Source organism: Scatophagus argus, chromosome 13, assembly GCF_020382885.2.
Source record: "Scatophagus argus isolate fScaArg1 chromosome 13, fScaArg1.pri, whole genome shotgun sequence".
NCBI classification, from domain to species: domain Eukaryota; kingdom Metazoa; phylum Chordata; class Actinopteri; family Scatophagidae; genus Scatophagus; species Scatophagus argus.
Window position 1 is genome coordinate 12,649,641 of NC_058505.1, and position 124,590 is coordinate 12,774,230.

The following is a 124,590-nucleotide window of genomic DNA, read 5'->3' on the forward strand; positions in this document are numbered from 1 at the left end:
GACAACACGAATAAAGTTTAATGACACACGGAATTGGATCATTAAAGACAAAATGCAACTTGATTACATAAAGTACAGAAATACAAAATGTCACTTTGTTTAGGTAAATAACTGACAGACGTATTTAATTGAGAAGTTATATTACTGAATAATTAAGTCCTCTGAAATATAAAAATTATAGCACTTATAAAACAATGTGATTTGCAGCTACACACACACACACACACACACACACACTCAGTGTTGAATATTTATTAATATTTCTCTAACTTAAACTTACTAAGAAACAGGAATTCTTGTGAATGAATGAATTAGAATGATGATTACCAGAGCCTATTCGTATGATTATCATTGGCATTAATATTATAAACAGTGGCAGCTGTTGTGGTTGTTGTTTTTAATTAGCTTCCATCTTCTATTTGCTTATGATTTTTCTTAACACGCAGGCTACTTTACAAATGACAAATAGAATAATAAATAAATTAATTAAAGAAAAAAAGAGGAACTATGCAATCGACTGAGGCTAAGCAAAATGATGAGCAGTCAGGCTTTCATTGTGGAGCAGAGAGAAGGCTCGTACGTGTCCAGCAGCTGCTGAGAGCTGATTCCCGCTGCTGGGAAGGACGTGGCATAAAGTTCACCACCGACTTCACTTTAAATCATGTGCTTTGCTGTTATTGTTAAGGTGTGATGAAACGGGGCTGGAAAACACCTGCAACAGGTGAGAACATCACCGGGACAGCACAGATGAAATGAAATATTTTAAAAGGTCTGTATTAACAGTGTGATAGAATGAATTGTTCTTCTTCTTCTATTATAATCATAATTATCATTAATAATATTCAAAAATCATCATGATCATCGCGTCTAGAAGTCAATTTGATGTTATATATATAAAAGTAAAAGTAGAACACTGTAAAAAAAAAAAAAAAAGGAATTGCTGCAGTGATGATATTATGATTTCTGTTTGATTTTGTTTTTGCTGCACACTGAAGGCCATTTGAGCAGGAACAATTTGCAAAAAGGCGACTGTTATCTTTTTTCTCAAAGCACCAGAAGCATAAGCGACGTTTTCACGACGGTTTTCGTTCCTCCAGACAGCACACACATTGGAGATCAGGAGACAAATATGCGTGGATGCGGGGATTCTTAGCGTGCGTGAACAGGAGGACCCCCCCCCCCCCCCCAAACGAGTTCCACCACACCCCACGCAAAAGCTGTGCACCGCCATCTAATAGCTGCACGAACTGAACAATAGGTGCTGCGCGGACGCGTGGTCGGGCCACAAGGCAGTGTAACACATCCGTGCAAATGGACGATTACAGACACACAGAACCACATGAGGGATCATTTGACTTTTCTGAAGCTTATAGACTTGTGATAATTATGATAATTAGGCGTGTTTAATGGACCGACACATTTTTTCCCCCCTCTTCCCTTCAGGAATAAGAACATATGCTGACTGATTCTGTCTGTCTGTCTGTCTCCTCAACCTGTGCGACATGAATCACAGGTGGGTCGTGACCTGCCAAACGGATGCATCATTGTAGCAGGTAATGCATTGATGACGGTTGGGTTTGTCACTATGTGCTGCATTAATGTCCAAACAGTGATCGAAACAAGATTGTCACAGCCTCATGGAACCGTCTTTGTGAAGCTGTGAACAGGCAAAGCAAGACGTTTTGGTGCTGCTACTGTTGTGACAATTTTCTAGAAAGTGAAAAAAAAAATCTTGGGTCTCAAGACTTGTAACATAACTTAAAAAAATCTATGTTTTACTGTAATTCATCCCAACTTTATAGCTGCAGAGTGTCATTTTTCTGTCCCTTTCATTGCAGTATCCCACAGCATGTGGCCCAATATACTTTAATTCCTCCTATAAGACTTCACTTAGAAAAAAAAAAAAGTGCAGCACACACAGAACATGTGGAAACATTATATGTCCATAAAAGAAGGAATGGTGGGGGAGAGAAAGAGAGTTATCATACTAAAGTTTGACTATCATGAAAAGGATATTGGATCTACCATGTCAAATCAATTAGCGGGGGTAAGCTGAGCCACAAATGTGCTCTGGTGGTGAACAAAATGCATCAAAAATAAAGAACAAAATGGCCCCGAACAGAAACAGTGAACGTGCACGGAACAGGCAAAGGGTTTTAAAGGCTATATTTCTGAAACTGTACACATTAAAAAGAAACAGAATAATTTGCTGTGCATCACTGAAGATAAAGTTATCAGTATTACAAGTTAGTTATCACAACAGAACTCTCTGTTGGGATCACGCCTGTGGCCCTATAGAGATAAGGTCCTGGACGGCATCAGATTATAAGGCCACTGGAGAAGTCGCCAACCTAACGCTGCTGCGTTCACGATTAACGCCACACCATCAGACAGAATGTAGCCAGATGTTTGTAGGCAATTGGATCATCACACTGATTATCTGACCTTATGCTACGAGGAGTCGACGGCTGAACTAACAAGCCTCAACTCAACTCCTCAGAATTAAAGCAGTTGGTTTTGCATGCCTTACTGTGGAAACTGTAACTGCAGCAGAAAAACAGAGCTCCAGCTTAAGGTGACGAGAATCACTGATACCTATAGAGTCAGTAGCTCCAATTTGCATTATTCCATGGGTTTGTATTGTGGTCTTGATATGCTAAAATAACAGGCAGTTGTAAAGCAGCGTGTGCTTAACTTTTGTTAGTCTTCGGAGAATAATGCCACTGCTGTGAGGAAATTTCAAATAATGTGCTATTATTTGAGTTTCTATGCTGAGGTCTAATCATAGCCAGGGCTTTGGCACAGGTTAATAATGCAAGTTCTTGGTTTGTAATATTCTAAATACGGATTTGGATGAAGTGTACTGCACTATCGCTTAGCCATACGTAACGCAGGCACAGTTTCTAAACACAGGCGAGGTCAACGTGCCACCCTGTACTGATTTTGAAGGCATTCATTAAACAAGCTTTCCATATAAGGTTCTTGTGTAAATGGCATACAAAATGTTTTAAACCTGAAGGCGTCACGTTTTATGTTGCCATTGGATAAAGGATAAAGCAGTTCAGTGATGACAGTCCCAAACAACCTCACATCACAAAGACTACAGAGCTGACATCATGTGACAAAGAAGAAACAGATTAGAAGAACAGCCGGATGAGCATTTAGATAAACATCTCAGAAATGTTTCGTCTTTAGTATAAGGAAATCCACTCTGTGATTAGTAGCCTTGGGATGTTACTGCTACAAGCTACCTCCAAAAGAGGCACTGTTTTCCTGGTGTGTTTGATCTTATCCAATACATGTGACCCACAGCACTTCAGTGGGAACTCAAACTGAGTGCCGTTATCATGACAAATACCCATAAGGTGAACCCAGGTGAGCAAGAGAAAAGAAAAAGAGAAGCGGATCATTAGTTAACCATACGGCCTCTGGGCATGCGGGGTTACCTTAATAGTTCAGAAAATCAGGACTGAAAACGGTGAGCTGATAGTTTGTGGTCCTGTGACGAACGTGCAGTGTTACTTTATGCAGGATTCTTTTCCCCTTTAGAAAGATGATGTAGAAAATGTCCGCCGATATGCAGAAATGATGTGCAATGATGATGTATCGTGCAAACAGTCTTTTGCTCTGAAGTCACTGAAGCACTCTCACCCTTTGCTGAAAGTGTTTGCAGTCTATCAAGTACAGATCACAGTTTACATACATACAGGTTTTATTTTATTTTTTTCTTTTTTAATATTATATTGCATAAAAAATCATAATAAAATACATCAAATAGCTCATAAAGACAAACAGATTTGCTTTGCAGCATTAAATATTGATTGCATATACATTTCTAGAACTTGGTTGAAAATAAAAATCTTGTCCTCTTGGCAGTATTTGTCAGATATTTAGCTTTTATTTTGTCAGACATTCCCATGTGGCTACATTAGCTTTCCATACTTGATTACTTGTGAATTATTTTATTTGTGAAACGTACACACTTGTAGAGAAAAACAACAATCATCATTAATTCCGTGATTAAAATAATTACTGTGTTGTCTCAGTCACTGACTGTCTTCACACCTTCACCACATGCTTTTTAAAGCCATCTAAAATCAAACAAAAACGTATTTAATATGATACATGATTACATCATATTAAATAAATATGTTGCCTGCTTTTGTTACTGTAATTCATTACACTTATTACACTTGTGAAAATGTAATTAACATGTAACAGGTGACCTGCTGTTATATGTAATTAACACGTAACAGCATGTACCTGTAATCCAGTTAAACACGACATGATGCCACCAAACCGTGTAGCGTGCGCCCATACATTCAGCCACAAGAGGGCACACGTTAGCTCACGGGAACCATCCTACAGCTCATGCTGTATGGAATCTGTCTGATACCAAGGAAGCCACCAACCTCTTTTGTTTTTCCTTTGCGGGCAAATTTATCTAATCTGGCTTTTGCCCTGATATTATCTGAAGACAGACCACTACATGAGGATCTCTCTTTGTGTTATCGTGTGTGAAAACGTGAGGCTATAATGTTGTTTTTGCATCTATTACAAATACAAATCATACAAAATACCATACAAAACCATACAGATCCACAGTATGGCTGCATACTGTGACATATGTAGATGTAGTCTGGTTTCGTTATTTATGAATGGTGTGAAGCCAATGGATCTTCCAAGTATCCAGAGGATGAAGCCACACAGCACTATTTACAAACGCCTGTCCTGCAACTAAACAGTCTATCTTTTAAAGTTGAGCACAAATCACAGGACGGCACATCAAACACAGAGAGTGACATTTACAGCGGCCATTGATATTCAGTCTATATACTATTATAACAGTGTTGGGCAGCCTATAGCACCGCAGCAGTGCTGCTGAGCTGCAGCTGGAGGTGTCACTGCCGGCCGCTCGGCGCTGTCCACTGGCCGTGGTGCTGAAGCGGCAGCCCGGTGCGCTTCACTGTCGCTGCAGGCACTAAATTGTAATTATACGGTTAGATGGGCCCATTACCTCCACCTTATGCACATGACCCACGCTTGTGACAGATCATCCGGGTGGCATACACCAAGTTGGGGAAATAATCTGAACAAGTCTATTAAATATTTTGTTTTGTGTTTTTAGTTCAGGTAATATGATCGCGATGAATTAAGCCTATAGTCTGTCCGTGCCCGCGGGTTGTGCCCCAGGCCGGTTACACAACAAGTGTGCCACCGCGCAACCGGATGGAGCCATAACCGCAACGGGACTGACTCATACTTATTCTTGTTTTGCTACGTTTTATTGCCCGCATAAACGTCCTATGGGAAATTAATCACCAATGTTAAATAAAGCTGTTCCTGCAGCCCAGTTAGACTGAACATGGCGGAGGAGGTCAGCACAGGAGACGATCGTGGCTCGGCTCCATCTGTCGCTACCAACTCGTTTCCCAGCGAGGAATACGAGTGCAAAATATGCTACAACTACTTCGACCTGGACCGCCACACTCCCAAATTACTGGGTTGTTCCCACACCTTCTGCCAGGAGTGCCTGAACAATGTGCACTCCCGGGAGGGCGGAGGATGGAGGATAGGTTGCCCCGTGTGTCGCCACCGAAGTCCGGTACCGGATTATCGGGTTTACAACCTCCCCGACAACACGGCACTGACCGCAGCGCTCCCTCTTCAAACCCCCGGGCCTGTGAACTCGTGTACACCAGATGTCCAGACATGTCCAGCCGTGTCTTCACTCGCTTCCCGAGAGGGCGACGACAGCTGTCAGACTTGCAAACAGGCTGCGTTTGCGACCGGCTGCGTGTGCGCCATTTTTTCTTTCCTGTCCATGGTGGCGCTGTTATTTGTGGGCCTCATCTTTGTGCATAACTTCAGTCACATTATGCCGCCCGTCGGCCCCGTCTGTTTGTTTGTCGCCAGTGTTCTCGCCCTGTTCTCGCTCGTCCTCACCTGGTTAATGTGTATGTTAAAGTACCGGCCTGAAACTGAAGCAAGCAGCTTCGGTTCCCTCACTGTGATGTGATTCCGGTCAGTTTAATAAAATGGAAATGGGATTATTTCTCTAATTCTGAGTAAACATCCCTATATATGCCTTAATCAGTATCTGTAATCATGGACTACTGGCTAACTAACAATATAGCAATGATGGTGGGCAGGTTTAATCAACAGTGAGGTGAACATTGAGTTTATGTCATGGTAGAATATCTGTATAAAGCTGAGGTGTAAATGTGGTTAATAATAACTTTGGCTGCTTCGGTCTCAGAGTCTGTGTACTGTTGGCTCACTGTCATGATTTTCTTGGATAAAGCAGAGTTATTGTTAATGTTATTAGTAACACGTGCTTTTGTCCCTGCTATGACAAGTTAAAATGCTGAGAAAAGAGTCTATTTTGACCTAAATGGACGGCACTCTGGCTCAAGCCAAACCTGTCTCTATATTTACCATATCTACACTATACAGAGTAAAAGTGAAGATTTAGAGGTTTGGGCACAGGACATACATATTGTTAGCATGTCTTTTGTATGCTAATTCTTTATGTTTAAATCCACTTCAATGCCGGGTTTGTTCTTGTTCGACTCTGATAATATACAGGCATGTAAGACTATGACAAATGTTTATATAAAAAGTTTCGAATCATCAAAAGAGCCCTTTAACTGGTCTTCCTAATGACAGCATTAGTAGCTACTGTGCAAGCAGGCGTATACGTGTCAAACTCTAGATTTATGATAAAATCTTCTTGTGCCATCACCATCATTACCTGTTTATCCCATAACCACCTCTGTGTGATTACATTGTGCCCCCCCTGTGGTGGACCAGGTCAGCAGGGGATCCCAGGCCAGTGACCCTGAGGGGACATGAGCCTTCACAAGATGAGAGAAATAACTTTGGGGTAGGGGGCCAAAATAAGTAGTGCTGTAAAGCAGTGAGACAATGGAAGTGTAGATGACCTCCTAGGGGTCTTAAATCATCTGATGGGCTTAAGTTTGCTTTCCGAAGTCATACAAACTGCAAGAATATGCGAACTCCACTAACGACCTGGTCCACACCCAGGTCTCAGTCCACAGGGAAACGTGCAATAAAAGAATACTGAATTGTAATTCTGTGGGTTTGTATAAACGAAGCCCCAAACACATTCTTATCATTTCCCATGAATAAGAAAATTCCAAACACTGATGTCAGTTCATTCTTGGATCAGCTGTGATTGGAGAAGATGTCTCCATTTAGTTGACGTATCTGCTGAATCCCAGTGACACAGTGGGTGTTTATCTGCACTTTGTTGTTTTAAAAGGCGACACCAGTCTCAGGAGTTAAAATCCATTTCTTTCAGGTCTCTCAAAAGGATTCCTTCATTTGGTCATCCAGTCTAATGCCACTTAAATGCCACCGTGACAAAAGCTTGGGGGAAAAAAAAGGAAAAATGGCAGGCTTCCACTGGGGGCCATAGGCAACACTGTGTCTGGGGCAGAGAGCTTCATTTCACAGGGACTGCAGGGCTTAAAGTTAAAGATTACTTTGAAATGTGCATCCCCTGCCATCAAACTCCACCCTCCCTCCTCCCTGCAGCCGTCACTCCCTCTCCTGAAAAATAAAAAGCTGTCGCCACAGAGTGAGGGATGAGTTGGGAGCAGATCCTCTTTGATGACAGAGAAGGATGCTTTTGTTCCCTAATCCCCAACCCCCCCTTTAAGTCCAACTGGACGTCAAGGGGTTTCATAATCAGCCAGGGGGCACAGAAGTTATTAGTTTACTTGTTTTACTTGAAAAGTTTGGATGACAGTGATGTCTTGTTGTGACATCTCTTGCGAAAGCACAGATATCTCCTTCAGGTTTTCTAGTTTTGATTTTTACCAATTTGTTTCCCGATTTTTTCCGATTTGCCTCTTTGAGAGCAACTTAAATTAAGTGCATTAAAAGTCACATGACGCTGGTCAGTGGTTGTCATAGGTGGGTCCCAGGGGAACATTAAGCCACTGTGCACACTGTCATGACACAGAGGTCACCCAGAAACAGACAGTTTCAGGATACATTTCCTCTCTTCCTGTGTCTTGCCTTTAAGTGTGTGTAAAGTATGTCCTTGTGTCATTATCAGATTGGACACACGTATTTCACAGAGGAGATGAAAGTGTTCCTTTTGCTCACAACATCTGCCTTCTTGTGTCCCATCAAGACGACCTCAAAGACATAGCCCGAGGAGAGCGATTATCACCACTCTGTGCACACTCTGGCTCGTCATGTGATCGCAGGCTTGTGTGGAGGTTTGTACCCAAGCGTGTGTGCGCATTCATTTTGTGTGTTTGTATGCATGTATCTGTCAGAATATGTCTGTATGGACATATGGCCTAACAGGCATGCAAATGCCCCAAAGACCGGTGAAGGTGGAGGAGGTCAAAGTGTCAAACACGGCTTATCGAGCCATTTCACTTTAACTGTGTCCCTCTTCAGATGTCAAGAAGAAGACTTTTCTCTGTCCTGAACACACATACAAACACTGTTGGATCTTCTCTCTGTCAAGTTGAAACAAACAGCGTTATGGAGTTCAGGGCAAAGTCGTCAGTAAAGAAGAAATGCTCAGTGACTCTCTCTGGTGTATAAAAGTGAGAATGCAGCAGTGGAAAAGATGACATCCAACATGCAGAACTGTTTAAATGACAAAATTGTGACTATAAATTGTGAGTCTGTTCAGTAAATGAATTACTTCAATGAAGGGCACAAAATGAAATGAAGCCAATCGAAACTATTTTTGCATGCCAGTTGCAGGTCCGTCATATCCACACACACTGGGGTTCAGTGTCTTGGTCTACTGGGTGATGGGTGAGTTAGTTTTAACACCAGCTATCAAGCAGTCTTCAGCTACTGTATATGTGTGCTGGTAAGTGACGTAGAAAATTATGCAGTCATTAGCACATTCTGTCCTATGACATTGTCTCTCAAACGGCCACCAGTTACTGTCATGGGACCTGACTATATTGATTTTCAACAGTAGCAGTATGACTAATCAACACATTTTTGTGGGCTGCTCTATCAGGGGTAATGTCTGTCACATGACTGCTGCACATAGGGAAAGAAATCTTTATAGCTTCGTGGTTGAGATTGATAAAGAACTGTCCTCCCCCAGCTTCCTTGCTGGCTGCAGCTACTCCTACTCCCCCTTCTATCTACTCCACAGCTATCTTCCTCATCTGGATCACCCTCCTCTCCCTCATCATCCTATTATAACACATACAAATGAGAGGACGGAACTCGACTGGGAACGAAACAAGGCCAGAAGGGACAAGCTGAGAGAGAAATACAAAGAGCTGAGGCAAAAAATAGTGATGAGACAGACAGTTGGGAGGAAGGGAAAGTTTCACTGCAACTCCAACTCCAAAGTTCACTAGAAAATCATCCACAAACAACTGACAGCACTGCAGACGCCTCCTACAGCTCCAAAATCAGTTATTCTTGCAAAACATAAGTGATACTATCTGCAACTGTTTAATGACATTTATTTGTGATAAAGCACGATAAAACATCTTCACGTCTGTACTCTTCAATACAATTATTATTAGTATGCAAATGTTTATGTGCTTTGGTGGGTTTCTCTAATAACACAATACTATGTCTCCGTCATGTTTGGACGATCTGCCGGTGATGTGTCTCACAGAGAGACGAGTCTGCAGTCACACACAGACTGATGAATTACTTCACATATACAATACATCCTTATGCAGTTGTTACAGCCTAAACAATTAGGTTGCACTTTGAGTTCACTCATGGAATTTAAGTACATTTACGCAGGTACTCTATTGAAGTACACATTCAAGGTACTTATGCGTTAACCTATAATTTTGAGCAAAAATGCACAAGCAGCTCACAATAGGATGTTTTGTAAAGAATAAATATAAATTCACAATTTATTTATTAAATTGTAACTTATAATTTATAAATTACATTTCTGGACCTAACAATATATACAAGTAGAGCTGAAATGATCCGTTGATTAATTGCTTTACAGAAAATTAATTAGGAATTATTCTCATAATCATTAAAGTAAAATATAATGCAAGAACCCCTTAATGGTTCTAGCTAAGATTGCTGCATTTCCGTTTGATTACTTTATTAGTAAGCTTTTTTAACAGAGTATTTTAATTGACTGGTAGACTAATTAAAGGATCTGAGTATTTCCTCCATGCTCTGTCTCACACACGCTTTGCGCTCTCTGTCTCGCTCCTCGGTTGAATTAAAAACAGAACCCTTCCAAAACCAGATCCGTGTTCAGACCCGGACACGGTGTCGAAACACTGCTGACACACTGAAACGAACCGACAACCCGGATTCAACCCTCCTCGTTATATCAGCGGTCCCAGCAGTTATGACCGCTAGTAACCTCACTGACGTCCCCGCTGCCCCAAGCACGCGCCACCTTCAGTGTTCCAATCGCTGACAGAGAAAAGTCCTGACGTCATTCAATAGCTTCCGGGCTGGCAGAACTGTCCCGGCAATGCTTAGATTTACAATATTATTTTCATTTTGTTTATCCGTTTTGTAACAAGACTTGCCTTTATAATCTATAACCAAACAGGCCAAGTTAATAATCATATGAACATAATGTCAGAGCTTTGGCTACACGGATAAATAGAGCTGATCCATTCCCGCGGCGACTCAGGCGTAGCGGTTGAGAAAAGAGGTGAGAAACAGTTATTGCTATGTGAACGCTCTGCAGATGTTGGCGAGAGGGACTGAATTGTTAGCTTTCGCTTTGCTCAACAGCGCGGCACATCGCGCTCACGATGCATTTGTGTACAATGCGAAGCACGTGCCGACTCTAAATTCTTAAGTGCATTTAGATGAATCAACTGATTTACGTTAACGTTACATCAGCAGCGGGCCAGCAGCAGCTGTAGTGGTTAGCCGGAGCGCTAATGAATGCTAGCTTTGCTAGCTGCTAGCGCGTCTTTGAACTGCCCGCTAGCTGCTAATCTTGATGCTGCCTCGCTCGCCTTGTATAGCCTCAGACACGAACCCCGTGGAATGAAGAACGTGCAGATATGAGCTGATTACAATGTATATTCAATAACATCACACATGGTATCTAACACTGTGTGCATGTTATCAAAATATCAGTGTGTTATGATCTTATCTTACTTCGATTACGGTTATCAAAACAGGAACACAAATCAAGACGTTATCGATAAGATACCGCATTTAAATCTCGCCTAAGGGAAATGTAAAGAATGTTATTAACACTCAAATAAATGAGTCAAAGCAATATATCGTTAAATTATGACGCATTATCTGGTTGAACAGTGTAAACTATGAGATCGTAAAAGTGCGTGAAATGATCACCCCATGCAAATAATATGTGTGAAAGGGGCTTATGGGGCTTAGAGAAAGGTTGTAATTGTGCATCGAGCTGTCCAGATGCTCACCGAGACACTGCCTCTGTGGATGGAATATATTCAGTATCAAGTTACAGCCAGATGAATTAATTTGGGATAGTTAGGTTGAAAGCTGTAGTACTCACTGAAATACTGTGTTAATCTGAGGCGTTTATCTCTATAGTGTGAAGTATGCTGGCTCAAATTCCTGCGCTTGAATTGAACTAACTTGTTGGAACATATTACTGTTGGTATGGATGAGACACTATGTACTGTACATACCGCTCTGATTGTGTGTGTGTGTGTGTGTGTGTGTTGCATATTAATTTCTAACTCTTCAGAGGCGGTTTTTGTTTGTCTGAGAATGTGTCACATAGTTGGCACAAACTGTGACTAAGAGCGGGTGTGTCCTATTTGTTCAAAGTAAAGTACACAGTGACTGTACCTGGTACACTCGAACTGGTTGAGTTTTCACCTTCCCAATATTCTTGCGACATCTTTGTGCTTGTGCTAAATACCTTTGGAGTTATGGCTTCTGGTTATATACATATATCATATTTGAGCTGCTGCAAAACAGGTGAGACATTCACCTGTTGTAAGGATAAGGTGGAATCGCTTTGCGCCGTGTGTCTGTGTGTCTTTGAATAAATATTCAAAAGCAAAGACATCTGACAGTTTGCATTCTCATGAAACCCCTCACTAAATTTACAGAAACTGAATTGGCTTCTTCTACCCAGCAGACCTACACACACGCACACAAACACACATATATAGTTTGATAGCAGATATGGGCAAACATATACTGAGACTTATACCAATATACTGACTTTGAAATTATTGATTTTTAGTTCTGAGGTTCGAGGTTGTGCGGTGTTCATTAGGAAGTTTGAAGCACTTTCATAAACATCCATGTGCACACGCTTACACATAAACATGCTGCTTTGAATTTATAATGAACTCCTGCAGTGAAATATTGTACATTGTATGACAGTCCTTGCTGGAGCACAGGAGTGTGGTGCACTGTGAGTGACCAGTGTTGGGTAGCCTAGTTGGCCCTGTGTTGGCATAAGGCCAGGAGCAGCAGACCTCATAGGTCACTGTTAGATTCTTAACGGTAATATTACTTTAGGTGGCCAGGATCTACTGACCTCCCATGTGACCTCTAGACTTCTCATAGCAAGCTGCAGTGAGTCACTGCTGCTAGTTCCAGCATGCTCAGTTTCAGTGGCTGCAGGGTTACACTGCAAATTACATTCTGGCCTGAAGAATACACTAGAAATAGCTGAGCTCTCTGAGGGACTGTCAGAGTTGAGCCAAAGTTTTTTGTAGCACAGCCAAACAAGGGAGAGCAGCAACGAGTACAGTACTTGTTGCAATAATGCGATAGCAAACATTAGTATGCCTCATGGTATAGGTTGCAAACTAGTGGTGAGCTATAGAGAAGGTGTATGATGTTGTATTATCGTTTTAGAGTATTAGTGAGGCAGTGTTTTCTTACAGTCGTTGCTTTATTCAAGCTTATTTGTTAAAAAGTTAACAATAGCCTTTTTGCTACAAATGGCATAAAAAATAACATGCCTGGATTTAGATACAAATTGCTTACTTAGTCTGTCATACAACAAATCTTGCAATGAAATGAAACCAAAATAATACGCAACTAGTCTGTTAATTAACTAATCATTTCAGCACTGTTATGAAACCTTGACAGTGCCGAGCATCACTTCATCATGCTCTGTTTCTGTACGGCTGGAATTTGTGCAGCAGATCTGGTAAAACAATAGCACTGACTGAGAACCGGTCTAAGAGCAAGCAGAGATGATACTCCGGCAAGCACAAATATGCTTAGCTGGAGGCAGAACCTCATATTTGCTACCGCTTGACCTTTGCAAATGTGCTGATTCTTCTGTATTCCAGTTTGTACCTTTAAAATTTCATTTGCTGTCTCTGTGTTGAAGGTCTGGTTGACTTGCTACACAAAGAAACCAACCCCTGCAACCTTCAGCTTCAGCAGCAAGTTCTAATACTTAAGGAGCAGTGCAAGTGCAGTGTATCATTGTGCTTTTGGTTTCGTCGATCTCCAGCACTGCCTTCATCCTCAAAGATGAAGCTGAAGGAGGATATGAACCCCCTGCTGCTGCAGGTCTTCCGGTCCGTGGTCTGGGTCTACTCTGTAATCACCTTTATACCCTGGTACTTCTTCTCCGGAGCTGGCAGCAACTTGGAACGGGCCCGCCGGATCAAGGCACGCTCAGTTAGTGGACACCCAGCAGGGCCTTACAGGGCCATCAACAACCAAGACAAGCTGGTGGCATGGCTGCACCCCGGGGTGGACACCTTGGACAAAATGTTTGAATACGCTGCAATGAGGTTTCCACGGAGGGACTGCCTGGGCACCAGAGAGGTGCTCAGTGAGGAGGACGAGCTCCAGCCCAATGGGAAGGTCTTCAAAAAGGTGAGAGACACTGACCTGTTACTCATACACACACTTGTTTCATTATTCTTCTAAACGTTTGGTCTGTTGTAGGGCTCAACAATATGCAAAAAAATCATATTATAATTAGTTTTTTTATAGACATTGCAGTTGCATTATCAGTCACAATTTTAATGGGAACTTTAGCATTTCATTTTCGTCCCAACGAACATACAAATTACGATGATGGGATTTCATTTCTAATGGTATACCGTGACACATTTGACCTTTCTGAAAAAAAAACCAAACAAAACCTGCAGCTCCTACAGTATGGCTTTTGTACTTTATTGTGATTCAGATAATATGTGGATTAATTGCAGAGCCCTGCACAGTCTGTTGTCAGGGGGTGGCATCACATTTAGACTCAGGACTGCTTAAGTTTAAGTAAATCTGTGGGACTACATGAAGTCTGCTTGTGTCTGCGAGGCTGACGGTGCAGTCTGCCACTGTGCAGGCAGTGTGAGGATTGTGGGTGGAAGAGCAGCAGTGTTACCGGTCTTTGGTCTCACAGCTGAGAGCCTCCTCATTAGCACCTGCATGTCTGCAGAAACCCTGTAGATGGCACCAACTGGCAGCTTATGAATGATGATGTGTTGTCACTACATCAATCCTCCTTCAAATTCAGCACTATTGCACTAGACCATATTTATATTCTAATCAAGAGCACTGCTCATATTAATACTATCAGCATTTATTTGGTGGGTTGAAGGTTCCTAAAACATTTAAGCGTTCTGTTTGTTTTTATTATTGACTACAGCTCCTCCTGTAACCATGGTCTGGTGCTACACAGGGCTGTGGAACGTCTGCACATCAGTTGTTGTTTAGCGTAGTATGTGAAAATAATCCTCAGTTTTATATATACCTTTGCATGTTTTGTGTAGTTTATTCTAGGGAACTATAACTGGCTGTCATATGAGGAAGCCTACCATGCAGCAAAGTGTTTTGGCAGCGGCCTGGCAGCTCTCGGCCAGATGCCTCAGCGTAACATTGCCATCTTCTGCGAGACCAGAGCGGAGTGGATTGTGGCAGCGCAAGCCTGTTTCATGTACAATTTCCCACGTGAGTGACAGACAGACAGACGTGTTTATTCAGACAGTCTTGGACTTTCATTAAAAAGTGACTGACCTGATTTAAATGGATTTGGATTTGACAGTTGTGACCCTGTATGCCACTCTCGGACCCACGGCCATCGCCCACGGCCTGAATGAGACCGAGGTCACACACATCATCACAAGTAAAGACCTGCTTCAGAGCCGCCTCAAGGTACCCTCTTTGCGGTCATCATCACGCCATCTGCTCTGCACTTTGATATGTCACTGATTTACGAGTTGTTTGTTAGGGCTTGAGAAGAAGCCTGAGTCTGTTTGCATAATTACTTGTTCCTCTCACTGGGCCTTCTCCCTCCCTCCTGCATTCAACTCCACATCCCAGGCCATACTGTGTGACGTGCCGAGGCTGCAGCATGTCATCGTTGTGGATAGCAAACCCACGCGCTGGATAGACATCCCCAGAGGCATCTCGGTCTACAACATGGACGCTGTGCAGGACATGGGATCCAAGCCAAACGATAGTGAGTATTTGTGCAGCATAATTAAAAAGGTTTCTAATTTTGTCAGGGAAATGGAAGTACACTGATGGAGGCTTAATACAAAGCCGACACCCTGATGTGTAATTGGAGCGATGTGTCATGCATGACAGAGTCAGCAAGAGGTCAAATCAAACTCTGTCACCGTGACGGAGGTTGACTTTTCTGGAAAATTATGGGAAACATTATTACAGTAATGTGCTTGTGCTTCAGCTGTCACCTGAACAATGTTTATATTTTCCTTCATACAGTATTTGATAAAGAAAATGTGACTATACGTGTGAAATATTAACTTTTCTGATGTAATTGTTGTTTGCCAGGTTTCCTTTACTCTCACAAAGAAAACAAGTATTACATAAATGACTGTAAAAATAAGTTTGAGTGTTTAGGTGTGTATATGCAGTGAAAGTAGAAATAGTTTTGTTCAGACCTTCAGATTGTCCTTTCTTATGTTTCTTGGGTATCTAAAATTTCAATTTCAAAGAGCTAAAAATGATAATTGTGACTATCTTTGTCTTTTGGACAGTTGGTCAAGCAACATGGTTACTTTTCTCTGATTTTATAGACTAAAAGGATTGCTTGAGAAAATAATCAGTCGATTAACTGACAATGAAATTAGTCATTAATTGCAGCCCATCAAAAAATATTCAGATCTTTTCATTGCATGCAGTTGTTTGAAAAGCTTTCACTTATTTTAGTGAGCAGACTTATTACAACTAGTAGTGTTTATACTGGTGTGCGATCTGTTTCCTCCCTAACCGTCGCCCCTCTGCTCCTCTGTCTCTGCAGTAGCAGAACACCGCAGACAGCCAGAGCCCTCGGACATCGCCGTCATCATGTACACCAGCGGCTCCACAGGCATCCCCAAGGGTGTCATGATCTCCCATGGCAACATCATTGCTGGAATCACTGGCATGGCTGAGCGAATTCCTAACCTCAAGTATGCCAATATCAGATTTGCTGCTTTTTCTCTGACACTTCCTGTCCTTGTTGTCTTGTGTCCTGCAGCTCTCTGAATCCACAGAATATCACGCTCAGTCTCCCTCTCCACTCTGCACTGCTCCTGAAACTCTATCACATCTTTCCTTATGAACTCAGTTACCATGTGGACTCTCTTTGCATCACGCCTCACTATGTACATGTCTGCGTCTGTTGTGGAAATTAACCTGCTGTTATGTCTGCGCTGGCAGTGAAACAGACACCTACATTGGCTATCTGCCGTTGGCCCACGTTTTAGAACTCAGCGCTGAACTGGTGTGCATCTCCCATGGCTGTCGCATCGGATACTCCTCCCCTCAGACTCTTGCTGACCAGGTCAGTGTAGAAAAGCACATTCACACACACCTTGTGGTTTTTAGTTCAGTCAGCCTGTTATGTACAAATTTTAATTTGCAAAAAAAAAAACACACCCAAGTGGAAACACTGTTGATTCTGTTAAATATCACTAAAACGTTTTTATGTTTTGCTGAGGTGGACAAGCAAAACATAACAAAGCAAGGTACTGAAACAAACAGAAATGAAATGAGTCTGTGGAGTTTTCTACGTTGTTGTTTCCTGTTTGAGGTTTGGTTAATATTCATGTGACACCAGTGGATGGAAACCTGCATTAATGCTCAAACAAGCAAATTATTTGAGAGCTGACCAGTTGTTTTGCTTCATTTTCACAGTCCACTAAGATAAAGAAGGGCAGTAAAGGGGATACCAGCGTGCTGAAACCTACTCTCATGGCTGCTGTGCCAGTAAGTCTTTGTATCACTGCACCAATCCAGCAATCCAGCTTTGAGGAACACAACATTCAAACTAACTTTATTTATTGTTCTACAGTCAAACATTCAAATAGAGTCAATGAATAACAACTAACGGGCACAGAGCAAAGACTTAAAATGAAGGAAGTGATACCTAAGAGTTTTCCCTCCCGATATGTGCAGGAGATCATGGATCGAATCTACAAGAATGTGATGACCAAAGTGGAGGAGATGAGCAAATTCCAGAAGACGCTCTTTGTGCTGGCTTACAACTACAAGATGGAGCAGATCTCCAAGGGCTACAGCACGCCTCTCTGTGACAGGTAATACACATGTCTCTTTATGCATGAGCCGAGTCTTCAGCAAAGCCCTTTCAGTTGACATTTGCTTACCCCGTGATACTTGAGCAAACATTAACCTTGTTAACTACATAGCTAATCGTACGCTGGTGCAAATTCATGGGATCTCCGAGCTTCTTCTTCAAAAGGGAATTACTCTCTAGCAGACATGAGTCATTGCATAGCATTGATTCTAATATCGTGTTTGCACAGAATGTTCTTCAGTAAAGTCAATATCTGGACGCTGTGTAGATTTACTTTTGGAGTTGTTGCTGGAGTCTCCTCTACCCTTCTTTCATCATCTCCATGTTGTGTACTTGTTTTTGTCCTCCTCAACCCCCTCAGTCTGGTGTTCAAACGGGTGCGTGCGCTCTTGGGGGGCAACACCCGGGTGCTGCTTTCTGGAGGAGCTCCGCTCTCAGCCGCCACACAGCGCTTCATGAACATCTGCCTGTGCTGCCCTGTGGGCCAGGGCTACGGCCTGACGGAGACATGTGGAGCTGGCACCATCAGTGAGGGTAAGAGAGTGGATTTCTGTAAGGGAGGAAGATGACAGGAAGTGAGCGGTTGTTTTTCTACCCTTTGGAAAATTAAGAGATTAGCAAATAGAATACGATTGAAGGGAATTCAAGACTTTTATTCCAATGTTTTTTTCAGTATGGGACTACAGCACAGGACGGGTTGGTGCTCCACTGGTTTGTTCTGAGATCATGCTGAAGAACTGGGAGGAGGGTGAGTCAAACAGGTACAACCCAACTTCATAATCGCCCTGACATTTCCTTTCTAATCAGTTTTGTGCTCCTCTAGGTGGTTATTACAGCACAGACAAGCCCAACCCACGGGGGGAAATTGTAATTGGCGGTCCCAACGTAACCATGGGTTACTACAAAAAAGAAGCCAGGAACCGTGACGACTTCTTTGTGGATGAGAATGGCCAGCGATGGTTCTGTACAGGAGACATTGGAGAGTTCCACCCTGATGGATGTCTCAAGATCATCGGTAAAACATCCATGAGCTTGTTTGTGTGTCTGTGTGTGTGGTACAAGTATGGTTTCTGTGAGGATTGGGACACATATTCTCTTTCTGTAGACCGCAAGAAGGACCTGGTGAAATTGCAGGCAGGCGAGTACGTCTCTCTGGGAAAAGTGGAGGCTGTTCTGAAGAATTGTTCACTCATAGATAACATCTGTGCCTATGCCAACAGGTAAACTTCCTGTTTACACACTTCCTCTGAATCTGTTCCTTCCAGACTTTTGTTTTCAAATCCAGTCACTTTTTTAAAAAACAGGCACACGGACATTTCAAGGACTGTCTTCATTCGTTTAAGGATTTTCTGTGGCCATAGTTGGATTTCTTTCTTCCTAATGGTGTAAAAACTAAAAGTGTGGACTCTTTTGTGCTTGTTTTTCAGTGACCAGTCGTATGTGATCAGCTTTGTGGTGCCTAACCACAAGCAGCTAATGGTGCTGGCAGAGCAGATGCAGGTAAAAGGCACATGGGAGGAAATCTGCAACAACTCCCAGATAGAAAAAGAGGTCCTTCGCATCATTACTGAGGCAGCAATAGCAGGTATTGGGAAAAGCTTTTCTGGTCCTCACTTAAATCCATTCTGTTAATGGAGAACATTTCTGTGGTGAAACTGGTGGTGCAAGTTATCAGCCCAGATTTTGTGAGATAGTGTCTGTGTCGTGCCAGACTTGCACTCATATTACACTGTATCTGTCACTCTTATGTGCAATTGTGCTCTCCCCCAACCAGCAAAACTGGAACGATTTGAGATCCCCAAGAAGATCCGTCTGAGCGCTGAGCCCTGGACACCAGAGACTGGCTTGGTCACTGATGCGTTCAAACTGAAACGCAAAGAGCTGAAAACACACTACCAGGAAGACATTGAGAGGATGTACGGTGGAAAATAACACATAGACATACTCCCAACACACACACACACACACACACACACATACATATATATATACATATATATATACACACGTATATTATATCTTAGAAGCCACTACCAGGACTACTTGGAGAGGAGTTATACTCTAGATACAGATAACACACACACAATACAACACAATACATACACAAAGCATTATGCACCTCCTCCTCGGCTTCCCTGTGACCAGCTTTCATCAAAGGAGGGGAAAAAAACTCTAACGCTCTGTCAAGACCACAAGGCAGAAGTTTCCCTCACAAACAAGTGAACCAGGCGAGACACGTCTGGTGTGAGGGCACTCATCACTCCTCTTTGATGGATCAAGCCCTTTGGGTTGTTATGGCAACTGTGGCAGCACATGAAGCCAGATATCGGCACGTCTCGAAGCAAAGCAAGCGTCAGCCTAGATGTATCTGGATCAATGTCGGCACGCCCTGTCTGCTGCTTCTCCTCCTCCTTCTCCCTTTTCCCCCTGCTCTATAGAGCCTTCTCCCAGTTCAGCATGGTTGTGGACTGGTTTTGCAGATACCTGGCAGGAAAAAAGGGGGTAGCATGACCCCAGTAGTAGGATCCCTCCTGGGCTTTAAGTAATATTCAGGTTGGAATCTATGCAGGGATCTGTATTATCTCTTTAATGATTTTTTTTATTTTTATTTTCATCTCTTTCTTGCGTTCGTGTTTGGTTATGTTAGTTTTGATGAGTATTTTTGTATGTGGGGAGCTGGTGTTGTTACAAAGCCAAGATTGAATATGATTAGAAATCATTTTGTTACTGTTATTTTGTGGTTGCATTATACTGTGGGGTTTTTTTTTTTCCTTCTGAGGTTCTTTAACCTGTTTTCTGTTGCCAATTTGTTTACGCTAACTGTTCTTTAATGAGCTTTGTTTACAATATTTTTTTTTTACTTTTTCTCCCCTTATATGCCTGTGTCTCAAATTTGTACCTTTTGAGTGTGTATTTATGGACTTGACTAGTAAGAGCAATCCAGTCTTCTGTCCCTTCTCCTCTCAGCCTTTGCAGCAGAGTTGAACATCAGTTGCAAAAGGTGTTCACTGGGAAATTTTCCATCCCTACTTTTTCACTAGAGTTTCATATTTTTTCCAGCAGCACCTGAATGCCTCCCAACCTGCATATTATTGGTTATTTCAATGGTTCAACAACATACCGTAGCCCTGCCGCATCTGCCATGTGTTCCTCCAGTCATGACCAATGCACCGTATGGATGGCTCCAAGGGAACTTAACGTACCATAGAAGAATAGTTTACCTTTCATTGGTTACTCTCCAATTTACTTTTTGGTGCATCTGTATGTTACCCTAGTTACTGTGACTTTGATCTTCTTTTTTTTTTATTTTGACTTAATATGAAATACAAAATGAATGTGCAATATTTATACACATATTTTAAACAAAAGTAAGTAGGAAGGAAGAATGCACACGCAGCAGCCTCTCCATAGTGTAAGAAGGTTTTAGGCCTGTTACTGTCCACTCCAGTGCATATTGGAAGACCTGAGGGAACATAAGCATAGGAATATAGAAGATGACGGTAGAGAGACACTGATAGGGAAGTCTAAATGTAGCCAGTTAGAACGTGCTGTGGTAAACAGTGTAATGTTCTTTAGTGAGACTGTAAAGTGAAAATCGAATATTTGGCTTTGTAGAAACTGCATGATGAAAAGTGTGTAACTGTACCAAAGCACTTGAACATATATTTGAGAAAGTAATGAGAGAATTGCACTCTAGTCAAAAGACTGAAGGAGCTCCTTATGAATACACTGCTTATTTAATAATCAGTACATAGCATAAGCTCACTTGACCTCAGAGAGTGCAAGTAACATTAACATTTCTGTATCTTCATATTGGCTTTTGTGTATGTTACTGTATGTGCAATGTATATAAAAAGGGTCTGCAGTGCTTTGGATTCTGTCAGCTTCCATTTATTTGATCTCATGCATAACAAACATTAAATTACTGTAGGTGTTCAGATTGGTAGCAGTACGAGGGACACATTCGCTTCAGTCTTTCTTTATTCTTTGTGAGGGCAGATGATTAAACAGTGTTTGGTCGGCGGTCCTTTGTAAGCCACCCTCCCACAGCCACCCTCTTGGAATGCACATCCTGCTTTGTATTCACTGAAGACATTTAGTATTAATAAAAGGTGAAGGCAGACACTCTAACTGCGTCTCTTATCTCACGTCTCTTAGCTCATCACAGGAGGGTCATTTACTGTCAAGGTGGGAACCCGTTCCTCCCTTCCTGTTTTTTTTATAACATGGCTCTCCTGACATTTCAGTGGAAAGTCAGTATCTTTCTGTGCTGTTTGCTGCTTTTCCTCTGCCTGGCTAGAGGCTGCTAGTTGCCTTCTGACACACATGAGCTGTCTTCAGGGGTCTTAAGAATGTGAAGCGCTCCCTACGTTTTATCGATAGCACAGGTGCCGTGTCCTACTACGTTCCTTTGTACATCCGGTGGCAAGGCAAAGACGGGTGCTAGCAGGTGGTGCAAAGATGAGTTCCACCACTCCTATTGTTTTTCGCTTGCATTGTAAATAAATCGAGGGGGGGGGGGGGAATCAATGATCAAAGTTCATTCAAACGACCAATAATTGTAAAAGTGTAAAGTCTCCGGTTAACATATTTAAGAATCTTTGTTACTGACCAATTTTTGGGGTCTCCTCTTTGTTTTGTGTGGTTAAGTGGCCTGGCCAGCTGGGCTACTGCAAGTGTCTCCTTCCTTTATTTATTTGTGATTTGGCCTTGAAAACTATGTAATGAATTAATAAAAAGTTTGTGTTGTAATTAGTCCTGCTTTGAGTGCTTAATGCGTGTTGAACACCTGAGTGCAGTCTGTGAAGCACAACGTGTGACTGTTATGATCAGCAGCTTGATTAGAATCATCCTGAAACCAGAGTTTCTATGGCAACGAAGGCCAGTGTGTGTGTGTTTGAGTGAATGTGGTTTATGAAAGACATCGATGCAAATGGAACATGCAGTTCTGGGAGTCAACCCTCAGTCAGAGGTAGTAAACAAAAGACTTCTTTTTTTTTTCCTTTCAGTATGTTTTCAGAACAAGAACTGTGAAATCATTTGATTTGTTGAGGACAGAAGCTCGGCTAACTGTTCGTTCCATGTGCACCTGCAAAACTGATGCCGTATGTGTCTGAATAAACCCGAGTGCAGCATTTTAGCACAGGATCTGCATGTCATAGGATGGACATAGTGAGTTAATCTCCAAAAAAACACAAAGAAATTCAGTTTACTATCAAAAACAAAGAAAAACAACAAATATAACAATACAAACGTTTATCAAGACTGAAAAGAAGTTAATATTCCAGCTGAGTAACAGAGTGATTGTTTCAGCAGGTCGTTATTTTACATTACCTACATTACCCCCCTGTAAGCAAGATACTGACATTTCCATCGCTTTTCATCACATAAACATCATTCATCACTTCATTTGATTTCTTGTGTCGTATTCTGCATCACAAGCTGCACAACACAGTGTGTATAAATGCTGCCTTTGTGCTTTTAATACAGTGCATATGAAACTAAAACATATTAATGAAATTAGAGCTTAGTAGTCGACTTAAAACAAACCTTTCATGTAAAAGCAATCTGAGGGAAAAATAGGTGATCAAAATCCTGCGTGGTGGTTCTGCCTCTACTGCTTTTGCATTTCACTTGAAATGAAACAGTAGCTCCAAGACCACAGAGAGATGAGTGATAGTTATAACCCCTCCTCTCCTCTCTATTCCCTCCATCCAACCCTATGGGACCAGTGAGTGCGTCAGAGGCATAATGCTCCCTTCATTAGCCCACTGATTCTGACGCAGACACATGCACACAAAATGTCTGTACCTCAAAGACAACAACACCACCAAGCAGCAGGAAACTGTGAAGGACATCTTCGCTATTGTATGAATGTGGGCTGTGTGTGTGTTTCTTTGCTTATCTTCTTTGCTCTCTGACACTTTATTCCAACTTTTTCTTTCTCCTCTCTCCCTCTCCATCTCCCTCGCTGGCTCCCTCTTCCTGTCTACTTATGACTCAGAAGTGCGCAAAAAGTTTTATCTGTGTTTGTGCCTTATGCGCACACTCCGGTGTGAGCCAGCAAGTCATATTGGAGTTTACACAGGGATGAGCCGAGCTTACCCGAAGCTGCCTCATAACTCTGGAGAGGTGGGTGGTGGCTGGAGAAAACTGAACATAATTACATCTGAGGATGAAAGATAGTGGTACAGGGAGGTCTGGGCCTCAGATATGATGCTGGACTGTTTTACAATTCTGTTATTTAATCTTATATTCTTTATTTTGATCTCCGTTAGCTGGGATCCACACACAGCAAAACATAACAGATCAAGCAAGACATACAGCGGAAAAAGTCTAAATAGTCCTTTTAAACTTGCCTTACTGATTGCTTCAGTGATCGTAGTTGTTAACTTGCAGTTCAGCACTAGAACAAGCAGATACAGAGTATATTTCTTTTAAATTTGATGAAAAATGTTTCAGCTGCCTTTAAAGCTACTTTGCAGTCATGTAAGGAGAGCACTAGCCGCCTTTCCTCATCATCTAATTAGAAAGTTAGTGAAGGTTTTGGTTGACCGTGTTTCCCATGTTGTGCACACTCCTGCTGATTTTGTTTTTGGTCATAAGGTGTCAAGCCGACCTTTGGCTGCGCTCGGTAACACAGGCTGCACAGTGCCAGGCTCGGGCTCCAGCTTAGCACAGCTGGGTCGTCGTGATGCGAGGGCCAAAGAGGAGGAGGGAAAACGTGCGAGGCCCAGCAGGGAGCTTGATCAGAGAGAGAGAGAGAGAGAGAGAGAGACAGTGTGTGTGTGTTCCTGCAGTTGTGGGGACAAAAATCTGTTTACACAGTCACATTGTGGGAACCCGCCTTACTTATGGGGACAAAATGCAAGTCCCCACAACGTAATTCATTAAATATCAGGCTGAAGACTTGCTCAAAGGTTCCGGTAAGGGTTAGGATCAGGCAAGTAATGTTTATTGTTATGGTTAGGTGGTGGTTAAGTCTCCGAGAAATGAATGTAAGTCTATGCAATGTCCCCAAAAGTGATGGAAACAAGACCATGTGTTTGTGTGTGTGTGTGTGTGTGTGTGTGAGGAGGTTGGAGGGGGGTAGGCTGGAGAGTCAGAGAATGAGGCAACTGATACGTCTCGGCGATGACTCACCGATGCAGGGTATTTATAGCATCGGGAGGGAGGGAGGGAGGTGTGTGGGAGTGGAGGAGCGATGGGGGCAAACGCTTTGGGAGGCGGCCAAGACAGCATCATCGCACCGCCAACAGGGAGTGGTGGACGGAGAGATGGGGACCGCCGATATAAGCACCATATAAGAAGAGAGGGATGAAAGGTGAAAGAGAGAGGGATGGTAGGAGGGCCAAAACAAAGAAGGAGGATGGAAAACAGGCAAAGAGGAAGAGAAGAGGGAGGGGTAGATGAATGAGACTGAGCATAATGGAAAGATGAGAGAAGAGAAGGAAAGAGGGAGACAAAAATAGAAGAGCTTTTGCATGAGAAAGAGCATATTTCAAAATCTCACATGCAAAACAATCTCACCGGGCGTGACACACTGCAGGGACAACAGCTTGTTAACATGCCGAACGACCCGGGCTTGAGCTCATATGTGACCAACATCCTCGCACATTTACTGCAACAACACACTCCTTTTGCATACATTAATTCAGCTTCGCATTCAGGCCGTGGCCAGATGGAGTCACGCAGAGGAGGACAGGGAACTTTAATGAAGGTGAAAATCAACGATGGTTGCCTGGACACCATACATCTCAAGTGATGGAAACACATAAAGCTTTTATGTGCACAACCAGTAAGAGAGGCAAAAAAACCGAAGTCCAATTAGAGAGGCAAACAAGGCTCTCACAACAATGGGATGTTTATCATTTGTGCTGTGAATTTGTGCATAATTTCTGGTTTATTCAGTAGCCGTTTGAATGAAAGCATTAATAAATGTGTCTGAACTGGGGCAAATACCTCAGATGTGACAAAATATAATTTTTCCAACATGGAGGCTTTCTGTTTCTCATTTTTCTCCCTTCATGACAGGATTTGTTCATCAAAGAAACACATCCTGCCTCTGCCTCTGATGACGTCAGCCAGTGCGTCACACTGCATCCCTTATCATAGACACACCAACATAATCTGTGTACACGTGCTCATATTCACACACACACACAACCACTCTGTCAATTTATTGAAAAGGGATGAGTCAGAACATCAAGGTGAACACTTGAATATATTAACATATAAAAGGTTAAAAAAGATGTGTGCGTGTGTTAGACATTTGCCTTGCAGAAACATGAGTGGAATCAATCTTCACATCTAACGAAGCAAGAAAATGAACACGTGTCCCAAATGTCAAACTTTAGAAGTAATAAAAAGATGACCTTTGGTAAACAGCAGAATAAAATGTTGGCATTGTGTGTTTCTGCAAACCACAGATATATTTTTATTACTTTTGTATGCTTTATATGTGTCACATCAACATCATGTTCACATCGAGCTGGCTTTCTCATCAGGAGGTGGAGGGGTCATGGGCGTCACACCTGGGCGAGACACCTGTTAGGCAAGAGACTGCAGCTCAAAGCTACCTCAACCAGCCAAGCAACCAACCAGGTCATTTTAGCCACCATTAGGACATTTTGGAGCCATCTTTGTGGCACCAAAAATGGGCATTTTGAACACATCACAGAGAGCTTCCAGCCATATTTATGGCAACAAAATCTGGCATTTTAAAGCAAAACATGATCTCACAACATGATCTTAAACCTGACCAGACCATAAGTAGACTGTTGTCATGAGATAAAATTGAAAATTGAAACCTAAATTGTTTTGTCTGCGAACTGTGTACATATTGAACCTTTATGTTTCAACTTTCTTCACATTTCACTTTTCAGTTGTATGTATGGACATTGCTGTGCTTCAAGTCTGGTGAAATTTAGGCACAAAAATCACTTGGTTAGGGTTTAAAAATATATATCCAGTTTTGTTAGACAGCTCTGAATGTTGCAATGGTCATTAAAATCACCCAGTTTTGTAGGGTGAAACAGGAAGTGAACAATGGTTTCTCACTTGGCTACCACCTTGGTGTCATGCCACCATCATCCTCTCCTCCTCTAATCTGAACAGAATACACATTGTAGAAATGTTGATACGACAAGTATGAAATGTACACATTTATCATAGCTGTGGTTTACAGAAATGTACAATGCCAACACTCTACTCGGGTGACTGGGCTGTTTAACAGAAGTCAGAGGCTCAGCTGCGGAACTCGTTCTCATTAATGCAGAGATTTTTTAGCTCACTCCCACAGGTCTTCTGCTGCATTCCTATGGCATTATGTGGACATGTGCCCTTTTCAAGAAGGATAAGCATGCATCGACTCTCCTCCTTCATTCCTTTCATACACTCCATCAGTTTTCCTCTCTCCTTCCTGTACTGCTCAAAACGGCTTGTTTCCATCCTTATTCCTCCTCCTCTGTCCTAATGGCACAGACAACATACTGCAGCAGCTCTAATCATCCCTATCTCTGTTCCTGGCTGAAACCACCTGCCTCCCAAAGACAAGGACCATGCTTTAACCACAGTAATTGGCACAAGGGGGAAGATGAGCTGGATGGGTTACAAGAGAGGAGAAAAGTAATGAATACAAACCACTAAGAAAGTGACTATCTTGAGAAACAAAACCTTTAATGGAGGAGGGGAGGATGCCAACCTGTGGGAAGAGATGAAGGTGGAAGCAGATAAAAGGCTGTGAGGCGGCGTTGCCATGGAGACATTGGTTGAAAAGAAGGCGTGCCATTGTCTTGATGGGGTGATGCTGGGGGTGAAGAGGTGAGGAGGAGGTGAAAACAAAAGAAGTAGTAAGGGGGGTGAATGACCACATGTTGCCATGTCGCCTTCCTCCCCCTTTCAACGCGATCTTTTTTTTTTCTTTTTTTTTTGATGTAACAGTATCATGAAGGTAATGCCATTCAAAGAGAGATCTGGGTTGGAAACCATGAACAGTTTGCATCTCTCTAACCTTGGTTCCTGGGTGAGTCATGGGTCCTTGAGCTGATGAGGCACAAAAGCAAGAATCTGAACACACGAAAGATTTAAAAAAACAACAAAAAAAACGACTTTGTGGGTGTGTGTGTGTGTGTGTGGGTGTGTCTTTGCATCTGTACAGTGGACTGCCAGTAAATGTAACCATGTGAATATATAGGTTTGACATACACAAGGAGTTTGTAGGGGGATATTATTCTCTCCCCTCAGCTCTGATTGACATGTGAATAAACAGCAGCAGTGTCTCAACTGAGTGGTGAGGGTTTACAGCAAGAGGGGAGAGGGAGATACCGTAGATAATAGCATAAATTATGCAATGATCAAGGAGACAAAATGATGCAAATTGTTTTGGGGAGAAGGAAAAAGACAGCAAAATGGAATCTGAAAGGCAAATTCTGGACGAAATATTTCAAATCATTCACTGAAGCAATGGTACTCTCAGGACTGAATATGCAGCTAAAAATGTGAATTGTGAATAACTAATAAAGGCTGTTGAGCTACAGTTCTGCAAGTCAAATCATGCAAGAAAAAGAGACCAGTGCATTCAGGGCAGAACTGTGCCAAGGTGTGCTAATTTTCATTATTCAAGAAAGAAACATCAAATTCTACAGCCACATGAAAACCATTAAGTCTTGAATCAAGGTCTTAAAATGCAAAGGGAAAAGCAGTTAGAAAGATGACCTCCCTTCTGCAGGCTCAATAAACATCACTCAGCACATTTAGCCCACATCACTACCAAAGAAACAGAATACATATCACATAAAACTAAAAGGAAATTATGAAATAAATGTCATATAAATAAATCATGTAGGATATTTTTCCTTGCCACTGTCTGCTTGCTCGGGGGCAGGCTCTGGGTTTCTGTAAAGCACCTAGAGACAATTTTGATTGCATAAGGTGCTATATGAATACAATTAAAAAGAAAAAAAAAGATATAGTCACACAAACAGTAGTAATGTGAGAAATAATTAAACCCCAACTTATTGTTTTTTCATTTCATACAAATTTGTATTTTGACATGTCATGTTTTTATTTCATAGCGGCACGTCATAACAGTGGTTTTGGTTGTTGTTAACTGGTTTAATTGGGCTGCAGGTGCCAGGCTTGTGGAGGCCATGTCACTGGCTGAGAGGTGAAAGTCGGATGTGGACCGTGTGGCCTTTTCTGCACATCCAGCTTTTGGAAAGCGTACAAATATATGGATATTAAACCTACGGCTTTTTAGCCTGTCTGAGTGCCCCAAGGTGACACACCTTGGTTTCTGAGGTGTGTCGGGTGTTTGCAGGTCTAGTCATACTTGTTTTCAACCTGAAGTTTATCAAGACACTTTGAGCAGTACAGCATGCAATACTGGTAAACAGAGAGTACACAATGGTACACCAGAGACCATCGTCACTGACTTCAATAGAAGAAAAATAAACCTGAGAAGACATAGAGTCAGTGGACACGGTTTGTCAGATGGTAAACAAGCAGGAGACACAGCAGCCTTTTCTTCTCACTGTACACATTACAGAAATATTAGAAACACCTGCAAGATTCTATAATAAAGACTAGATAGATAGACAGATAGATAACATCTCACTTGAATTGATTCTCTTGTTTTTATTGTCTGTGGTAACCCAATGGGACTGTTTGGAAGGACGCACACACATGGCACATCACAAGGCCCGGAGAGGAATCACAGATTCAGCCAGTGAATCTTTCACAGCTATGAACCTGCTGGGATTTGAGTTTAAAAAACCTCTGATCCATCACTCAGAATCCACAGAGTGCCCAGGGGGGCTGAGATAACTTACACAACGACAGATAAAAACAAATTCACAGACAGAAATTTAGATTAGCTCAGATTGCACTCAAAGATACATGGAATGCCCTTTAATGCACCCCGTCTAATTCTATTTTATTTTATACTGAAATGTAAACCTAATTTGGTACAATGAAACCTAAAAGGGAAAGGTTTTAATAGTTGTTTTGTTTACAGCTACTTGTTTAAATTATTGCGCTCTGAACACGTCTTCCACATACTGATTGACTTTTCCCCAGCTGATTCGTAGCTTCGACACCAGCACAGGTATATTTGATAATCACTTAATCACACACATTACAGGAAAATGACACACGGCAAGTTATTTTAATCAGTTTAAAAAAGCACCAGATAAAAATACAGCACACGTATGCGTGTCCCTTTAACTCTCCTGTCAAAACAAGTATGACATTTCTATTTTCACTCTGTGCTCTGGCTATGAAATGACCCGAACAGTTTGCAGAAACCGAATTTATCTCCATTTGTCCCTTTTGTGCTTGTTCGTCTTCAGTCAAACTGATAGCAGACAATGGCCATGTTCTATTATCCATCTCTTAATGGGCAGGAGAATGTAAACTTTAAATCAATGTGCTGGTTCTTGTGACCTGTTGAGTTGACACAGTCCCTCAGGGCGGGGGTCGTCTCTGAATGGAGAGCTGTGATGTCAGAAGAGTGATGCTGTGGGATTATACAAGACATTTTATAAACAACACTCCCCCCATCTATATCCATCTTTCTATCTCTGTCTGTCTGTCTGATCCCCCCCCCTTTGTACACAAACAGCAGCAGCAGCAGCCAGGCAGCTCTTAAACGTCAGGAGGCTCTCTGCAGCTCTTCAGCGCTGGAGAGCAGACAGCTGACAGCATATTCAACTGAAAAGCACCTCCAGTGTCTGTTTGGCCACAGTTTGTGCTCAGCGCTAAGACTGAAGCGAGAAGATTAAGTGGGCAGTTTTGGTTTTTTTAATCATTTTAATGGATGTGATCGCAACACGGAATAAATATAGAGCATGTTGGGTGTAATTAGATGTGCAATGAAAACAGAGGTATGGAAGGGGGTCAGAGCAGGGCCAGTAAAAGAGAACACTTATGTCTGCGGGTTGTCAGAGGGCGCTGAGCTAAACGGCCACTTTAGAGGATATAAAGATGACTCATCTCATTGTGTTTGACTGACTACATGGTTGGCCTGTAAGGAGATGCCTTCAAAGACTAAAGCAATGAAATCATGAAACAAGAGCAATGAAATGTGAATATGGAGCTATTTTTCATATATTTATCATTTTCAAATTCAACACGGTTACATACAGATTTAAGTAATGAAGTATTATTATATATGTCTTTAAAAAAAAAAAAGAACAAGCTGCTGTTTTGCTTATTTGATGTTTTATGACATATAAAAATCTCAAAAGGGAATAAATAATGTCTAAATGTGACCAAGTCGGTCTCTTAATTTCGGATATATGCATATTGTTCTTTATTTACAACATTTGTAAAAGTAAATATGATGATGATAAACACAGACATTCACGGGATGAAACCTCGTGGGTACTTGAAGCGTTCTGTAAGGCTTTTGATCTCACCATAAACTCTGTCAGCGCCCACCCTTGACCTTTTATTGGCAGATACCTTGCTGTGGCCCCTTTTATCTTGTCGACCCGCAGAATGCCGGAGCTTTGGCCCCCCAGCAGACAGGAGGGTGTTTATCCCCATCCGCTCTGTCAGACAGACAGACAGAGAGAGAGAGAGGAGGCTGCTGAACTGCGACAGCAACTCCGCGGTGGTTTGAGCCTGTGAGTCATCGCTAGAGGGTTTAACCCTTCCGCTGCCATGAAGAGGAATAGCAGCGATGGTAACATTGCATAGTCCAATATTTTACACTGTGTCATATCTTTTCTTTCCCTTTGGTGCTTTTGAAATGTAGTTTTAATGAGACATGGCCTCACTAAATGTTGATGTTTAGTCTATAAGCTGAAATGAAACATTTGGATATTGTTCCTGTGGATTAAAACTCCCTCTTAATGAAATATTTTCATTGAAGGTTTTATAAGATATATGTGTTATATTCACGGAAACATTTCGCTGCAGACTCAGCGCATTTGTTTTGTAAACAGTCTGCAGTGAAGCGCTTTGACCGAACGATGCTGAGCAACAGACTGCAAAGTTGACTATTTTTAAATACAGCGAGCTTTGTTAGTATGCCATATGATAAACCTGAATCATTTATATGGATTTTTTTAGGCTCGGCTATTGCGTGTGTTGTGTGATGACGCGGTGGTCAGGTGTTGCTTCATATATCGAGGGGAGCTGTCCCAGTGCTGAAAACAGAAGAGATCCGCACCGCTACGGAGGAGATGCCATACACCTTCACTGCTGTCTGAGCTTTATTGCCAAAGGTAAAACACACATTGTTTTATGTGTTTTAATTATTTGTAGCTCAAATTAATATCCAAAAGTCTTAGACTGCAGGATAGTTTCTTTTAAAATCGATTTTCGTAGATTTAGTTTAGACTTGGGTTGCGTTTTATCGCACTGATGTTTCATCGCGCACACTCAACAATCCGTGATTTCACAGTGATTTGTTTCTGGGGTAAAATAAGGAGAAAGTGAGGCTTTATGGATGAAGGTTTGTGTTGTTCAGACGAAACAGGATGTTGAGGTTGCCCGTAACAACGCGGGGAGTGACTCATCCAGTGATGTGGATGTATCTCCTCACGCACGGCACCGTGTCATTCAATTTGCTGATAGCCATACCAAATCCCAAATCAAAACTGATGCGCTGACGCTTATGCTCGCTGATTTCGAGTAAATCTCTGACCAAAATCACTAGAGGACACATAGATATCATCGACTTGGGTTAGTTTGCTATTCGGCGGCCTCACTAATACTTTATACTCTCCCGATTTGCAGGTAATAAATAGCCTATAATGCTGCATTTCCACCACAAGTTGCCCGCGGGAGGAGCCGTGGTTCTGCTCGCCTTCCTCCTCCATGGGTGCGCCGTGCAGGCTGCATCTCTCCCGCGCCACTACAGGCTCCGAGGCGGGGAGAGTGAGGGGCAGCCGGTTGCCTACCCACCCAGTTCCGACCTGATCAAAGCGCTGGAGTACATTGAGAACCTGAAGCAGCGGAACGGGGGCCGACCTGAACCTGTGGATTACGACGAAGTGGACAAGTTCAGGGTCCTGCTTCAGCTCGCCTCCCAGCAGGATGAGAGTCCCGGGGACCGTCAGCCCGCGCCCGGCATGCAGAGGCAGGACATTACTGCTGAGCAGCTGATGAAAGCCCTGCTCAAGTCTCTCCAGGATCAGGCCGGGAAAGACGCAAAGCTCAGCCCCGCATCGGCTCCCAGGAACGACCACCGCACGCACAGGCACCGCACCAAAGACACAGATGTCTCCGAGAGCGCACCGGCTGACTACGGTAATTTCCCCAGAGCCCACAAGAAATACCCACTGATGTTTGAAGATGAGGAGAACGCAGACGCCTCCAAGCGGGCCACAGAGGACCTGGACGAACAGTACACACCCCAGAGCCTCGCCAACTTACGCTCCATATTTGAAGAGCTTGGGAGGATGCCCACAGTCGCCGGCCAAAAAAGAAACGTGTTCGGAGACGACGACGAAGAGGAAGAGGGCGGATTCAACCTGAGAAACCAGGCCTACGAGGATGTCGCTGGAGGAGAGGAGTGGGTCCCCGTGGAGGAGAGAGAGGAGACGGAGGAGATGGTCAACAGGAGCCATGAAGAAATGGACAGGGCTCTCGGTGACCAGGAGGAAACAGAGAGGGAGGAGATGCAACGCCGGGCGAGCCAGAACCAACAGGATGCCGATGACGACACCAAACTGGTAGATTACTACTTGTTGAAGGTCCTGGAGATGAGCGATCAGACGCAGAAGAGGGATAAGACCGGAGAGCAGAGAAAGAGACTGATCCGCCCCTCCATCGTGGATCCTCGCACAGTGAAGGAGTTGCTGGAGCTCTCTCTGAAGCTCCACGTCCCTCCTCAGGACCTTATCGATATGCTGCTCACGGAGGAGCTCAGGAAGCTCCACCGCGATCCCCAGGGCTCAGCTCGCTACACCACCGGCCAGACCCCCAAGATCAGGTACTTCAGCCGCAGGCTTCCACTGAAGAACAAGCCCGCGCCAGAGGACATGGACCGAGAGGACTTTTTAGACATCATCGGCGTGGAGACTATCAGTAACGAATATCCTGTGGTGCAGAGACCCCTGAAGACGTCTCCTTCCTCGGACAGAATTCCACTGGCGTCCAATCCTGCTGCAAATTCAGCTCCGGTTAAAATCCCTCCTCCCTCCGGACGCAGGGAGAACCTGTTTCTGTCCGAGCTCAACAAAATGCCACTGAAACGCCAGGCTGACGGTGCTGCTGATGATGATGAAGACGATGATGATGGCGACGTGGAAGACGAGGTGACCACGTACCTGGCAGCTAAAATCCTCACAGAGTACCCCAACACCATCACCAAGCGGGACACCCAGGCGCAACTGAAGAGCCAGTTCCCCTACGAGCTGTACGAGCGGGCCCTGAAGGACTACTTGGGGCAAGAGGACAATGAAAAGAGGCCAGTGGCCAAGAGGGAAACCGAGGTGGCCACAGAGGAGAAAGTTAATCCCACAGAGATGCAGGGGAAAGAGGAGCTAACGGCCAAAACCTCGGCTCCACAGACCGTTAAGGAGGAAGAGGAGAAGGAGCACCGTGAAAAAACAGCGGCTGGGATGTAGCCTGATGCCCTGCAAGACGCACGAAATTATGAATATAGTATTTATACTGTCTCGAAAATAACGTTTGGTGGACGTGATATAGTTTACAAATTTCTATTATATGAACTATAGCTGGTATTACTGATATCACCCTAACAAAAATGAACTATAGAAATCTTATAAGGGTCAGATACATTTTTAAAATAAGTCCCTACTTGCTGCAAGAACCCTGCAATAGAAATATTGTAGCGTTATCATAGGAGATTAAAGGTGCATTCCGTGCACCGATGAGGAAATAAAAAGGTATCCTTAAAAACATTTCGATTCTGTCGTGAATCTTCTGACACTCAAATTGCCTCTAAATACATCGACTAACATCAAACCATAATACAATCCAAGCTATTAAAATTGTGTGATGCTGTTAAAGGTTTGTTTACATTAATGGTGTTTGTAAATGGCACAAAACAGGCCTATATTTTCAATTATAATCAACTGAGTAAAGGTTTAAAAAAAAAAAAAAGCTTGTTTTTCCATCAATGGCAAACTATTTACTTACACATGTGAATATATCTGTGAAATATAAAGTATAATGCTGACTGGGCCTTTAGAACAAAAGCATATAGTGTAACGACAGGAGTAGTATAGGAATATTAGAGATTTTTCTTTAGGGCAGTTGGTTGAGCTGAGAACAGGTGTTGTTGTGACTCTTGATATATTCAGGGTAAGTGAATTTAATGTTATTATTATGGATAACTATTTCCAAATCTAAATATCAGACCGTTGCCTGCCTTCCGACCCTTTCATACTGCGAAGCTCTGTATCGTTGGCCTACCAGTGGTTGTGCTATGTATGCTCATTTTTAAACCATTTTGTACATGTTCAATAATGTGTGATGAATCACAGATGAATAAAGCATCAGCTGTATTATTTTTCTTCTTGCTGGGTTGTGTTGCCTTATTAAAAATCACCCTGAACACTACAGAGAGCCAGGGTTCACAGTCAGAGGAAGCAGTGGAAATAGTTTGGTGTTATTTTTGATAATCACTAAGCTCAATGAGGTTTGGTGAATTTCTCTGAAACAAAACAACTCATCAAATATAGAATTATCGCGAGAATGATCAGTCAAACTGTTTATCAAAACACATATTTTAATCAGAAGCTCCAAAGTGATAAATTGCACATTATAAAATGCAGTTATAGTCACACCCATGCTAAACTGCACATTGAAAAATGTCCCACACATGTAATTATGATACAGTAAGAAATTTGTTCAAATCAGTCTGTTTCAAAATGACTTGCTTCATATTGGAATTACAAAGCAGCTCAATACAATCTATCATAAACATTTTTGAGACTGAATCCTGAAACTTAATATATTAATATGTGATTTAAATATAAATGCAACAAATTTATAAATCTAAAAATCACTTAATGGTTATTATTTTATTACCCTGAACACCGATGACTACTTTATTTGAATCCACATGAAAACAACCCTCCCATCCATCTCCTTCAATTAAACACATGAATACTATACACTATAAACAAACATTAGACTCACTCTTAAATCAAGTTACTTTGCAGCAATGCTGCAGGCAGAAGGCAAACAGCTCTTCAATGTCAGTTTTCCTCTTTTGAAAATGTTTAAAAGAGTCAAAGAAAAACCCATTTTCAGACTCAGAAACTTTGACTCAGGTTCTGTACATGTGGTTCCTGTTTGCTTCTTGCGGTTTTCAGTCCTTTTTTCCCTTCTAACGGGTTAAAATGCAGGTTTGCTCATATACTCCTCCATGGTCTGCAAAAAAAAAAAGCAAAAAAAAAATCATGTTGTAAGCCTCATAAAAGTGAATTATAATACATTGAATATTGCCAGGCACACACATAGACGTCACCTGCTACTGAATGCTGAGCACACCAACATAAGGTAGGTAACTAACACAAGCAGAACATCTAACCTTTCTGTCCATATTCAAGGTCATCCAAACAGCTCCACCTCATACCAATCACTGTTGTCATCCTGAAGCGATAATAGTCAAAATGAATGGGAGGCTACACTGCACACACAGTCCAACTCTAGATTAAAAGAGTTAGTTAGTCCTACTCAGACGCACAGAACAACACACCCAGTTAACTAATGTACCACACAGAGCCATGAACCTACAGGCAGAGAGGGAAGCATCAGCCAAACACTAACCTACGCCATGTTCCAGGGAAATATCTGTCTCTCACACGCAATAAAACTGGCAGAGGGAGAGAGAGATACACACACACACACAAAGAGGAGGGGGAGGGAGGGGGGGTAAGGAAAAACAATGACACAAATATGAATCTACACAAAAAAAGGGAGCAACAGCTAATATCCACAAGCCTAGCAGCTACAGGAAAGACAAAAGACACACCAGGGACTCAGCAGCACCACTGTTAATTGAACTCATTTGACAATGACTACTTCACACTGACACAAACAAACCGAAACAAGTTCCCATAGTGGAGCTTGATACAGCGTTCATGGTGAGTTGTTGTTAAGCAAGAAGTGAAGTACCATTTCACAGTAGAGATTAAAGAAAAGAAAAAATAAAAAGACAACCTACTGAAAAACTACATCCAAAACACATCACTGCCCCCCCCCCCAACCATCACGTCGAGCCATGCAACACATGTTACATGCTCACAGCACTGGTGCAAGCCACGCCTTGTGTTGCTGTGTTGTGTGTGACGAGTGTGTGCCAGCGCATCTCACCTCCTGTAACATGTCTGACGCTTCAATGCAGCGATTCACTGTCTGTTTGGAGGTTTCTTGTATTTCGCCTCCCATTAGAAACTCATCCAGGATAAAATAGGCCTTCTCAAAGTTAAAGATTATGTCCAGCTCGCACACCTGAGAGGAAGTATGACAACAGTTACTGTGATTATAGTGACAGAAACAGCCAATGTGCTCTTGATTCTAAGCTACCATCACATTTCAGCAGTTACGCCACAGCTGCATACTGAATAGAAGAGAATAAAACACTATGAAATACATTGCCAAAGTATTTGTCCAGCAGCTCCACGTAGCGATGAATAACCTCCAGGGCTAACAGCTCATTCTCTTGGTTCTCTACGGCCAAGCAGAAATACAAGCTTGCATACCTGGGGAAAAGGTGACAGTGATGATTTTCAGCTGTTGTAAATATATAGGAAGAGATATAAATTATGTATACAGCATCTGCGAGCCATCTTTAACATTTATTAGCTACATTTGACCATCCAGAAATAAGCTTACAGATGTCAACTATGTCTTTTTGACTAGTCGTAATTACTTTGTGACTAGCTTTTCAAGATTTCTCCATCATTCCAACTAGTCAAATCCTAAATTAGAGCTATCTAATTTCAGTATATCTATAGATATCACCAGTCAACTGGTTATACATCCTAAATAATAACTGCAGATAATTCAGTTAGGGGCAGTCGTGGATCAGCAGTTAGGGTGTTGGACCCGTAACCGGTGGATCGCTGGTTCGATTCCCCGTCCCGGTGTCCATGGCTGAGGTACCCTTGAGCAAGGTACCTAACCCCCACTGCTCCCCGGGCGCTGCACGCGGTCGCCCACTGCCCCGGGTTTGCTGTGTGTGTGTGCACGTCACTTGGGTGGGTTAAATGCAGAGAACAAATTTCGTTGGAGTGAGTTCCCTCCAATGACAAAATATGTCACTTTAATCTTTAATCTTTAGTTGTGAGTACTCCAAATAATAGCTGTAGGTTTCTCAAAGGTAATTATGACTAGTCCCACTTGTAGTGCGGGATGTTGCACGTGCACAGCTTCCCACCGGATATTTTGTCCGCAAAACATTTCAACGGAGGATCATCTTTTTCGCAGAAGGTAAGTCCTGTTTGTTTCCCACTGACAGCTGCTCCTGTGCATGGGCTGCAATGTTAAAAACTGTTTTTAACTCTAATTTCAGCCTCAGCCTGCTCTGAGCTGGCGGTAAAACAGTTTGCCTTTGGCTGCAGCCCCACAGTATGTCTGAATAACACCTCGAATTTAGGATATCTCCAATTTGAGATATATCAAAATTAATTTCAATATATAACTTGATCAGAGATACATACATTTAAATTATAACTATTCCTAATCCAAGTTTCAGATATCTAGAACATCATTTTGACTAGTTAATTCGACATAAATAAAATCAAACTGTAGATATCTTGAATTTTTGGGAATTAAATACACAGTATGCAGTTTCTGCTGCTGAGGGTCTCTCTGTGAAAGCAAAATGAAAGGCATACGCAGCAGGGCACCATGGGAGTTTGTGCCATCATTGTTAAACAGCGACCACTGCAGATGACAATTGGTCTGATGAGGCTCAGACGGGCATGTTTACGCACAAGATAATGCTTTAAACCTCTATTCACTTTTTGATTTGTCACAGTCGTCGACCACATTCTCTGACTCCCTCCTGGAGGTTATAGTGTCAAGCATCCAAAGGAAACACACCGTTATGATTAAATCACAATTTTTTGCGGGGGAGAAAAAATTTAGAACAAAGTAAAATAAAATACATAACAACCAAATGTCTAGTCACATATTACATCTTGAAAGGTATCTTTACCAGTCAGAACTTAATAACCGAAATGTTCTTTTCTAACGGGAACAATTGGATTACGGATGTCTGCAACATACATCCAGCCTAACTATTAAATGTTAAAATGACTTGCCACAGGTGTAACCGTGAGGAGAAAAGAAAGTTGGTCTCCTGCTGATTAAGAAGCAGAGAAAGCCATTCCAACAGGTTTCACAAAAGTGTGGGGGCAGCACACACCTCTTGTAAATAATCTTCAGGTCTTTCCAATGCATGAAGTTACAGGAGCGTGGTTGCCGTGCCAACACCATGGAGGTCATGTCCCTGATGATCTTCTTTTTCTCACGGTCTGACATGGGCGTGAACCACTTCTGCAGACGCAGCTTCCCCTGGCGACTGAAGAGCAGCAGGAAGCGCATCTAACAACACACAGACGCGCTGCTGGGTGAGAATGGCAATCAAGATGCACGCTCGAGCAGACTGGGTGACTCGTATGCACAAACACACACACACACAAAGTCATTGCAGAGGACATAAACACAGGTCAAACCAGTGATTTGCTAGTGTCATAGCTCATTAAAGAGTAACTCCACAGACCAAACAAGGTGGGGTTGGCGGGGGGGGGGACTGACATGCAGAAATGTGAAGGCCAGCACACGATGGAGGAAGAGGTAACGCGCACACACACATACACACACAATTTCCTTTAAGTCTTTCTCTCATTGTTGATGTAAGAGACACTACAAGGTTTGTTTTGTTTGTTTAAAGTCTGAAGATACTTTGTGTCTTGTCATCTCTTGGTTGAAAATGTATATAAAATGTATATAAAGAAGACTGACTTGACTTGAACATCTGTGCAAAATGGAAAGTCCCCTTCAACCCTCACAGACCCAGCTGTGGAGAAAGCTCAGTTGTTATGCTGCAGTCATGGCCATTTCATCGAACAGAACACACACATTCAATGAACTGATGGAGAAACCAAATTAAAAACAAAATATTCAAATAAATGTTTCTTCTTCTTTTCCTTTCAGCTGTTCCCCTCAGGGGTCGCCACGGCGAATCATCTGCTTCCATCTCGCCCCGTCCTCTGTATCCTCTTCCCTTACACCAACTACCTTCATGTCCTCCTTCACTACATCCATAAACCTCCTCTTTGGTCTTCGTCAAGACCTCCTGCCTAGCAGCTCTAACCTCACCATCCTTCGACCAATATATTCACTATCCCTTCCCTGAACATGTCCAACCCATCTCAACCTGGCCTCTCTAACGTTATCCCCGAAACATCTCACATGAGCTGTCCCTCTAACGCACTCATTCCTGATCCTATCCATCCTGGTCTCGCCCAAAGAAAACCTCAACATCTTCAGCTCTGCTGTCTCCTGCTCTTCTTCGCGTCCTTTCCTCAAAACCACCGTCTCTAAACCACACAACATCGCTGGTCTCACCACTGTCCTGTAAACCTCTCCTTTCATTCTTGCTGGTACTCTTTTATCACACAACACATCTGACACCTTTCTCCACCCATTCCATCCTGCCTGCACACACCTCTTCACCTCTTTTCCTCAGTCCCCGTTACTCTGGACTGTTGACCCCAAGTACTTAAAGTCCTGCACCTTCTGTAGCTCTGCTCCCTGTAACCTTACCGTTCCACACACGTATCCAAATACATTTTTAAATATGCAAATTTTATATTGTATTAAATGTGGAACAGTGTTGCACAGAGTGGAAATATTTCCTGTCCCACTATATGGCTTCTCACATAGTCGTTTTATGTTGTTTGAACAAAATATACATTATAAAGCCTCACTACACCGTTAAAACATCAGCCCTGCAACTTGTATTTCCAGGCGTGAATTCCCCGTCAGCCTGTAAGCAAATATTATGGAAAGCAGGGCAGGACTCGAAGCAAAGTGACGAAACCTGTTCTGCTGCTGATGGGCCGGCTTGAGGAAACGCACACCTTACTTCCGACTGTCGCTTAAAGTGGAGAAAACAAGTGAAACACCATGAAAACTCTCAACAGAAACCGAACACGGCTGTTGTTTGGCAGTCTCCGTAGAGCTAACAGGCCTCAGGCGTTAAAGGAAGTGGTTTACAGGTGTGCTTTCTAGCTTTAGCTTCCTGTCAGCAACAGCAGGTGCGACAGGTGAACAGTTGTTAGCAGGCAGACGCTATCTTATAGTCGAAAATAAACGACAAACACTCACCATTTCGACCCTGCACCAGGAGCTATAAAAGCATAAACAAATTTTAAGTTTTTTAAACAAAAAAAAAACAACAGAACTTTAACCCTCACACTGGGTATACTGGTCCGTCTGAACGCATATCTATCCGCTGTCCAACCTCTCCACTATGAAAGTTGCTTAACTCCGCCCTCCTGCCGCCGGAGGAGCGGTGCCTGCTGGACGCGTCACCGCACACCTTACAGCCATCTGGATTGGTTAAAACATATTTATCTTACAGGGATACACCAGAGCGGCAGCCCATCACAACCGTGTAAAGACATACCACGTGATTCGCTCGAAACATTTTAATGAATGAGCTGATAAACTGACATGATAACTCATGTCGCTTGACTTTAAGGGCCAAGAGTTAAAGCGTTATTCCCATGCAGCGTCGGCAGGGAGCAGCAAGCGCTCCCCCGTCAGCCTGGTTCATGTGATACTGATCTGTCACAGTGGTTGACAGGGACTGGCAAACTGGTGCTCTTTTGGGATGGTTTTTCACTCGATGACATGTCTCTGTATCGGAACGCTGTCTGGTTTTTGAACGGAATCCACCAATATACAAGGTCAGTCAACACCACAGAGTCCTTATTTTGGAGCTTAGAAACTGCAGTCAAGGGGGCGTGAGGAGAATTGGGATTTGTTGTCTGTAAAATGTATTCCATGTCATTTGTATTTAGCCCAGAGACTGTTAAACAGAGGAATATCAACGGTCTGATCGCTGTATGGCACACATCACCACACAAACTGGCCTTTATGTACAATTAACAATAGATCCATTGACAGCTGATGTGTCTTGAGGATGACATGTGCATCACTGGAGCATAAGTGTGGACCAATATTGATTAATTGATCACAGGATTGTCCATCTTGTGACTCTGTCTCAGTCGTCACCTCATAACTGTGGGACACACATTGATTAGTGTGTTTTCTGTGTGCTTTTAGGAAGGGATATGAGGCGGCGTCTAAAGACTTTGAGGTTCAAGACCTGAACGTGTCTGTTGTGGGAAGATCTTTTATGATCACCGGGGCCAACAGTGGAATTGGCAGAGCAACAGCCATGGCTATAGCCAAGAAAGGTGAATGCCACGGAGGCAGGCCTATGTTCTCTGCTGCGGCCCTTATACTGATAGAAAATAAACTCTCATCTTTTTTATTCCCAGGTGGGACGGTCCACATGGTGTGCAGGAACAAAGATAAAGCAGAGGAAGCCAGAGCCGATGTCGTCAATCAGTCAGGGAATACGGTGAGCGTTGTTGGGGAAAATGAAGTCACAAATGTGTGAGCAAAAGAGTCTGACACACATCTGGTTATTCTAGGAGGTGTACATCCATATTGTGGACATGTCGGAGACATATAAAGTCTGGCAGTTTGCAGAGACCTTCAAGAAGCAGTATCCATCTTTAAATGTGCTGGTAGGTACTGTCTGTCTCCTTTCATTTTCGTCACGACTCAGCAGTTTATCTGAGTGCCATTTTCTCGTGACAGATAAACAATGCAGGGTGTATGGTGCACCGGAGAGAACTGAATGCTGAGGGACTGGAGAAGAACTTTGCCACCAACACGATGGGTGAGACCTCATTCTGATGGTCAGACAGTGCTGTGCTGCTGCTCGGATAAGAGTTTTAGTTCTGTGACTCCTTCTCTTTAGGGGTGTACATCCTCACTCAGAGCCTCATACCACTTCTACAAAAGAGCCGGGATCCCAGGGTGGTATGAAAACACACACACAAATGCGCACAAACACTGTGTTCATCTGCATCATGTGGACAGCATAATGCAGCTTCTGTCCACGCTGTAGTGGCTGTTGTCTAAGCACACTGTGCCTCTTTTCTCCTCGGCTGTTAGATCACTGTGTCCTCGGGAGGCATGCTGGTAGAGAAACTCCGAGTAGATGACTTGCAGTCAGAGAAGGGCCATTTTGATGGTGTTATGGTATATGCCCAGAACAAGGTAACCAAGGTTATAAACCAACAGTGTTAGAACAGAAATAGGTACATTTACTCAAGTGCTGTGCTGAAGTACAGTTTTGAGGAGCTTGAATTTTTCCATTTTATGATACCTTATACTTTTACTCTGCTATATTTCAGAGGCAAATATTGTACTTTTTTACTGTAGGTTATTAACACAAATTATAAATAAACAGATACATTTTGATATATTATCATGGTTAAAGATATTTAAAGTAATTAATTAAAGTAAGTAAATAGCCCATTATATTACAACCATCGTTAGCTGCAACATTAAGATGACTTACACATTAATGAATCACCAGTTTTAATCCAGTAATATAATATATAAAATTCTGCATTGTGATGCTAATGCTTAAGTAAGATATTGAATGCAGGATTTTATTTGTAGTATTACTGTTAGTACTTCTTAACATTTTCTGTCTCACTGGGTTTGGATTTGAATGGAGGAAAGAAACGACAGCAATCTGAAATACTTTTGTGGCAGTGGTGAATGCTGTGGAGAGAACCATGTGTTGTTTCTCCTCAGAGACAGCAGGTGGTGCTGACACAGCAGTGGGCCAAAGCCAACCCAGTCATTCACTTTTCTGTGATGCATCCCGGTTGGGTCGATACGCCAGGTACTGACTCATTATGCAGCTCAGTAATAGTGCCTGAAAACTATTGCTGCTGCTCCTATGCTTTCAAAAAAGCTTTTTTTAGTGACCAGAAAGTCTCACACATTTGTGAGATCTCACCTTTGCAGAGCAGTCATGTCCATCTAATGTGGTGACAACTCTCCTGATGGTGGTGCCATAGCTTAGCCAATGTTTAAAGGTTTAAAAAGTCACCAGACAGCAACTACAGTAGGGGCTGATATGAAGAGTTCACGGGTGTGATTATTCTGACCCTATGATTAGTTTTTCTTTGTCCAAAGCTGTAAAACTTTATATTCTTACAGAACTATTCCATTTGACTGGTTGAAAAATTTTGCCAAATTTGAGCCCATAAAACACAGAACAGTGAGGATACAACCCTAATGTAATCTGCCTTTACATCTAAATGAAAATTTACCTCACTTTTGAAAAGGCACCTTTCACTTTTATCTTTCACCGAACCTGCAGATTACTCCTGATCATTCTTAATCTGTCCAGAATGAAAACCTTTCTTCCTTTTAATTTGTAAAACATTAACCCAATACACAGCTACCACTCATCCTGACTGCCCCCCCCCCCCCACCCCAAATTTCCAGCTGTTTCTACATCAATGCCTCAGTTCCACCAGATGATGGGGGAGCGGCTGCGCAGTGTAGAGCAAGGAGCAGACACTGTTGTGTGGTTGGCCTTGTCTAGAGCTGCTGCCCGAACACGCAGTGGGCAGTTCTTCCAAGGTGAGATGTATGAAGTCTGACAGGTTCTTCCACTACACGTCTTCTTAGGTGAATTCGGTCCTCACCATCATCAGGCATCAGCTCTTCTGACAGACTGTTTTATGTTGCAGATCGCAGGCCTGTACCCACCCACCTGCCTCTGGCCTGGACTCACAGTTCTGCAGAAGACACCCGGAATTTCACGGCTCAGCTGGAGACACTGGCCGGATTAATTCAGACACAACCTAATGCGGAATTCAACGAACCCCCGGGTCCTTCCAAGCCTCAATTTGTCTGAGTTGGGATGTAAATGTTACACTGATTGACCCACTCATTGACCCATTAAATCATTAGTCAGATCAATTTCTGAGGCAGTTGGCGTATTTATCATGTTTAATCTTATTTGTCGAGTGCACCTCCTAATTCCGATCATTAACTTCGTGTAAGTGTTTTGCACAGTGGTCTGTTGTGCTTACATCTTAGATTATAACAGCAAATTAAAAGCCCGCTCTAATGGATGTAACGTGTGAAATCACTGTCATCTGTTCCCATACAAATTTGCTCAGTCCTCACAAAGAGTCAATTTGGCCTCAAAATACTGGACCTTTAGGAGACAATTCAGTTTAATTTTTGGACTCAGCACCTGGACGTATGTTTTCACTGACTGTAGCATGAAAATCAAAGTGAACAAAGCCAAATGTAGAAGAAAACTACTGAGCATCAATACTCAGTATTTTTTTTCTGTTTTGTAAGAATCCACATTTGGTGTTTTTAATAATTTTATTATTTTTATACAGTATTGAAACAAAAAAATAATGTGGTGCATTCACATTTTTCCCAAGGGATTCTTTGCAAGTTTGATCTCTACAAGGGTAAAACAGTGAAAAGCTTTAAGCTGGATTCATCCATGTTAAAACTCAAAAGGAATAGGAAGACTGGGCCTGATTTAAAAATCATCTACAAGTTTTGATGAATTTTTTTTCTGTGCCAACATTTTATTCCCCTCTTATGTGTGTTTACTGCAGTGGTATAAGGGATGATAGATTGGTTTTCCCAGCATTTGTCTTTAAAAGAAACTTCCGGTCCATGCGTAACAACAGTCCAAAGAAAACAAACAAATCCAATTGTCCGTGTCCAGTCTCTTCCTTCTCTTGTCCACAGTTCATCTTCTATGCAACGTAGGTGTACACTTTACGATCTTCTGGCGTCCTCGCCAAGTATTCTCTTTCTATTAGTCCTTCTATACGCTTTTTGATTACCACAGGGCTGGGAAGAAAACGTGCCCGGAGCTGCTGAGTCACCTGAAGACACAAAATGCAAAAAAATGGCACCTTTTCAATATTAAAGACAGCCAGTAAAATACATGTTTTAAGTTATGGTATTTCAAAGTGGAAAGAATAGAAAACTGCTGGGTTAAAAATGTTGTCCATTATCATATCAAGTGATTATCATGTGGGCTCCTTACCTCTGCCACCAGGACATTGTGCTGCATCTTCTTCCTCGACTTCATGATTCGGACAATGGCTGCCTCAATCTCATGTTTCCTGTCATCATCCACTTTCTGCCGCGTCTCTTTCCTTTCAGGGTCTGATTCTCCTTGTTTAGCAGCAACTAGGAAAGTAGGACACAAGAACAAGGTGAAAATCTTTCAAGGGACTGTTTTCTGTTAGCAGAAAGGAGGAGTGAAATGAAACCTTTTACATCAATACACTGTATATAAGGTATCAGTGGACAGAAGCTGGCTTGGAGGTGAGGTGAGAGCTCTCTGTAGTGACACAAACTTTACCCACCTGTCTGTATTTTGACTCTGTGCAGTTTGGAAGTAAACTGATCATTGACTGTAAACACGTGGCCGCTCTCAATCTCCTTGGACTTCGGCTCCTTGGTGAGAACTCTCTGTGTTGGCTTCCCACAAGCCAAGGATTGCAGCGCTCGCACTAACTCCCTCTCAGGAATATCAGTCTCCTGCTGGATCTCCTACAAAAAGTGCAATGAGGTTGCCGAAAAAGGGGGGTACATAAGGGATGCAACCAAGATGTACAGTAAGCAACGATAACCTCAACAAAGACAACATCATGTAATGGGACAGTGAGATTAACATATGCAGATAAAGAAACTTCAGTGTGTACCAACCTCAAAAGTGCACTTGTCTCTGTTATTAAAGAGCATGAGGATGGTCATCTGGAAGGTGGAGACCTGCAGTATGTGCTTCCGAGTGTTAGAGCCTGTCACCTGAGCACCTCCCACACCCACTTCTGAACCATCCTCCTGCAGATGAAGTTGAAGATAAGGTGAATTTATTGACGATGATCAATTTAATGTGGCTTTTAATAACAAAGCAGGAATTTTTAAAAAGGCTTTTTACGTCTACCTTTTTAATAGCCCCGTAGAAAGTTGCATTTAGGTCTGCCCCGCCCATATGGTGTTGCAGTGTCAGCTGTCTACCACTATGCTTTGCAAGGTAAAACCTGTAAAATTAAAAGCCAGTAACAAGTTCAGTAGGAACCACACAGAACAACATTCAGCCTCCCATATATATATATATATATATATATATATATATATATATATATATATATATATATATCTAGTAAAACATTTTGGTGAATTCAAAAGCATTACCTTCTAAAGACTTCAAAGGCGTGTCTAGGAGCAGGGGGGATAGTGCATTTAGGTGTTGCTGACTGTGTAGGCCAGTAGCCAGTAGTGAGGACTCTTACTATGAGGTCTACACCACTTAGAGATGCCTAAAAGAGAAGTATGAATTAGTATTTAACATCTTGACAGACTCCCATCCAAGCTAAGGTTCCTCCATAGACATATGGATGATGAACTGAACCTGGCTTTATGTCAAGCTTGTGCCTTGTTTAGAGTAATTAGTGTTTTATTTTTCTGAAAGAGAATCTGACTGTCTTACCGACGTGGTTTGTATGTGTTGCCTGAACTCATCCATTGTAGTGTTGGAGATGCTCATGTCTCTGAACATCCCTTCCAGTTTCGAGGTAAACTGACAGCCACATTCTGTCTGCGGTGGAGAAGGACAGAGAACAGTTGAAGCTGCTGACAGAGATTTAGACAGGGTGAAGAAAGGGCTACTATTACAACTGATATGGATATACATTTATATCCAAAACTTTCTCAATCTTTTACCTTGAGCTTAGATATCATGTTCTTCTCTGAGTCGTCCGACACGCTCTTGTTGCTGAGCAGTCTGCGGCCCAGATGCTGCTTGTAGTACCTTTCAAACACATCCTTCTCTTGCATAAATCTGAACAACACCATGGCCTTATCAAGGATCGACTCCACCTCCTGTTCTGTCAACTGGTCAAACAAGGCGAGGAGGAAAAACAACGACACAATGTAGGCTACAGGTCGTGAAAACATTCACACACAGAGCATAAAACGTGTTAAAATATTTGCTATACACAAAGAAAATTCAAAGAAGTAACTTACCCCTTTGACACCCTTCTTGAGCTTGTCATCAATAAAGAGTGACAGGTACTCTGGTGAGCGGGAATTGAGGTTAAGGAAATACTCAAAGTCGCCTGCTATGGTTTGCTTGAAGAGTCTGTCATTGTTGAAGGACTCAAGGAGGAAACGATCAAATCGTGACTTAAGATCTAGCAGGCCCTGCCAAAGAGGAAATTGCCAAGAGGCGAAATGAATCTACAACACTTTCTTTCTCATTTACAATTAAAGCAGAGCTCTCAAGATGTCCAAGTCTTGAGACATAAAACGTACCTGGATATAGTCAACAGGGTTCTTGCCCTCTCCCTCTTCTGACACCAGTGCCTTGCCTTGCTCCCTCAAGTAAGAGCTCATGCACTCGCACATTGTTTTCAGGCCATTTGGTACGCGGCTGAACAGCTTGTACATGCATGCCAGATCTGAGAGGGAGACGTGGTGGGAAACAGAAACAGTTGAGGGACTGAAAAAAGATAATGAATGCCTTGTTTGCAATGATTGATTTTAGTTAAAAATCATAGAACTGATCGAGTCAAAGCTTTTACCTTCCGTCTTGCCGTTTTTGAGCATATGGACGAGGCCAGAGTTCTCCATCTCCACAATGGTCTTCATGTGTTTAGAAATTAGCTCCCTTTCCACCACCTTGACGATGGGCTCCTCCGTAGATTTGTCCAGGCAGTGCATAACTCGCTCAATCTCTTCATTAATTCTGGCCTCTACCTTCTTAATGTAGACACTGGCACTGTTTTCCGCTAGGAACTTCTGGCTCTCCATCTGAAAGAGGGGACATTGTGTGTTGTTCAATTACAGAGCTTTCCAGCACTTTCAAAAATAGAGATGCACCATGAACCTACCACAGCCTTACCTGGAAAAATTCTGCTGACATATCTAAGAAAGGGCCCTCAAAGTCCTCCTCATATACAGACCTGCCATCCAGGCCAAGAATCATCAGCATCTGGCAGGCATTTCTGATGGCCCCTCTGCAATGCATGATTTAAAAAAAAAGTAATGCTTTTACATTTGCAATCATTAAAATGATCATATATTCATCTATAACATAAAAACAAGCAATAGATTTTTCTAATTTAACCAAACACGGGGCATCCAGTGATCCTTTTGATCAAGCAGTATTCCTGCATACCTGTCTACAACCTCGCCCTTCCTCTCCCGAGCAATCATGTCAAGTAATGTCTGCCGTAGGTGGTCTCGAATGCAGCCGTATCGCACCACCTGGTCCCTGAATATTATGAGGCCAAGGTTGTACACATTCTCCACGTTGTTTTGCTGAACATAGACCCGGTCCTGGGTGACCAGAGAGACGGGGTAAAAAAGAAATCAGATGCTGTATGCATGGAAAGTAGTACGGCCCAAACTGATTCAGTTACATTCATACATAAACATATGCATGGTGAGAGATTTAAGAAGCTTTAAAAGTGCAGGTAGAAAAATGTCATACAGTTTGTCAGAAAGATATTCATCCCACTTCCCTTGGACAAGTCACATGCTCAGGAGAGTATTTGTTGTGTTGAGTTTAAAAAAAAAAAAAAATACATCCACTATTACAAGTACTTTTTATAGGGGCTGGATTTGCCAGGAAAACTACTGTTCCTACTAGACAACAAAGTTCAAAGCTGTTTTTGTTTTACTCGTGTGTGTGTGGGTGTGAGTAAAAGAGCACTTTTAATCATGCTAATATCAATATTATGAGCTGAAGGGATTATGCGTTCTGATGCCTCTCCTTTTTTCTTAATTACAGTAATTGCATTTGCTAAATTAGATTAGGAGGTAAAATTGACTAAAAAATAGGGGGAAAACAAATACATGTGTGCTACAGGTAGCATTAAAATAGGTGACTAGTGTCTCAATGTACCAGTACCCCACCTCTCCTTGACAAATAAATAATGTCTCCAAGGCCTGAACAAAGGCAGTAGCTTCCACCAAGGTAAAACCTAGTGAGAAAGGCAAAGTCACACTTGGCGCATCTGTCTGGCTGTCTTGTAGAGGTCAAGAGACAGGTAACATCGACAGCAGGCTGTTCTCAGTGTACAGACATGGTGAGTCTGCCATAGATGAACAACAAAAAGCCAACTGCTGGGGTAAGGCCAGGACAGGAAAAAGGAGTGTGTAGAACAAAAGAACCCCAGGAGAGCTGTACAGCCTCTGTACTGACTGTGCCATTGTTTCGACTATGTTCGTGCCTATCTCATAGTTTTTCTCACACACAACCACACAAATACTTTGGACTTGCTTCTGGCTAAAATAAATCTACGAGTCCTGCCAGTTTTCCAACAAAACAAATAAATACAGAATCACAGGCTCATTGTAAGGCTCATAAATTAAACAGCACCTTACAATCAAACTCCACAATAAAACAAAGGTTGGCCAGGGTTTCGAAACAAAAGGCCATTTCTTCAAAAGCCCAAAATTACTCTTGAATAGGAAACAAGCATCATAATCCATTACCAGAGGCTACAGAACGCACAGGAAAAACATAAAATGTCTGAGGCCCGTACTATGAAACATGATTTGTGATTAACAAGGTATCTATCATGGTCAATCCTAGGTTTTCAAAGTTACAAAGGTGGTTAACATCTAACCTGCTCCAGAGGATGAGAACATGTTTGAGATAACTGATCAACCCATATAAAAGCACCACCCAATGACTAATTAATTCTTTGGAAAATTGTATTATTATTCACAGAAGAACCAGGAGCTCAGTGTGTGTGGATCCTGAGTTTTCAAATTTTTGTCCTGTTGGTTGCAGGCAATGTCAAAGATATTTCATTGTGTTTTTGTGTGCCATTATCATCATACAACAGAGACTGTCTAAAGCACTAAAGCCATGCACCTTTTTTACTGATAATAACCACCACTTTTTATTATGTTTTTGTTTATATCTTATTTGCTCAACAAATAAATTCACCAGAACACAAAAATGTAGTTATAGTCAGATCTATTCATGCCCTTATGATAGGCAGTGATATTGTAAACTGATTATTTATAACCCAGGGAAAAAACTGGGTTGGTTTTATTGAGTTGTTAACCACCTTAGCATGACCGTCTGGCACAACTGCAAGTGTTAGTGAAGCCAGATAATGGAAGGTATTGTGGTATGTTAATTTGTTTTGTAATATATGCCTCTAGTTGTTTCAAACAAACAAAAAAGAAAATAAGACCTACAAACTTTGTAGTAATTTATGTGCAACTTCAGAACAATTTTATTATACAAAAGGAGTACAATGAGAGTGAAATAGCACACCTACCATGTACATGAGGATGTCTCTGATCATAACCATGGCAGTTTGATGGTCATTCCAGGCTTGATTCAATGTTTGCAGAAAGTTATTATTTAGAGAGTTTAGGACATCTTCTCGTACCTGAAAATACAAATACATTGGGAAAACTGAGGTCACATTAAGATATTTATGTATATATTGTAACGGATAAACATAGAGTCATAAAGATGTGAAATGATATAAAGAGGAGAAGGGAATCAACAGCTTTGGGGCCTGTTGCTTCAAGAAACTAGGGATGGGCATGAGTACTCGGTTTGGATGTCAGTATTAGGCCAATGTGTTATTTCTTTTGGCAATGAGGTAACTGCTATCTTTGTATCTGCACAAATCCATAAACAGTAGCAAGAACAATAAATATGTACTAGATAATGTCCAATATACACTTGATCACATGTTACAAGCAGAATGACAACCAGACACAAGAATATGCTTTCATATAAAATAGAATTCTTCAATTCTGTTTGCGTTATTTATGATCTAGCCTTTTAATCTTGCTCTTAAAGTGCACCAGATGGATGCAGCATTTAACTCTAAAATGCACAAAATTTTCTTTTGGTTGGGAATGTCGCTGGAAGTCCCTAGCGAGTCAGAGGTACACCTACCAAAATCTCCCAAATTGCTGTGTAAAACAATGACTAATTATGTTAAATTAAACATTTTATAATTTCTTTTCTCAGCAGTGATAGGACAACAACAATAGTGTTCTGTTAGTAATTTTCAAACAAAAAGGTATACATTAGAGAGAAAAATGTTTTTTTTACTTTGTTGATGAGATGCTCTGTGACAACCTCTCTCAGGCCTGTGTAGAGCTTCTCCCCATGCTTGTGGAGCACCATGGTGTAGGCGTTCCTGTACAGCTCCTCAAAGCTTAACCCACTGTTGTTCTTCCTCTGGATCTCCTGGATGGCATTCTTTAGAAGGTCCCAGATGTTGTTCACATACTTCTCATCCATAGTCATCTAGGAGGAACACAAAGATGAAAGTATGCTTCCTTGTCCAGCATTTGTTATTTACACATTTTAGATGAATCCAAAAATGAATGAATGAGAAGGATTATTTTTTTGCAAAATAATTTATTAGGCCAACAATATCTAGAATACTAAAAAATATCAATATGCATAATACAGTTCCAACTGTGTCCTATAATATTAATGACCAATATTATTTCAGCTCTACAAAACTATATCTATGCAGATTTTGAAATAGCACAAGTTTCACTGATGACTTTCAACGAAGTGTAGCAAATGGCACATTTAAGTTTTGTTACTTGCAATTCTATCGCTGACACAGTCAGGTCATGCAAAGTTATTATTCTGTTGTGATTACTTTGTCTGCGGTCAAGTAACTTTGCATGGATATAAAAACATATTGATTGAGCATCTCCATGCAGCAGCAGTAGCACAGGAGCTTTTAGCTTTGGTTATCAGAAAGCCCTGATCAAATTTATTTTAAGGTTGTGCAGTCATACTGCATATCCACAACAACACATACATCTATCACTGATATAATCTATCACTACCAGCCACACATGGTATTCTTAAGGGTGTGATATTAATCCAAAAGAACATGCTTTTGTTTGTTGTAGATCAAAATAGACACACTTTACAATCCCTAAGACAACCCCATCTTGACCCCATCAATCAAGTAACTGACAGGTAACTTCTTCTGAGTGTCCATGATACAGAATTGAACAATGTAATTAAAGTCAGCAAACCATGATAGTCCTTGAGTGCTACATTTCTCCCATAGCATACCTACCAAAGCTGGTAAGCAAAGAGAAGGGAACAAAGAAGTGTTCCAAACCTTTCTACCACCTTTGATCTGTTCATCTTTCTAACTGAGAATAAAATGCTTGTAACCACACTTGATCTTCTGGTACAATCAATTTTAATTTGGGGGCAAAGGGTAAGCATGAAAGACCTAGAAGGAGTCACTTTCTGGATATCTCACCATATACTTAGACAGAGGTCTCATCCATTCCTGACCTATACATATTGTCTGTTACACATAAAAATCTACAGTTATGCAGGGGTGCAGGCATCAGCAGCAATACAAACTTTATTAAGTAGATCAGGTGTCTGCCAGATTCGACTAATTCAAATTTTGTCAGTTCCATTATAAATCTCAGTGTTTTGTCTGTCACTTAAGTTCATTAATTTATAAGAGCTGGCCTCATGTCACAAACAAAGCACTGGTATCTGACAAGTACTTTACAGATGCATGTAGGGAAAAGTAACTCCAGCTTGACAGCTAACCTGAGTTTTCAGATCACATGATGAGTATGTGGCAATAGATACAAAAGCTACAATATGATCAAATAACATTAATCCCTTAATTCAAGTTTCTTGATATATGGACTATGGTAACTACAGTATGAGTATCTGTATCAGTTATCAGACAGGCGATACAAAGTGGTGCAAAGTGATTTGGTTTAAGAACTCCTCTGTGCATGTATCAGTTGGAATTTTAAACAGCAGCCTATAATAAGCAGAGGTTATAGAGACTTCAAAATCACAAACTGATTAAGGATCCAGCGCTGCAGTCTTGCACTTACATGTACGATCAACATTAGGACATAAGGATTAACTATGCTCACTCAATCTCCTAACTGACTCAGTCCAGAAACCCACTCATGAACCTTGATATCCTACAAAGGAAAAAGCAGTACCAGTAGCAGGTAGATGTATTATTGTCAACAACATCAATCAACTTTACTCAAGTAATCTGAGAAATGTTTACTGTGGTCCCATGTTAGACTGAAGTTGCTTTAGCTCACAAGCTAAAATTACATGCTAATGTGTTGTCATCCATAACAATCTAGTGTTAAGCTAAATACATGGTACACCAACAGCCAAAGGAGCTTGCCGTTACCATAGTGTAATGATACTAGCTGACTAACTGCAGCTTAGCTGGCGTCAAGTCAGCTAACACCACAAAGGCCTGCTACTTAGCTCGCTACTATTTGCTAGTATGACACTAAGGAAGTTTTCTTACATATGTCTACATTAACTGCTAGCTTGTGTCAAATGACGATAGCATATTCAAACCGAGAATCTAGCTAACGTTAAATAAACTGAACTGTTGACACAGCCAATGTGCTTCGCGTGATTTGCCCAGCAAATAGCACTTTTGACAAGAAAATGCTATGTTTTTCTCGTCTGACCAGCTAGCTAGCAAGCAGCTGCTAGTAAAAAGACCTGTCATCCACGGTACTCGAATCTCATAGTTAGCGTCTCAGGGCTTAGTGAGCCGGTAAAGACTTACAGGAAAGGCTCGTATCCTCATCTTGGTATCCTTCTTGGTGCCGCCTTTGAGGTTGGACATGATTATTTAGAACGACTTTCGTTTCAAAGTTGACTTAAAGACTACATGAAAGGCAGTTGCTAGTTTGTATTCTACGCCAGAAAAGCGAAAGGGAACTCAGTGACCTCCCTTTTGGGAATTAGGTCGGCCTGAATGTGTGTTGTGTTGTTGTCACTCGCCCTCTTCTCAGTGGTTTTTAGCTAATGTTAGCTTGTATGCAGTGATGGCGGACGGTTGTACGCCACTGCGCAACGCAGAAATCTCGCGAGACTAAAGTCACTGCACTGACAGGCGCAATCCACAGGTTGATAAAACTCACTCATATCATAGCAGTTACATTAGCATATCAATTTTATTTAACATCCCAACAAAAACTGTAGCTGTTAACTGTAAAGTGAACTTTTAGCAAAATAAATGGTTTAACTCAGAAGGAACTGACAAGAACGTGGAGAGAACAGAGAAAATACTTTATTGGTGGCTGTGATATTTTTACTCTGCAACAGCGATAACGCTGGACAGGTCAGGCCGAGAAAGTATAACGTTGTATGAGCACTCTGTGGCAGTGTCAGATACAATGTAACACCATGGAGCTTTCATTTTGCTGTTTTCCAGTCCACCGCTCAGTTTTACAATTTTCCAACTGCAAATTCCGATGATTGACCAACGACTGGAAGACCGAATATCTTCTCACTGTCATGACGACGCTCTCTGAATAAAAGAAAGAAAAAAAGTATAACAACAAATAGGTGAGTCCATGGAACCGTACACACTAACATTTAAGGATATTAATTTCAAACCAAGTCTTTGGGACTAATAAGTAATGGGCTGTCACAATATTAAACCAAGATCCTACCACAAAAACCCCAAACTAATTATCACACACACAAATGGGCCAGTCAATCCATTTTCTTTGCTGCTTTTGCTGTGTTTTTTATCAATACATTATGCTAATAATAGCAAGTCTACCTCTGCATACTGCTGTCATGATGGGAACTGTTGCATTCTTTCTGAGATTAGCTCCAGCTCTCCTCCTCAGACTCATGTTCTCCAGCTCCAGCTTTCTGATTTCCGACCGCATCGCGCTGATCACCTGCAGAATCCTCTGTTTGCTGTCCATGGTGCCGACCACACACAATTCCAACCTGCCTGCACCTCTCTGAAAGGTATCAAACCCACCACCCGACCCCATCTGACCTGTAAGCACACAGTCTGTAACCTGCATGAAGACACGTACTGTCTCGTTTTTTATTCGAAGTTCATTTCAAAGCTCAACAAAGGACCTGTAAAGAAATAAGCAGCCAATCAAGAGCAGCAATCTAGTCTGTCACCAGCTTGGTCACATGATGGGGAGAGTGTTATTTTCTTCTTAGTGATCTGATGCCTACCACTTTCCTTCCTCCTGTTAAATATTCATCTAGTCTGTCAACATAAAGCAAGCAATAGGTACTTGGAAGAGGCGTAGCCTTTGGCCTGACAGTCTGTCATGGCATTAGGCTGAACTATTCATCCTGTAAACTCAAACATCTTCTCAAAACACACAAAAATGTACGTAGAAGTTATTTGCATTTGTCAAACATGTTTTTGTTTTCCTTATTATGTGAGGTGTATCAGATCTCTCACTTTCCACACTCCGATATCCTCATTGCTGGGGCTCACGACGACAGCCTTACTGCAGTCAAAAAAAATGTAAATACTGCACACACACACACACACACACACACCATTAAACTCACAACACAGTGAAAATAAGTGTGATGACTAGCCAGGTGTCTACTATGTCTGTACCTCTTAGTTAATTATGTTTATGTGTATGAGACTTTACATTAAGAACACCTATATGTTGCATGTGCAGTATTTAGAGATTGTGTGATCTGTTTGGTGCTGCTCTGCTGCTCTCTAGTGGCCCAGCGTCACGCTTAAAGAGTAACATAACGCTAAGCAGAAATGCATGATTTCACTGACCTCTTCAGGTTGAAACTGTCATGTTTCTAGCTAATACTGATGTTAATCACTAGCTCTGCTTTAGATTGCCTTGTCATGGACGCTGAGACGTAGAGACCAGCTGACATAAATGAAAATGTGAAACACTGCAAGATCAAGAATTGTTTAGAAGAATAATGTCAAGCAGGTGTTTCTCATTGTGAGAACAGAAAACCTCAGAGAGAAGAAATAAATGGAGAACGCTGATTAGTTGGCAGCCCTTAAATGTCCAGTTTAAAATTAGGATTTCAAATCTATTAGACCGTGAATCCAAGGGTGGGAGTTGCCATAGTCAGCGTTCAAATGCCACATCCCATGCACTGTCAACACATCAAAAACAAAATTAAACAGCTCTATATTAAAATTGAAACCAGTGCAGTACAGAAGTAGAGTAGAGTAAAGAAATGGAGCAAATGTGACAAATTCAGACCAGAAGGCTCTACTGTGTTAAGAGTGTGACTGTAATATGCCTCTCTGCAGAGTGCTGAGTTGATGATGTCTCCACCTGGAGGAGATTTAAAGACTCTACGGAGCTTAATCCATATCTTTTGTGAGTATTGCAATTTTGTGTTCAGATATGCACATTTTTAAAACTGGTGTTGTTTATTAACATAAACCAGAACCAGAACGTTTCAGCGTGTAGGCAACATGTGTGCTGGTGCCGCTTATGATGGAGTTGTATACTTATTTACCACTAAGTGAATGTTTAAAGTGCTTAATGTCTGACGGGTTAGGGCATTGTGCACAGCGGCCACAGTAGAAAAATCCCTGAGGTTGATTAGACAGCCTAGAGGTCAGAGTGGTTGTTTTCTGTTTTTGACCTTGTCCACCTTCAGACATTACTGATTAATCTACCTCTTACTATTCTAGATTACTCAGTTGTTTGGTTTGGTATTTTTAATGCACCCTGTGATACAGTCAAACATATCACCAGTTGATGTTTCTGATGGTCATTGTTGGTGTTTTCAACTTTACTTCACTGGATTTGTGTCTATTATGACCAAAGCTTGGTGTACAGCTAACACTTGTGGAGATGACTGTGGGACTGAACTGCCAGTAGACATGTCAGAAACCATGTGAGAGGTTTAGAGGGGGAAAAACAGCTTTTAACATCACATAGACATGGGAAATGTGATCTCTGACTACAATCCGCTCTTTGTGAGATATGAGAAGCCGAAAAGCTTTCAAACAACTGGTCCAATCTCTAACAATATGTTGTATTTTGAATGCTTGTCATATTATCCATTGTGTAAAATTTTCATCTTAATAGTAACTTGTAACTCAAGCTGCCACATAAATGTAGTACAGTCTAAATGCAGTGTTTTGGAATTATACAGCAACATGAAATGGGAATAGATAAAGCACAAGTACGTCAAAATTGTACTTAAATACAGTACTTGAGTAAATGTACTTGTTTACTTTCCACCACAGCCCCTCTGTTGCATGCAGCACCTTAAATGCCACACATTATGCATGATGCTGCCTATGCCTGTAGTATTTGTCCACTCAGTCTTCATATTTCTCTCTTCCTCTTGAAAGTCCTGTCCTTTGGGAATACTGAGGAGGTGAAGACTGACTACCCATTGTGATGTTTGTTTTCAGCGAAGGTGTGCAAACTGCACACATATCAGATGATAAAAGGCTGTGCATTGCATTTTTTTTCAGGTTACATCCTTTCTAATATTGACAACAATGGTGTCATGTGAACTGTGGTTTTGACAGGAAGTGCTGCAACTACAAATATGTAGCAATATGTGTGTTCAGAAGTCATGTTGGTGTTATTGTGGAGGGTGAGCTCTGTGTTGACCTGCCACTCAAAGTCAGCCTGTCAGTTGTACTGCATCTAATTGAACAAATTTCATATCATGTGCAAATTAGAGATTAGTTCATGCAACACACCTCATATTTGGTGATGTGCGAACTCTTTATTGGCTTGTCTGATGATTTTGCTCGGCAACACTGCAGACAGACCTCTGTGATGCACATTTGAGCAGCAGAGAGTAGCATAATATCAGGTTCGCTTGTTGGGTGGTTTGACATGAAAGTACGTACTCTAAGTTCCACCCATTCCACAGTGTAGTGTGTAAGCTGTTTGTCTGCTGATAACAACCCCCTCAGCTGCTGAGAGATAAAGTCCACATGCTGCATAGAGACAGCTAACACGACATGCTGACAGCCTACGTGACAGAAATGCATTGTGACTGTGGAAATGAGGACCCGGCTGAATGAAAGATGTTTGTGTAAAGTGATGTTCAATTTGATGACTGGCAACCACAAAATCAGCCCTCTCAGTAAGAGAAGCATTAATAAAAATAAATGTAACATTTACTGTTGTTTGCCACATGTCATAATACAGATCCCCAGCAGGTGGCATGTGATGTGGTGCAAGCTTAACAAAATTAGGCCTGATGTAGTCGAGCTTCACTCCATGTGCAAGCACATGACATCGTCCAGCAGCAGGATAGACCCAAAGGATAACTGTGTAGAGCAGAAAGCAGAGGTAATTGATTTTTTGCAAGTGATTACAGAAGCAGAATTTAATACGCTGCTTTTGATTTCAGCCCTTTTCATCCCTGCTGCTTGCTTTGTAACCATGACACCAAAGGCTCAGGACAGATGCGGCTCCCCTCAGAATCCCGCACTCATCATTTTAGCCAAGTTGCTGTTGACCCGGCGCCAACACCACAAAACAGGACAAGTAATTTAATTTGCCACTGCTGCCGACCTTGAAGAAAGGAATGTAGGCTACCAGAATCCCAATTGGGAGGCTTGAAGAAAACGTCCTGGGAGCTGAGAGAGGGGTCACGCTGTTTTGCCTGTAGCATCACACACAGTCTCCTCACCTCAACAGGAATACTTTTGTCCTTCAGGTTTGCATAAAGAGCTGAAGAGATGTGTCTGTTCTTATTCTGAAGGAATTAGGGCACTATGACAGATAATGTGATCATGTCACCAATCAATTATTTAAAATTGCCAGCTGTAATTATAGAATATTCTGTGAATAGTGTTATACCCATATAACATTCTAATAATACAATTAGAAAAAATCTTAAACTCAAAGACAAGGTTAAGCTCAGTTAGTTCAAGGTCAGTTCTGTGCTCTATGTCTGGTCCTTTTCATGGCGTAAAATCTGAAAAATGGAAAGTATGCAGTGCTTTTGCTTTCCCAAAAATGTTCCCCTTCTGAAAGTAGGAAAGACTGCAGTTGTTATCAGGGAGTTAACTCCATCATGGCAACAAATAATCTGACTGACTAGAAGCAAAAGGCCAATACTGACTTAATGCCAGTCAAGATGTGCACCTACGTAAGCTTTATATGTCACAAACAGGAATAAGATTATGACTCACTGGATATGTCACACTAAAGTCTCAAAAGTGTCACCTCCTCACTAGAGAAGCGTTAAATAGAACAAATAGCATAGGAGCACAGAGGATAAATCAGGTCACATCTGCTTTTATTATGTGATACATGCCAAGGATGTCTTACGGTACTTCTATCAGGCACGTTTACATATCTCAAGAGATATGTGACAAGATGTGATATTTTGATGCATTGACATTTCTGCTGTATTAGATCACACACATTGAAAACTGAGCATGTTTAGAAAAAGCCTTGCAGCAAGATAAAAATGATCTTTCACAATCAACTGATTATGTGTCCATTTTGTCTTTGTGACCTGTCACCACAATGACAATTATGATATTACATTAAGAGGATAGATAAATTCTCAAATCCCTTGAGTAAAACAAGTGCTCTGTTGCTTTGTATCGCGTTAGCAATGTCTTATGTGCAGACACATTCCCAATCCTATCTCTCATCACCCAGAGGGAACAAATGCACCAATGTCCTCCACCAGCCATGTGATGTGATCTGATCTTAATTGCGGCCATAACTTGTTGCTCCATCGAGGTGACACCTTAAATCACCCTGGTGAAAATATCTTGGCTCAGAATTCAATATTGGTTGTAAAATCTAAATATAAGCCCCCAGAGACTAAGCTGTTTCACAGAGTGCTGTGGTGGCTGTCTGGTAAAAACACACACGGGGTAATAAGGCTTGAAAGTGGAGCCATTGCCGCTTACAAGAGATCTTCTACTATGTAGATTATTAGTGTAATATTTGTGAAGTGTTGTAATAACTTTAAAGAAGCTGGTTGAAAGGACATTTTGAATCCTGTGCCTTCGAGCATGCCAGTGTTTCAAATAGAGACCTGTAGGTTTTCCAGCCACTCGGCACCCTCTTTAATGACATAGCTCATAGCCACAGTCCCATCCAAGAGCCTTCATTATGACTCAGTAATCATAGGCTACATTTGTTTTGCTTTTCCTCTCTTCTCTCTCTATCTCTCTCTCTTGCTCTGTCTTTTTGTAAACCTATAGGCCTCTGTCTCTCTTCCCCCTCTTCTGTTTGTACTCCTCTGAGCAAGACGAATCCAGTCGTGAGCGAGAGCCGCTACTGGAGAAAGTGTTTGTTGACTTTTCGGCGCAGACTGGTGCTCTGTAGGGGAGCAGTCTGTTATTTATGGCTGAGGCTGATGTGATTGGCTGAAGAGAGATATAATTATGTCTGGCACTCAGCTTAGCTAGTTTTAGAATTACAATAGGTGCCATGTTGAGTTCACTGGTTGCTGTGTTACTGAGTGGAAGCTCATATACTGTATATTGTACTGTTTCTGATATAGACGTATGTCTGGTTGAGTTGAACCGTTTTTCTGTACTTACCCTCAGCCTAATGAGGCGTTACATTAGAATTGCTTTAGGACTGTCCATATGGGTATCTAACTATTGTTTCAAAACAGACTTGAAAAAATTTGGACCTATCCTTTAATATATTGCTATCGCATGAATGATGTTTGTTTCTTTAACCCAAAGGGTGCATTACAGGCTATAATAACAGGTGAACCATATAACTTGCAGTGTACAGTGGCTATAATTTATCACATCTCAAATATGTTCATCATCCTTCAAATACCGTCACATTTTCAATACATTTAGCAGTATAATATCAAATTTTATGAACTTGATATTTGACTGTTCCTCAGTCCCACCATATTCGATATATAAAAACAAAAATGAAGCAGCACGCACTTGAGTATTTAGCAGAAAAGTTGGATGACTGACAGAGAGCTAAACATGATTTAGAACGACTCAATAGGGTTCCTGATTGGTTGTTTATTATTCATTTCTGTAACACTGGACAACTGGCTGTACTGGCAAGACAGGGCTTAAACACCGGCAGATGACTGTAATTTACTGTATTTATTGATGCCAGTTGTTACTTAATAGCCTCTAGTTATAAAGTTCCTTATGTAATTGCATGCTATTGTGATGACAGTCGCTGAGCTCATCGTTCACATAAACGATGTTAGATGATGGAGGGATTTTCCAAGGAGCTGTGAAGATTTCCTTTGAGCTGCACTATATATGGAGGTGAGAAGTCTGGAGTCAGACATGTAACAGGCAGGATAAACAACTCTCAGCAACCATCTTAGTACCTGGTGAAGGGGTTGACTTACAGCCAAACACTTAGTAAAAGGTAAAAGTTTCTTTAAAAATAAGGAGGGGAGTTTAATTGAATTAATAGTTACCCATGACACAATAGGCATGACTAATTCTTTTTTATAAAAACAGTTACTGATGGAAATTACCCTAGTAGCCTTTAGTTCCTCATTATGCAGGGGGGGTCAGAGAGGGACCTTGAATACACTAATGGGATTATGTCGGTTTGAATCTTTATTCCACACACTTGCAGCAAAAAGGGCAGCCATGTATGTGTGTGCTCCCCATAGGAGGGTGGTGGGGGTGGTGGTGAAGATGAGACTTCATCTCCCCACCACTGATAATCCTATTGTGTGTTCCATACCATGGCTTATGTGATCACTGTCTCCAATAATACACATGTAGTCATATCACAAGAAGAAAACAGAAGGATGGGGCGGCAGTAGAGGCTCAATGAGTAATCCTCATCTAATCCATTTATTTTAAATACATGAACCGCCATGGTTAATAAATAGTGACGTTTCTATCATTTTCACGAGTGCCGCCGCCTTGCCGAGTCTCTTTTTGCTTTTCAGTCGTTGAAGAAAATGCACCACCTCTCATTTTGCTTTTTGTTTTTTTTAATTACATGTCAGGATAGCTTCATCAGTTTATGAGATATATCAAATTTCATAAATGTATCTCTTTCTCTTTCTCTCTCAGTCACATGAAAATCAGTAAGATTACATGACACAGTGTCAGCGCCTGGCTCAGTGGATAGTCTAAGTGTAGACCCTCTCATATGTCATCTTTTGAACACCTGGTGTGATTTTAAGGCAAGTTGTTGTGACAGTGGGCAATGTGTCGCAATCATTTACCCAGGACCCAGCTGTACATGCATCTAATGAAAGTGGCGTCAGGATAGGATGTTGAAAGTGTCCAATCTGGCCATTCAATACACTCACGGTGGGAGTGATTTCAATATTATCAAAATTTTCATAGTTCCTGCGGTGAAGGGGTATGACCTTTAGACCTACATAGTAATTGAAATGCCACCTCCACATAACAAATTCTGTTATTTCATCACCTCTCTCTTTCTCTCTCTCTTTCCATTTTCTTAGTGTTGATAGCAATGCAGTAGTGCCACTTGCAGACTGCAGTGTCCAGAGAGCCCTAAAAAGGGAAGGAGTCTCACTCTGATTCCTGGCAGCTTGTAGAGCAGTGGAGGCTAAATTAGGCCTGGTTTCATTGACTTCCAATCCCTCGAGTCCCAACAACCCTGCAGCCCAGAAGAGGGGAGGCCGTGTGGCACTTCGGGCCTCTGATGCTTCCTCAGAGCTTCTTCACGGCCTGGGTAAGTTGAAGTGTCAGATGGGGAGATGATATGTCTGGAAAGCTTGAGATGAGAGGTTGCTTTGCTTGGTAATAATATGATCAAATTATTAAAAGAAACATGAATAGCATTAAATGTTTAACATTTTAACATCAATAAATCCTTATCAGTGGAAGCATAATTACTGTAAATATAACATAATGTGCTCTGTTGGTTTTTGCAAAATAAAATAAAAATAACAGAACTATAGAGATATGGCCTTGATTTTTCCTTTTTTCTTTTTGTTGTGACACCTTCTTATTGGGACTGTTTTGCTTTATGGTACAAAAAATCATTTTAGTGTCAGACAAGAAAAGATTTGTTAAACTTGAAACATCAGCTGATCAGCTTATTCCCTTTCTTACTCCACCCTCAGCTTGGTGTTAGGTCAATACAACCATATAGGCTTATGTGCATAGTTATTCTGTAGTGCAGATGTACTATTTGATACATTTGACTACAGTTTGGCACATAAAAATAACTAAAATACCAGAAATAAGGTGTCTGAAATTGGAAGATCTCATCACCCTGGTTTACTTTGAAAACCTTTTCTTATCCTGTGTCTAGGTAGTAGTTGCTTCAAGTATAGAGTGCAATAACTTAACTATGAACTGTTATGTTTGCAAAATGGAACAAACATGTAGAATTTATGGTTTCATATTTGAAAAAGCACTTTCATTGGCAGGAGGAAGAGGCTGCAACTTGCTCTGACCTTTTTTTATTTATGCTAAACATTCCAAGATTTCCTAATGAATTTAATGATGATATGTGAACTGATTAAGTGCTTTAACCATCATGTGGTATGTTTCGCATAACACACAATCTGCTCACTGTGTTTTTTTTTCTGCTGATAAAATGCTTGTCTGCCTCCCTCTCTCCTCTGCTGTTTCCCCTTTGCTGTGCTGTCCGGTGTGATTGACCATGTCTCTTTCTCTGTGCTGGCAGTTGCAGACAGGTGCTGAGTGCTGCTGAGTGTTGCTGTGTGTGTGGGCTCTGGGGGCCTGGTTCAACATTCCAGCGATAGTTTGATAGACACAGTCCTTGGAGGGGAGGAAGAGGAGGAGGCTTATGCCTGCACCAACCTCACAGAAGACCTGACCGGGGGGGGGTAAGTGCAATGCTATGATGACGTACCTGCCATGAGAGGATTGTAATAACATAGTGCAAGTCGCCTTTCTTTTATAAAAACCCTCAACAGCAGCCTCCACAACACACCACTTCCTGATTTAAAAAGCAGTTTCACTGCTTATCTCTCAGGCTGCAAACTGGTTTAATGTCACAGGCACTTCCCTTTTTCACTCACAGGCTGCTAGCAAGTGTGCATGTGTGTATGTGCATATACATTATACACAAGGAGTGCATACACTGTTGTGAAAATGGAGGGAAAGAGGAAGTTATAAAAAAAAAAGGATGGGAAGCAGAGAGAGGCGGGGAAAATAATAAGGTGACCATATTTGGCATCAGTAGATAATGCAAGCAGAAGATGCAAATTAGATAAAAGTGTGGTTGTCATGGAGACTTGATGTTGCGCAGTGATGGTTCGCTATAAACCTGACCACATTTGTGGTATGGCCGTTGCCAAGCAGAAGGTGCTATTGTGAGAGTGAGAGAGAGAAGAGAGTCAGAGAAGGAGAGGAAGAGAGAAATGAAGATGTTAGTTCATCCCACAATGCATTGCGTCAGCGTGACCTGTGTAGAAGAGGCTTCGTCTGTCCCAGTGGCACGTCAGCGATAGACAGACACGCAGGTAAGCTCACTGGCTGTAAAATCACAGTAGGATTAAGCTCGGTCAACAGCTTTAAACGATCTTTGGAATGATTAAGCCTTTGCCATTGGTTTGTTTCAGACGATTTTATGATTTTATAATTGGTGGTGATTCTTTTCAACAAGATAAAGTTTCTCTGATACTTTGCAAAAACTTAACGTTTCTTAGCTGTAAGAAGGGCAGCAGTGTTTGCAGTGTTATGCTCTCATACAGGTTTGTGTAATTTTTCCGGGTACTGTGAGCGTGTTAATAGAAGGTTTGGGTTGTAAGGAGAGTTTGTTTAATATGTGTATTTGCATTCAAGTACAAAAATAAATGAAAGCTGTAGTGAGAGCAAAGGGTGTTTCCATTTGGTTTCGTTTTATCTCCAAGATAAGCTTCAAGCTTGAATGGCGCGTATACACACTCACAAACATGAGCACACACAATGGTGTCACATAGGGACAAGAGAGTGTGGTATTTCCTCTCTCAATATTTCAAACCTGACAGCATGAATTGCACCTGCTTCCCCTTACTGCTTCAAAATGGAAAGAAGTCAAAGAACTTAAGACCACAAAATATGCAGCGGGGAAACATGACTGCAAATTTGTGCCAGAAAAGGAGTATTTGGATAGACATTCACAGCTTTCATGTACATTTTAGTAACATGTAGCATATTTATAAAATCTTTGATTGGAGAAGTACTTCACTTATTCCAAAGTAAATTGTAACAGAGAAGTTGTTATCGATGAAGGTATGAAGGTGAAAGTAGCTCAAAGCAATATTTTGCTTTCTCATTCTGCAGCTTTTAAAATAAGGAATAGTGAAACAGTTGACGTTGAACGCAAATCCCTGCTTTAGGCCTTTCTGCAAGACTGTATAATGTTGCAGTTGTTGCTGTGATGGCCTGTAATGGGAGTGCACTGTGTATTTGCGGCCTTAGTGATAGATGAGCCGTCAGAGTTTGGCACACTAAAGCTCTGGGACATTTCCTCAGTGGAGCGAGAGTTCACATCATCCAGCCAGTGTCATTTACAGAGGGCTGGGAAATAGCAGAGCGCTGAGATGATATGGAAGCTTAAGGTGGAAAGTTGCGTTCATGAGGGAGGAGGGAGAGAACAGGGTGGACAAAGGTGAAAGGTCAGAATTTGATGGGCATGGGGGTCACCTGTGCTAAACTGCGTTGGCTTAAGGTTAATGTGATGAATGAGTTTCTGGCATGTTCTGCACGTCCTTCTTGTAAAGCTACCTTTATTTTAACTCTGCTCTTCAGCAATTTAGTATTACAATGTCATATATTTGTAAGACTCGCAAACGCTCCCCCAAAAGTCAAGAGAAGACATTATATAACTGTTTTCACAGTCTGAGTCACAGGTCCAGTTCACTGTTTTTGGTGTTTAAAATAATTGGTATTCCCCTTTAACTGCACCGCATACACCTCTTCCTGTTTTTCAGTTGGTTAATATTACTATGTGTGTGTGTGAGCAGGTTACCGTATCCCAGTATGTTTATTCCTGTTGTTTATGCATGTCTACAGTTAAAATACATGTCTGATTTCAATACAGTTAAAGAAATATAAAGAAGAAATTGGCTGTTGTAGATTTGATCAGCTTCTATGCAGAATAAAACTTTAGCTGTGGAACTGAATGAGAAAACCATCTGTTCACTGCAAAGTTTGGCTCTACCTCTAACTGGACTTTGGGAGTATGGATATGCAGATAACGACAAATAGGCAAGTGGCTGTGGTTGTTTGGCGGCAAATTTAGGGGAACTAAGATGTAGTCAAATGAGTTAGAATGTGCTGAAAGCACATATGAAGAATCAGAATGAACAGGAAATATGGACTGACAGAGGAAGAGGAGTAAAAGAAAGACTCAGAGTCAGAACGAAGCAGAAGCACTGGCATGCAATCGGCTGCAGAAGAAGAGGGGAAATTCCACGTCAGTGTCTGTGTTTCGCAGAGAGCCCAGATCTTTGGAGGCGTTGCTAATGTTTCTCCTATTGAGCCAGAGCAGCATCAGTCACCATGTTTCTTCATTATGAGTCAAGAAAAACTCTGTTTGGAGGTCAGAGTGACCTGCTGCTTCCATTGATCAGTAGTCAAACAGATTGCTCAGCTCATCTGAAACGCATACTGTATGTGTTCTGGCGGGGCTGCTTCCACAGTTGGAAATAGATCTTGTTCCATCTCTAATGAATGATGGTTGGAAATAGATCAAGGAATGCACTTTCCAGTTGTAGCTAATAATGGTACTGTCTATCAAAACACAACCTTCTCAGAAGAATAGTACTATGACATATACCTTTTGTCTGAAGCACACAACATGTGTTTTGTTTTCTCTGAGCACAGTGGCACATTGCACCAGAATATTGGCTAGGTAAAGAGTTAGCACTGCCGCTAGGGCTCGACCACAGATTGTCACCCAGGGTTTAAGGGCCTGCTGTGCAAATTAGAGGTGACTTATCACCAGCTTTGTATCAAGCAGCAGTAGAAACTGGTCCAGAGAGTGGAGGATGGGGTGGAACAGAAAGACAGGAGTTACAGTTTTACATAGGAGAAACAGTGAGCCGGTACTGCATACATATTTGCAAATGCACCAAAAAAAGAAAGGGGTGCAGGTGTGCAGTCAAACCGGATTCAGCTGCAGTGTGTGGACTTTGTTTTCGTTGCAAGTGAAAATAAATTTCAGAGCATACGTTTAATGTCTTTGATATTCCAAACAGGTACAACTGAATGCACTGTCTCCACAATGAAGCGAGTCACAGAAAATATGCGGGATCAGTCAGAAAAGTTGGCATCAGCACATGGCTCAAAATCTGTAAATATTCCTGCAGATGCCAAGGACACTATCTCCATGGCTACCGGATATTGCAGCACCAGGTCCAAAATCAAATTCTTGGAGGCTCCTTTTGCCTCTCTGGTTTTCCTCTATATTCAAGGGTTGTGTTGGCAGAAGCCTTGAGTCAACAACGATACGAGAGTGTAGTCTTGGTTAGTCTTTTTTATTATACGTTGCTGACCTGCAACCAAACTGCACTTGTAGGCATCTTTGTGAAGCTCTGTGTTATCCTGAATGCACTTCAGTTTGATTTAGTGCAGTTCATTGTGTTCTGCTTTTAAAGTGTGGGCAAAAGCTGTGAGTGCAAGGCTCAGCTGAGGTGTACAGGGGGTTGCATGCCACAGTAGAAAGGGAGTATGGAAGAGAGAGAAGGCTATTCCGACAGAAGCCTGAGCCTAATCTGTCACAAACACCCTGTAAATTTATTCCCATAATTCTGTCTTCCGCATCCCATGGTGCATTCATTGTTTCCATCTGCTTTTTTATCACCTTTATCTTATACGACTATCGCAGCTGTTACTTCTTATGTCCTTCATCATGCTGCACGACCATTCCTTGCTTCTGTGCTTATCCTGTTAACTAATTTAAATTCTTTTCATCTTCTTTATTTTCTCACTGTGCTTTCCCGCTGTTTCCTTTCGTCCCTCTCTCCTCAGCTTCACTGGATAGGCAAGGGCAGTGTTGCTGTAACTGAACGAGTACTTCCTGGTGTTGTTTCGCGGGTGGGGGGGTGTGGCCAGCCTTTAGCTCAGAGGAGAGGGAGGGAGAGGGGACTGCAGGGTCTGTATGCTCAGTACAATTCAGGGATCCCTCCTCCCGTTCGTCTTCCTCCTCCTCCTCTTCCTCCTCCACAGCTGTTGCTACTGCCACCCAGTGAGCACCACTTTCCTCGGGCTCCAGACAGACGATCCAGAGGCTGGGGAGTCAGTAGAAACATAGCCGAGCCTGTCTCAGCACAGTTCAGCACAGCTCAGCACAGCAGAGCGCAGCTCAGCCACTTCAAGAGACAAGGGAGGGGAGACACAGCCAGTGCTGCAACGCATACACACACGCACACACACATACACACACACACACGCACACTCGATCATACAGACAAACACTCCTCCTCCCTCTCTCTCTCTCTCTCTCTCTCTCTCTCTCACTCTCTCTCTCACTCTGGTGCTCGGCTCCACACAGCTCTTCCACTCATTCGCTGCTGATTCACTCGCTCACTCGCTTGCCTCTCTTCTGCCAGTTGCTCTGCCTTGCTGCGCTCTGCCTGCCTGCCTGAGAATGGTCCAGCCGGTGCCTGGGGGTCTGCTGTCGCAGCCTGTCTGAACACTTGCATAAACACAGAGTCAATCGACAGGCGGAAGCGCACATACACACACACATACTGGAGAGCAATGTGAGAGGTAAGAGCTTGGTTTATAGCCCTCCTCCTTGTTTCATTGGTTTATCTAGATCTTTCCTCCTGTGTGTGCTGCAGTCTTCACTTTCCAAAGTAAGCGTCCATGCATTGGAGCATAGGTAGGGATACAGGGATTGTTTGCCTTAGTGGCCGCCGCGTGCCTGTGTATATATGTTCAGTAGGTGGGCCACAGGGTTAACGTCTATTGGTTATCTCTTGTTTTACAGATAAAGGCACACACACAAATACACACACACACACAGTAAGAGTAAGACACATTCTTGGCTCAAAGCAGACGGTCACACAATAGCCACTTCCTGAGGGTAGCGCTAGTTAGCAAGAAAATTTGCTGGTGTGTGTGCGTGTGCGTGTGTGTTTGGAGGTCCGTGGTTGTTCCAGGAAGCAGTGGAGAGGATCAATAGATCGCCCACTCAGCTTTCATTCCCTCCGTCTGACTCAACATTGGACATGTTAGGAGTTATCCTGCAGGGCTTGGTTAACAAGAGGAATGGTAAAATTTGATTCTATCTTCTATATTCCTCTTCCCTTCCTTGCTGCGTCAGCCTAAAGGGGGAAGCATGGTATTGCATGTGCGTATGTGTGTTTCGACGTGTGTGTGCACTGTGTAAGGCAAACTCCCGCCCCACTCCATGTAAATTATGTGGGACATGTGAAGCTGCTGCTACCTTATATGGCGAGCACAGTATTTCAGTACAGTTGGATCTTGCCAAGCATTCTGGGTCGCGGGAGGAGAGAGTGTGTGAGAGGGTGACTCTGTGTGTGTGTGTGTGTGTGTGTGTGTGTGTGTGTGTGTATGTATGTGTGTGACTAAGTGAGTATTTTCATACGTCTGACAGAGGGGGAGTAACTGAGAGAGAGGAAGAAAGTTGAAGGGAGAAGGAAAGAGGGGCAAGAACGAAAAAGAGAGACAGGGAGAAGGAGATTCAGTAAATGGAGGGATTTAACTTATCGATGTTTAAACTGGCATGAAAGTAAGTCGTTTCTGTCTTCGTTAAGGATTTGTTAAGGGAGATGACCTACAACTGTCCAAGGATGTTTTTCTTTCTTTCAGGAGTTAAGGTTGTCTGTGCTAAGGTAAATAGAGTGTTTTCCTATGGTTATTTGTGAATTTCAAATAGAATCATTTTGAAGCTGTATTGCAGTCATTTATTCTTTCCAAAAAGTGTCTGAACAAGAGCTGGACATGATTCTGGTAAAAATACACACTGAAGGCAAAAGCCATAGCTTTAAACTCTCGCCTTCCTTCCCTCCTCTCCCCTCTTTACCCCTCTCCTCACCACCTCCCTCTCGCCTGTCTTGGTTTCCTCTTGGTGGTGTGTCCGTGGTTGGGACAGTGATGAGGAATGTTGTTGTTGTGACTTAGCTGGATTCAGGGTGGCTCAGACAGTACCAAACACACACAGTATGTTTGTGCACACATGCAAGCATGTGCAATAAAGCCAGATGTATGACAGTTTGCATTGTTGAGTCTTTTGAAAGTGCTCTGGTAGCTGTGGTGCAGGTAGACGTCACTTTCTGCATAGCAGAGGCCTGAGGAATGTGCTGGTGTTGTCAGTGTTGTACAGGTGGTGGCTAATAATATGAAAGGTATTTTTGCTGTGTATTGTTGTATATGTGTTTGATCTCAGGTGCAGATTGCTCTGCATTTATGTGCGTTGCCCATAATCTAGGATCTGCCCTGTGGACAGGATTATATGCATGGCTGAATTTGCACTGGCAGGTTAAGCTTTTATTACACGAGGGCTTCTCTGTATGTTCCTACTGTGTTATGATCACATTTCAGCCCCTCTGAGCAGCAGTTTGACAAGGCTTTGGTTGAGTAATGGCACCTTCTACTTAATGAAATTCCAAAATAAGCAAACGAATTGACACTGTCAGAGACACGTTTGAAATGAACCTGCCCCAATATTTACCTGTTTCAGTTCTTTTCAGGGGGCCAGTGATAATTGTTTGCCAGATATTTCAGCATAGAGGTAACAAGCCCGGCATGTTACTGTATCTGAAATAAACACAACGGTGCTAATAACCAGGGCAAACAGCATGTTGAAGCTGCTGTTTGTGGAGACAGTAATAAATGTCTAATTATTTATTTATTGTTCTGTCCGGAGGTACATGTGTCAACACGAGCCTGGCCTTGTTTTTTCTTCACCCCAGGTGTATCAGCTCCTTCTCACAGCCTTGACATCTTAAACCTACATAACTCTGAAGAAGAGATTGACCGGTATAACATTGAATAACGTACTCCTGTCATATTACTTTCATTTTTTCACTCACTGTTTCAGTATTGGCATGGCCCATCCTTTATGAAAATGATTGACTAAATGAAAGTTATACAGATAACTAGTGCAGGAGATCGAACTGGTCGCAGCCGAGAAATGTTTGCATGTGACATGCTGATAAAGAAGCTCAACATGCTCCGAGCGCAATGTGTTTATGGCATACAAGATTAGACACTGTGGTGTGTGCTCTGAAATGGAGAAGATTCTGTTCTGTATGCAAAGGTATATGTAATAACAAAAGAAACATTTTAACATATAAGCATTTTCCAGATCATTTTAATTACAAAAAACTCCTTCCGTGTGTTTGAAAAAGTCACAGCAACAGTAATGTTAAAATATTTTTTGTCATACACCTAGTGTATATATTTAAGACTGTATGTGTTTTCATTTTTGTCCAAAGAATAACAGGTTGTACTGCCTGTATACATACACACGATGGATGCAACTAAAAGCAAACACAACATGAACAGTGTCTTACAAAGGTCTAAGTCCACCGCGATCTGCCTCAGCAGCTTCAGTTTTATACATCTCTAAACTCAACTGGAGGGAGCACAGTTCCTCTGAACAATATCTCCTCATGTGATATGCCTGTTCAGATTCTCCCACAGGTGTTCAGTTGGGATTTATTCATTTATTTTCTTAATTTTGCTACCTGTCCCTAGATATGGAAATCAGCCCGACCACATCTCAGAGGGTAGACAACATAAATGTGAGCCAGTGAGCCACTCATTAAACCATAAGGCCTGCCATTATCCACATTGTCTGTTGACTTCACCACATCCTTACACACACACACACACACACACACAAAGATGCAGTGTTGCACACAATCAGATATTCACTACAGCTTAAGAACAGTCTGTGCCAGGACACATAGCGGTTTGTGTGTTCGTATAGGTTTGTATTTGTGTGTCTTGTCAGTGTGCGATTGTGTGTGCGCATAGCTCTGTCCATGTATGCTAAACAAGAGATCTAATTGTCTCCAGAGGTTTGCTCTCGGAGGAATCAATGGGCATTGTTTGTTATGTGTTCCTAGCCTAAGACTCACTTTCAGAGCCATGTTATTTAATATGATGACAAATAATCCAGTTAAACTGAATAGCTGAACGGAGATGATGACTTCATGCTGATGACGATGAGGAAGTCGATAACAATACCAAGTATGGTGAGACTCAAATTAGCAAGAAAATGACTTGGAGGTTTTGCAATACCCTGTGCATATGCGTACTCTTTTCATCTATAACCTCTTTTAATAACAAACTAAATTTAAACATGAAGTATAAATAAATTTTGTTTCTTATTAAGGCAATGTGCTGTTGCCCTCATTTTATGCAGTCCTTCCTGGGTGCAATCTCCGAACCAACATGAAAGCTCTCGTCATCAAAAGAAATGCAATTTACACAGAGATATGAGCTTTGGTGGATAGAGCAGCAGCCCACAGCCCCTCAGTCCCTCAGACCAGGAGGCAGTGTGGAGAACATGCTCACATGTTCATATATGCATCAGTGTGTGTGCACATAAAGGTCAGCGAGGGCAGTATTGACATGCTATATTCTGAGCACATGGTGCAGCGGCAGCAAGGCCTGGGGTGTTGCATTTCCTCCAGCGTCCTCCACTGTGACGACCTGTCTCAGCACACTGTCACCCTGACTCCACCTCTGTCAATATGCCGAAACCACTCCTTTTACTGAACAGCAGCAAACCAAAAGAGAATAAAGCCTCTTTCTCTGCAGTCAAAGCTGAAAAGAGGAGCTCAGCCTAAAAGCTACGGTTTGCCGGTTAGGCTCCCTCAGCAGATGTTGCAGTATAACAAGCAGCATTTTCTTTAACTTAATCTGTACTCACATTGCACCAGTTAACCCCAGTGTGCTATTTCTTGTGTGATTATGTAGAATAGAGAATCCAAAAAGTCATGACCTGTAGTGTTAATAGATGCTGAACTAGACTAAGACTCAGTCATTGTTCAGGAAGTCTTAACATAACTGTGAACCACACCCTCGTTCTGCTTGTCTTGAGCAGTTAGTCATGATTGCAACTTCAACACCAGTCCTGGTTAGCAACAGTCATGTTGTTTTGATTGCTTTTCAATCCATTAAGGCATGCCTTAATAACAAAGCACTTCTCCGAGTTTAAGAAAACCTCATGATGTGTCTGAGTGCTATTTGTCACAGTCCACCACACAAATCATTGGCAGGTTTTCTGCATATTTTGTGCTTTCAGCAGAGGTGAAGAGAGGTTTCAACAGCAACTTCGACCCGTTGAGAACAGATTTGTTTTGTGAGTCATAACCAAGAGAAAGTAAAAAACAAGCAGGCTCGCTTTTCATGTCAGAAACTGTTTTTGCTGTTCAGGCATATGCTGGTGTCACATGACCGTGAGCAGATGGAGATGTCCTGATATTGAAGACACACTTCCTCTTCTTGTAGCTACATAATGCTTCTACCACGTGTTCAGAAGGAGGTATAGGAAGCACATGGCCTCTCTCGCGCACTCACTTGCTGTCACCATCATCCCATCCTCCAGTGTGGTTGACCTTGCACCAGCTCGCAAGACCTTGGAGTCTGAGTGATTGCTGCTGAGGATGCTAGAAGAGAAAGCAATGCAGGCCAGACAGTCACATTGAGGGCACAGAGGCATGGATGGAGTTGGGGAGAAAGTAGAGTAGGATCTGCTGGTTAAAACATTATAAATTCTGTGGTTAGACCAGAGAAGTAGATCATATTAAACAGTCATGAAATGGATGCCTTGGAGAGAAAGAGCACTGACAGTTAAAGTGGAATTAGATAGAGGGAGTGGCATACTGACAAGAAAGACCATAGACATGAAGAAATCAATATGGGAAGGACGGCCATGTCCAGACATGATGGATCATAATAAGGTCTCATTATCACATCGTCTCTGTGTCACAGATATGTGCTGTATTAGAGACAATAGGAACAGATTTGGCAGCCAGATAGAATGCAGGGGGTGTCAGCTTTTCATGTATCAAGCCATCATGCTGCCCCTGGCACTCTCAGTTTAAAAAGATTTCTAATTAAGGCTTCTATTTCACCCCATTAGTTCATGTTCAGCTGCGGCTCAAGTTCAGTGTGATGAGTTCAGAGATGATCTTTGCTCTCCTGAACTCATCCTATTACAAAGTATATTTAGGTAGTTAATGTTTGTTGCTGTCAGACTTATCAGACTGAGCTGGAGCAATAAATACATGTAGCGTCAAAATGATATGATATTAAAAATCCAGGTCCTAGTGCATACAGAGCTATAAATAAAATAAAAATAAATAGGAACATTTAATAAAATGTTGTCCGTGAGTTGAGCAGTATCATAACATCCCTTTCCTGTGTGAAAAGTGCATTTCATGGAAGCTAATTTGCTGTGTTTGTATGTGTGCCTGTGTCTGTGGGGGTGCGGCAGTTGTGTTATGATTATGCGCGCACTCCAAAGGTCATTTGAAGCAGTAATGCTACTTTTGCTATCCTAGGGGTCATCCAAGGTGAAACTAAGCAGTTTCCTCTTTCACGCTCTCTTTCCCTGTAACATATATCCACGTTGCTGGGTCATCATGACCCAGGCTGTGCTGCTGCAGAGCTCCGGTGTGGTGCGTTGCGTTGCTGCAGTGCCGTGAAGTTTGCAGCGGTTCATAGCGTTGCTGAAGGTGCACATGTTGTTCTGAGAAAAGTGATTTCTCTAGGCAGGGTGTGGTGACTTTTACTCTGCCTGTGCAACAAGAGCAGAACGGGCCCCCGGGAGCTCAGTCATTCAAACTCCCAGAGAAAACCCCTTACAATGGATTCACCAAAAATAGAACCTACTGGCAACATTGCAAAATTCTCATCAAAAAACCCTTTGCAACCGCCGATCTCTTCTGCATGAATGTTTCTGTGAAAATAATAAAAAATTACGTTATTGCAAGTTCACATCTATGTGCGATCACGGCAGTATTTCTGTGATGATGATGGTGATGTTTGGAAATGCTTCAGGTCATGGAGATTATAATCTGTTTTTTGTGTTCGATTTCAAAAGAAATTCATGAGAAATCAGGTAGTCATAGTCAGTTTGGTCTCTCTCTCTCTCCTCCTTTAGCAGCAGGCAGGTCAGCCTCCTCTTTGCTCCTCCCCCTGCTCTCACCTGGCGCTCAGCCCAGAATGTTGCTGCAACTCTGCTTGCTCTCATTGGTCCCCACTCTCACACCGCTTCACAAGAAGGGAAATGACTAACCTCTTCTCCCTCATGCCCTGCCTCTACTTCCCCTTTGCTTTCACTCTCTTCTTTTCTTTCACCTCTAAACTCATTTGTAATGGCCAGCTCTGCTGTACTTGACTGTAAGTGATACAGGATTCGATCAGATTTTCCTGCGTCGACAGAAGAGGTGGAAAATTGTGAATGGCTGCTTTGTGCATTTGTGTGTGTGTGTGCATGTAGCGTGGTGTGGTGTGGCGTGATGAGCGTGTGTGCGCACACCGTGTGTGTTCAGAGTGCAGGGTGGGTGAAAGTTTTATTTGTTTTAGCTGACACCCCTGCATTTCTGACATTTTTACATATTCTTCATTCCCACAGCTGCATAGTTTAGAATGCTGCAGGTCAGAACCTCCTATGAAAGAGAAACAAAAAGAGAAAATAAACCTGAAAGTTTTTTCTTTGGATGTTTGTCCTCACTAATCTTTCTTTCTGTCTTTCTCTCCTTTCTGTCTATCTTTCTCCCCCCCAGAGGAAGTGCCTTCCCTGATGTCTGCTGCAGCTTTGACCTGCTTCTACAGCTGAAGCTCCACCCTCCCGCCTCCGCCTCGCTCGCTTGCTGCCACAGTTAACACAAGTACAAGGACAGAGACCACGTCCTCCTTGCGACCTGCGCTCCTACCTGCTCGTCCATCCACCACCACCACTACCATTCACTCCTTGCAGCCGGGCTCCAGCCACAGCTCTCCTCTCCAGACGCCTCCTGCTGCTCTGTACCAGCTGACCTGCCTTACCACAGCAGTCCAACACACCACCAGACCCACGCAGCATCTCACCCACCTTGCCTTTAACCTTCGCCTTCAACCCTCTAAGCCTCCACTCAGTCCTCAGTGTCTTTAGCCTTCCCGTAGCGGGCTACACCCAGACTATCACCTTTGTTGCCTGCTTCACTGCACCTACCCAGAGGGCTCGCAGTTTGGCCTGTTCAACTGTTTGCCTCCTTGGCTTCTGAATGCTGTAGATGAGACTGTTCTGAAACAGTGAGAGAGAAAAGTCAAGAGTGGCAACTTAGTTGTTAGACCAATTCATCACCTGGATATAAACTTTGTGTTTGAGGATAATTCTAATAACGTTCACAGCAAAACGTCGTCCCGCAACATTTCACTTCGGAAAAGGAGCCCTCTCAATCAATAGGAACTTTATTTTGATTCATTTCAACATTACACACACATATCACAGGCTTTAACAAGAAGTAAACAAACAAAAGACCTTAAAGTTGTGGATTAAAACACTAGAGGTACTTTACTCGCACTTGAACAGATTTCAGCTCGGAGTACCTTTTGCCAGCGTGTTGCCATGGCGCTGAACATGGCACACATCCGCGACACAAAGTGGCTGACACTTGAAGTATGTAGGGAGTTCCAGAGGGGCACGTGCTCACGCTCCGACCAGGAGTGCAAGTTCGCTCATCCGGCCAAGAGCTGTCAGGTGGACAACGGACGGGTCATCGCCTGCTTCGACTCACTCAAGGTAAGAAAGGAGAGGCAGTGAATAGAAAGTTTGGAGGTCAGATCTAATGTCACAGATGTCACAGAGACGGAGCACATTCAGTCTGACAGGAAGTTTGAGGGTATATATGGAGTTACAAACTAGAAATGGCAGATGTCTAGAGTCTACATCATACTAGAGCTCACCATCTGGCCAAGACATGTGCTCTCTCTTTGGTCCCACCTATTTCTGGTCAGGTGACTGCAACATGTGATCATAGGCACAGAGAATAGGAGAAGGCGGGGTGGGTTGGCAGCTTTTTAGATTCAGGAAGCAGAAGTCAGGCATTTGTAACACTGCACCGTGGAATTTTCTAGGACAGGCAGTGTTTTGACTGGTGTTTACTGCCCTTATTTCAAACAGGAGTCATTTAGGAGTCAGTGGCATTTCCGACCGATTACCCTGTACAGAAACATTGTTGCACGAATTTACGACGCCAGCACAGTCCCGTGTGGAAGTGATAAACACTCCCGCATGCAGGCTTTTGAATGGGAAAACACAGACGAATAGGCTGTCACATGTACAGACTCATATGGATGCCCTGAGCGCAACTCGTCTCAGCAGCTAAAGAAGAACGAGGTGATAGTGTCATCATGTACTTCTCACTCAGTCAAACCACTTCCTATGCAGAGGCCTGGGGGCAGTTAGAGGGCGGTTGTCTGTCTCTGTGTCTCTAAATGTGTGTGTTTGTGTGTGTGTGTGTTGGGGGCATATTTGGGGCACTGTATGCAGTAATTTTCCATTTTTAGGCAGCAGCAGGAAAGCAAAAAAAAACCCAAACACCTTTTTTCTTTCTCTCTCTCTCTCTCTCTCTTTCACAATCTGTGTTTTTATCGGAGCACAAGATCTCTAGAGATGGGCGGACCTCAACCCAAAGTTTGCAGCACTGACACACACCCACACAATTTAGGCTGTGTGGGTTTTTCTTCTGTTCGTATGCTGCCCCTGTCGATAACATTGGTGACTCGTGATCATTGGCCGTGTGTGAGCAGGGCAGGGTTGGGATGAGGACAACATGTGTCAGTGGACTTGCAGAACACTGTTTATAGCCAGATGTGGACAGAGAAACATTGTCAAGCCTAAGTTGAACTCTTCCTCACAATGCTCTAATGCCTGTGTGTGTGTGTGTGTGTGTGTGTGGTCCACACGCATGATTGTCAAAATTAGAAGTTAAATTAACTTTAAATTATCTTGAGTCCTATTTTTATAGTTTTGACCGTCATTCCTTTAGTGGGGAAACTGCAACTTAATAAAGATGGAGAAAGAAGCATAAGAAGTTACAGAAAATACAGGTTTTAAACAAACTCCCAAGGAGACCAAATTTGTTTGCAAGAGAAAATAATAAAGGTAAAATAGTCACCCAACTGTCTCTTGTAAACATCCATAACAGTTTACACATCCACTTCCTGGTTCAGGTTCCATATAGCTGTCAAACATGGTCATGTGTTTGATATGTTTGAAGTGATACCGCCGTGTTTCCAGATCTCAGAAATTAGTTGGGTGAGTAAATGTTATAATAACCAAAGTAAATAGTGGCCAAACTACAAAAATAAGACCCAAGCTGTAAAATCCAGCAGTAATGTGACAACTACAACAACATGAGACACAAATGTTCTCCTGGCTATCTGGACATTGTGGACCACATGTAGACAAGCAGTGGTGGTATTTGGTTCCTTGACTTAAGTAAAAGTACTACATTGAAAAGCACATTGAAAATATTCCACTACAAGTCCTGCATTTAAAAGTTTTACTTCCTTAAGTAACCACTTAATTAAATCCATAATTTTTTCAGAAAAATTCATATTCAAAACTTGGCAAAATGTGCTTTTTTTTACTGTAGGCAGTGTAGGAGAAATTTTAGCTGTCAGAGAATTAAAGTGGAGTAGGAAGTACAATATTTGACTCTGAAGTTTAGTGGATTAGACGTACAAAACTGCATAATAATGAAATGTTGAAGTACCTTAAATCTGTACTTATGTACAGTACTTGAGTTAATGTTCTTAGTGACATTCCAACACTGCAAACAACACAGTAGAGGTTTTTTCTACAGATAGAAGGATAGTAAATGAACTTTTAAATTGTCATCCATGCTAAGGTATAAGTCAGCTGCTGGAAAGGAGTAGCTGGCAGATAGTTGGAGGCCACTGAAGGGAACCATCTTAGTAGTTTTGACTCATTTTCCACTCGGGCTTGTGTATTAAGGAGATGGGTTATACTTTTTTTTAAATCTTTGCCCCATTTTTTTCCAGTGGTAATGAAAAACAGAGCAGGGCTCTAAAAACCCACAGTGGAAACAGTGGGAGAAAGCAGGAGAGAGAGAGAGAGAACAAAGAGGATGGGGCAGTGCTGAAGAAATATTCATGGGGTGGCTGAATTATATACATGCTGATTTCATTGCACTCAGTCACACAAATCAATAGGCCTTAGAAAAGCTACCAAATGAAGACATTTTAACTCAAAAACGTTACATTATTATGGCACGGGTGAAGTATTGAATAGAAACAGAAATCGATCTACTCTTTTATTTCTGGCTCTTTAGACTTATTTCACTTAGCCTAAAATGAGTGGTGATGATTATGTGAGTGGTAGTGCTTTTTAAACTCGGTGCTTTTGTGTGTTTTCCTAGCAGAACCGGTGTGAAAGTCATCTCTCATCTCTTGCTGCATTCACATGCATTTGTACATGAGTGTTTTGCTCTTGTAAATTTCCTACTAGTCACAAGTTATGAAAACATATATATGTTTTTTATTTAGAATGTCCAAAACTGTAGTGGAGCTACCCTTAAAAAAATGATAAATCACCCCCTGTGATGGAGGAAATCAGAAACAAAGGCACTTGATTCATTAACTGCATGAATTCACCGTAAGCCATGACCTAAAATACATATATAGTTTCTGACACATTCACCACATTGTTCAGGGTTTCCTCTTGCACAAACCCAGAAACCCACACACTGAAAAATCGTACGTCCCACTTCACTTTCATAGGTGGAGCGGTTGAAATAGGACAAGCTCTCAATTTAGTTGTGTTACATGAAGCCACATTGCTCCCCATTACTAGTTTCTTTGCACCCCCTACACACACACACAGAGACACACATATATATACATATACACATGCTGCACCCTCTTGGACACATGTGCGCACACTTTCTACCCATGAGAGAGGATCGGCCTTCTTCTTGAGAGGTGTATAATTAGAACAGGTCTCACATGATCACCAGTGCATAGCTGAGCAGGTCACACCCAAACCCAGTCATTTCCCCCAGCAGCCTCTCTTTCTCTCTCTCTCTCTGGCCTCCTTCTTACATGGCACACACTCACATAGAAAAGCAGACACACACATGCACGTACAGACGCAGACCCTTGCGCAGAAAAAGCATGTGTCCTGCACTAAACCACGCTTGCAGAGTCCATGCTGTGCAAATTAGAGCAGGGAATGTATTCGTACCAGAAATAGCAGAGACGGTTAAATCGCAATTTTTCATGGGAAGCAGTTCATGGTTGTTATCAAATGTGGATGATGTACCCTGAAGCAAGAAAAATCAGTCAGTAGCAAGTTTTCATCTAGGCCACAGAATTAAAACTAAGTTATGGTCTGTGTGTGTGTGTGTGTGTGTGTGTGTGCGTGTGTGTGTGTGTGTGTGCGGGCGCCCATGTGAGTATGTAGGCCCTGTCTGTTGCTCGTGCATCTGCTTGGTGCAGTACAGACAGCTCGGCTATGTCGAAGCGGGGTAAATATTTGGAGAAGGATAATGGCTGCCAGAACTCTGATTTAAAGTCAGTTTTGTAACTTTGTCTATTAATGGTTAACTACTGAACAGACAGGTTAGGTTCTAAATCTGTACAAACGATTCATATTCACGGCTAAACATTTAGGTCTGCTCTATATCTTGAGGAGACAGGTGGAAAAGTGTGATGCAGCATGTGCCCCTTTGAGCTGCACTGACAAAACGTCCAAGGCGGGAGAGTTAAGGTATGTGATATGCTGAGGAAGTAACCTGCTTTTAACCTTTAGTGGTTAATGCAACACTAAAGCATTTCTAATCAGATTGGAGGATGATAATCAGCTCAGGTTGCAGAAGCGAGCTTATACTGGAGTCTGAAATCATATAAGTTACTCTCCAGAGTAAATGAACAGTAACACTGCAGCTCCACTACACCCACACAGAGGTTAACTGCCAGTTTATTGCAAGTACCGTTCCATCCTATTTGATTGCGAGCGTCTTCTAGTCCATTTCTCCTTCACTTCTTCTTTCTCTTCCTCTGTTACTTGTTTTCATTCACCTCACTTTCATCTCCCGAGCTCCTTCTGCTTGATTTCCCGCTCAGGCTGGTTTTTGCCTCATTTAGCTCAGGCCGCACCCTTCCCTGGACAGGATGGTTCACATTTCACCCTGGTAACCCCCCCCCCCCCCCCCACACACACACACACACACCAGCACACACACTCATACTTATACACACCCACATATAGTCACATACACATAAACCTGTGTGTTAGCCGTGACCTTGTGTGAACCCAAATGGAGAAGCGGTTCCTTCTTTATCCCCCCATACTGCTGCCCATGTCATAAAAAGGAGTGGTAACTGTCTAGCATGGGTAACAGTTTGAAGTTTGAACACACACACACACACACACACTCATACACACAGCATAAACCTTGTACTTTGTCTACCTGCCAGCCTGACACACCCACTGTCATCATGTCTGAGTTCTCAGAAAAAGAGACAAAGTGTGCTCGCCTGCACGTGTGTGTGTGTGTGTGTGTTTAATCTGTATTAGTAGTGCTGTTGCAGTGGGTTTCTTTGTGTTGCCACACTGTTCTGAGCCAAGATTACATTCCTGCAGAGCAGAGGGCGGGTAAATACCTCTTATTTATCTCTCTCTGTCTCTATCACACTCTTGCTGTCTGTGTCTCTATCTGTCTCTCCTCTTATTTTGCTGTCCATATTTTGACAGCGTGTTTACGTTCAGTGGTTAGATAGAACAGGTCAGGTTAAACACACACAGACACACACACACACACACACACACATATACACTGAGAAATGGTTGACCAGACAGACGTGAGGTAAATATTAGCGTGTTTTTTCTCTTATGATTTCAAACAATTTAATTTAAGCAGCTAATCTCTGGGCTGTAAAATCAACATGTCATGCTCTTTAATTGTGTGTAGGCATATAATGTTGAGTTCAGGGGGATATTGAGTATTTGACATTGCTGTCACACACTATGCAGTGCATTAAAAGACTCTGTACACTGTACGTGGCCACATGCGGTTGCCATTTCAGTGGCCAGTGATAATGAAAACAAGAGCAAAAACAGCACAACTAAGTGTTTCATTTAGCTCCACAGAGGGTTGTCTTTATCCTAGCTTAAAACTTGTGTTCAAATTTGTGCTGTTACAGAATGCCTTTTGGTAGCACAGTCTTTAATGTTCTAATAGATCAGAGAGAGACTGATCTCACGTGTTAAATTATCTACAGTTTATTTGACATAAACAGATCAAACTTCCTCCTTGGATGCTGTCTTAGTAGACCTGTGTTACATTCAGACACAAATACACTGTTTATCTGCCTGACAGCAACAGATGGGCATGTGATTCTCACATTGCTTGCTTCGTTTGGTTCTCGCCAGAACTTATAAGCCCAAGGAAAACATTGGGAGGCAAAGGAAATGGGACACCTGTGCACAGTGCTATAATGTTATAGTCTGACCAAGGCAAATATGTTTTCAGGATGAAAGCTTCGTCACACATGTGATCAGATGGGTTGGTTTTCAGCAGTGTGCTAATCTCTAGTCAGCCTACCGCAATGATTCCTTAATTCAGACAGAAACTATTTCTTGCATCCACACGGGTTTCTCTCCTCTGCAGTGGACGCATGGTATCTCCATCCTAATTGGATTTTTAATGGGGTATCTGTGGGCGCATCCGCAATGAAAAATTCTCTCCCTTAAATTAACAAGGCTAGGATTCAGTCACCCGTAGGATTCATCTTTTACTAGCGGAGAGTTGTTAAATATCACAGTGCCGTCCTGTGCCCAGCCTTCTCTGCAGCTGATTAGAACGAGAAGGTTTCATTAGATAAGAGCTGACTCACATTACAGGGGCTTTTTTTTTTTGGTAAGTGGGATCTTCTATGTGTTTGTGTCATCGTGTTTTTTTTTTTCCTTTTTCTTGCTGGAGAGATTTGTGGTTGGACCAGCATAATCCAGATCCACACACGCACACTTTCAGACTCAGAGAGATTCTTTGGTCTGCTCATCTCATGGTGTGTGCATCTTTGTCAGATCAGTGCAGCCGTGCGTCTTCTCTGTGAGCTTATGTGATGGAAGATCAGCGACAAAGGCCTGTCTTTTCTTCTCAGTGTCAGCCGTCACTGTCCCTCCATCACACTGAGCCCCTTTATGACACCACTGATACAATGATTACTTCTCTAGCCCCTCTCTCTCTCTTTCTCTCTCTCGCTCTCTCCATCTCTCTGTCTGTTGTGAACATACAGACATACGATGAAACCTCACATAGCCTGAGGGTTTGTTTGCTTCATCAGTTATCAATTACATCGCATTTTGAATTAAAAGTCATGTGTTTTTCTAACAGGTACTGGTGATGTCACTTGGTTTGCATTAGTGAATTTATGTGCAGGAGTTTATTGGATACAGGTGATCACTGGTTAAAATGTGTAGATTTAATGACAGGAAGCTACTACATCAGACCAAACCTTTGCAGTTATTTGACATTTCACACCCTGAAAGTAAGCAACAGACAGGAATCAGCCTTCACCATGCCTTATTGATTTATAAAAGCTTCATACAAATCATCAGCTTTTTACTGCTTGCACCATAGAAATTTCAGCCTAGAAGTTTTGATTGGCTCCATGCCACAGACATAATCACAAAAACATTTCTGTCTTCGGCTCTTTTAACCCCTGTACAGCCAGACGATGTTCGGACCCATAGAATTCTATTTGTTATTTTAAATTCAGATTTGGAGCCCAAAGTTGCCAGTTATATTAAATACATCAAATGCATATAAAATGATGCACCACAGTGCATCCATGGCATCTACTAAAATATAAACGTAGTCATTTACCCGCCATTTATAGCTAGAATTTAAATGTACATTTATTTCTTTTTATAAAAACAAATGCCGTTAAAAACAGGGAGCCTAGATTTACAGACAGAATATATGATACCATCAAGCAATGAGGAATTGGTGAGGAAGATGATTTTTCCAATCCTGTTTCAGTCTTGCTTTGGGAACACCGAGGCCATGGTCACAGCAAGTGCACTTTAAAACTACAGCAAACACTCTGAGTAGCTATGTTGTCAGTGATTAAAAAGAGAGAGAGAAACAGAAAGAGAATGGTGTATCAGTTTACAGTGTAGTCAAACAAACTCACATTGTTTGGCTTGTTCGTGGTCTGTGCTAACCACAGTGCCAAAGACGTAGCAATTCCTGAATTAAATGCATGCGTCGTTTTCCTGTGAATCCCTCGTGTTTAGATTGGCAGTCTCAATCCAGCACAGGAATGGCAGACTCCGCTACCCCTGAAAACACAATATAAGCAGACAATTACTGAATATGAATACATTTAGGTGCTACTGCAGCAAAAAACACAGGCTTACCGTGGCCTAGAGGTTGGAGAAGCGGCTTGTGATCGGAAGGTCTCTGGTTCGATTCCTCCACCGGATGGGCAGGAAACATTTGAGTGTGGTGGAGTGATAATGTCCCCACCCTCCTTTATCCAGCTGATGTGCCCTTGAGCAAGGCACTTAACGGATGGGTTAAATGCAGAGAAGTAATTTCCCAGCTTGGGATTAATAAAGCAACTTAAAAAAAACAGGATTTGATTTCATGTAAATCCTATAAATTTAAACTTAAAGGGAAACTAAAGAGAAAAACTAGGTGATTCAGGGTGAAATAGTTTTAATCTCAATGTACTTTCCCTTTGACAGCCGATCTGGCTTTTAGTAATTACTCTACGTCTATACAGTCTCTTTAAGCTATCCACCCAGCATTTTCATGCTTCTTACATGCAGACAATCACATATCCAGCTCTACCATTATCCTTCCATTAGACGGGTGAACGAGGCGCTTGAAGGCACAGCGACTCACTTAGACTCAACTCTCTCAACACCTTTTCACACTGCCCCTCCCTCTCGCCAGCTGTTAGGCCCATCAGTCATATTTACTCTCCCCAGTATCACTTCGTTGAAGCCAAAACATGATAGAGAAACTACACAGTGAGATGCCTGCTGGTGGCGGTTAATTAAGGCACAAGAACGTGAGACAACAAGGGAAAACATATTGGATGGCTGTCTGCTTTATTTTCTTGGTCTGTCCTCTTTTTTTTTGTGTGTGTGTGTGTATGCGCGTCTTTCTTCTCAGGATCAGTATCTGTGCCTGTCAAACCCATGGCATCGGTCTTAATTATTTCCTGCTTTCCTTTTTGTCAGTGCTCTTTAAGAGGCAGCAAAAAACACTGTGCGATGGAACCTTATAAACCCCAACCTTAAAATTGCAAAATGTAACCCATTATAAAAACAATTCTGTGATATGTCATTGCACTGAAACTCTGAGACGCAAAACAAGTCAGCAGCAAACGCATCATCAGCATCCTCATAAATGACGTCTCTATTTTGGCCAGTCAGGATCCATCATGTGTCCTTGTTTTTTGACCTAAATCAGTGGCACCACCTGAGGTCCAATTAGTCCTGATAAGTTTTGTGTGACTCGCACAGACTGCTGGAGTCTCTGTTTACTCCACCTTATACTGCGCTGTGCACTCTACGTTGTCTGTATACTGGCAGCAGGTACATAATATATTGCCTTAGATATCATGAGGACAGATGGCATTCAAATAAGTACAGCAGTACTTTACATTTCAATAAAGATAAATGTAATAAGTTTTTTTTTTTAATTTTTACTACATCGGTACATGACATTTTTTTTTATCATGCTGAAGTACTGTACATTTTAAATGTTATTAATAATGTTACTTTTATGGGTTATTTATTCTGTTGTTCTGGTGATTTGATGGAATATGTGGTTAGATTTAGCTAATCTCTGTTCACTTACGTGGGAATCAGACTATTTACTGAAATGTTGCAAGTAGAGTACATATATGCAGTTAAGAAACCTTCAGTCTTTCATAGAAAAGAAAATAATAAAATACAATCATTCCTCTGTGCTTTTTCCTGCCTTGTTATGGGACATCAACACCTGCAAAAAAGTCAAGTGGTGAAAAGTCACTTCTTATGCTGCAATAAGAGAGAAAGGGAAAGTGGGTGAAAGTATCCTGCTCATGCTTGTGCCAAGTCCGTAGGAGATAATCACCCAGAGAAACAGGATTAGGCTAGTTGACGGTGGGATTAGAGATGTGGATAGGATTACAATCTATGGGATCAAATTAGCATAATACATGCGAGATTAAATCTGCAAATGCAAACCAAATTAATCATCTGCACTGGTGGCTATTACTTGGCTGTTGAGGATTTTTTGTCTGCGTGTGCCTACAATCCATTTGTCACAAATCCAAGAATGAAGTGAACGCTGGGCAGATTCTATTGGTAGTTGGTAACTGGTGTTGACCGTTAGAAAAGGCAAAAAAGGTAGCCGACATCAAAGAAAGGTGTATAAAAGAGAAAAAGAGTAGTTACATCCATCTGAACTTTTTGTTCATCTTATGAAGTTTTAAAATGCATTGTACAGCTGTCAGCTCTGTGAGTGAAAACAAAGGGACAACAAAGATGGAGTCTGCATAAAAGAGAAGGATGGGGGAGACATGCAGTACACTTTTCTTAATTGTCTGTGATTTTTCCTGACATTTAGGTGGCAGTCTAATCCCCAACTCCATCTATAATTATTTTAATACATACATCGTTAATATGTGGCGGGAAATCATAAAAGTACAAATGCTTTTGATGTAGGTAACAAATGTCGGTCCTTAAAAGAACTAAGACAAAGTCTAATCATGAATTTCACATGTCACATTACTCACCTTTCAAGTTTTAAAATGGCTCATTAAGATAAGATAAGCAGGCATTGATCCTCCGCCTATGAGGCCTCCAGACACTGAGTGACGGGCACACCTCAGTCATTTGAGAAGCAGCTGTGGCGTTTTTGATGCCTCACTGCTGCCTGGGCCTTTTGATTTCTGATTTCTTTAGTCTCTCTCACTTGGAAGCAGAGCTCAAAGATGATTAAATGAGCATTCCCGGGCTGCCTCACGTACTCACACTACGAGTACTGGATGGCTTTCATAAAGTGCTTCTGCTCAAATCGATACCTGCGTGATTGCTCTGTTATTACTGATAATGAAAAGTATGGAACTAACCTTGTTAGCCCTCACAGGAGAAGAGGCAGCAGTGCTGCACTGAAAGGAGACTGTAGAGAGAAACCGGAGTGAGTAAAGTCACATGAAGGTGTGTTTGTGGAAAAAGAGAGAAAGAGATAGCGAGAGGCTGGTAGTGGGATGGGGGCATGATAGGAAAAAAAAACAGAGGGGTCTAAGTTTGGATCCACGGCCCCTGTGTACGTGACATCTGACCTGAGGCATTTCTGAGAACCAACACCCTCTCAAGTGTGAATAACACATTGCCGTGTGCGAGTGTATGCGTGTCTATATAAATAGTTAAGTCTGTGTGGCCTCTACTGTGTCTAATACATATGTGCGTTTGTGTTTCAACATCAGCCGAGGCTACTGTCATCTCCAGTTAGCACAGGATTTCTCTAGATTTTGAAAAATCCACGCAGGTTTTCCGTCCACACAAGCATCATATTTGTGGCTAAACTTATCGCTCTCTGTGTGAGGTTGTAGCTCTGCCTCCAGTCTATAATCCCTTTCTCTCCATTGTTGTTTGGTGAGGGTGGTAATGCGTCACTGGGGGCTTGTAATCATTATCATAGATTAACACCACCCCCCCCCCCCTCCTCCATATCTCCATAAGCTCTCCGCTGGTCACATCAGTTCCAACCTCTAAGCCGTGCAGCGTGGACGTACTGTGTGCTGGGAGTGCCAGTAGTTAGATTTATACATAATCACAAGGGTGACGGTCTGATATGCAAGCCACAGCAAGATCGCTGAGGTTTTTGTCACACTTTTCACACACATTACTGCTGTTGAATTTGTGGTTAAAAACAAAAAGGGAGCGAATTTTATGTATTGATTGTGAACTGCTGATTGCTTTTTTTTTTGTAGCAAGATAAGGCCACGTCACTGCATCTGAGTTTTCTCTGGTTTTGCTGCGCTTCATTGCTCGTAATTTGCATGCTACTTCACTTACCATCAGGAAGTTCCAGTTTGCCTGCCATGTAAAACGAGCTGCACACAGTCAGTGTACTGACTGACTTGATATGTTTTATATTTTGTTGCATATTTGAGTGCACAGTAGACAAAGAGACCAACCACTGGGCCCGGCCCTTTGAGTCTCTGCGGCTGTCCAGCAAAACAAAGCTTCATTCACAGCATGTGTGAGGAGAAAGGGCTTTCATCTCTGTGTGTGTTTAGACAGAAGTCACCGGAACGCGGGGCAGAGAACAGCGAAGCATCACACCAGAACCCGACGCTACTGAGTCTCAGCCCATAACATCACACCACAACACCACAGCATCAAAGATAACAACGATAAGATACAGTGCAGCTATGATTTTTACTTCACATTGAAAGCGGCTGGACATTATCACATGCAGGATACAGACATATTCATCAGCAATGCTTCAAATTAGTGATATAATACAACCATACAGTTTCTAGGTGTTAATTGGTCCAACAAAATGACTTTACAGATTTTTAATTCCTGATTTCAGTTAATTTTTTTTTTTTTTTTTTTTTTTTTGCCACAGGAAATTGAGATTGTTAGTTTGATTCCCAATACATTTTAAATGATAGTGATGCAAAATAACATGTTTATGCCACAAAAGCTTTCATTTATTTTTGTGTTTTTTAACACATATTGTAGATTTAAGGCAAAACAAGTTTATTTGTAAAGCACCTTTCAGCAACCAGACGATTTGGAGTGCCTTACAAGACATAACAAACAGTATGACAAGATATAAAAGAAACATAAGATGGTATTAAAAGACACCTTTAAATAGGAGTTTTACTTGGATGTTGTTCCAGATATGCGGTGAATAGAAATTGAATGCTGCTGCTCCGTGTTTTGTTTTGACCCTGTGGACAGTAAACGCATCCCAGACGACTCATAACGTAGTAGCAGATCAGAGATTTATTTTGAAAACCAGTTTTGAAGGGCTGAAGAGTCAAAAGGTTTTGGACACCTCTGGTTTCTTGGATATATTTTACGCTAAGTAGCAGCCAGATTTCCTTCACCTTTCCACGATTTCACTCTTGCTGCACATTAACACATCTCGCCGTATGCTTCACCTCTTCCCCTTAAAAGGATGGGACGCGGCCCTACCCAGCATTCTTTATGCATTGGTTCATTGTTTGCTTAAATCCCACACAGTCACAAAAGCAGGGCGTGTGTCTACGGGCAAAAGACGGAGAGTTAGAGGAGAGAACATCAGGGTGGGACATGTTATTCCAACCTATCATTAATCAGCCTGCACAGTAGCCAGTGGGATTATTGTTCCCTGTTTGGCCTGGAGTGTGGCAAGACTGATCTCCCCAGGAGCAACACAGACTCCCACTATTAACATAAAAACTCAGTACAGAGTGATTTTATAAGAAGGCAGAGGAAGTTCTTGTGCTGGAGGAGCATGTTGAGAAAAACAAGGCTCACTTCACTGTAGAGTTGGCAATATAACATAGTATTTTAAAAGAAAGTGGGCTTGGTAATTAATTGGTACTTAATGGTCCTTTTTAAAAAACAAATAGTTGTGATATATATATAAAAATTAATAATTTAGAAATAAAAAGGATTTTACAAAGTGAGATCTAAAACAATTGGATATTTCCCTACTTCATACACAGTAATACTTGTTTTTATCTGTCAACAAACAATTTCCTGGAAATATTATTATTTAAAATTGAATTTAAATTTTGTCATTTCGACAAAACGATATTTTCAGAAAGTATAGGCTTGTGCTTTCTTATTTTTTTTTTTTGCTTGTAATAACTTCAGCCTGCTGCTCTGACACACAAAATAAAACTGAGCATCTGAAATTAATGAATAATTCTGAAGCTGCTCGCCTCCTAATATAAACAAGAGAAGTAACAAATCATTTTCTTCACTGATCACATTGTCATCAGGTTTTTGTTTTTCACTGTGACATGAAAAATGTCATGTGAAGCCTTCTGTTGGTCTCAGCTTTGAATTCCTCAATGTAGACAAAAAAAATCAGTCAGTGACAAGAAATGCTGAAGACGATATCTTTCTCATTCATCTGTAGTGAGAATCGGCTTGTTTTATGATGTCACACAAAAGGAAGGCCAGGACGCAGATCAGAGAGGGGTTGTATTTGAAGTCTTTGAATTTGAAGAGTTCCTGTATCTGCCAGCAACGGGGAAGATTCCAGGAAATCACTGTGTTGTTAGAGCACGAGTGTCTGTCTGCTCTGTTGCTGTGGACACCGTCTCTAGCTGCTCCTCAAGGCCACCAATGTCACAATAACAGCCACAAACATGATGTGACAGGGACGGAGTCCTCCTCTTCCTCCTCTTCCTCCTCCTCCTCCTCCTCCTCTCTGTCTGCATCTCATCTCATGCTTTCTCAGTTCTTTCTCTCTCTCCTCCGTGCATGTGATGACCCACGCTAATCACTTGTTCTGCAAGTTCTACAATTTCCCTGACGCAGCCCGGCTCTCGCTATGGAGCCGCTGTGATTCCCTCTCTTCCACCCGCACAGCCTGACATTTCCTCTCCTGGGATCTGATCTCTTGTTCAAAATGGTTGCCAGTCTTGATTGATGGCCTTTTTTTTTTTTTTTTTTCAGTCATAAAATTACCCCCCAACCTTAACACCCACGTATCCTCTGCTGCAGTTGTGAGTCCAGTGGTTCAATAGACAGGGTCATATGGGGCGAAGGCAACATGATCCCTCCATGACCCCCCCGCACACACACTCGAACTCACGTAACACAAACATACACTCTCACCCTGTCCTTGCTGCATGCCATTGTCACTCTCTGGATGAATGCTATTCGAACCTGCTGTCAGCTCCTCTCATCTCTCTCTCTCTCTCTCTCTCTCTCTCTCTCACACACACACACACACACACACACACACACACCTCGGTGTTCTCAGTGTCAGAATTCTTCTGAATGCCAGCTGAGCTTACATGCATACTTCACAACAACCTTCAAAGTTACGCTTCTGTTGAATTATTGTGTAGTCAGTTAACATCCTCCCACCCCCTAAATTTCCATCAAGTGGATTGAAACACTTAATAAACACTTATTTTATTCCACACTATACAAAAAAATGTGACATATTTGCTATGTGCTTGTATATTAACAAATGTAAAAATCTCAACTGGAATATAGATTTGCACTAGGATTTAAAAGTAAAACATTAAGATCATATAAGTAATATCTTACGTCAGTTCGCTCCCTTCCCCCACGATTTTAGAAGGACACAGACAACTGATAAGCTCCAATGTGCTCCTGTCTGAAAGATAACAGGGTCACACATAGTGGAGACATGGCTGTAATCCTTGCATTCTGTATTTACCTGTCTTGTGCAACACAATCTGAAATAATTTTGAAAGGAGCGCTAATGAGAACTTGAGCTGGTGACTTCAGACAAGTGGACTAAACAAAATATCTTAAAGAGGCCCCTAAAGCCCCCCCCCCTCCAAGGAGTTCCTATCTCCCCCTACTTTTGCCTTGCACCTGTCTGGTGCTCCAGTGTCTGTGAAAGTGCAGGAGATGGGAAACGGGACTGAAGTCATGATTGAGTATAGAAATGAATCCCAGTGGGGGCAGCTCAGTCAGCATGGGAAAGCACAAGCTTCTGCAGTCAGCTCAGGGCTGAAAGTAAATACATGTCTTTCCTAAACCGTAGCCATGTTTGTGTATGTGTTCGCCTGACGCATATCTGCCACCTGTTACATGAACATGACCCTGACGTGAGTTCATTAATGTGTATGCATTCTAACTTGCATAAGTATGTGCGTGTATGTCAGACTTCTTCCTACACTCCCCCTCTTCAGGCTGAATGTATCATTTGATACTCAAAGCAGGCAGCAAAAAGGTATCCCTGTCTTAGATAATGATTCACAGACTTTGAAGCGTGACCTCCTGTTACAACATATCAGCGGATCACATGAGTGGACAGTATTTATAGCATTAGTTGGACACGTAGCCTAGCTAAGCATTGAGACATCGAGACCTCCTGGGGCTAGCACACACACACAAACACGCACATAGACACGTCCCTGTTGGGACTGACAGAAATAGCAAGTTGTTAACAATTAGTGTCAGACTCAGACCAGACCTAATGTGAATTTGAGTGTCAGTGACATTGAGCTAGCAAAAAAAAACAACGAAGCATGCTTTCACTGGGCATATATTTCCTCTGTGAAAGGATACACACCCATTTACATTATTTTTAATGCCGTAATGTTACACATAACAATGTTGATGATGAAATACCATAATATTAACTTAGTTCATGACGAGACTCAGAGTCTACAACCATGCTAGTGGCTCTGTCAGGCTGTAATTAGACACATGCTAACATACATATAATGAATGAGGTTTAGTAATTATGTTCAGCATGTGCTACACCATAGTTAAATTTTAGCACGCTGATGTTTGCTAATTAAAACTAAAGACAAGTGACATACATCTGATGGGAATTAGTTTTGCAGACATATGGTCATGATCCAAAGTGTGAGACAAGTTGAAATTTTGGTAAGATGATGTTACTAGATGGAAAGTCAGATGTTCACCAATGTTTTTGCAATTCACACTGAAGGAATGTCTGCACCAGGTTTTATAGCAATCTGTCCAATAGTTGTTGAGATATTTCACTCAAAATCACAAATGTCAAGTTATCAGCATTCAGTATCTGAGAACTATGAACTTTTCATTTCATCCCAATGCATCTAATAGCCATTGAAACATTTCAGTCTTTACCAAATTCTTGTAAGGATATCATATTTCCAATGTGAACGTAGCCTAAACTACCATACCCTTCTGCGCACCTCCTTCAGGGCCGTTGTTCCAGGGAGAACTGCAAGTACCTGCACCCTCCTCCCCACTTAAAGACCCAGCTTGAGATCAATGGCAGGAACAACCTGATCCAGCAGAAGAACATGGCCATGCTGGCCCAGCAGATGCAGCTCGCCAACGCCATGATGCCTGGCACGCAGCTACCGCCTATGGTGAGAGGACACACACGTATGAACACACCACAGCTACTGCCCACGGTGAGACCACAGACATGTAAAAGCGCACACATGTACGGCTCCTTCACTGTCTTCGTGGCTCTTTTAGCCTCTTGACTTCTCTTTCCACCAGTCCCTCTCTTTTCTCGTACAAAAAACTCACAGTTTGTGATTTGTGTGTCATTTCATCCATCTGCTTTTTTTTTCTTTATGGCTCTCCTCCAGCCCATGTTCTCGGTGACGCCAGGCCTGGCCACCAACGCCAGTGCAGCAGCAGCTGCAGCCGCTGCCTTTAATCCCTACCTGAGCCCCGTGTCCCCAGGCCTGATGCCTCCAGAGATCCTGCCAAGCACCCCTGTCCTCATGGCCTCAAGTCCCACCGTCAGCCAAGTCCCTAACGCTGCTGCTGCAGCCCAGAAACTGCTGAGAACAGATAGACTTGAGGTAACACACAGACCTCTTAACATTTTGTTTCAGGGCAAGGATGCATTATGAGGTGTAGAATCGGCCCACTCCTCCCAAAAGGTTTTAGGAAAACTCTAATAAACTCTACTTCATGATGTCTCTCTCTTAGCGGAGTAGAGCCGCCCAGGATGATAATGAGCTTGTAAACAGGAGAAGTATTGTTAACGAGTGGTTTAACAAGCATACGAATAGCGGCCCCCTTTACTGGTCTTACATAAACTGTTTCTGAAACTGAATTGCAATATAATAATAGCAGGTACCATTATGCAAAGTATAACCTAATTAAAAGAAAAAAATAAGACCAGCAGAGGTTCATAAACTGTAATATTTCATCAGTTTATTATGTCAAGTGCATTTCCAAGAGTTGCTTTGTAATTAAGAGTTGTTTACTTTCTTGGTGAACCCACTCTCACATAATCTGCCTCATCTAATTCCAGTGCACTTTGTGCTTTTGTATGGTATGCTTCACATAGCTCCATTAGACAAACACAAGAGATGAGCCTGAACTTGTTGAATATTTATTTGCTTGGAAAGATCTGTAATGATTTTCATAGCGCCACTGGTAGCGTTGTAGCAGCAAAGCAACACATTCTTTCCAGCCAAGAAAAACTCAGCGCTCCTGCTCAAAGCAAAACATTTGTTGTGGTAGCATTGCATTCTGGTATACTGAGGCTCCCAACAGCAGAGAAATTATTGCTTCTTTCTACTCTGCTGTGGTTGGTGGTATGAAGAAGAAAGAAGCCTTGGCTCTACGACTAAAAAAATACATTTTGTTGTTGCTCCACTGGAAGTATCAGAAATATCTCAATATCGCTTTTCTTCATAATTTTTTTTTATGCTTGTCCACAAAAAAGAATCACAAAACCACACAACAGATGCAGAATTGCAAGGTACATCATCAAAAAGCAGTTTGAAGTGGAGAATTCATATTGTAGAATGGGTTTCCTCATTTAAATAATACCAGGAAAATTAAAAAGTGAAGTCTTAATGCAGCTGTTACCTTCGTCATGTCAGTTGAGCACATGTTTGTTTAAGTTCAACCAGACACTGCTGACACACTCGGAGCAGAAAACAGAGTGGAAAGAAGAAGAAAGTGCTGCCCTCTGGTGTCCGACATGCAAAATTTTAAAAATGTCTCTGAGACTCCAACAAACCCATTGCAGTTTATTTACAAGGAAAATCATCATACACTTCTAGGTTTATTGTGTTGACCTGCAGAAGCTTTAGCATAGCCTGGATCTTCCTGTATTTGGAAACATTTCTAGTTAAACAGGAAGTGCACTGCACAGGAAGGAAGAAGATGTTCTACAAGGGGAACATGATCTTACAAAGCATTTTAATCTATTTATTGGACTGCTTGTCTCATGCATTTTTAAGTTTAATGGATGTTTGTAACTGTACACCCTCTATAATGACAAAGCAAAGGCTTGATGAGTCATATTTAGTATATTCATATTAAGACAAGTGCACAAAATTGGAAATGTTCTACATGGAGATACTGTTTTGCTGTGTCCGCACGCCCTGCTTAATTTGCAGAAAGCTCTGTGTCTTCTCAATATTTCTTTTCCTCTCATTTTCTGTCCAGGTGTGTCGGGAATATCAGAGAGGCAACTGCTCTCGGGGGGAGAATGACTGCCGCTTCGCCCACCCCGCAGACAGCACCATGATCGACACCAACGACAACACCGTCACCGTGTGCATGGACTACATCAAGGGCCGGTGCTCCCGGGAAAAGTGCAAGTACTTCCACCCGCCAGCCCATCTGCAGGCCAAAATTAAGGCTACCCAGCACCAGGTGAACCAGGCTACAGCCGCCGCGGCCATGGTGAGCAGTCTGCGTATGCGTGGTCACACTCATTCACACCCACACAACAGGCTAAGGAGCAATTTTGAGGAAGCTATCTATTATAAATTCTTTCATGCAGTAGGAAATTCAGTATGTTCTGTGGCTCATACTCACATTCATGTTTGAAAGCTTCTCACCCTCCTGGTTGGTATTATGCAGGTTTTTTCAGTTCTGCTTTTGCCAGGTCAAATTTCAAAGGTCTGCAATTTGGTATGGGTAAAATCTGCTTTGAACAGGATGATATGAAGAAGGATCGGACAATAGCACATTATTCTGCGTATCTAGTTTCTTCTTCCTATTCTGACAAAATAAAGTGATTGTCCTGTTCCTTGTTCATCTCATCTCAGACCACAAGCAGAAAGTCAGTTCCTCTCTCTCGCCGTCTCTCATGGCCTGGTCTTATTTGTGACACTGTTGTTTCTGTGCTTCCTGTCTATTACTTCTCTTCCTCTTGACATTGTTAATAAAGGGATTCATTGTGCTTTCAGTCCTGTCTCACAGTAACAGCACCTGTTAATAATAGTAGAGCTACACTTGTCTGTTGATCACAGTGTTTCCTCTGTGCTCTTATTGACATAGCGAGGGCTTTGGGGTGAATCTTTGTAATGTGACACTGACTATGATGTGCACAGTGAAACAGAAACCTGTGATTTTTGTATCATATTCGGTCCGATACGATTACTGAGAGCCACTTTGAAGTAATGACTGAATAATATTCTCATCGCTATATTCATTCATCTTTGTGTGACAGTAACTAATGTAGATTGGTAGTTATCATTGATTATTGATGATCATTTAACTGTGTAGCGGTAGAGCTAGCGTCCACACTGTGCATGCCTTAGTCCTGTTATCCCCTTGTATATTGCATTCCAATGATTTGTTTTTTTATTTGTTTTTGTTTTTTCTCACCTATACCCAAACTGCACTGCTGCCCCCATGATGCACCTCTGCTTGCTGGTTTATGTTAATGCGCTTGAACCCCATTGGCCCATTGCCATCATGTGCTCGCTGCCTGCTAATTAAGACTCAGTCGGCTGTCAAATCACTGAAGCGACCCCTCGACGCAACCTTTGACCTGGTACTATGACCTTTCACCTTTTAGCTTGGCATGTGGCTTTGTTGTAGAGCAGTGTTTTAACCAAAGATACTTAGCTATTTTTGTTGTCGTTGTCTCAGTGCAATGTCTGTTTTTTCCTCCTGTTGATCTGTCATTATTGCCTGTGATAAAATGATTGTGGCTTCCTGGGTTTACATTGTATCCGACAGCAAACAACTCTCGTCGTATAGAAATCACCTCAAACATGAATTCATATGTGGAATTTGTGATGAGGAGCCACAATCAGTTCATCACCTAAAGCCTATTTAACAAAAGTCAGTGAGGGCTAGGGAAGAGGAGCTTCTATAATGGTGGCATGGCTTCAGTCTTACGTCCAAGTCAGTGGTCAGTGTTGTGGAGCAGCTCAATCAAATGTTTGCATGTCTATCTGTGCTACTAGTGCATGTCAGATGGATAAGGGTGGGGCTAAGAGGAACAGTCTTCAGAACCATACAGGAGTGATCCCATCATAACAGATGATTACAGTTCAAATGATAGTTCACTCCGTCATCAAATCTTGTCACAGATATTCAAACCTCAGGGGTGGCCTCACGCCAAGACAAAATCCCACACTCAGAGCGTTTTAGGGAGTAAATATTGACACTAGACAAATACTTCTTACCTGACTCATGTCCCTTGGCCTGAGACCATTCTTGACATTTGTCTGAGAGTGAACCATCACTTAAACATGGCTTACACAGTTTATCATGGAGCTAGCAGTGCAGCCTCCCTTTGTGCTTCCTACCTGTTCCACCTCTTGTTAGCAGCCTTATTGTTTTAATAGTTAATGCTTGCTTATGTTGCATTTAGTCAATCCTAGGTCTACACAGTTAACAATCCAAGTAAGCTTCCTGATAAAGTATTGAATATATGAATGCTTGTTAGCCAGTAGCTCCAGTAGGCACCATGCTCCTGCTTGTGTAGTACTTGTGTCAGACTGCTGCTTGCTTGCTACTGATGATATGATGATATTGTTGATATTGTTGTTGTTGTTGTTGTACACACAAGGATGTTGTGATGCTGTGATCATATGATGTCCCCTAACATATGTATCTTTTTTGTTTTCTTTCCTGTTTTTTGCCTCTTTCCAACACACCCTCTCTCTTTTTTCCACGCACCTCTCTCTCTCTTTCTACCTCTGTCTTTTTTTTATTTTTCCTCTCACTGACCTGCCTCCGTCTGGCTGGGCAGGGCATCACCCCTAGTGTCATGGCTCCCCTGCCCAAGCGGGCAGCCCTGGAGAAGGCCAATGGGGCCTCTGCCATGTTTAACACCGGCATGCTCCAGTACCAACAGGCCCTGGCCAGCATGCAGTTTCAGCAGCAGGCTGCTTTCCTTCCATCAGGTATGGCTCCCAAAGTAACCACCCAGAGGATGCCTGGATCGGTCTAACCTGGCTCCTGCTTGGCTGGGATTGAGCAAAGTGGTAGATTGCAGTACAGAGCAGTTTGTTTGTGGACTATTTTATCAACTTTTGTTAGTTAGAGGTAACTTACATTGATATTCAAACATAACTCCTATTGATTCATGAAAGGCCAGTGAGGGTCGAACATTTGTATCTCAGAGTGCAGCTAAAAAGCTAAGAACGCTTCAACAAATTTGTACCTTAAGCTTTGTATGGCATTGCATGGCCAGTAGGTGTTAAGATAGGTTAGAATGTCTTTCTGCCTACTAATTGCCTTAATATAACTCCACATAGCTACAAGCATGGATGTGTGTAAGAGAAAGGGCAGAGCTTGTTGAGTAGTTTGTTATATTAAAGCGTGCTTGGTGTGGTCACTCGTATGTTGATGACATACCATTGCTGGGGCTTTGGCTTGGGCTAGGATGAACGGGGCTGGATGGGTTCGTTAATGGTGTCTTATGCCTCACTTCGGCGACAAACTGTAGTCTGGCTTTTGAACACTATCTGCTGTTCTCCTCACTTCTCTCTATACAATGTTTCATACTTAAAAGTTACAATAATCACCACACTGTCGCTCTTGTTGTACTATGCATCGCACTTCAGACAAAAGTTTAGATTCATGCTGCCATTCGATTAACAGTTTTCCTTGTGATGAGTTCACCACTTCGCCATTTCCAACCACTGATGACTTTGTCCAAGAGATATTAACCTTTTTTCCCCCCCTTATCTCTCCCCTCACTCTAACGAACCTTGTGATGGGCTGTTTTGATTTCTCCTCCCTATCCAATCCACTTCCTGTTGCACTGCATGATGGGCAGGCTCAATATTGTGCATGACACCTGCAACCAGCGTTGGTAGGTCCCAGCTTTAATTCTCCAGTTATGTGTAACCACATGTTTGTGACTCGCACGTCACCAAACGGTCCACTGAAAGTTACTGCTTTGACTTTATGGTGACTCGATGATTTTTAAGTGAAGATTTGGTGGCCTGAGAGTCACTGTTTTGGTTGCTTAGAGATACTTTTTGTGATTTGAAGCATAAGCAAGAGTCCACATAAGGAAAGACTAATATTGTGATATTTAAATGTTGTTTATTACCTGTATGACAACTGTTATTATTGAGAATATTAATTTAACTGTTCTTTATTCTGTTAATCTCTCTGTGTACACCTACTGTATATTGCTTGACTGCTCTCAATCTCATGCTTGTTCTAAACTTGGCTTTTGGCTGGTCTAACCTGACACCTATTGAAACCCTTTGAAAAACATTTAAAAAAAAACGGAGGGAGTTCAATTATAACCTTCCCCCTTATATCCTCTGCCTTAATATCTCTATTCTTAAGACTCATGCGACGGCACTTTTATTATTATTTTTGTATGGAACAATTTAAAAGTAAGCTCTTATCTGGTGTTTGCCAATGAAATACAGTGCGGATCATTTAGTTACAATAATACAGACAAATGTGGAAGTAAGTCGCTGCTACGGCTTCGGTGTGTCACATCAAGCTCTCACATCACAAGACCTCGTATGAGTGTCGGCAGAGGGAAGAAAAGGGAACCAGTTAAATCGAATCCCTCTCTGACTCCCTCTCTGTACTTCTCCTTCCCTCATTTGCCTGGTGTGTATGTGGCTACACTGCTCCTCTGTGTAATTTTGCTTACATGATTTTCCCTCCAAAAAAAGTTCCCATGATGCACGGTGGTACTCCGGCCACTGTGTCTGCAGCCACCACATCTGCCACAAGCGTTCCCTTCGCAACTGCCTCCACCAATCAGGTTTGCACCTCCACCTCCACCGCCTCAGTCTCTCTCTCTTTCTCTCTCTCTCTCTCTCTCTGTCTCTCTCTCTCTCTCTCTCTCTCTCTTTCTATCTATCTATCTATTGTCTACCTCTCTCTCCTTCATCTATGTCTTTCAATGCACCTGGACGATCTGGGGATGCTTTTGTCATACAGCGAGGGGTGGGTTGGGTAGAAGGCGGTACTCCCTCTTGTTGGCCTACACTATAGTCCAACATGTATACACATATACTGTAACATTTTTACGATATTTATTTCCATTTTAACTATAACCACAACAGTCATACATTTCATAGATTATCTATCTGTCTTTCTAAAAAAAGCATACTGTATTGTATATAATGTTTGTCCTCGTTGTAACCTCAATTTTTGTCCTTTCCCATTTTGAGGACTCTTCCTTATCAAAGTTGACTACCAACGAATACATGCAATTGGTATGTATGAGGTAGTTTTTTTTTTCACAGTTTTTAGAGCAGTTTGCACAGCTTGTGCAACAGTTGCTATCTGTGCCCTTTGGTGCTTTGCTTTTTTTTTTTTTTCTTTTTTTTTCCGCTGCTGCTTCAAGCACGTAAAGCAAAGCTTTACCATGTTACACGTGTTTAAAAGACATTTTCATTATTTAAGTCAGAAAAGCTCTAAAACCAGTGTGTAAGAAGATTTGCAACATTTTTATTTCTGTTCTGTTGATAGCATTTTGTATGCAGTTAGCTACATTGCACAATTTCATAACGCCAGTGGAAAAAACTTAGGAAAGTGTAAGTTAAATCACCATGTTACTAGATTTGACCCAGGACCAGTTTTGTGCTTTTTATCGACGTGTGCAGGTCAACAACATGGAGGACTTAGATTTGCATGGGGGAGCCACCTCACTGACAGTTTCCCTTTGCCCCCCCCTCATCACTCCCTCCCCTTCAATCCCTCTCCTCCCCTCCCCGCTGTCCAGAGGTGTCTGTTAACTGTTATTGACATGTCACGTCTATTAATGAATTCTGCCTTAACTATAGCCAAATTGCTTTTTTCTGTTTCGTCATCTTATCTTTTTCCAGTAACAAACTCATCAAAATGTGGTTAGAATGTGTTGATCTTTGTTGTCGGCCAACATCCGCTTTGAGTTTTTTCAAGTTGGGTTGCTTCCTTTGATCTCTCTCTGTTTCTTTTACCCCCCAGATTCCAATAATATCTGCAGATCATCTGAGTAGTCACAAGTACTTGACTCAAATGTAGTTCCTCTTAAGAACAGTGAGTTCCTTTTAAATCCTCACATTCTCTCTTTTCATTACAAAGCCTGTTTACTTTTGTGTTGAATCAGTTAAGCAGTGGATCAAGATTCATTTGATTTTGTGTGCACATAAACAACACCCTTTCTGTCTATTTTATAACAAATGCAGTTTTTTTTTTCTTTGAAATTCGTCTTACAGATCAAATGAATGTGTGCTGGCACCGTCCAAGCCAAAAGAGTTCAGCCTTTATGTACATAACCTTCAGAATGTCAAGCAATGGGATAAGGAGGCTCTACCATCTCTCAGCCAGTCCACGACGATGGTCTCATCACACGTGTAAACATCAAGGGTGCAACACATGATCTGTGCCATCTTCCCACATATCAACGTCAAGAAGAATTTGTTGTCAAATTCAACGTCCAGCCGAGAAAAGAGGATATCTTGGTGTCAGGGTCAGTGTGTCTCTCCCTCAGTGGGGGAATGTTCGCATTACACCTCTGTGTCCGACTAAATCATAGCACTCAATTTGTTCTAATTATTATCATTACTGCACACACAGAGGGTCAGGAGCATGGTTGCATAAAGCAACATCCAGTGCTGGTACGTTAGAAGACCAAGATCTTTCTTTCCTTTTTTTTAATTGTTCTGCTTTATTTTTTTTTTAATTGATAGCCATATTTCATAGTTTACAAGTGAAATGCAAACATGCACCTTGAATTTGAATTGAAATCTAAAAGGCACAATGATTTTAACAGGGGTTTTATTCGCCAAAAGAATTAGGCATGTACAGTATTGTGTTTTTACAGCTACTAGTGAAACTAGATGTTGAAATGAGGGTCTTGGACATATGAATGTTCTGGGTAAACCAACATACCTGTGTACCTTGAAAGCACAGCCAGGCTAGCTTTTCTTACCTTGTCATGTGCCATCAAGGCCATACAGCTAAAATCAGAGTGTTATCTCAGCAGTGTTATTTGTTTACCGAAGGTAAAAGTTTTGTATGGCTGTTTTTGTATTGTTTTGTTTTCATTAATCTCCATTGTGAGTGGTTGTTGTTTTTTTTCTTTGTTTTGTTTTTTTTTTTTACTTTTTTGGTTCTCTAATTAATCAATTTTAGAAGTGGGGTTCTTGTCATTTTTTTTGTTAATTTTGATGGGGTTTTTTTTCTTTTAAAATTAAAAATGGAGGGTTTTTCTATAGTTTGTCATTACCTCTTTTAGTGTTTGTTTTTGTTTGTGTTGGGATTAAGTTGTTGCTAAAGTCCCTTGACTCTAAAGCCTGGTGAAGTAGAGGGTGTAGCTTCAGTTGACGTGTTACCCTGTTCGCCCTCTTTTAAAGAGGAGTGACTCTAAAACTGTGTCTCCAAGAAGCACTGTTGAGCCATGTGTTGATGGGAATTTAAAACAACAGACCCCGAAGGTCTATTAGGTCATTTAAACCACATGTGCACTTGAATGATTGTTTGTTTGGTCACCCTGTTTTAATTTCACAACCCATCTTATGTAAACTTTCAAGACATGAACATTGTCATTCATGTGTTGATCCGACTACAGAAACCAAAGCAGTTTTATTTTTCTCAATCACTTTCACAAGGGTCACAGACGCATCTCTCAAGAGGCTTGAACAATTAAGGAAACATTTTAATCATCTTTCGTTCATCTGTCAGTTTTATAATCACTTCCCTTTTCTGTTTTCACACAGGTGTGTAGTGTCTTTACCGATTGTAATGCACCTAACAAAGCCTTAGATTACAATTAATGGGTCTCAGCCCAATAAAATGTACTTTCAACTATCATGCAGGTAAAGAACACCAATGATGTTTTATAGTTGTCTCACATGCCGCTTATGATCTTTTTTGTTCTTTCTCTCTATGTAAAAGTAACAATTACTCTCTTAAATTTCATTGAACTTATGTGTTATGTACTACTTAAGGATTTGAATCTATTTGAGGTAGGTAGTTTTAATTTTTCTCTTTTTTTTGCCTTACTATATATTACTTGACAACATTGATATAGCCGTTGTAGATTTTGAGGTAGTATGACATTCATAACTTTTTCAAACCATATAAATGATAATGTGTTGAGTCAGTTTTAAATATTCACTTCATTCATATAGCTGGATGTCTTTTTCAGTTGATGTTACATTATCAATTAATTTTGTTGATGAAAGACTTTTTTTTGATACAAGGAATGAGATCGGTTAATTTGCTGCCACTGCAGCATCTCTGAGTCAACAGAAAAAGCCTAATGTTTTAACTTACTTAAATTTTCCTCGTAACATGTCAAGATCATGTTTAAAAATATATTGTATTGAAATATAGATCCATGTTTTAGAGTAAAAATTATTTTCTACTGTATCCATTTCAAAAATATGTACTTTTGTTTGAATATTTCTTAAGTTTGCCCTGAATGTCAGGCCAAAACGAGCAGTGAGATTGACGGGTGTTTGGAGGTTGGGTGGATAGTAAGATTAGCAAAGCGAAGATTTTTCCAGACTGGAAAAGTCTGAAATGCTGCAGATGATGAGTTCTAACCTAAGGGACGAAGGTTGACTTTTTGCACTTCTGTATATAGTCAAATGAACAGAGAAAAAATGTGTATCATATTGAGATATTATTTTGAATAAAAAAAGATCTATAATTATAAGGAATTTTGCTAGATTAATTTAAATTCTTAAATTAGAAGACCAGCTAAAAAAATTGCTTGCAAAGAAGGGCACTAGTTTCTTGGCCAATGCATTCAGAGAAAGCTATGCGCTTTTTGTCTTATTTTATCAGTGGCTTGTATTGCCAGGGAATGTTGTAGGGGATTAAATATCCCCATGTCATGCTAACTCCACTCCGCCTGTAGGATGACATATCCAATAATGTCCTTATATCATTTGTTGGACTTGGTCATGCAATATTTCTGGTCCCATGGTACAGTTGATACATGAATCTATCAAAATTGTATTCTATTATAGTTTGATTTGACTGCATGTAAAAGTACAAACGTGTAAACAAAAGAAACCGCGTAGCTATGTAAAGAATGACAACACATTCAGATTACAGAATACACAATAATACGTTTTTCTTTTTCAAATTATACATACAGTAGATAACATCCACAGTGGGGGAGAAATAATACTTCAAAAACAAGCCATCTTACTCTTGTGTAATAAAAATATTTTCCAAGCAGACATGTTATTTAAAGAATGGTAAAATAGTAGCACTCATCCACCCCAGATACTTTCTCATAGCCATATAGTTACAGTTTACACTGACTCACGGGAAGTTGTTTCTGCTCTCATAGCTGTGCACTCAGCAGGTGAAGGCTCACCAAATGCATATTGGGCAAATTAGTCTTTGAAATGAATGTAACAGTCACCGGTCAAGATGTTCCTGACTTGAGGCTGCTGTATTGTGGCTACAGAACCAAAGCACCATTTTCTCCAAACCAGATTGTTAGTCTCCTGGCTGCAGCCAAGGTTTCTTTTCCCTGCTGAGGGCACGTGTACGCTTTGACTGCTTTTTACTTGTAAGTGCAACCACCAATTATGTATTTGCTAACAGTTGCAACACAATAATGTACTATTCTGTCTTCAGATTTGTTTATGCACATTTTATTGTTGCCATAATTGACTCTTGCTGTATGGATGAAAAAAAAATCTGAATAAAACAATATTTGATTTGCTCATGCAACACTTATGTGGCCGCTGTCTCTGTGTGTACTGGATGTGTGGGTCAAGTTTGGACATTTCAATGCGCACCTTAAAGTGCAAATATTGACAGTATGTCACATTGATGGCCTGTAGCTGAAAAACTCATCCGCTATCTGTTACAGGATCTGTTGCAGGTCAACATGCAAGTATTTATTTCCCATTAAGTTTTGGCCCTGCTCATATGTGAAGAAGAGAATTTAATAGATTGTGTTCAGTATTGTTTCTGAATTTCAGTCTCATGAGCGGTTCTTGTCTCCTTGAGGATGCAGTCTCAGCAAGACTGGAGCAGCCCCGTAGAGACTGATGAAAGACAGACGTCCAAGGTTAAACTGATTGTGCTCAGGGCAGTTTTCATGGGACTGTGTGCATTAATTGGGTCAGAAGTGATTATAAAAAACAACAAAGTTAGAGCCCGTTTGAACTTGCGACATGTTTCCCATTGTACATGTAACATTTTGACAGTCATTGAAGTGGTATTCAAACTTTTACTTAATTGAGAGTACTAATACCACGCTGTGAAAGTACTCCATTACAAGTAAAGGTCCTGCATTCAAAATCTTAAAAACTAAGCTGGCATTATCAGCAAAATGTTTTTATCAAAGTATCAAAAATACTCATTGTGCAATAAAACCTTCCCTTTCCGTGTTTCATTATTGAATCTGATGTTTTTGTATAAAAGTCACTGCTGCATTAATGTTTATGTTACATTTAACTGCTGTAGATGTTTGAGGTTGAGTGCCTTTTAATTACTTTAAATGCTGTTGGTTAGTTTAATTTACATGAGTGCATCATGTTCTCCTGACAGGTTACCATGTGTCATCAATCAGATAATCTGATCAGATTACAATCTAAAAGAAATGATAGAAACTTCATGGTTTCTGCCAGTAATCTGATTAAATGTGGCGCTATATTTAGATGGTAATCAGAAACAAAAAATAATATTCCTAATTCTTTTAATCCTTTCTTTTTATTTATTTTATTTGGTGGTGACTCAACATTTCCAAACAATAACTACATGAAAACTCATCAAAACAAAGGCAAAATGTGGAAAACACATCTGTCTTGCATATTCTTCCTAATATGTAAGGAAAACAGTTAAGATGAAAATACAGACCCAGTGCTCCCACAAACAGTATGCACCCCTTTCTTCTTTACACTACAATACCATGGCTGCTGAGAAGAAATAAGTAAAGAATAAATAAATAAATCCTTAAAATTGTTCATGTAGACATTGTGACTTTTCACCAATGGTAATCGACAACGTTTGTATTGCAGCTGTTCGAGCGGATGAGCATGCAAATTAAATAATGACTTATTGACCTCATTATCGTACGGGTACATGTGTGGTCATGGCTGGAGGAACAGTGGGCGGCTGGAGAGCCTGTTGTTTTCGGGCAATGACCGTGTGTGTGTGCGCACATGAGTGCAGAGGTCATGCAGACTGGGCCGCAGACACGCACACGCCTGCAGTATGCGTCTGGTCATCTGACTGCTGTGACTGAGGTCTCGGGTGACGGCTCCTTTAAGAAAACGGAACTGAGCCTCGGCGTTTGACGCGCTGAGGATGTGGGCAGGAAACGCCATGCAAGAACAGAGAGAGACGATCACGCTTCCCTGCACCGTTGCACAATACAGTGCGATCAAAATGTGCTTTAATTCACCACGCTAATGTCCAGCAGTGGCCATTCTCCTCGGATCTTTACCCCCCGGCCTACACAGAGCTGGCTTGGTGGATTTTGCCGGCGTGGGATTTGAGTGCTATCCGAGCGAGAGGGCAGCCTTCCCTGCCTGCTCGGTTTGAAAACATCGGGGCTGGTCAGCAGCGGGTGGGAGAGACAGAGCAGGCTTCGTCGCGGAAAAAGGAGGTGTCTGCCTTTTTTTTTTTTTTTTTTTTTTTGGTCTCCCCCCTCACAGCCATGAGGGAGTACAAAGTGGTTGTTTTGGGGTCGGGTGGAGTCGGCAAATCCGCGCTGACGGTCCAGTTCGTGACAGGCTCCTTCATCGAGAAGTACGACCCCACGATAGAAGATTTCTACAGGAAGGAGATCGAGGTGGACTCGTCCCCGTCGGTGCTGGAGATCCTGGACACTGCGGGGACCGAGCAGTTCGCCTCCATGCGAGACCTGTACATCAAGAACGGCCAGGGCTTTATTTTGGTTTACAGCCTGGTGAACCAGCAGAGCTTCCAGGACATCAAGCCCATGCGAGACCAGATCATCCGGGTGAAGAGATATGAGAGGGTCCCCATGATCCTGGTGGGAAACAAGGTGGACCTGGAAGGGGAGAGAGAGGTGTCTTCTGGGGAAGGCAAGGCACTGGCCCAGGACTGGAACTGCCCGTTTATGGAAACCTCAGCCAAAAATAAAGGATCAGTCGACGAACTGTTTGCAGAGATAGTCAGACAGATGAACTACTCAGCGGTTCCTAGTAGGGGGGACCAGTGTTGTTCATGTGTCCTGCTCTAAGACAAACAAAAACATGACAAGAGACATTGCATTCGGGCTGAATTTGAGCTTCTATCTCATCCTGCAGGCTTTTTGCCAAACTATTCTCTCTGCTCACACTGTTGTCTTATTGTTGCACACAAACAAAAATTGACGATGACAACAATCGATCATGTATTATAGTCTGGAAAAGTGTTTACATGACAAAGTACTTGAATGTTTTGGGATTTTTTTTATATATATAGCTTTGTATTTGACACTTATCTGGAAATGTGCCTCAATGGGAATGTCTTATTGTGAAACCTAAGAGACATCTGTTTTTTAGTTCTTTCTTTTTTCTTTTTTTGTGGTTTAATTTGTTGAGTTGTACTGTTGCATCTTCTGGGCTGGGTCATTCTATCTTGGGGAGTGGTAGAGGTGGTAGTTGTCGGGGGAGGGAGGGGTGAGTTAGGCCAAATCCCATGCGGAGCCGGGATTGGTCACTTTTAGGAGACATCAAAGTGCTTAAGCGCTCTTCAACGTACTCATCACCAGTCAAGCCTTGCACAGGTTACTCAAATCAGATCTCCACACTGTCTGTCCTCCAAAGGTCAAGTCTAGTCTGAGATCCACCCACTAAGATACTGTATTTGAGGCTGTGGTGGAGTTGTGTTACGCTGACAAACTTTTGTTTTTTCCTTCTCCCTCTCTGGTCTGGTGAAAGTGGATTTATTGTGGAACTTGCACTTAGCTGACGGTGTCCCTCCTCAGTGTGCACAAATAAGGACCTTAGTGCATTGCTGTCGCTGCATGGGGAACGCCACAACCCCATGTCAAGTGCCTTCCTGAGAAAAACTCCTGTGACTGTGCCAACTGATGAGCCCTACTTCCTCTGCAGTGCGTCTTGATGGCAATCAGAACTTTATATCCGTTTTCAGTCTACATTCTAGTTACATTTGGTGTCAAGAGTGTGACAAGCCTCTTATTTTACTGTCAGGAAGCTACGCTTGTAACAGACCTGCTGTTTCAGGGTCAGATTCAGGCCTTTGTCAAGGTACTAGTCCAGACAAGAACAACAGAGTAACTTTAACCTACTAGGACTTTGGTTCAGTGAATGGCAAGCCATGTCTGTATTATCTAGAATTTTTTTGCTTTTCTGAAAATGTGACTTTTTTTTTTTTTTTTTGACTTACCTTAATTGTAATTCTCACCTTGGACAAATCTTCTGCCATCCACATGTCAGTTTAAAAGACTTGTAATACAAAACTCATTTTAAGTAAGATTGTGTGCTGTACTTGTCTCTGCTGAAAACAAAGAGTTTTAATAAGAGTACTTTGATCATCCCTGTCATCCCTGTAATGTAGGCCGACCGATTTTTTATTTTTTTTTGTTAAAATTCTGACAATCAGTTAATAGTTTATGTAATATTATGAAGGATAAACTCCAAACATTTTCTATTTTCAGCTGTGAGTAAGATGAACATCTTTGGGTATTGGACTGTTGATCACACAAAACAAGCAATGTCTCAGGCATCTCTATTGGCATGCGTACTTGTCAGTCCTCATATATTAACCAATCAAAAAAAAAAGGAAAAAGTAGATTAATCAGCAATGAAAATAATTCATTGCAGCCCTACAACTGTTTTACGCAAGTCATGGCCTCTATTGTTATTCAGATATCGTGACATAATGGATTTCACTTGTTAACAAAATTATTTACTGGTTTTAAATGCTTTGTATGAAAATGAATAGTGAATATTATTTAGTAAGTGATCATGACCATCATGCCCCACGAGAATAAAAACACCACTCAGTCAAGTTGTTTGGTTAGTAGGTAGGGTTTCCAGTAAGTGTGTGTAGCTGAGCAGAGCCGTTTCCCTTCTGCCCACTGCCTGTTGTCTCGACTGTGGAGGAAAGGACAGAGAGGGCTTTTTGTGTCTGCAGCCAAGTTCAATCAGCCATACATACTGTAGACTGGTATTTGGTAGGCCACTCCCTCAGACTGGTCAGCCGCTGCCTCAAGTGTCCCTCTAACCACAGAGATTCAAAGTTAGATTACTGCATCCAACCCACAGACATGCTTGCACTGTTCAGTTTCAACATAAAGAAATGCTTGCTTTGTGATTTGTTTGACTATGAAATTTTGATCCTATGGCCTGTTTAAATAACTCAGGGGCTAGAATGAGTGAAAAAAATAACAGATTACCTCAAGTACACTACAAGTACTCCATCTATGTACAATTTTAAGGCACCTATTTGACAGTTGGTCTAACTGTCTGCTTTTTCTTTGTTTACACTTTACATAAATAACATATAGCATCTTACAAAATACAAGGCTTAACTCAATATAAAACCAGTGGTTCTTGGTCCTCTTGACTAGTGACTCCTGACAAAAGAAGCAATGTCCAGTCTGGGGCCTATTTCCACATTTCAGATAAGTACTATTTTAATGTCCCCAGAAGGAAATTTGTTCTGCATTGTGTCCCACAGTTCCACAGAAGATAAACTCATACATAGGGCACAGCAAAAGAAAAGAAGCCAGCATCTCGACACCACACATAGATTCCATGTAACAATTTCCACATACACGGGGGTGTTGTGCATGATCAACATCTTGAATTACCTGTTAGTGTTGAGCATCTGAATGTATGAAAGTGAGAATGACAAAATTTCAGCCTGCTCTAAGGGGACATTTAAATCTTCTAACAGAGGCTAAGAGCTGGAACTCTGAGTGGACAATATGAGTTCAATCAGACACTACTTTCTCCTAAAATAAAAAAGCTTAACAGCCATCTGTTTCAGTTTCTGAATAAACATGCGTGGCAGTAGCACATAATAGCTGAGTTAAAATCAACAGATAGAGCACAGTACCTTTGAGTTCTTCCAGGTGTTTGGTGAGGTGTGTAGGTGTGTGATGCTATTAATAGCACGATCTGTGCCAAAACTCTGCTTGTAAGCTGGAACTGGAAGAGGTCTAATAGTCCACCTTGTTCCTAAACCGTGATCCTCTCAACGTATTTAATGTTATAGGATGTCAATGTAACATGTATAAAATGATTGTTTACCCTGGGATATTTTTCCTCTAGGGACATGTAGCATTATTGATTATAATACATTTAGTAGGGCTGGTGTGATAAGGTTTTGGAAGATGGAGCACCATGCTGATCTCAGCTCCTCTGCAGATGATATTAGGAAACATGCAGAGATGTCCATGAGCTGTTAGCAACTCCGAGAGAAATTTACCTTCTGAATTACCGTACAAATTTTATTTTGATTATTATTAAGGACCAAGTCATCTCACAAACCTCAGTGATTTATTCTAAACCACTACCTCACTCTGTAAAGTAGTTAAAATTCTACCTTAACCGACTACAACAGTAAATGCGACTTACACAGTGATCAGTTTAAACAGTTTTCTACACACACTTCCCTGCCTCCAGGGCTTCAGTCGTGTGACCTGTCATGTGCATCACCATGACATGTGTGGTGTCTACAAATGCTCTATTTCACTTTAATGGTGTGTTGCTCGTGTAGAGAAGGTTGCTTTACCAGATACATGAGGTAATTGGAAATTGTTAAAATCCTTGGTGGCACCAGGAATATTTACTTAGTACTAAGTTAATAAGACACAATGAAGCAAAATGTTTTATGCCAATCATATTCTGTAACAATTGAGTGTTTTCCTTACATAATGTAATATATCTGGAGTTGGAGGTTAAAATGACAGCCTCTGTGCCTATAAGCTATTGAACACAGCTTACTTCACTTTCTGTTGGGCCTTTTTAGTGTATGGAGGAAAGGAAGGGTGGAGGATAGGGCACTTCCTGTGTTGCAGCAACTTCATTTCAGATGTATGAAATGTTGAAACAGACACGCCGTTCCTGTAAACTATTTAGAAATAAATGGTTTACAGACTGTTCTCTTGGGTGCCTGTGACACAGGACATGACCCCAGTCATGTGATCCTCAAAGTACATGCTTCATTCTTCTCAACCTAAGAGAAACCTCACACACACAACACTTCAGAGTAAGAAAGAAACATTTGATAGAACATATCAAATGTTTCTTTGAGCTTTATTTCACTTATAGAGGAAACAACAAATGGCCAGTAAAGGTACTGTGGTTATTCTCATTATCAAAAATCCAGGTGTCGGACCTTAGTTTGATGTACACCTGGTCTCCCTCTTCAAGCTGCAGATTCATGCCATTAGTTCCTGTCTCGTGGCGGTTTCCAGCTGGGTGGTTGTATACAGTAACCATCTGCTCTCCATTCCTCATCAGTCGCAGCCCCATTGGTTTAGTTGAAACATTATGGCCAGAGAAGAAGAAGTAATAGACTCCTTTGACTGGAGCCGTAAAAATACCTGTGAATGACCAACAGGGAGAATTACATCTTTTACCACTTCACAGTAACTTATTATGCTTTCCATCTTATCCAGATGAACCCATGTATCTATGAATACACATCAATATGGAAAATTTACCTGTCGCAGGGTTGTATGCCCCTGTGTTTGAGAAGACATTTTTGTAGGTGACTATGATCTCAGTGTTAAAAGGTCCAATATTTCCAACGTTGCCGATTGATGCTCCAAATGCCACTCGGTTACCTTGAGTGTTTACATGGAAATGGGAGGTTATTAAATGTTTATTTTGTTTAAATGAAGCTGAAGCAACCTGAAAGCAGTGAAAAAATACAGAGACAATGACACAACAAATATCTACCTATAGCTTTGTCTGTTCTTACCTTGGAACTCTTGCCTCAGATCTTGTAATTGTTTTTCAGTGTTTCTCAGTTTGGCCTCCAGTTCTCTTAAGATGACAGCGAGTTGGCATCCGTTTTCATCGATGCTGTGAATCTCAGTGCTGTTGCCCTCTCCTGCTTCATGATCAAGCGGCTGAACCTCAACCACAGAAAAACAGGAAAAGGATAAAGCCAACACAACATACACAACTGACGTCTTCATCTTTCAGCTACTTCTTTGTCTTGATCAGCTCTTCTCATTCCACTTTATATTTATCACATGAATGAGGAAATACCCAGAACAAACAACTTCTTATCAGGGATATGAGTGGGCAAAGGTTGTTTTTAGTTTGTGTTACATGCAGGCAGGTTTGTGTGTGTCTCTTGTTCTCTGTTGTGTTCCACAGGTGTCAGCTGTGAGAGTGGATCCACCTGTGTGGCCGGGCTGTCCTGCTGATTGGTTAATTGGAGCTTAAATCTAGCCAATCATCATACAGGGACCTTGACATATATAAGCCAGCACACCTGTCTGCTTGCTCTCTCTCCCTCTGGCCATTTGTCTGTGTTTTGTCAACCTGCAAGTGTTGTAACTTGAGGTGAAGGTATGTGGTGGGAGATTTTGGCTAAGTAGGTGAGTTTGGGGTACCCCATACATTTGTGCAGCATGTAGTAGGTTTTGTTTATACACACTAGGGTTATTGGTTGGTGCCACCTGCTGTATTTAATTTATTTAAGCTTTCTTTTTAGATCAGAGATAGTTAGGCCTTTTGTTTGTTCTTTTGTTCCTAGCAGTAGAGCGTAGTCAGGCCTAGTTTTTTTTGTACTGTTTTTTTGATTATTTTGGCACAACCACTCGTTCCCAATTCTCCCCCACATTTGTTTAGGTTTAAGTCCTGTTGTTTCTGTTGTATTTAGTATATGATAGAAATAAAAGCATCTTTATTTTTCTACTTAAAACTATTTTTTTTTTTATTTTTCCACATGGACTCCCTTAAATTGTTTGGTTGTTGTGTTACAGCTTCCAGTAATCCCTTGACTCCACCTCAATGGGGGCGTAACAGTTTGTTTTAGTGAAATCATGGGTTTTACAGTGTGATGTTTCAAATTTTTCTTATTGCCATCAATTCCCTTGAGAAGACTAAGATAGCCCAAGTCAACAATAAATAATTTATAATTTCATGTACATATATGTTTAATATTGTTTTGCAAGAAAAATTTTGTTGATAAATATCCAAAAAATTCAAGCTAACTTTCACTTAAGTTAATCAGCTAAAAGTGTTACCCTCTTGAAAACATGCTAGCAAAAACATGCTCTATCATGTTACCGTGTTATTTGTTTGTTTTCATGAATATCACTTATGTTGGCTGCTGCCGTTAGCTGTTGGCGAAGTGATATTTGCTAGTGAATTTCACTGTCATTTCTGCCGTGTGTAAGAAGTTCAATGTATTTTAATGTTGCACTGCTTACACAAAACATGATTTCTGTTTTTGTATCATGTATTTTGGTCATATTGTATCTACCTAGGCTGTTCTCAAAGTGGATAAAAATAAAATAGTGACAGTATGAGCAATAACATTTGTTTCCCCTTTAAATAAAGTAAATGTTTTGCTGACATCTGACCCAGATGGATCTCAAAGTCCATCAAATAAAAAAGGGCACAGTATTAGAGTTAACATCTTATTCCCTTTTGAAATAAAGCAAATATTTTGCACACATGGCCCAGGAAGATCTCAAAGTCCGTTTAACAAAAAAAAAAGTTCACAGATTTAGCAATAGCGGTTGTTTCCCCTCGAAAAAAAAAAATATTTTTGTGAATATGACCCAGGCACATCACAAAGTGCATTTAATGCAATAGAAAAGAACTATCTGTGCTATCAAAGCTATCAGTGTCCAAATCATACAAATCACCACACGTGATGATGCATGTGTGATGGTGCATGGCTTTGTTGCACATCACACATTATGCTTATATATAGGCTACAGTTACCCTGCTGTGTCAGGATTTGGAGTTTCTTTCAAGTGTTTCCTGTTTTATTTTGAAATTGTGTCTGGTTTAGTTAGTCATTTCCTGTCTTTGTCTGTTTTCCCTCCTTTTCTGATTGTTTGCCCTACCTTGATAGTGTTCACCTGTGTCTAGTTACCCCCTGTTTTTATATACCTGTGTTGTTGTGTGTTGTGTTTGTTTGTGCTTCTAAGTTTAATGTCATTCTTGTGCTTCCCTGTGCTTTTGATTCATGTGGTACGGTGATTCCTGTGGTCACCAAGTTACCTTTTTTGGATTACTTCTTTGTTTGGATTATATCCCATGCTTCCCAGTTGGCTAGTCTCCTATCGGCTCCAGCTCCAGAGTGGGCTAGCCTTCAGCCTGACTTTCAGGCAGCTAGCCACTGGCCTGCTAGCCTTCCATGAATTCCAACCCCTTAGTCACCTTACATCCTGACTTTGCCACTGCCCCAAAGATACTGCAGTACTTAAAGATTACAATGAAAATAACACATCGATTTGGCTGTAAAACTAACGATTATTTGTCAATCCAGGCAGGGTTAAATTTACGGTTTTCATTGTCAGTTTTACATTTCTGGGATGAGAAAGACATGTTGTGACATGTCACTAGAATCACCACTTTTAGACTCGCTGCATTGTGTGTTGAATGTTACTAAACTACACAGTGTTGCATTCATGATCTGCATGGCTGGAGGAATTCCTGTTTGCTTGGTTTTTCTCTGCATTTCTGTTGGCACCATGGGCTGCGCCACTCTGAGTTTGCTTCTGGGACCCCATTCGAATAGACCTGGCTTATAACCAACAAGTACTGGTTACAGTTATCATTGCAGCTCAGCCTCATATTGAGTCAGTCAGTCCCATCCTGCTGTGATACAATAAATAGCACCACATGTTCACATTCTTCCCCAACTGAAATTTAAAAAACTAAAGTTTAAATAAAAAAACTTCAGCTTGCCAATATACTCAAAAGAAAAATGCTAGCATCATGATGTTTGGTAGGTATAATCTTTATTTCACTTAAAACTATGAATGTCAACCTCTTGGTGGTGCTATAAGAACTCATAGGATCACAATACTCAATAGGATACATCTTCTGTAAACCATGAACATCTGTTCAAAGTTGTGTGACAATTCATCCAATAGTTGGTGGGAAATTTTCACTGAAAACCAACATGATTTGTGTCAAAGGAAAACTCAGAGCATCACAGGTGACCGGTATTGCAAGCAATGCCCCATGTTTTTTATTTTATGAATCTGTATAGTCATGACTGTTGAGTAGTGTGGCTCAAATGTCGAGGAAGATGTTAAGTATACTGACTCAGCAGACATCTTGAATTCTCAAAGGAGAAAATTTTTATTTCCAGTGCTTTCCATTACACATGTAAGTCAGGCATAAAATATACACAAATAGCTCCAAAATTAACTCATATCAGCTCAACTCATATTTCAGGACATGAAACAAACTTGAGAATGAAAGTACAAAATGTGTTTGTTTTTTTTTGTTTTGTTTTTTTCCATTTAAGTTTTAATTGTGTCATGATTTTATCTCATATCAAGTGAAAATGAAAAGGATGTCTTAATGATGGCAAAGTTTTTTCAGGCTGGAGTCACTGAAATGTTATTACCATAAAACATTAAAGAAAAGAAATATTAAAAGAAATAAAGACAAACCTAATATCAACAAATATACATTGTTCAGTTTCCACACTCATGACAGAGATTCCTATCACCCTTCATTTTTTTCATATTTACGTTGATTCAGCTTTTCTAAGTTGCATCCTGTTAGTAACCAAAAGTTGATGCAGCTGACTGCAGCTTTAAAGACGCAGAAAAATATTTTTAATTCCTACACCCCTGAAAACTGTTTAGTGTATCCTGTCTTATTGATTGCTTTTTATCATAACATTACAACCACCTTTGACAATAATATATTGAATCCTGTGGCTTCTGTTTATGGTTATTGACTCTCAATAATTGCTTTCATTTCATTTTCAATTGTTATGCACCACTACACTCAGCCAAATTCCTTGTATATGAAAACCTACTTGGCAAAAAATCTGATTCTGATATGGATGCGAATGTGGATATGGATTGATCGGAGTGTCATGTACACCTGGTCTCCCTTCTCAAGCGGCAGAGTCATGCTGTTGGTTGCTGTCTTGGGCTGGCTTCCAACTGCATTAACCATCTGCTCTCTGTTCACCATCAGTCGCAGCCCCAGTGGTCGAGCTGACACATACTGACCAGAGAAGCTGAAATAATAAACTCCTTTGACTGGAGCTGTGAAAATACCTGTGGAAGACCAACAGAGTGAATTGTATTATATACGACTTAACAGTAGCTGTTTAAAAATAGAAAACAATAGTATAGATTTATTTCATAATGTAAGTAAAAAAAATAAAAAAATAAAAAAGAATAGTGTTCTTTCAGTCATGAAATACAAACCATATACATTTTCAATTTTCAGCAGATTCGTGGTCTTAAATCAATTAATTTTCATATCTGTCTCTGTATCAACATTGTTTATCAATACTTGTGTGATTATTGTGTGATTACAAAACAAAACCAAAAGGTTTTAATAGTCATTTTTTTGAAAAGTAATTTGTTCATGTCGAACGATTCAATCGGTTTGCTCACTTCAGTCGTAGCCGCTATAGATTTTGCCCAGAACAAAATTTGTGTCAAAAAAAAAGAAAAATCTGCATCCTTGATACCACATGTGTCATTTTTGTACCTGTGTTTGAGAAGTCATCATGGTTTGTCAGTGTCATCTCTGTATGAAGGGGTCCACTACCAGCGTCATCACCAGTAGAGTCACCGATAGCTTCAAATGCTTCGGGGTTATCTGAAGAGGTTACAAGGAAGCTGGAGGTTGTTATGCTTATTTTGTTTAAAGACAAGGAAACATAAGGTAAGCTGAAAACAACACACACACACAAAGACAGAATAAAAAAATTAAGCTTAGTTTGGTCTTACCTTGGACCTCTTTGCTCAGCTCTTCTGACTGTGTTTCAGTGTTTTCCAGCTCAGCCTCCAGCTTTCTTATGATGACAACAGACTGGCAGTCATCTTCTTGGCTCCCTGTGCTGGCATCAACACAATCATAAGATAGCTCGATGTTGTGAGTCTTTGTGCTGCTGCAGTCTTCTGCTTGGTGTTCGTTGTGCTGGGCCTCAGCTACACAAAGGTAGAAGAGGGATAAAGTCAACACAAGCACTGAGGTATTCATCTTCACCTGTTGCTGTTTGCTGCTGTTTGTCTTGGTCAGCTCTCCTTACTCTGCTTTATATGCCACACAGACAAGGAAATGAAGGGCTGTTTTCTGTTAATGGCACAAAACAAATCAATTCTTATCCTATGATAAGAATTTATTAGTAAGTAGCATATCAACAGTTTCTCCAGTTATGCTTTTATCACCCTTGCTTGACTAAATGACAAATTGTAATTTATAGTCTTATTTTGTTCGCTTAAAAGATAGGACTGCCTTGACATTTCTATATCTATATCTATATTATGTTCAGTTCCTGTATAAGGACCTAATGTTAACAATTAACTGATCCTGCTCACAAGTAGAGGTCAAAGAGAGGTCAATTTCAATTTCCGCTTTTCTATAAGCATGACCTGCTGATACTGATTTTTTGCCAATTCTGATTTTCTGATTTTGGACCCTGCCTGGGATTTCTTGTAATAAGTTAGATATAGAAAAAGTGTGACTTGTCTTTTAATATCACCATATATAGGATGATTTTGAATGTTGTTCTCTGATCTTAAACATTTATTTTTTTATTACCTCAAAGGTAGTGAATTATGACAGCTAAGATAAGGTTGAACGGAAAAACAAGTAATAGAAAAAACACACAAGGATACAACAAAGATAAAACTGTTAATGATAAATATATATTTGCTATTAACAATAAAACGTGACTGAAAAATTACAGTAAATGAAGGCGCCGGCACATGATTGGCCAATTTGTCCAACCTTTTGTATGTAAGAAGAAACGGGGACAAAAGACGGTAGCAATGTGCATCTGTTAGCCACCCAGTGATTGAAGTTAATAAACTTATTTGGCAAAAATATCTGCCAGTATGGGTGGCATGGTGGTGTAGTGGTTAGCACTGTTGCCTCATAGCAAGAGGCTTCCAGGTTCGAATCCCGGTCTGGGCCCTTCTATGTCGAGTTTGCATGTTCTCCCTGTGCCTGCGTGGGTTTTCTCCGGGTTCTCCGGCTTCTTCCCACAACACCAAAAACACGCACGTTAGGTTAATTGGCTACTCTAAATTGCCCCTAGGTGTGAGTGTGAGAGTGTGTGGTTGTCTGTTTTTGTGTGTTGGCCCTGCGATTGACTGGCGACCAGTCCAGGGTGTACCTGTAGTCAGCTGGGATAGGCTCCAGCTCCCCCGCGACTCTGACGGATAAGCGGTATGGAAAATGGATGGATGGATCTGCCAGTATTAAAATAATTTGATCAAGTTGAAAATTATTATTTGTGCCTTTTGTCTGCAAGTGATTTATGACAACATTTAACATAAACAATCTTTTTATTTTCTATTCTTTCTATTTAGTGCATGACAATGTACATTTACTGGAAAAAGTTTAATTAAAAAAAAAAATCAAAGAAAAGAAAAAAGAATATTGAATGTACTCTGCTAAGTCTATAGCGACCTTTGGCGTTTCCCTTTACCCGTGTTCCAGTGCTCCCTTTTCCGACTCACTCTTTGTCTTATCTTTTTACTCACGTGTCTCCTCACTTCAACTTCTCAGAGGGTCAAGGCTGACCATCATTCTAGTTTACATGACTAGTGTGGCGCACAGCTTTTTCAAGAAATGATTCAGCCTTATTTCTAAAATGCAGTTTTTCAGTAGGGACAAATGCAATATTGGCTTGGACTTTGTCAAGGATATCCTTTTGTATCACTTAAAATAATAATATAGATAGGATAATTGAATATTATTCTCTGAATTTAAGCATTTTATTGAGGATTACAATGTGGAGTCGAAAAAAATTCAAGTCAAGGAATGACCCTAAGCACAGGAACACATGAGAAACACATGAAAGTTCTTAAGCATGTCTCTACCATTGAAGCAGTGATGAGCCCATGGAGAACCGGAGTAGATACACTGTTAAGTTGGTGTGAAGTGAGTGTGAGGCAAATGTGAGGAAATGTAATCAAGAAGCCAGAGAGTACTGTGTCAATACAGGGACACATTTATTATTTTTTGACTTTAATCATGCTTTATGGTAATCCTAAATTAAGCTAAAACTGAAAAAGAAATTATAAAACAAGAACAGAAGGCTATACAGGGATACTAAAAAGAAAAGCTCAACCCAGTACCAAACAGTTAACAGACAATGTTCCAAATAGGAGGACTTTTAATAAGCAGAAAACAGCTTAATAAGCGGTGAAGAAGCATTTTATTATTATTATTATTATTTGCTTATTTGAGTGTTATTTAACCTACAGAGGAAACAACAAATGGCCAATGAAGGTGCTGTGGCTATTGATATTATCAAGAATCCAGGTGTGGGGCCGGAGTGTCATGTACACCTGGTCTCCCACTTCAAGCTGCAGATTCATGCCATTGGTTGCTGTCTCGTAGCGGTTTCCAGCTGGGTGGTTGTATACAGTAACCATCTGTACTCCATTCTTCATCAGTCGCAGCCCCATTGGTTTAGTTGTAGGATTATGGCCAGAGAAGCTGAAGTAATAGAATCCTTTGACAGGAGCTGTAAAAATACCTGTGAATGACCAACAGGGAGAATTACATCTTTTACCACTTCACAGTAACTTATAATACTTTCCATTTTATCCAGATGAACCCATGCATCTATGAATACACATCAATATGGAGAATTTACCTGTCGCAGGGTTGTATGCCCCTGTGTTTGAGAAGACATTTTTGTAGGTGATTGTGATCTCAGCGTTAAAAGGTCCGACAGTTCCAACGTTGCCGATTGATGCTCCAAATGCCACCCGGTTACCTTGAGAGTTTACATGGAAATGGGAGGTTATTAAATGTTCAATTTGTTTAAATGAAGCTGAAGCAACCTGAAAGCAGTGAAAAAAAAATACGGACACAGTGACACAACAAATACCTAAAGCTTTGTGTGTTCTTACCTTGAATCGCTCGCCCCAGATCTTCTAATTGTTTTTCAGTGTTTCTCAGTTTGGCCTCCAGTTCTCTTAAGATGAGTTGGCAACAGTTTTCTGTGTTAGCCGCATAGGGACAAGGTGGCCTGGGGAAGTCTCCGCTCCTGCCCTCTTCTGCTTGGCTCTGTGGGACATCAGCCACACAAAGACACAAGAGGGTTAAAGCCAATACAGCCACTGAGGTATTCATCTTTCAGCTACTGCTTTGTCTTGATCAGCTCTTCTCACACTGCTTTTTATACAATATGGACAAGGAAATGCCCTGGAATTCAAAGGAGGAAGAAAACTCTTTTTTTCCCAACACTCATGCTTGTGTCTTTACCAACTTGTTCTATGTTGTTCTTTAGTTCGTGATCCAATAAATCAATCAATCTCTCTCACCTTTACATCTACAATGCCTTTAAAATACCAACATTTTAGTCAAGTTAGAATGACTGTACACAGTACAGATAAATGTTTACGTCAAACCAGGAGTCAGCAGTAATAATGCTGATCTTTGAGAGCAAGTCAACATATTTGCACATGATTGACCACAGTTTCTTCCACTTGGAGGGTCTGATTTCTGCAGGAGCGTTGTCTTTCTGCCTGTGGATGAGTCACTCATCTTGGAGGGAACAGTGAAGAAAAGACCTTGCATATCCAGGGACTGAAATAGACTGAACGCTCTGTGTCTGCCTCTCACATTGCACACTGAGTGGGAGGACACAGCAGACACACAGAGGTGCTCTCAGCTCCCCGACATTCATCCAACATCTCATCTCCATTTTCAGCCTATACTTCAACACTTGGGCTTGTGAATGAGTGATGTGTGTTTGTGTTGGTTGGTGTGTGTGTGTGTGTGTGTGTGTGTGTGTTTAAAAGCATCTGCTTCTGTCTTCCTGGTTGTTTCTGCAAGGCTGTGATTTTCTTTTCTGGTTAAACAATGCACATAATGTACAAAGACTCTTCAAGCGCAGTGCTATTTGTAAATGTAAAAGTGATTTTTTTTCCCTTGGATCTGGCTGCTGTATCCACTCTGTTCACAAGAGGGCAGGCAGGTACAACTGACCAACAGAGAGGATTATATCCATAAGTAACGTATATGTAAGATACTGTATACTGTATGTACGTGCTGTTTATCCATTTTGAAATCACTAGATTTTTAAACTCCGATATATGACCTCTCTCTTGCCCTCACATCATGCAGCCTGTCAAACAGTAAGTAATCAGTAAGTATCAGCATTAGTAGAAAGCTGTCTGCAAAGTACTTAAAAAAAAAAGACATGTTATTATTAATAATAAAAAACACACTTTAAGCGAAGAGCACAAAGAGCTCAGAGAGAGAGAGACAAATTCTGTGTCTGCTTGTTTTACTTTTGTAATGAAACCACAGAAATCTGTGACCTGTTTAAACACAGCACAACAGTCATATAAATAAAATAAAACAGCAATATTATTTTCTGCTGGTCACATTAGACCCAATCAGCTTGTGTCAGAAAAACCTCTGAGTGTACTGAACTGAGTGAAATTTCATTTGTAAGAGGAAACAGTTTCACTTTAATATCTGTATTAATGTGTTTATATCTGTGTGTTTGCATCAGCTCAGTGTATTCCTACAGCAATGGCTTTGTGCTTGTGAGAGTTTCCTCTTCAAGCCTTCCGTAAAAGTTTCCTCTTCAAGCCTCCAGTAAAAACATATCCTGTTTAACCGTTCACAATGAATACACCCAATGTTCAGCAGGCTTGAGTCACATTATTTGTCATTTTTTGTAATTAATGCATTAATTAATAACAACATTCAACATTTAGACTTGGTCACATCAAATTACCCTTACAGAAATGGTGCTTCCAAGATCTACAGACATGTGTTGCGTTGTGTATATAACTTTTTGTTGCTGTTGTTTCTCCAATGAAAGGCCACATAGAGAACTTTGCTCTTGTGATGCAAGAGGAGCCCAAAATGTTCCTCTTCTAATTTCATTGGAAATAAAAATGTTTGAATCCTCCGTTGTCATACTGGCAGGATTTCTCCCTGACCCACCATTCAAATTTCCAGCCTGAGTTCCACACTAGACCCTTTAAATCAACTATGTAACTGCCATGTTAGGTCTGTCTATACACTAGTGTGTAACAACATTAATATTTTATAATCAGAAATTTATTCATGTGATGCTTGACCATGTAATCATAGTCAAAGTGCACATATTTTCTAAATGTAATCTGTTTCTACAAAAAACAGGTTGTTCACATACCGATACGGCATTTCAGTTTCTATCACGGTTTAATCATTTCCTCAAACGAAAGATTACCAGCACACCAGCATTGTTGGGTCAAAGTTCGTTATCAGCTGCAACTTGAACTGGCTGTACACGCAACAGATGTATCAGGTTTTGTCTGGTTTACCTCACAGGCAGGCAGACAGGCAGGCTTCTCTCACTGGAGCCACCCCGAGCTCAAACAAAAGCTGCCTTTGTCTTTTTACTTGTCAGTCATCTAAGAATAAAGTTGACATCACAGGTATGGCCCACAGAGATATTCCTGCCCCCCATCTCTGTAATTTCGACTGTTAGGATGTTAATTTTATTTGTGTGCATCTGTGTATGTTTGTTCAGCTGTCCTGGCTTGGCCAAAGCGTATATGAACTTTGATGTATCTATAGAAATTGTGTTATTACTCTAAATCACTATGTTGACCCAACATGACAGAAACCAAACGTGGATATCCTCTGTGGTCTCACATGACCAGCATTGCATTGTACTTACATGGAGATGTTTTTATGCCAGATTCTCTCCACAGGATGACTAAATATATTGAAAAGGATTTGCTAACAAAAGAAAGTGTTCCATTGGCCTGTAGGAGACACAGTCGATACAAACATGTATCTCAAAGCAGCCTGCAGTGATATCCCTGTGCCCAGGCAGAGAGGGGGGCCGAGGCTGGATCGCTGCCCCAGCTCCATCCAGCAGAGGCAGGGGGCAGGAACCAGACTGTCCCCCTCGAGCCCCAACAGCTGCCTTCCAGGAGGCTTTGAGGCCATCCGACTTCGAGAGCAGCAGAGTGTGGAGGAGCTTCTTCATGTACACAGCCATTTGTTTCAGGCATCCGTCCAACCTAGTGTCAGCATGGTCTACAGGTAGGATGTTAAATTTTAAAGAGGGATGTATGTGCTTAAAATAAGATAATGCCATCCTGCGTTATCTTATATACTGCAGTGATAGAGGGCTTGTACAGAGATTTACAGCACCAAATTTTTTAGATTACTTACATTTTACGTCATTGTGAGTTATCATGTTGACGCTGCTGAAGGAACTGCAACTTTTTTGTGTTCTGCTCAAGGGTAAATGTGAAATTAGTTAAAACCCAATCAGGGTAAACAGCAGCCTGTTTGTGATTTTACTCCAATTTCTATAATTTATAAAGCACTGGAAGTAAGGATTAAAGTCTAACTCTGCTCTGCATGGTCCCTATCCTGTTAAATACCTAATACTTTCATCATCTCTTGATAAGGAAGAGTCCTTCTTAGCACAGCGAGACCCAGCACTAATTCCCTTCTGCAATTAGACTTGACGTTTGAGGCATGTGAGGGCACCATCAGACATAATGCTGTGTCTTCAGTGGCTTCAGCAGGTTTCAGTTCTGTGGAAAGACTGAGGATTTGAATGAGTAATGAAATACCAGGCTAACGTCAAAGTAGAAAGAGGGTAGAGAGCTGTCTGCAGTAGTGATAAGAAATATGATTAAAAGGAGTGACGGTTTCCTGAAAAAAGCAGAAAGATGTGTGCCTGGGGTATTCAGCTAAAGTCAAAGTTCAGTTAAAGTTCAATGACATGTTTCATTTTATGGATCTATGATATATCGCATTTAATACTAAATCCTCATTTCTCATATGTTAAAGGTGTCACTGAGGAGGTTGTTAATTAGCTGAACATGAGAGCAACTGGGAGTACAAGGAAAAACTAGCCAAGTTCTGGTTTTAAAGGGATTAATTAGCCATTTTTGGGTGACCACTGGAATTTTATTAATTTTTCATTTTTGTTTATAAAGATTAAACAAAGAAGATATAACACCTAAACTGATGGAGTGGATCTTTAATTTACCTTTGGACACACCCAAGCTTGCTGTTTACACTTGTTCCTCGTCTTTGAGCTAAGCTAAATTAGCCAACAACTGGGGCAAGCTTCATATGTAGCATACAAGCACAAAAGTGATACTGATGCTGATTTAGAACATGAAATTTTGCCTGATACATTTAGGCAGAAAGGTAAGCTAGTGCTAAGTGTTTCATTTAGATACCAGTGATAGATTAATTATGCATGATTAGCCAACATTTTGTTAGCTTTCCTTTGCATAGCTAACCCTAACCCTATCATTAACTAACTTCAATTTTGCAATTTATCACTCTTTTGCCTGTCTAGAAGTTCTTTTCATATGAGCA

The 124,590-nt window shown here is 41.4% G+C and overlaps 10 protein-coding genes and 2 long non-coding RNA genes across 46 annotated transcripts; 7 read left to right on the plus strand and 5 right to left on the minus strand.

Annotated features, from left to right (window-relative positions):
- The first annotated feature begins 4,960 nt into the window (after positions 1-4,960).
- Positions 4,961-6,622, plus strand: LOC124069695 (E3 ubiquitin-protein ligase RNF186-like). Its single transcript, XM_046409069.1, has one exon. The coding sequence runs from the start codon at positions 5,366-5,368 to the stop codon at positions 6,017-6,019; it is 654 nt and encodes a 217-aa protein (XP_046265025.1). The 5' UTR covers positions 4,961-5,365; the 3' UTR covers positions 6,020-6,622.
- Positions 6,623-10,424: 3,802 nt separating this feature from the next.
- Positions 10,425-21,349, plus strand: acsl3b (acyl-CoA synthetase long chain family member 3b). 2 transcript variants are annotated; one of them, XM_046408933.1, is made up of 15 exons: positions 10,425-10,663; positions 13,310-13,806; positions 14,706-14,883; positions 14,978-15,087; positions 15,256-15,394; positions 16,199-16,349; positions 16,600-16,723; positions 17,077-17,148; positions 17,338-17,477; positions 17,838-18,010; positions 18,150-18,224; positions 18,300-18,491; positions 18,582-18,696; positions 18,904-19,061; positions 19,251-21,349. In XM_046408933.1, exons 2-15 carry the CDS (start codon positions 13,456-13,458, stop codon positions 19,406-19,408), a joined length of 2,136 nt encoding a protein of 711 aa, XP_046264889.1. In that variant the 5' UTR covers positions 10,425-10,663; positions 13,310-13,455; the 3' UTR covers positions 19,409-21,349. The 2 variants fall into 2 exon arrangements, with proteins under 2 accessions (XP_046264889.1, XP_046264890.1); XM_046408934.1 differs by having other exon boundaries at positions 13,436-13,806.
- A 10,255-nt stretch (positions 21,350-31,604) lies between these two features.
- On the plus strand, positions 31,605-34,970 carry scg2b (secretogranin II b). Its single transcript, XM_046408118.1, has 2 exons — positions 31,605-31,707; positions 32,222-34,970. Exon 2 carries the CDS (start codon positions 32,239-32,241, stop codon positions 34,054-34,056), a length of 1,818 nt encoding a protein of 605 aa, XP_046264074.1. The 5' UTR covers positions 31,605-31,707; positions 32,222-32,238; the 3' UTR covers positions 34,057-34,970.
- Positions 34,971-35,163: 193 nt separating this feature from the next.
- ap1s3b (adaptor related protein complex 1 subunit sigma 3b) lies at positions 35,164-40,969 on the minus strand. Of its 3 annotated transcripts, none has more exons than XM_046408152.1 (6): positions 40,802-40,969; positions 38,835-39,013; positions 37,056-37,164; positions 36,776-36,913; positions 35,991-36,052; positions 35,164-35,830 (listed from the first exon to the last, which is right to left on the minus strand). In XM_046408152.1, the coding sequence occupies exons 1-5, from the start codon at positions 40,802-40,804 to the stop codon at positions 36,011-36,013; spliced, it is 471 nt and encodes a 156-aa protein (XP_046264108.1). In that variant the 5' UTR covers positions 40,805-40,969; the 3' UTR covers positions 35,164-35,830; positions 35,991-36,010. The 3 variants fall into 3 exon arrangements, with proteins under 3 accessions (XP_046264108.1, XP_046264109.1, XP_046264110.1); XM_046408153.1 differs by lacking the exon at positions 40,802-40,969 and adding an exon at positions 40,515-40,746; XM_046408154.1 differs by lacking the exon at positions 35,991-36,052 and having other exon boundaries at positions 40,802-40,957.
- A 119-nt stretch (positions 40,970-41,088) lies between these two features.
- LOC124069225 (dehydrogenase/reductase SDR family member 12-like) lies at positions 41,089-44,660 on the plus strand. Of its 2 annotated transcripts, none has more exons than XR_006845030.1 (10): positions 41,089-41,385; positions 41,765-41,898; positions 41,983-42,065; positions 42,139-42,234; positions 42,308-42,389; positions 42,471-42,532; positions 42,668-42,772; positions 43,319-43,409; positions 43,974-44,158; positions 44,269-44,410. XR_006845030.1 is itself a non-coding variant. In XM_046408149.1 (10 exons), exons 1-10 carry the CDS (start codon positions 41,330-41,332, stop codon positions 44,433-44,435), a joined length of 1,014 nt encoding a protein of 337 aa, XP_046264105.1. In that variant the 5' UTR covers positions 41,097-41,329; the 3' UTR covers positions 44,436-44,660. The 2 variants fall into 2 exon arrangements, 1 of the variants encoding a protein (XP_046264105.1); XM_046408149.1 differs by having other exon boundaries at positions 41,097-41,385; positions 44,021-44,158; positions 44,269-44,660.
- Positions 44,661-44,903: 243 nt separating this feature from the next.
- LOC124069221 (cullin-3-like) lies at positions 44,904-54,405 on the minus strand. The gene is made up of 16 exons (XM_046408117.1): positions 54,163-54,405; positions 51,660-51,857; positions 50,866-50,979; positions 48,744-48,904; positions 48,468-48,582; positions 48,148-48,376; positions 47,879-48,024; positions 47,591-47,767; positions 47,288-47,458; positions 47,055-47,162; positions 46,760-46,884; positions 46,509-46,605; positions 46,271-46,405; positions 45,928-46,114; positions 45,603-45,748; positions 44,904-45,438 (listed from the first exon to the last, which is right to left on the minus strand). The coding sequence occupies exons 1-16, from the start codon at positions 54,220-54,222 to the stop codon at positions 45,307-45,309; spliced, it is 2,301 nt and encodes a 766-aa protein (XP_046264073.1). The 5' UTR covers positions 54,223-54,405; the 3' UTR covers positions 44,904-45,306.
- Positions 54,406-54,802: 397 nt separating this feature from the next.
- LOC124069230 lies at positions 54,803-55,308 on the minus strand. Its single transcript, XR_006845031.1, has 2 exons — positions 55,168-55,308; positions 54,803-54,909 (listed from the first exon to the last, which is right to left on the minus strand). It is a non-coding gene; the product is annotated as an uncharacterized LOC124069230 (long non-coding RNA).
- Positions 54,815-64,138, plus strand: LOC124069231. 5 transcript variants are annotated; one of them, XR_006845032.1, is made up of 7 exons: positions 54,815-54,947; positions 55,238-55,364; positions 55,804-55,887; positions 56,662-56,731; positions 58,743-59,051; positions 62,790-63,013; positions 63,977-64,138. It is a non-coding gene; the product is annotated as an uncharacterized LOC124069231 (long non-coding RNA). The 5 variants fall into 5 exon arrangements; XR_006845035.1 differs by lacking the exon at positions 63,977-64,138 and adding an exon at positions 63,717-63,957; XR_006845033.1 differs by lacking the exon at positions 58,743-59,051.
- Positions 64,139-64,656: 518 nt separating this feature from the next.
- On the plus strand, positions 64,657-104,841 carry LOC124069224 (muscleblind-like protein 1). 27 transcript variants are annotated; one of them, XM_046408122.1, is made up of 12 exons: positions 64,657-64,778; positions 76,017-77,014; positions 93,157-93,372; positions 93,556-93,774; positions 95,381-95,620; positions 96,666-96,719; positions 97,929-98,082; positions 98,961-98,996; positions 99,826-99,917; positions 100,330-100,374; positions 101,108-101,179; positions 101,359-104,841. In XM_046408122.1, exons 2-11 carry the CDS (start codon positions 76,841-76,843, stop codon positions 101,162-101,164), a joined length of 1,287 nt encoding a protein of 428 aa, XP_046264078.1. In that variant the 5' UTR covers positions 64,657-64,778; positions 76,017-76,840; the 3' UTR covers positions 101,165-101,179; positions 101,359-104,841. The 27 variants fall into 27 exon arrangements, with proteins under 27 accessions (XP_046264078.1, XP_046264103.1, XP_046264075.1 ...); XM_046408119.1 differs by lacking the exon at positions 64,657-64,778 and adding an exon at positions 68,772-69,012; XM_046408126.1 differs by lacking the exon at positions 64,657-64,778 and adding an exon at positions 68,772-69,012 and having other exon boundaries at positions 100,348-100,374.
- Positions 104,842-105,817: 976 nt separating this feature from the next.
- LOC124069227 (ras-related protein Rap-2b-like) lies at positions 105,818-109,068 on the plus strand. The gene has a single exon (XM_046408151.1). It carries the CDS (start codon positions 106,776-106,778, stop codon positions 107,322-107,324), a length of 549 nt encoding a protein of 182 aa, XP_046264107.1. The 5' UTR covers positions 105,818-106,775; the 3' UTR covers positions 107,325-109,068.
- Positions 109,069-111,301: 2,233 nt separating this feature from the next.
- LOC124069226 (complement C1q-like protein 2) lies at positions 111,302-112,375 on the minus strand. Its single transcript, XM_046408150.1, has 3 exons — positions 112,025-112,375; positions 111,765-111,887; positions 111,302-111,644 (listed from the first exon to the last, which is right to left on the minus strand). Exons 1-3 carry the CDS (start codon positions 112,242-112,244, stop codon positions 111,364-111,366), a joined length of 624 nt encoding a protein of 207 aa, XP_046264106.1. The 5' UTR covers positions 112,245-112,375; the 3' UTR covers positions 111,302-111,363.
- A 6,835-nt stretch (positions 112,376-119,210) lies between these two features.
- Positions 119,211-120,384, minus strand: LOC124069525 (complement C1q-like protein 2). The gene is made up of 3 exons (XM_046408751.1): positions 120,144-120,384; positions 119,885-120,007; positions 119,211-119,764 (listed from the first exon to the last, which is right to left on the minus strand). The coding sequence occupies exons 1-3, from the start codon at positions 120,364-120,366 to the stop codon at positions 119,484-119,486; spliced, it is 627 nt and encodes a 208-aa protein (XP_046264707.1). The 5' UTR covers positions 120,367-120,384; the 3' UTR covers positions 119,211-119,483.
- Positions 120,385-124,590: the final 4,206 nt, after the last annotated feature.

Bases quoted from the DNA above. Each gene is read 5' to 3' on its own strand.
- LOC124069525 (XM_046408751.1), bottom strand. From the start codon at position 120,366: ATGAATACCTCAGTGGCTGTATTGGCTTTAACCCTCTTGTGTCTTTGT. The intron at 120,008-120,143 runs GTAAGAACACAC...TAAACTCTCAAG, and splicing joins TCTGGGGCGAGCGATTCAAG to GTAACCGGGTGGCATTTGGA. The intron at 119,765-119,884 runs GTAAATTCTCCA...GGTCATTCACAG, and splicing joins GGCATACAACCCTGCGACAG to GTATTTTTACAGCTCCTGTC.
- LOC124069224 (XM_046408122.1), top strand. From the start codon at position 76,841: ATGGCGCTGAACATGGCACACATCCGCGACACAAAGTGGCTGACACTT. The intron at 93,373-93,555 runs GTGAGACCACAG...GCTCTCCTCCAG, and splicing joins CACCACAGCTACTGCCCACG to CCCATGTTCTCGGTGACGCC. The intron at 95,621-96,665 runs GTGAGCAGTCTG...CTGCTAATTAAG, and splicing joins CTACAGCCGCCGCGGCCATG to ACTCAGTCGGCTGTCAAATC.
- LOC124069695 (XM_046409069.1), top strand. From the start codon at position 5,366: ATGGCGGAGGAGGTCAGCACAGGAGACGATCGTGGCTCGGCTCCATCT.
- LOC124069225 (XM_046408149.1), top strand. From the start codon at position 41,330: ATGTCTCTGTATCGGAACGCTGTCTGGTTTTTGAACGGAATCCACCAA. The intron at 42,235-42,307 runs GTAGGTACTGTC...TTCTCGTGACAG, and splicing joins ATCCATCTTTAAATGTGCTG to ATAAACAATGCAGGGTGTAT. The intron at 42,773-43,318 runs GTAACCAAGGTT...GTTTCTCCTCAG, and splicing joins TGGTATATGCCCAGAACAAG to AGACAGCAGGTGGTGCTGAC.
- LOC124069226 (XM_046408150.1), bottom strand. From the start codon at position 112,244: ATGAAGACGTCAGTTGTGTATGTTGTGTTGGCTTTATCCTTTTCCTGT. The intron at 111,888-112,024 runs GTAAGAACAGAC...TAAACACTCAAG, and splicing joins TCTGAGGCAAGAGTTCCAAG to GTAACCGAGTGGCATTTGGA. The intron at 111,645-111,764 runs GTAAATTTTCCA...GGTCATTCACAG, and splicing joins GGCATACAACCCTGCGACAG to GTATTTTTACGGCTCCAGTC.
- ap1s3b (XM_046408152.1), bottom strand. The intron at 37,165-38,834 runs GTGTGTGCTGCC...CCTTTTCCCCAG, and splicing joins CTGAAGATTATTTACAAGAG to GTATGCAAGCTTGTATTTCT. The intron at 36,914-37,055 runs GTATTTCATAGT...ACTTCCTCTCAG, and splicing joins TGGACAAATACTTTGGCAAT to GTGTGCGAGCTGGACATAAT.
- acsl3b (XM_046408933.1), top strand. From the start codon at position 13,456: ATGAAGCTGAAGGAGGATATGAACCCCCTGCTGCTGCAGGTCTTCCGG. The intron at 16,350-16,599 runs GTATGCCAATAT...CTGCGCTGGCAG, and splicing joins GAGCGAATTCCTAACCTCAA to TGAAACAGACACCTACATTG. The intron at 17,149-17,337 runs GTAAGTCTTTGT...CGATATGTGCAG, and splicing joins CTCTCATGGCTGCTGTGCCA to GAGATCATGGATCGAATCTA.
- LOC124069221 (XM_046408117.1), bottom strand. From the start codon at position 54,222: ATGTCCAACCTCAAAGGCGGCACCAAGAAGGATACCAAGATGAGGATA. The intron at 48,025-48,147 runs GTAAAAGCTTTG...TCTCCCTCTCAG, and splicing joins CAAAAACGGCAAGACGGAAG to ATCTGGCATGCATGTACAAG. The intron at 46,885-47,054 runs GTAAGACAGTCA...CTTCTCTTTTAG, and splicing joins AACACATACAAACCACGTCG to GCATCTCTAAGTGGTGTAGA.
- LOC124069227 (XM_046408151.1), top strand. From the start codon at position 106,776: ATGAGGGAGTACAAAGTGGTTGTTTTGGGGTCGGGTGGAGTCGGCAAA.
- scg2b (XM_046408118.1), top strand. From the start codon at position 32,239: ATGCTGCATTTCCACCACAAGTTGCCCGCGGGAGGAGCCGTGGTTCTG.